Raw genomic sequence first — 144,179 nt, 5'->3', positions numbered from 1 at the left:
TAATTATTGTCCTGAAGTATGGGGCATTTCCCCAACTTCTTTTTACTATCATAGTAGTAGAATTATCAACCTTAGTCATTTTACCAAGGTGCATAGAACAATCCCAATCCTTGGTCATATTAATTTCATAACCCACCCAAAGTGCTCCGGTGCCTTTAAACCAGTCAAGCACCAAAAGTTATTATTTAATTTCCTTACCAATATACTTGAACCAGACCACGTACCTACATTAGGTACTTAACCCGTATCGCCCCCTTCGGCAAGGTTTCCCCAAACAATTAAATTTAAGTTTCTTATCAGTATGATCGTTATTCTAAATGCTTTGGTACCTTTAAACTATAAAGTACCAAGACCCCGATACCTTTAAACCAGTCGGTCGCACAACCCTTATGATTAAGTTTTCATCATTTTTCTTGCCATAACACACAGGCTAATAGCCCAAATACTCGAATCGGGTATTCAACCCATATTGCCCATTAGGCAGGGTTTCCTAAACAACTTAAGACATATACTTATACCAACCCTGAAACAGAAATATTTTCAGAGATTTATTTACATGTTGATCACTAATCAAGGTTAAACATAATGAGCATGAACTATGGCATAATCAGAACCCCTGTATATACAGGACATAATGTAACTTGTAACTAGAAACATTTTCATGCATGTATAAGTACCATTTGTTACAACATGATTTTGGTACAATATAAAAGCATGTATTATGCAAAAGAAAATCTGTAAGAAATCCATACTCATAGCTCTAGTTTCTGTTGGGTATTCCCACTTTTCAGGACTAGGAATTCAGCAATTTACATAATATTGATAAACATCCTACAACTTTAAAGATATAGCATCTCATAAAAATCAACATATGAGTTTAATGAATGCAATAATAAACCGATACAGGAATATATTTTTATGCAACAGTTTATGTGGCAGTATACAGTTCAGACGCAGTGTATCATGAATCCTCCGTGCTTATTATGCAGTATGCATAGGTATCCTCAATGTACTAATAGTTGTGACTTAACTCAAACAAAACTTAATACTCATCAACTATTAAAAAAAAGAACAACCGCAGGTAAATCTCAAAAACCTACATAGGGTCAGAACCTCTAAGCATAAATTCAGAGTTTTGAATCTAAGTCAAACAAAGAAAAATTTGGAATGAAAGAAAAGATAAATTTCATCTTACCACAGGATTTCACATCTATTTCCATTTAGTATAGGACCAACATAGAATGTGAAATGACTAAACACACTAATTGGCCCTCTGTTATGAAAGATCAGGTTCAGAAAAGTTCACAAGTCATGTTTTCGGAGGATATACAATTCACTGATTTTAGCCATTAGATTATCACACCGAAAACCATTAAAACAACGTGTTATGTGAACCTTCCCGTGAGTGATATTTTTTTTTTCTTTTCTTTTCTTTTCTTTTCTTTTGAATTTACACAGAAGATACTGGCTACTTGTAACATGAAAATTCTGTTATATATATATATATATATATATATATATATATATATATATATATATATATATATATATATATATATATATATATATGTTTTCCTTGAATGTAATATAGAAGACACTGACTGCAACAACTGTTTTTCTTTGTCAGGGGATTAAACACCGAAAACAGGAAGTATTTGTAAAAGAACACAAACATGCATTGTTGTTATCGATACTTCACAAAAACTTTTAACAATGTATGCACACAGACCCTGTTTTAGGAGCATACACAACAGTCGGTTTTATTGCCATAAATCTCAATACTGAAAATCAACAAATACAACAATGTAACCATCTGTTCTTGTTGTCAGTTAACACAAAACAACAAAAAAAAAGAATTCACAATAACGATAGGGGTTCGTCGATGTTAACCTAAGGGAATTTTCTTCTCTCTTTTTTTTTCACTGAGTGTACGAATGCAACAATTACACAGGAGTCATACATAATACAACTCATCCCCTATATTTATATATATTTTATAGCAGCCTCAACATTTTAAAACACTATAACATCTACGCAAGCTCAATCCATGTTGTTGGGCTATTACAATATAGAAATGCAATTCAAATGATCATTAAAAGAAACAAAAACAGCCCGTAGACGGCCGATAATCATGCAAAACATGGAAAACTTGCCTTTTAATCGAAAATCCTCAAAATAAACGTTGATAGCTTTAACAGTAACACATGTCATGCTTGAAAACAGGATACTCCTATGAAGATCATAAGAAAACCTACTTTCAGAAATCCGAAATCCACAAATCGAAGATCTGGGATTTTCGGCAAACCTAACCCCATTTTTTTTTCTTGATTTGGGGCTCACGGCAAGCTCACTACATACCCGGAATTTAGGGCATCCACTAAAATCACAGTGAAACCCACATTGCATGCTTGAAACATAGTACCCATGCAAAAACACAGTAAAACCCTACCCTAAATCCCAAATTTTTTATTTGGGAATTCACGGCAACCCAAAACCCCCAATTTTTTGAGTTAGGAGTTACGGCAAATCCAAAGCACGCTTGAAAACTCAGTAGATATGTGAATTCACAGCAAAACCTACCTTGTTTGCTGATTTCCCCTCTCGTTCTGCCGTGAATCTGGGTGCAGCCGAACTCCTGCTCACCGACGAATGTGAGAATGGAATGTAACGAGAGGAGGGTCATCGTTGGGTGGTGCTGCCGGAAAAAGGAGAAGCGAAGGTGGCAGCGATGTTACCCGAGCTCGAACAGGGAAGAATGTTGCAGGGAGGTCGCTGGCGGTGACAGCGATGACGAGAGAGGAAGAGTGCGGGAGGTAGAGAGGAGCGAGAGAGAGAAAAGAGATAGCGAGAGAGGGATGGAAGAGGGGTTCAGCTAAATGGGAGAGGAAGGAGGCGAGATATGGAAGGGTGCCACGAAAATCGGAAGGGGATCCGCTATCCTCCCCTTCACACGGCGGCTGCGCATTGCCCCCGCCTCCTCCTCTTTTGATTTGGCTTGTGTTAGGGTTCTGAACCCTAACACTCATTTTATCGGGCCTGCATAGTGCCCCCAAACTTAACTTCGTTTTTTTTTTCTTTTTACTTAACGCACGGTGTGGTGCGGGGCATGGATCAACTGGATCCATGACCCGCGATCTCGCCACGGTTTGGATCTACGGTCCATCGATGGTTTGGGTCCGATATTTGGACCCATACGGATCCATATATTTTTATTTATACTTAGTATTATTATTATTATCTTATATTTATTTATATATATATATATATGTATATATATATTACACCCCAATTGGGTACGGTTTCGGTTTGGCCACCACTGAGACCCGCAACCCAAATCTTTAATGAAACCACTCAGTTGGGCAATTTGGATCTGTCTAAGGATTCAAAATATTACAATCTTTAAAAATATTATTTTCTTAATACATTTGGTTTATTCTTCGATTCGATCTTGTGGGTCTTTCATAGGTTAATATAGATCCATTTACGTTATCCAAAATTAACATAAATTAATATGGATCTAAGATCCATTGTGCTTCGCCAATCCTTTTAATAAAATTCGGATCCAGAAATCCAAAGTTTTGATCCTACTCTGATTTAGAACTACGGATCCAAATGAATTATTATGGATTCAGCTAAATGTACATTGATCTTTATGGTTTCAATACAAGGATCCAGATTAATATTGAAATTCTCATATCGAAGATCCAAATGCAATATTGTGGATCCGAACATCGCCTTAAGCTATACCAATTCCCACTAAAGTGTTGTAGAAATTTTCCCATTAAAATCCGATTTACTTTAAGGATCCAAATAGGTTATCCAAGATCCAATTACGAATATATAATTAAAACAATAAAATATTTGTGTATCACCTTAATGACTTAAAATCTAAAATTTATTTATCTGATAAAAATCGTGGGTATTACATATATGTATATGCCTTCACATTTCCTCTATGTATGTTCTTAAGCATGTTTGGACAGATTCCCCCATCATACGCATATAGGCATCTGAGGTGCACCCTTTTTCTTCTTTTCTTTTACATGTGAATGTTTCATTGACTAGTATATAAAGTTTCATTTCCTTCCCATGTGCATTTTCTACTTTGTGCTAAACTTGATTTTTGTAGGGAACATGTGAAGAGTGTTGTTTTCCCTTCTAAGATCAATGTAACTCCAATTCTATTAAATAATGTAATAGCTAGATTATAATGAGAATTTTATGTTCCTTGCAATAGAATAGAATGTATGAGCATACATATCTTAGAAATTGCTTTTTTCATATTTTTCTCTTTTATTTCAAAAAAATCACAAATAAAAACATGAATCACACGTGCACCATTCTAATAAAAGGTGATTAAATCCTAAGTTGATAATTTACATCAATGGCCATAGTCAGGGTGTGAACAAAACTTAGGATTTTCGTCTTTTATGGAATAACATTGGATCCACAGTGGATCTCCTTCAAAAATCATCATATTTTCAAATATTTTCTTCTTTTATTAAAGTTTAATTTAAAATTAGCTCAAAATATATATCAATGGTCATAGTCAGGATATATTGAGGGTTAATTTTATTTTAAACTCCATAAAGGCACCAAAATGTGTTTCATTCTTCACTTGAATCTAAATATGATTATTATATAATACATTCAATGACCATAGTCAGGAATGTATTATATTTTCAATCCTATTTCAATTCATTTAAAGAATAAAATATGCTTTTCAAAATTCAATTTCAAATTCTTTAAATTCATTCATCATTTAGGATAAAATTACATCATATTTTTTAACATTCTTTTTCAAAATCCAAGTAATTTTGAGATAATTCTTCAAATACCTTCTTCATTTCTCAAATCAATTATTCTGTATGAATTCAAATTCAATTCTATCTCATTTCAAAAACTCAAAATCCAATTTTAAAGTCCAATTTGACTTTGAAATTTTAAATTCATTTTCAAGATTCAATTTCAAATTCAATTTAACATCTCAGATCCAATTTCAAAGTTCAATTTCAACTTTGAAATTCCTGATTCATCTCCTTATTTCAAAACTCAAATTTAAAATCAAGCTTAATCTTTATTTTTCAAAATCTCCAAAGTTCTATCCCAAGATTGAGTCTTGATTCTCAATTCAAAATCAAGGTTTTGAGATTGATTCTAAGTCTCGAAATCCGATTTTTTCTAAAGTTTAAATCCCACTTTTAAAATTCAAATCTGGATTTCCAAAATTCAGATCCATCTTCAAAGTCCCATTTGGATCTTCAAAATCCAATCTCATCTAAGATTTTCAAAACCAGCTCCACCTTGGATTCAGATTTCCAAATTCAATCTCCATCTTGGATTCCAGACTTCGGATCCAACTCCATCTTGGATTCCAGACTTCGGATCCAACTCCATCATGGATTCCAGACTTCGGATCCAATCCCATTTAGGATCCAGATTTTGGATTCAACTCCATTTTGGATTCCAGACTTTGGATATAATTCCATTTAGGATTCCAGATTTCGGATTCAATTCCATTTTGGATTCCAGACTTCGGATCCAATTCCATTTAGGATTCCAGATTCCGGATTCAAATTTTATCTTGGATTTCAGATTTCAAATCTAATTCTATTCTCAATTTCAGATTTCAAAACCAATTCTATTTTCAGATCCCATCTAGACTTCTTAAATCCAATTCTATTTTCAAATTCCATTTGGATTTCTTAAATCCAAAATTCTATCCTGATTTCGAACTTAAATTTGGAATTCAATTCCATTTCAAATTCCATCTCCACTTCAAAATCCAGATTCAAAATTCAAATTCAAAGTCCACTTTGGCTTTGAAACTTCATTTTTTTTTCTATCTCAGCTTCAAATCTCCCTTTTTTTATTCTTTTCAATTCAAGATTTATTTTCCCAACTCTGATTATTTCAAGACTTAGAACTTCAAATATTTTTTTTCAAATATATCTCAAGTTCTAAGTTTGATTCAACTTTCAAAAACCATTTATTCACTCTATTATCAAATCCATCTCAGAATCACTTGGAAAATCCCAAATTTCCAAAAATACTTTCTCAAAAGCATACATTTCTGCATTTGCATTCCACAAGTATGATTCTTTGTGCACTTTAGACTTAGAATAAATTCTTAGATGATATTAAGGCAAAGCAAAAAGGCATAAATTCGATCCTTGGTTCGATTACCCCTGGTAAAGGCGCTAGGAACGGTCGAACCTCGTACTGATGAGTGAATCTCGTCTCTCCATTTTCCCGCAAATTTTTAAAAACGGAGGCTAGTAATTTTCAAAAACATTTCTTTGGTCAAATGAGACCTTGCAAAGAGTTTTCTCTCTTTTCTTTCTTTTCTCATTCTCTCTTCTTTTTTGTTTTTTATTTCCCCTTCAAAAAGGGAAATGGAGGTTAGAAAGAAAAAGAGAAGGAAGAGAGAGAAACCAACAGGTAATTGATGATTAGGAAGATATGTACTTTAAAATTTATGTTGATGAAAACATGATGCAAGATCATGAAGCTAGCAAATCCTGTGAATGTTTTGGTTGGCATGGATGTGCCAATTCGTAAAGCTAATAGAAGATTGATCAAAAATCATTATGAATCCCTGGATACTGGGAGCGTTGATGGAATATATTTTGAAGCTGATGATCGTGAAGAGATCGATGGGATCAATATATCAAGATCTTCAACTGACTGGGGATACCCAGATACCTTGCATTGGGTTCACCCAATGTATTTTGCAAGGCATCTAATAAAGGAGAAACCCCCTTTGAAATTCAAATATCAATTACTTGTTGCAGTTGTTGCTGCAACAGCAGTTGTTGTTGCGTCATCTGTGATAGTAGCTGCAGCTAAATCAATTGCTACATCAAAGTTTAAGTAATAGCTGCAACGACTACTACTATTGTTGCAGTGATGGCAACAATTGTTGTTGACAGTTGTATGACCAGTTGGACACTTCATATTTCCCTGCCTTATATAGAGACCCTGCAGATTTTGATATATATGTAAATGTGGATTTCTCACCCAGGGAAGATCTTCATGCATAAGATGTTGAGTTTCTTGCATGCGCTATTAGTTACCACCTACTCATAACCCCCTTCACTATCTTCATCTCTTCACCTTCAGCCCCAGCATAATATAGGCATTAGCTTTAATACCTGCTACAGCCTCACCCCGCTGCTGCATACTGCACTTTCATTACACAGCTACACCTAAGCACTATTCATTGCAACTGCACTTTATCACCAACACATTCATTTCCCTATACTGTTATACACTCACACTTCCGCCTGAACTTGCATCTCATCATTTGTAGTACACCAGTTGCACCTATGCACAGCCTTCACTTACACCACTTGCACCCCACATGTGCACAGTATTATGTTACTTCACATTCAGCACCCTTTGCCACTTATATTTAGTATACCTTGCCACTTACCATTTCCAACCCCTCCACCTGTTGTGACTTCCACAGCAACCTTCACTACATCCCCTACACTCTACTTCACTTTCATCTTCACTACACCCTATACACAACATTACCTGTTAGCCACTCTCTCCACCACCTATTGTGATTCCCACAGCAGCATTTGCACAGCCACCACTTACCTACAACACTCATACTTACCTCCTGCAACTACCATTGCACATTACCTATTGCACATTACCCACTTCATTACACTTCTTCACAGCACAACACCTGCGAATCTTCCTGTCTCACCAGCACATCCTCAGCACTACCTCCACTCACTTATCACCTTCATACCATCATATTTCCTATTGCACTTTCACTTCATTCACAAAGGCATAGCATTACTGTGAATTTCCTCACCTTTTGTACACAGCCTACAACATAATCTTCACTACTGCATATCTCCCAAGTTATCACAACATGCTCTCACCAAGCACGCAGATTACCTGCTATGTCCCTTACACCCATGCTACCTCCAAACAGCAACCTCATAGCACTTCCTTCCCTACACTAACCATCACTATTACACTTCACCAACAACATCACTACCACTTCACTGCACTTTAACACAGCACCCCTATGCTTCAGCTGCACCATCTTCACTTCATCCTTTACACTATGTTTGTCACCACATGCCTCTCTTTATCACACTTAGCACACCTTCATTACACCAACCCTTTGTTGCAGTTCATTATAAAGAAGACTTAGGTGTAATGCATTCCTATGTTCTTCTACATCATTCCCTTGGGCAAATCTCATATTGCATTTTTCCATTAACATTAGCCTTGCATAAGCATAGTCACATGCATTCTAACATCCATTTTCTCATTAGCTTAGTGTATTACACATACACTCCAATATATGTTTCCTCGTCAACATATTGCATCGCATATGCATTTTCATGTATATTTTCTCATTAGCATACAGGCATCATCATATGCATTTTAGTTTCAATATAACATCTTAGTTTCTTTTCATATTTTGCATTTTGCTTTAAGCTAACGTTGTTTTTGCTTTAAGCTAACGTTGTTTCTTTTACATGGAAAATTTGATTTCCTTTCTTAAATTGGAGATTTTATTTCAATTTCAATTCAAGACTAATAATTAGAAATTAATGAGAATTTTATCTTTTCAGTTTAGAATAGAATGTATGAGCATATAATTCTCATAATTGCTTGTTTTATCTCATTTTATTTTCACTTTTATTTCAAAAATCCACAATGGTGAAACACGAATGGCACGTGCACCTTTCTAATAAAAGGTAAATAATTCTAAGTAAATGCTTCACATTTATGGCCATAGTCAAAATGTGAACAATACTTAAAAATTTTATCTTTTATGCAATAACACTTGATTTTCATCATATTTTTCTAAAATATTCTTTTTTTTTCTTTATTAGAATTTAATATGTGAATTAACCTAAGATATATTTGTGGCCATAGTCATGGATATATTGAAAGTTAATTTCATTTTAAATCCTATAAAGGCACCAAAACTTATTTTATTCTTTATTAGAATTGAAATATAGATTATATTATAATATGTTTGTGACCATAGTCATGAATGTATTATGATTTAATCTTATTTCAATTCTATTAAAGAATAAAATATGCTTTTAAATTTCAATCTTTAAATTCTTTCAAATCATTCATCATTCAGGATAGAATTGCATTCTTTTTCAAATTATTTTAAGTTATTTTTAACATTCTAAGTGATTTTTGAGATAAACTTTCAAAAAATACAGTTTTTATTAATAAATTCATTTTCAATTTCCATTTGTAAATTCAGATTTATCCTGTTATTCTTAAATTCCAACTTTCAAATTCCTTCCTGATTTTGAATTCAAAAAATTTTATTCTCAATCTAATTTCAATCTTAATTTCGAAGTCTAAATTCAAATTTCAATTTCCAAATTCATTTCCAAGTTCAAAATTCAATTTCAAAATTAATTCAATATTCCAATTTCAAAGTTCAATTCAACTTTGAAATTCCATTCTGATTTCAAATTCTATTTTTTAATTCTAATTTCATTTCAAAGTTTAAATCTCAATTCCAGTATCAATTCCAAATTCAACTCTCATTTTCGATTTCCATTTCATTTCAAGTTCCAAAATTTTATTTTCTTCAAAACTTCCTTCTTCAATTCAAATCCTAAATCTATCTTTGATTATTTCAACCTCAGAATTTCAACTCTCCCTTTTTAAAATCTCAAATTCAGTTCAAATCCCAAGTATAGATCCAAATCTCAGTTTTTCAAATCAAGTTCAATTTATGAATCTCTTTTCAAAGATATTTCTAAAATTGTTTCAAAATCACTTGAAAAAATCCAAAAATTCTAAAGCATTTCCCCAAAAGCATACATCTTCATAAGCACAAGCATGATTTGATGCGCATTTAGGAATTTGAGAATAGTTATTTAGACAAATTTAGGCAAAGCAAAAGGCATTTATTCGATCCTTGGTTCAATTACCTTTGGTAAATGCACCAGGAATGGTTGAACCTCGTACCGATGAGCGAATCACGTCTCTCCATCATTTTCCTGCAAATATTTCAAAAACGGAGGCGAGTTAAATTTCAAAACATTCTTTTTCAAATAAAGGTCAAGTGAGACCTTGCAAAAGAGTTTATCTTCTTTCTTTCTTTCCTTCTTTCTTTCCTTCTTTCTTTCCTTCTTTCTTTCTTTCTTTCTCTTCTCTCTTTCTTTTTTTGCCCTTCAAAAGGGGAAAAGGGCGAGAAAGGAAAAAGAAGAGAAAAGAGAGAAAAAAGGGGAAAGGAAAAATTTTGCAACGATCACAGTAACAATGACCAAATGGTAGACTTTTGGTCAAGTGAAAAGGTTTGTGACCATATCGATTTGTAAGATGTTACATTTATTTAAGATCTTTTTTTTATTCTTAATATCAATTTTTAAGCTATCAATAGGAATTTGCATATCGATTTAAGATATTGTTTTGATTCTTAATATTGATTTCTATGCTAAATCTAAATATCGATTTTTAAGATATCAATAGAAGTTTTCAAATCGATTTAAGATATTGTTTTGATTCTTATTATTAATTTCTATGTTGATTCTTAATATCTATTTTTAAGCTATCAATAGGAATTTTCATATCAATTTAAGATATTGTTCTGATTCTTAATATCGATTTCTATGTTGATTCTTAATATCTATTTTTAAGCTATCAATAGGAATTTTCATATCGATTTAAGATATTGTTTTGATTCTTAATATTGATTTCTATGCTGATTTCTAATATCGATTTAAGATATTGTTTTGGTTCTTAATATCAATTTATATGCTGATTCTTAATATCGATTTTTAAGATATCAATAGAAATTTCCATATCAATTTAAGATGTTGTTTTGATTCTTAATATCTATTTAAGATATTATTTTAATTCTAAATATCGATTTTTAATATATCAATACGAATTTCCAAATCGATTTAAGATATTGTTCTGAATCTTAATATCGATTTCTATGTTGATTCTTAATATCGATTTAAGATATTGTTTTGATTCTTAATATTGAGTTCTATGTTGATTCTTAATATTTATTTTTAAGCTATAAATAGGAATTTCCATATCGATTTAAGATATTGTTCTGATTTTTAATATCAATTTCTAGGTTGATTCCTAATATTGATTTAAGATATTGTTTTGATTCTTAATATTGATTTATATGTTGATTCTTAACATCAATTTTTACGTTATCAATACGCATTTCCATATCGATTTTGTAAGATATTTTATAATTGATTTATAGATATTGATTCCTACATTATGGTAATTGGAAAAGCATTGGGTCATATACATGTTGGATGTACAAAATAAAAAAATATGGTTATACAACTCCTTGGACTATAACATTGGTGTAGACCGTGACATTGTGCATTTGATAGGTTTCTATCTATAATATTATCGTATCTTGTACCGTGGCCCAAAATTTACTTGCTTTTGCATAAACCATAGGTTGGGTTTTTCAGAGACATGTTGGGTGTCATCATTGGCCCGTAGAGGCCTCACGTCACAGAGGATGCTCCTTTACAAAATAATGGCGTGATTGTGGCATCTTTATAATAAAGTATATTGAAGCAATATACTATGGACGAGAACCAGAATTCACCATTGTATGTTGTACACTTAAACATGTTTTATTATCCTATATTATTGTTGTAAGGGTTTCTATATTGGTTTGACTTTTCAGTGTTTTTTTCAAGATGATATACCTAGATTCCGCACAGAACTATGAAAAAATTGATGGATTTTCTAATTACAGAAGATATAAAAACCCAGACTGCAAGATTACCTAGAAAGCAACGAAGGACGCGAGGCCCCCAGGAGTAAGAGGAAATCATTTTAAACACCTACATGTTCTCAAGGATAATGTGAAAAGGGTTACGTTCTACTGCTTAGAGTGAGAGAGCAATTTTTGGTTCAACATTCAATTTGTTGAACATGAATATTTTTTTGTGTACAAACATTTGTAATAGATTTTGTAGATTGTATATACAAATTTTGTAAGGCTGTGTACAAAATTCATATTGATTCAAAAACCAAAACTACGCACCTGGCACACGTGTGTTGAATACGCAAATCACAACCTTAAGCGCGCAAATCACAACAATATAAATTCCACAGGCACATGTTTCAAAATCATAATACAAATATCTTACAAATCAACACATCTTACAAATCGATATAATATTGCATAATATATTATAAATCGATTCTTAATATTGATTTGTATGCTTATTCTTAATATCGATTTCTAAGCTATTAATAGGAATTTTCCTCTCGATTTGTAAGATATTTTATCATTGATTTACAGATATTGCTCCCTAACACGATGTCTACTATAAATTTATAGGATATTATATTGATTTAAGATATTGCTTTGATTCTTAATATCGATTTGTATGCTGATTCTTAATATTAATTTAAGCTATTGTTTTGATTCTTAATATCGATTTAAGATATTGTTTTGATTCTAAATATCGATTTTTAAGATATCAGTAGGAATTTCCATATCGATTTAAGATGTTGTTTTGATTTCTAATATCGATTTAAGATAGTGTTTTGATTCTAAATATCAATTTTTAAGATATCAGTACGAATTTCCAAATCGATTTAAGATATTTTTCTGAATCTTAATATTGATTTCTATGCTGATTCTTAATATCGATTTAAGATATTGTTTTGATTCTTAATATTAATTTCTATGTTGATTCTTAATATCTATTTTTAATCTATCAATAGGAATTTCCATATTGATTTAAGATATTGTTCTGATTCTTAATATTGATTTCTATGTTGATTCTTAATATCGATTTAAGATATTATTTTGATTCTTAATATTGATTTATATGTTGATTCTTAACATCGGTTTTTATGCTATCATTACGCATTTCCATATCAATAAGAGGTTATATGTTCCCATATCGATAGGAATTTCCATATTTTTGTGAAATATTGTTTTGTTTGTTAATATCGACTTGTAAGCTATTATGTTAAATTGCCGTATTGATTTGTAATATATTATGCTCAATTGTTGTATATCGATTTATAAGATATTATGTATTTTCTAGTGTTAATTTTTATGATATTTATAGTATGATTTCTATTGTAGAATTACAACAAAGAATTATAACATTACAACAAAGAATTATCGATTTACAACAAAGAATTATAGAATTACAGAAAAGAATTATCGATTTACAATAAAGAATTATAGAATTACAATAAAGAATTATAGAATGCTAAATATTACAACGATTTACACTAATGAAAGTTAAATGCTACAACTATTTTGTAGCTGAAGAATTTGCACGTGATTCCTGTGTTGCGTTGCTCACTTTTGAATTGAACTGAGTCTGTCATGAAACAGAACAATATCATACACTACATTAAGTTTAACAAGAAATGCAAACATCTATAAACACCCCAAATTTTTTAAAAAATTAAAAAATTCCCTTTTTGCCCCTAGCATTCACCTTCTGAGATATTTAGAAGGGCAATTATGTCAATGTCTATTCATTTCTCGGATTCACTGGTTGAAAATCCGAAATCCAAATTCAATTTCCATATCTGACCCAATTTCAGATCCTGATATCCAAATCCAATCCTGAGCTGGATTCTCCATTTTTCAAAATTTAAAAATGCAAAATTAATTTTCTGCATAGCTACTCTATCTCACTTCCAACCCCTGTATATCAGCACCTTTATCCCTTGCAACTCACACTACTATCTCACCTCATCACCCCTGCTTCACTTGCCTTCACCCTCACTCACTACACTTAATGTCAGCATTCACTTGCACATCTTACACTGCATCAACCATCTGTTGCATCTCTATGCTTCTAGCCAACCCCTTTGCACATCCCCTATAGCACCAACACTTGTACCTTCTTCACTTTCATCTTCTTCATCACTTACACTTGCACCCTATTTCCAGCATCTATATATTGCATTTGTTATGTTTATTTTACCTTTCACTTTAGTCTTTATTTCCAGCATCTGCATATTAGCCCCATTCACTACATACACCACTATCCACCTGCTGCACCTTCACTACACAACACCACATTTTGCAAACACTCCACTCTCTATGTCAACTACACTTTACTGCATTGCACATCATTATCCACTCACCTTTATCCACAGCTTCACATACATATCATATTTGTGTCTCCACAGTCTTGATCACCTCTAGAGTGTTACGACAATGAAGTCGTACATGATACTTCAAGTACAAGGTTTTGATGATGAGCAAGTGAATCAACTGCAGTTCAGCTAAGGTAATGAAGAAATATGACAAGCATTGAAGAATTCGATGAAGAATCTTTGAAGACTAGTGTGCAAATGTTAAATTCATTAAAAGTCTTAGATTCTTGTAAGAGCCTTACTTAGAGTGCATATTTCGGTTGCATTTCAGCTAAAAAGTCTTTAGAAAAACTTTTCTAAAAGAACCCTTCATGAAAATCTTTTTAGAAAACTCTTTTCTTAAATTTTCGTGTTTATTAATCGACCAATAGACTCACCAGTCGACTAATCCTTTCGCGCCAAATTTTCTAAGCAAAATGTCATTTTTATCAAATTAGTCGACCGAAGGTTTTATTAGTCGATCGGACAGAACATCTGTTTTCTGGAAATTTTAGCAGCAGTCGACTAATGACTTTATCAGTCGACTGGACAAAACATGTGTTTTCTGAAAATTTTAGCAACAGTCGACTAATGATTTTATCAGTCGACCAGACAGAACGTATGTTTTTCAGGAAATTTTAGCAGCAGTCGACTAAAAGGTTTTTCAGTCTACTGATGATATTATCAGTCGACTAACTTTTCTTTAGTCGACTAAGTTTCAAAACTTCAATTTTTCAAACGGCTCGATTAACAGATCAGTCGACTGACGATAACTGTCAGTCTACTAATAACTAATTATTAGTCGACTAACTACTGTTTCAGTCGACTAATTTTGCCATTTTTTCTGAAACTTTAAAAAGACGTGTCTTTTCATTTTTCAAATGTTTTGATCATTCAAAATGGACTGTTTTGACACCCTTTCATACCCTCAACGTATGGAAACTTTCAACTATAAATATGAGTGCATTTTACACTCAAAAACACTACAATTCAATAAATTTGAATCAATTACTCTTTGCTTTTCACTCATATTCATTTTCTCACTCACGTGATATTTTTTACTTTAGTTTTTCACTCAAATTCCTTTGAGAGATAGTGAATTCGTGAGTAGAGTATTTCAACAACCTCAAAAGCCAATTGCATCTCATTTACATTCATAAGAAGGGCTCATAGGTTGTATTGTAAGTTGTTACTTGTTTCAATTTTCTGTAAAAGGAAGGACTCCTTGGTTTAAAGGAGTTGTTTGCTTTCAGTAGGTGTGTTACTGAAAGTTGGACCGGATTTGGTTTGTATGATCTTGTAGTTACACAAGGTTGATAGTGAAAATCTCAAGCTGGTTTTGCTTGGAGACTGGATGTAGGTCGGGAAAGACCGAACCAAGATAAATTATTGTGTTCTTTGTGTGTTTGCTTTGTGAATTACAAAATCCATCAAAATTCCGCAGACAATTTTTAAAAGCACTATTCACCCCCCTCTAGTGCTTGTTGCCTCGATCCTACTGCACTTTCATTTGGTATCAGAGCAGGTTTGCTATTATTTTGATTTGACCATCATCTAGCATGGCAACTACAACATCTCAGCACAAAGAAGGATGCTCCTCTGTTCGTCCTCCTCTCTTCGACGGAACAAACTATGGATACTGAAAAGTGAGAATGACAATATTCTTACAATCCATGGATCTCAAAATTTGGAGAGTCATTTCAGAAAAGTATCAAATGTCATCAATTGATTTCAGTCGATGGACCGATGAAGAAAAAAAGACTGCTTCACTTAATGCCAAGGCTATGAATGCATTGTATTGTGCCGTTGACAAGGTAGAGTTCAATCGCATCTCTTAATGCTCTATAACAAATAAAATTTGGCATACTCTTCTCGTGACTCACGAAGGTACGTCAAAAGTAAAGGAATCTAAAATGGCTTCTTTAGTTCATAAATTTGAATTATTTAAAATGAAGCAAAATGAATCTATATCGGACATGGTAACAAGAATGATCGATATCACTAACACTCTGAAATCCCTTGTAAAAGAATATTCACAAGTGGATTTAGTCAGAAAAATTCTAAGGTGTTTAACTCCTGAATGGGAGAGAAAAACCACAGCTATTGAGGAAGCAAATGATTTAAACACTCTCACTCTTGAAGATTTGGTTGGTAACTTAATGGCATATGAAGTCCAACTTCAAGACAGACAAGAAGAAGAACCCAAGAAGAAATCTCTTGCTTTTAAGGCTACTTCTGACTCTGAAAATTCAGAAGAAGATGAAGATGAAGATATTGCCCTCATCACAAGACAATTCAGAAGATTCATCAAAAATAGAAGATTTCAAAGAAAAGTAAAGAAAACGGATTCTTCCAATCTCAATGAAGTCAAGTGCTTTGACTATAAAAAGGCAGGACATATCAAGAAAGATTGTCCTCTTCTCAAAATCAAGCCCAAGGACCAATTCAAGAAGAAAAAAGCATTTCAAGCATGTTGGGATGATAGTGACTCCTCTTCTGATGAAGAATCAAATGAAAAAGTCGCCAACATGTGCTTTGTAGCACAAGAAGATTCGGTAAGTCAATTTGAATATGATGATTTATTAGAAGCATTTAATGATTTATATGCCAAATTTAAGAGTCTAAGTTCTAAAAACAAAGAGTTAAAAATTGAAAATTCAACTCTTGACTCTCAAAACAAAGTGTTACTTCAAGAGATAGAAGATCTCAAGAAGGAAAACTCTTGCCAAGCATTTGAGATAAAAGAAATTGGAATTAGAACCAATCTCTTACAAAAAAAATAACTAGTCTAAAAGAAAAATCAAATGATCTTCTTTCTATAGTGACCAAATTCACAAATAGTCAAGAGAATCTAGAAAGACTTCTTGGTTCTCAAAGATGCTCGGTTAATAAAACCGGATTGGGATATAACTTCTTTGATACTCAAAATAGATCAAACTATGTGGTGAAGAATCAAAGACAATATTCTCAACCATTTGTTCATAGAACTAAATTTTCCAGTTCTAATAGAAATGCATCTAATCATGAAACTTATAATGCTTATAAGCCTAGACATGAATACTCTAGAAATGCTAAATCTTTTTATAGAAAGAATATTTATTATCAAAGAAAACCAAAATCCAAATGGATATGGGTTCCTAAGACTAACTCTCATGGACCCAAAAATAGAAAGGGGCCAAATGCTTTGTCTTCTAATTTTGTTGCAGGTACACAAAATAAGGAGCAAATGGATATTGGACAGCGGTTGTTCCAAACATATGACTGGAAGGCCGGAGTTATTTTCCACCCTCCAAAGTAAGGATGGAGGAACCGTTACCTTTGGTGACAATAACAAGGGAAAAGTAATAGATATTGGTAATATTGGTAATCCAAAATTTCCCTTGATAGAAAATGTTCTTTTAGTAGATGGTTTAATGCATAATTTATTATCCATTAGTCAATTATGTGATAAAGGTTTTCTTGTTTCTTTTGAACATGATTTATGCTTAATTTCTGATTTTCAATCTAAAAAGGTCATTTTTAAAGGTATAAGAAGGAACAATGTGTATGAACTTTATCTAGATGAGTTACCCACTTTTAATGAAAAATGTCTTATTATTTTAAATGAAATTCAATGGTTATGGCACAAGACACTTGGACATGTTAACTTTAAAATTATTTCCAAGTTATCAAAGAATGATCTTGTAAGAGGCCTACCTAGAATACCATATAAGAAAGATCATTTATATGATGCTTGCCAAAGGGGTAAACAAATCAAGAGTTCTTTTAAAGCAAAAGATATAGTTTCAACAAAACGTCCTCTTGAACTTTTACATTTAGATCTATTTGGACCATCTAGAATTTAAAGTTTGAATGGTAGCAAGTATGCTTTTGTTATAGTAGATGATTATTCTCGATTTACATGGGCGATTTTTCTAAAAAGCAAAAATGATGCTTTTTCTGAATTTTCCAAACTTTGTAGAAGCATTACAAATAAAAATCTACATCTATTATTAAAATTCGTAGTGATCATGGTGGTGAATTTAAAAATGAATCTTTTCTAAAGTATTGTGATTTACATGGTATATCTCACAACTTTGCTTTTCTTAGAGAGGCTCCACAAAATGGAGTTGTTGAAAGAAAGAATAGAACTTTGCAATAATGTGCTAGAACCATGCTTCAAGATAAAAATTTACCAAAATACTTTTGGGTTGAAGCAATAAATACAGCATGTTATGTTTTAAACTATGTTCTTATTCGACCAATTTTACATAAAACATGTTTTGAATTGTATTATAATCGTATACCAAAGATCTCATATTTCAAAAAAATTGGTAGTAAATGCTTCTTATTAAATACCAAAGATAATCTTGATAAGTTTGATTCAAAATCAGATGAATCAATATTTCTTGGATATTCTTCTAGAAGTAAAGCTTATCTTGTTTTTAATAAAAGAACATCTTGCATTGAAGAATCTTTACATGTTGCATTTGATGAGAATTGTGAGCAGATTATACCTCTAAGCGAAGGAGAAGAAGTAATACTTCAAGAAGAACCTTTGATAGAGAGTACTTCTCAAGATAATGTTCCTCTTCAACCGGTTTGGAAAGAAGTTCCCAATCATCCACATGAACAAGTTATTGGAGAAATAAAGAGTGATGTTCAAACTAGAAGGCAATTAGAACAATATATTGCAAATATTGCTTTCATATCTAAAATAGAACCAAAGAATATCAATGAGGCTTGTGATGATGAATTTTGGCTTTTGGCCATGTCTGAAGAACTTAACCAATTTACTAGGAATGATGTATGGGATCTAGTTGATAGACCAAAGGATCATCCAGTAATTGGAACAAGATGAGTCTTCCAAAATAAGCTGGACGAAAATGGCGAAGTCATTCGAAACAAAGCAAGGCTAGTAGCATAAGGCTATAATCAAGAAGAAGGCATAGATTTTGATGAAACCTATGCACCAGTGGCTCGATTAGAGTCAATTCGAATGATGCTTGCTTTTGCTAGTTACATGAACTTTAAGTTATATCAAATTGATGTTAAGAGTGCATTATTAAATGGACACATCAATGAAGAAGTTTATGTAGAGCAACCTACAGGCTTTAAAAATGAGAAATATTCTGAAAAAGTCTACAAATTAAAAAGAGCTTTGTACGGACTTAAACAAGCACCAAGAGCGTGGTATGAAAGACTACAAAATTTTCTAGAACAATCTGGTTTTTCCATTGGTCTGGTAGACTCCACTTTATTTATTAAAAATCTTAATTCAGATATTCTTATTGTGCAAATTTATGTTGATGACATAATATTTGGTTCTACTAATGATTCTCTTTGTAAAGAGTTTGCTAAAGCTATGCAAGAAGAGTTTGAAATGAGCTTGATGGGGGAATTAAACTACTTCCTTGGACTTCAAATAAAGCAAACTGAAGAAGGAATCTTCATCAATCAGGCTAAGTATACAAAAGAACTTCTCAAGAGGTTTGGGATGGATTCATCGAAATCAAGAAGAAATCCTATGAGTACAACTACTTCTCTTGATAAAGATGAAAATGGTAAAAATGTAGATACTAAGCTCTACAGAGGTATGATCGGATCTCTATTATACTTAACTGCTAGTCGATCTGATATAATGTTTAGTGTTTGTATGTGTGCAAGATTTCAAGCTAATCCAAAGGAATCTCATTTAACTGCAGTAAAACAAATTCTTCGTTATTTGAAAGATACTTCAAATTTTGGTTTGTTTTACCCAAAATCATCTTCTTTTGATTTAGTTTCATATAGTGATGCAGATTTTGCAGGAAGTAAATTTGATCGCAAGAGTACTAGTGGAACTTGTCATTTTTTAGGAAATTCATTAGTCTCTTGGTTTAGTAAAAAGCAAAATTCAGTGTCACTCTCAACAACTGAAGCAGAATATATAGTGGCTAGTTTAGCGTGTTCACAAGTACTATGGATGAAACAGACCTTAAAAGATTTTGGTTTAAATTACTCCACAACAACTATTTATTATGATAACACTAGTGCTATAAATTTTTCGAAAAATCCTGTTCAGCACTCAAGAACTAAGCATATTGAAGTTAGACATCATTTTTTAAGAGATCATGTGTTAAAATGAGACATTTCGTTAAATTTTATTTCCACTAATGAACAACATGCCGATATCTTCACTAAACCACTTAAAAATGAAGACTTTATGAGAAATAGGAGAGAACTAGGCATTTGCTCATTTTTGGATTTTTAAAATACTGATTTTTTGAACAAAATCTCAAAATCGCACCATATTAGTCGACCGATAAATTTCTAGTCGACTGATGCTTTAAAAAAAATTAGAATGAGTCGCACCTTATTAGTCGACCGATAAAATTTTAGTCGACTAATTTTTTTTTTTTTAATTTCAACTGAAGGGACCCGATACCCCTTGGATTTTTTTTAACACCCAATTTTTTTTTAAAAAAAAAGGCATCGTTTCATTTTTTATGCACCTTTTCATTTTTTTTAAAAACGAAACCCTTTGAAAAATAAAACCCTCTCTCTCTCCTCTCTCTCTTTTGAAAAACCCTCGGAGTGTCGTTCGAACCTCTCCTCGCCGGAATCTTCTGGTCATGACAGGGAGTCGCCATAATCCTCTTGCAGTGACCGGCGCATCTTGTCGCAGCCTTCTCACCCACCGTCAGCCACCGTATCTTCCTCTATTTCTGTTGCATGACTCACGACAACATCTTCCTCCCGCCGAACGTCTTTTGGAAGCCGACATCAACACCATCTTCAATTGTTCCTCTCAACAACTGTGTTGATCAATCATTCTCTGCAACTGATTTTTTTTTGGGGTGAATCTGTTTCAACCATGCCTCATTAGAAGACTGCATCCGCAAAAGGTTCTTCTCTTCCTACACCTTTAGCAAAATATGGATTTTCTCTCAGATTACTCTGAAATCCTCTTTTATATGATACTTTTGGATCGGTTTCTGCACTTCCTATTTTACCAGGCCGAAATGTCCTCTTTCACATGTTTTCTCGTTACAAAATCAGAGAATTATTTCCAGGAATTTCACATCTTTTTGATGTCTGTGCAGACACCCTTCATTATCCTTTTCCGATTCACTTGTTTTATACAAATTTACAAATTGATCATGAAACTAGAGTTCTTTCCTCTCTTGTTCGTAATGTTGAAATTGAGTTTGATTCTAAACTACTTGGACAAATCCTAGAAATTTCACCTTCAGATACTCTTTTCAATACTATTGAACTTAATAATGAAAGAATTTTTGAACAAATTCTTCTTCCCGGTGCACCTCATTGTTCTCCTTTCAAAAATACTAATCTTCAAACTCGTGCATGCATTGCTGGACGAATTCTTGCCCACAATGTTCTACCTAAAACTGGTTCTTTTGATTATTATTCTACAGATCTTTCTACAGCTCTTTATGTCTTATTTGGAAATATTTCTGTAAATTGGGCCAACGTGTATTTTACTAATTTGTGGAAACAAAAACCATTTCTTCCTTATGGATGTCTTCTTACTCGTATTTTCAGACATTTCAAAGTTCCCTTAACTAATGAAAAATATATTGAGCAAAAGGAGTTCTTTGATCAAACTATTTTTAAACGAATGAAAATTAAATATCTGCCTCCTTTAAACTTTGATCAAACCGAACCATCTGATCCTACTGAACCATCAATTTCTGAACCTTCACCATCTTCTGTGACACCTTCATCTCAAGCAAAATGAAAGAAAGTTTCTACTAGTCAAGACAATGATGAAGTTTTGCAGCGACTGGAAGCTTTGGAGCTGCATCAACACACTTTTCGTGAAGATGTGACTCAACAACTTTCTTCGATTCAAAAAGACATTACTGCAATCAAGGACTTGCTCAACTCACTTTTCTGATCTTTGTTTTCTGTCTTTACTGAACTTTGATACTTTATGGGTTGTAATATTTTGAATTTGAATTTACATTTTGTTTATGTTATTTCTGCCCTTACTCTTTTTTTATTATGACAAAGGGGGAGAAAAGGATAGAATTTGGTAGACACATGCAAGGAAATTGCAAGAGAAATAGATAGAACTTGCATGAGAAATTAAGAGAAAAAGATAATTGTATATTGCGTCATGACATGGAAATTACATAATGAGAAAGCATTGAAAATTGCATTTATGAAAAAAAAAATTTAAATGCATGAAGTAATGATGGAAATGCAAACCAATCAATATGTGATATATGTGCTTTGAATGTACTAACTTTTAATGTTGTGCAGCATATTTATAAGGGGAGTAAAATCTCCATCTATGCATCTAAATGCTTCATCTTTGATTAAGTTTGTCATCATCAAAAAGGGGGAGATTGTTACGACAATGAAGTCGTACATGATACTTCAAGTACAAAGTTTTGATGATAAGTAAGTGAATCAACTGCATTTCAGCTAAGGCAATGAAGAAATATGACAAGCATTAAAGACTTCGATGAAGAATCTTTGAAGACTAGTGTGCAAATGTTAAATTCATTAAAAGTCTTAGATTCTTGTAAGAGCCTTACTTAGAGTGCATATTTCGGTTGCATTTCAGCTAAAAAGTCTTTAGAAAAACTTTTCTAAAAGAACCCTTCATGAAAATCTTTTTAGAAAACTCTTTTCTTAAATTTTCGTGTTTATTAGTCGACCAATAGACTCACCAGTCGACTAATCCTTTTGCGCCAAATTTTCTAAGCAAAATGTCATTTTTATCAAATTAGTCGACTGAAGGTTTTATTAGTCGACCGAACAGAACATCTGTTTTCTAGAAATTTTAGCAGTAGTCGACTAATGACTTTATCAGTCGACTGGACAGAACATGTGTTTTCTGGAAATTTTAGCAGCAGTCGACTAATGCTTTTATTAGTCGACCGGATAGAACGTATGTTTTTCAGGAAATTTTAGCAGCAGTCGACTGAAAGGTTTTTCAGTCTACTGATGATATTAGCAGTCGACTAACTTTTTTCTAGTCGACTAAGTTTCAAAACTTCAATTTTTCAAACGGATCGATTAACAGATCAGTCGACTGATGATAACTGTCAGTCTACTAATAATTAATTATTAGTCGACTAACTACTGTTTCAGTCGACTAATTTTGTCATTTTTTCTGAAACTTTAAAAAGGCGTGTCTTTTCATTTTTCAAACGTTTTGATCGTTCAAAATGGACTGTTTTGACACCCTTTCATACCCTCAACGTATGGAAACTTTCAACTATAAATATGAGTGCATTATACACTCAAAAACACTACAATTCAATAAATTTGAATCAATTACTCTTTGTTTTTCACTCATATTCATTTTCTCACTCACGTGATATTTTTCACTTCAGTTTTTCACTCAAATTCCTTTGAGCGATAGTGAATTCGTGAGTAGAGTATTTCAACAACCTCAAAAGCCAATTGCATCTCATTTGCATTCATAAGAAGGGCTCATAGGTTGTATTGTAAGTTGTTACTTGTTTCAATTTTCTGTAAAAGGAAGGACTTCTTGGTTTAAAGAAGTTGTTTGCTTTCAGTAGGTGTGTTACTGAAAGTGGGACCGGATTTGGTCTGTATGATCTTGTAGTTACACAAGGTTGATAGTGAAAATCTCAAACTGGTTTTGCTTGGGGACTGGATGTAGGTCGGGAAAGACCGAACCGGGATAAATTATTGTGTTCTTTGTGTGTTTGCTTTGTGAATTGCAAAATCCATCAAAATTTCGCAAACAATTTTTAAAAGCACTATTCACCCCCCCTCTAGTGCTCGTTGCCTCGATCCTACTGCACTTTCATAGAGTAGCTGGATCTTCATCCGCCTGTGGCATATCCATTTCCATCTTCAATATTCAGTATCGCATGCCATGTTTTTCTTTTCTACATGCATATGCATTTCATTTTATTAAGTTTGTTATATCCATTTGTTACATATTTCGTTTCACCCATACATCATTACGTCCTAATGCATAATGTCAATACTGTGTGCCTCCAATAAAAAGAAAAGAAAAGATGTAGAGATGGACTCAACTTTCCAAGTGTACAGGTATTTGATCAAGATAGGATTTATGATGAGGTTAGTAATTCACGATAATCTCATTAACATCTTAGGTATGCATAGAATGAGCATGTTGGAGTTAGAAGATGCAGTCTTACATTTTGTTTGCTCGTTATAATATCATGGCATTTCACTACAGCAACTTACATTGGCTGGTTCAAGGCAGTACTTCATTACAGTTAGTTTATGACAGCATCTCATATCTTCTTGTATCTTTTGGTTCACTGATAGCAGCAAGGTATATGTTCAAATATCTACTAATTTTTGTACCTTATTGCATTCACTATGTCCTCTTATGTCACAGTAAATGAACACAGTGAATGTGTGACTCATGTTCCCTTTGTATAACTGGGTATGATTTTCACTGATTGTCTTAGGCAGTCAACCTGAGCATGAACTTCCAATCTTCAATATTCATTGTATCATAAAGAATTCCATCAGAAGTTTGTATAACCATATTTATGTATACATATATTCTGTTTGTATGCATATCTTGAGGTGCATGCCAAACGGATCCTGAATCACTGAATGTTCCCTGCCCAATGCTTTCGCCAACGAGTGACTTCTTGCCTTCATGGCACTTTGCCATAGGCATTCACAGCAGCCTGTGGCTGCTGTGACTTCTTGCCTTCATGGCACATTGCCATAGGCATTCACAACAGCCTGTGACTATTGTGATTTCTTGCCTTTGTGACATTTTACCATAGGTTTTCACAGCAACTTGATAAGTTGATGTGACCTCATGCATCCATGACATTTTGTCATAGACACTCACAGTCGTCCACAAGCTGTTGTGGCCTCTGTATATTTCCATTAACCTAATGCATCTCACACGCATTCTCGTTTTGATGGATGCGTCCTCACATGCATGTAGGTAGGTGCATTCTCGTATGCATTTTATCAGTAGGCATATGTATGGCCTTAGGCAAATACCTATAGATTTTCATTTAGACTAAGGCATTACACATGCCTTCTCATATATAGATTTTCATTAGTCTAAGGTATTGCCTATATATATATATATATATATATATATATATATATATATATATATATATATATTCATTAGTATAGAGCATGCCATATGCATTTCTCATTTAGCATAAGTATAGCATTTTGCATATGCATTCTTCATTAAAATAGGTATAATCATATGCATTTTTGTTTTCAATGTAGCATTTTTTCATATTTTGCATTTTGCTTTATGCTAACTCAGTTTCCACAAGAAAAATGTGGAAGATGTTGTTTTCCTTTCCTAGATTAGGAATTCTATAATTTCAATTTCAATTCAAGGTTGTAATAATTTGATATTAATGAGAATTTTTCCTTTTCAGCTTAGAATAGAATGTATGAGCATATACTTCTCATAATTGCCTGTGACATCTCATTTTTATTTTTTTCTTTATTTCAAAAATTCACGAATGGTGAAACACGAATGGCACGTGCACCTTTCTAATAAGAGGTAAATAATTCTAAGTAAATGATTCACATTTATGGCCATAGTCAAAATGTGAATAATACTTAGGATTTTTATCTTTTATGGAATTACATTTGACCTCCACTTAGGTCTCTTTTAAAAATCATCATATTTTTCTAAAATATTCTTTTTCTCCTTTATCAGAATTCAATATGTGAATTAACTTAAGATATATTTGTGGCCATAGTCATTGATATATCAAAAGTTAATTTCATTTTAAATCCTATAAAGGCACAAAAAATTATTTTATTCTTTATTAGAATTCAAATATACATTAGATTATAATATGTTTGTAACCATGGTCATGAATGTATTATGATTTAATGTTATTTCAATTCTATTAAAGAATAAAATATGCTTTTAAATTCCAATCTTTAAACAAATTTCAAAACATTCATCATTTAAGATAGAATTGCATTCATTTTCAAATTATTTCAAATCATCTTCAAAATTCCAAGTGATATTTGGAATAAATTTTCAAAATACAATTTTCATTTCTGAATTCAAAATCATTTTTTATTTACAAATTCATCTTTTATTCTCAAATACCATCTTACTTCAAAATTCCAACTTGCAATTCTTTTTTCTGAATTTCATATTTTTCATTCAAATTCATTATTTCTATTTTTGAATTCTATTTCAAATCCTGAGTTTTAATTCAACTCAAAATCAAAGTTTTGAAATTCATTTCGAGATTCCAAATCAAATTTTGAGATTTACTTTAAAATTCAATCCAATTTTTAAATTCCATTCTGATTTCAATTCCAAATCCCACATTCAAATTCATTTCCAATTTCAAAGTTTATTTTTCCAAATTTTCAATCTCTAAATTCATTCTTAAGTTCCAAATCCAATTTCAATTTCAGATTCTAAATTCAATTTCAATTCCTAAATTCACTTCCAATTTCAAGGTTCAAAATCAATTTTAGATTCCAATTTGAATCCAATTTCCATTCTAAACTTTAAATTTCAAACTCTAAATTCGATTTTGAGTTCCGGTTTAAAAAATTCAACCTTTTCCAACTTCATTCTTTTCCAAAATTTATCTTCCTTTTAATTCAAAGTTTCAATTTCAAAAACTCTTAAAATCTCAATTCTATTTCAACCTTTGATTTCAGTTGCAGTTCTAACTTCCAAATTTCAAAATTTCCTTTTCAAATCTCAAGTTCACTTCAAATTCCAAGTGTAGATTCAAATCTCAGTTTTTCAAATCAAGTTCAATTTTTGAGTCACTTCTTCAAAGATATTTTTCAAACTTATTTCAAAATCACTTAGAAAAATCTAAAATTTCTGAAACATTTCTCAAAAGCATACATCCTTGCATTTTCATAAGCACAAGCATGATTCGATGTGCATCTAGGATTTCAGAATAATTACTTAGACAAATTTAGGTAAAACAAAAGGCATTGATTCGATCCTTGGTTCAATTACCCCTGGTAAAGGCGCCAGGAACGGTTAAACCTCGTATCGATGAGCGAATTCCATCTCTTCATTTTCTCATAAAATTTTCAAAATGGAGGCGAATAAATTTCAAACTATCTTTTTCAAATAAAGATCAAGTGAGACCTTGCAAAAGAGTTTTTTTTTCTTCTTTCTCTTCTCTCTTCTTTCTTTCTTTTTTCCCTTTAAAAAAGGAAAAAAAGCTAGAAAAGAAAAGGAAAGAAAAGGGAAAGGAAAAGAAAAAAAAAATTGCAACGATCACAACATCCTCCCAAATTGTTATATACCAAAAGACTTGTCAAACTCATGATATCATTCAACTTAAACAGGTTGGGAGGATTGCAGGTTCCAACGTTATAGTGCACGTCTGTAGGGTATTGTTGCATGTTGAAAATTACGCAAGTTAGATATTGATAAGTTGCACGTAATACAATTTACATGGGAAGCAGTATACTATATTAAATACTTGTTCATGTGTGATCATTATAAAAAAAAAATCCTTTTGTTTCCACTTTTCCTTCTCTTTCCCTTTCTAGCCTCTATTATCTTTTTGAAGGGGAATAAAAGATAGAAAATAAGAGAGAAGAGAAAAGAAAGAAGAGAGAGGAACTCTTTTGCAAAGGTCTCACTTGACCTTAATTTTGAAAATATTTTGAAATTACTCGCCTCTGTTTTTTAAAATTTGCGGGAAAATGGAGAGACAAGATTCGCTCGTCGGTACGAGGTTCGATCGTTCCTGGTGCCTTTACCAGGGGTAATCGAACCAAGGATCAAACTTATGCCTTTTGCTTTGCCTAAATATTGTCTAAGAATTTATTCTAAGTCTAAGAATGCACAAGGAATCATGCTTGTGCAATGCAAATGCAAAAATGTATGCTTTTGAGAAAATAATTTAGAAATTTTGGGATTTTCCAAGTGATTCTGAAATAAATTTGATAATGTAGTGAAAAAATGATTCAAAGGGGTTGAAATTAATTTGAAAAAGTTATATTTTGAGTCTAACTTAGAACTTCGAACCATGGATCTGGAAGAAGAGACTTTGAAATCCTAAGTCTTGGAATAATCAAAGATTGGAAAATAACTCTTGGATTTGAAGAAATGAAGAGAAAAATGAGATTTAGGAACTGAGGTAGAATTTGAAGTAAGAATGAAATTTCAAAGTTAAAATGAACTTTGAATTTGAATCTATTTTCAAGAATCGATTTTGAAAAAAGATTTTTTATCTTGAGTTTAAATTCAGAACCTGAAACAAGAACTGAATTTGGAAGTTAAATTTAGACTTGGGAGAAAGTAAATTTTTTTTTAAATAGAGTTGGAATTGGAATCTGGATTTGAAAAATCAATGTGAGATTTAAAAATGGAATTGGGTTTGGAATTGGAAATGGAATTGGAAAATGGGATTGGATTTGAAAATCTGAATCTAAGATGGAATCAGATTTGAAATCTGGAATCCTAACTGGAATTGGATCTGAAATCTAGAATCCAAGATGGAATTGGATTTGAAGTCTCGAGTCCTAAGATGAGATTGGATTTTGAAAATCTGAATCTAAGATGGAATCAGATTTGAAATCTGGAATCCTAAACGGAATTAGATCCAAAATCTGGAATCCAAGATGGAATTAGATTTGAAGTCTGGAGTCCTAAGATGAGTTTGGATTTGAAAAACTGAATCCAAGGTGGAATGAGATTTGAAATCTGAAATCCAAAAAGAAATTAGATCCAAGATCTGGAATCCAATATGAAATTGGAAGATGGATCTGGATTTTGGAAATCCATATGGGATTTGAAGATAGATCTGGATTTTAAAAATCCAGATAGAACTTGGAATTGGATTCAAGAAATCCAGATTGAATTTGAATTGGAATCGGATTTGAGAAATCCAAGTGGAATTCGAAAATATGGAGTTGGATTTGAGAAATCCTGATTGAATTTGGAAAAATGGACTTGAATTTAGCATTAATCTTAACCTCAAAAGTGATTTGAAGATTAAAACTTAGAAGTTTTCAAAAGGACTTGGGGATTTGAGAACTTGAAGTGAAGAATGGAAAATAAACTTGGTTTAAAACTTTGAATTTTTGAAATCAGGTGATGAATCCGGGATTTCAAAGTTGAATTGAACTTTGAAATTCAGTCTGGAATATTGAATTGAATTTGAAATTAAATCTTGATCCTAGAACTGAATTTGGAATTTTAAAGTTGAATTGAACTTTGAAATTTGATTTTGAGTTGGAAATTGAATTTTGAATCTAGAGATGAATTCAAAATTTCAAAGTCAAATTGGACTTTGAAATTAGAGTTTGAATTTTGATAGAAAGATGAATTTGAATGAGAATTGAAGATTGATTTAAAAAGTGAAGAAGATATTTGAAGAATTATCTCAAAATCACTTGGATTTTGAAGAAAAACTTGAAATACTTTGAAAAAATGATGTAATTCTATCCTAAATGATGAATGAATTGAAAAATTTTGAAAATTAGATATTGAAAAGCATATTTCATTCTTTAAGTGAATTGAAATAAGATTTAAAATATAATATATCTCTGACTATGGTCATAAAATGTATTATAAGAAAATCTATATTTAAATTCAAATAAAGAATAAAATATATTTTGGTGCCTTTATAGAGTTTGAATTAAAATTAACTCTCAATATATCCTGACTATAGCCATTGATATATATTTTGAGTTAATTTTAAATTAAACTCTTATAAAGGAAGAAAATATTTAGAAAAATATGATGATTTTTTAAAAGAGACTCAATATGGATTCAATGTTATTCCATAAAAGATGAAAATCTTTAAGTTTTGTTCACATTTTGACTATGGCCATAAATGCAAATCATCAACTTATAATTTGATCACCTTTTATTAGAATGGTGCACATGCCATTCGTGTTCCCATTCATGAATTTTTTAAATAAAAGAGAAAAATGATATGAAACAAGCATTTCTAGAAAATATGCATGCTCATACATTTTAATCTAATATAGGAAATGTAAAATTTTCATTAATATCTAATTATTACAATTCTGAAATTGAAATTGAAGTTATAATTCCTAGACTAAGAGAAAAATGATATTTTTCGCATATCTTCTGCAAAAGGCGAGTTAGTGTAAATACAAAGAGAGATGGCAATATCACATGAGGTCAAGGGAGGGGTAAATGATGAAATGGTTTTAAAATGCACATGAGATGCATGTGTTCAATAGTAGCAAGAACATGTATGAGCAAGTTTGATATTGATGAAAACATGTAATGTGAAAATATAGATATAACAAATGGAAATATATAAGAGATGGCAAGTAGATGTTATGTACTACTGGGGATGCTTGAAATGGGTGATTTATGAATGCTTATGACAAAATGTCATGGATGCATGAGATCACAACAATGCTTTATACTGCTGCAAATGACAGGAGAAGCACCACAGTGTTTTGCACTACTGTAGGTTCAAATGAACCATAGCTATGCTTTGCACTGCTGTAAGTGCAAAGGGGAGTATGGCAGTGCTTTGCACTGCCATGAATGCAAGAGGAACACAGCAGTGCTTTGCACTGTTGTAAATACAGGTGGAGGAGATTGACTGGTCAATAGGTCTGTCACTGGGCTCTTCAGTCTTCTCCTGAATAGGATGAACTTCCTTCCCACTCTAAAGGGTGATAACAGAGTTAGCCTGTTCTTGATGAGACTCTATGAGGTACAGGTGTGGTGCCTAAGTTCTTTATCCCTCGGGTTGACAACAGACTGACTAGGGAGGCTTCCCTTGCTTCGCTTATTCAAGGCCCCAGCCAACTGCCCCATCTAGGTCTCTAGCTTTGCTATCGACTATATGTGGGAACTGAGGTTGGCCTTAATGTCAGAGAAGACCTCAAAAAGCTTTTCCTAAAATGATGAACTTGATGTGGGCTCCTAGAGAGAAGGAAAGCTAAGCTAGGAAGGGGCCTGTGGGAATGTGGACCACGGGTAACCTTATGGGGGGTTACCCGGTCTGTGTTATATCTGAGAAGGCAGATGGGGTGGCTCTTGTGGATTGCTCCAAGCAAAGTTGGGATGATTTCGTCATCCCAGGTTATAGGTGGGTGCATAAGGATCGTGCACCGATCTAGCGAAACCTTGGGCAACATTCACTTGCTCTTGAACGAATTCAAGATAGAGTGGTGCTATCGAACACTCAGAAACCAAGTGCGCAGGGATGGTACATAGCTCACACACTTTTTTTATAGGATTTAGCGAAGGTGGGTTGGTTAGTAATTGATCAACTTTCCTGGTCAACTGGTCCACTTTGATTTGCAAGTCATGTTCGGACACAACTTCGAAAATCTCTCCCTTCTTATGACCATTAGGAACAGGTGTTGTCCTATCAAGTTTTGAGAACAGGGCATGGTGCATGGCATTTTTGTTCAATGTGTTGAATAGAGCCCATGCCTCATCCTCGCTCTTGAGAATGAGCATGCCCCCACACGAAGAATCAATCATTTTCATGTTCTTCATGATCAACCCATCATAAAAGTACTGCAACAGTTGTCAACGAGGCACGTGGTGGTGAGGGCACTTGCAGAGAAGATCTTTCATCCTCTCTCAAGTCTCATGAAATAATTCTCTCTCAATCTAAGAAAAGCTGATGATGGCTTTTCAATATTGGTTCATCTTACCAATTGAGAAATACTTCTTGAGAAACTCAACCTGCATGTGTTCCCAAGTGGTAATCTGCAGAGTATCTAGGGCTTTCAGCCAATGCTTGGCTTTATCCTTGAGGAAGAACGAAAATAATGTCAACCTCAACGCGTCATCCCCAAAATTGTTTATCTGCACCGTAGAGCAGATCTCGAGGAACTCATCGAGATGACAGTAGGGGTCTTCGTTGCTCAAGCCATAGAAAGATGGTAGCATTTGTATAATGCTGGCCTTTATCTTGAATTGGTTGGCTCCTACAACGGGTCTAAAGATGCAGGAGGTGAGAGTATATTCATTTGGAATGAAATACTTTCTCAATGGATGGGTCAACTGTTGATCCCCTGCCATGGGGTCGAATCGATGGGCTTTCCTAATGAGGGATTCTGGGTCCTCGACTATCTTTGCAAGCTCAGGGTCAAGCGAGTGTCGCCCTTGCATACACCTGAGAGTAGACCAGTGCAAGAACCATCCTAAGACACTGGTTTTCTACCTACTTAACGTGCAGTGCAGCCAAACCACAGCAAGCCACAAAGCAAGTAAAAAAAACTAAAAAGCAAGAAATAAACAAGCACCACAAACTTGCACCCACAAATATTTTGTGAAAAGTAAGCTATGAGCATGGTACCAATCGTGCACAGTCACCTCCTAAGGGTAGCCTAGAAGGTGATCCATGAAAGAAAGGTAAGTTGGTATCTAGGGTGTGCAAACACGTGGTTCTAAACCTAAATGTTGAAAAGAAACTAAACAAACCTAAATAATCAATAGAAAATTAAACTAAACAGTCCTAAATAGTAACAGAAGGGAAACTAACAACTTAAACAAACATGAACAATCAGTGGTAATAAAGTGAATACTCATATTAATCATCGTTCCCCGACAACGATGCCAAAAATTTGATGCAACTTTTTCAATAAAGCATTTTAAAACAATATTTTCAATAAAACGTTTGTGCAAATCGTACATCAAATCATAAAAATCGGCTTGCATGAGTGGTAAAGTACGAGTCGAACTCAAGAAACGAAAAAATTACTTTGTATTCAAGCAAACAGTTAACTACTCTTTATTGCAAAAAATAAAAAGAATTAATTGAATAGACAACTAAGAGAGTGAGGCCCTCTGCAGAGGGCTGGAACAAATAAAATAATAGTGCCTTATTACAAACCCAATTAATTAAATTAAATTAAATAAAACCTAATCTAAAAGAAAGAGAAAAAGTCTTCAGTATTTCGAGTCTTTAGTCCCCTTGACTTGCAATTGTTGTGATCTTTTTACTTCTCCTTTATTGATCCTTATGTCTGAGGGCTCCCTGAGGGGCTCAAAGGGGGCTTGAAGGGCCTTTTGAGAAGACCTTTTAGAGACCTTAGAGGGCTCTTCGAGAGTACTTTCAAGGGCTTGTCGCACGTCTAAATGCTTCCCTGTAAAAATAAATAAATGAAACACAAAGATACGATAAAAAACTACAAAAACATTAAATAAACTATGGAATAATACTACACTAAAAGACAAAATAGCATAACTCATTCTATAACTAACTAAGAACTAACATGAATCAACTAACTAAAAGATAAATTAGCATAACTAATTGGCTAACTAAAAAGAAACAAGAAATATGTTATGGAATTAACTAATGCAAATAACAAGAAATAAACTAAACTACTTAAGTAATAAAAGAAAATTTAAACTATAAAATAAACTAAATTAATTTAACTTGCATGCTATACTAACTGAATTCTAAAAAGGACTTTAATCAACTAATTAAGCAAGCAATCAACAAATTAACTAATTAACCAAAATGATAATTTGATGTAATAATAAAAATCGGCTAATGTAATTCAAATAATTTAAATTAACTAAATAATTTCTAATTAATCTATTGATATAAACTAAACTTAATTAAATTTAATTGATGTAAAAAAATCAGATTTAACATGAAAGTAAAACTAACTAATTGTTGGAATTTAAATCTACCTAAATTGGCTAATGTAATTTCTAAGAAAAAACGATAATCAATAACTAAATTACAAATCTAAGTGCTTGGAATATAAATTCTAAACTAATTGCTGAACACAAGAAATAATTCTATTCTAATTTGCTGAAAGAAGAAAAAAATAAGTAATAAAGAAAACAATTAACTATCTACTTTACTTTATTGCACATGCAATCTATTTATTTTACAATCAAGAAAACTAATAAGCATCAATCAATGAAACTAAATTAACATGTTAAAACAACTAATTAAGAGATAAACAACTTACTAATTTGTTAATATCAACCAAAAAATGTCAACTTTAATTAATCTGAAAAAGAAAAGAATATAAAGAAAAACATAGACTATGAAAGACGTTATTCAATAAAAGTGATTTTATTAAGTTATTTCTAATTAAACTAATTCCTAAATTAAACTAATTAAAAAACCAACAAATAACATGAGTCAAAATAAAAAATTAAAGTAAACCTACCGTTATCTACTTACATGCAGTCCAAGAAAAATAAATATTTTATTATTATTTTTTAAATTTTCTAAAAACAAAAACAATGAATGCTATGATATGCTGAAATTAAATCATACAATATGCCATGAAAATAATGAAAATCTAACTACAATGCATGCTATGAAACTAAACTATAGAGAAAGGGGGAGAAGAGGTTTACCTACGACTTCCCTCCGATGGACGGGTTGAGAAGAAAGAAACTTCTTTTTCACTTATCACAAACACCGCTCGACGAAAAAAAAGAAGGACCGGTGAAGATATGGGCAATAAGAAGAAGAAGAGAAAAGAAAAGGATGGTATGGAAGAAGAGGGAAGAGTGAGAGAGGCAGAGAGTGAAATTCCACTAGAGGGGGGGGGGGGGGTGAATAGTGAAATACAATATAGATCGATAAAAAAAAAATTAAAGACAATAAGGCACAATACAATAAACACAAGATTTATACTGGTTCGGTCGAGTTACTGACCTACATCCAGTCCCCAAGTAAAACACTTGATCCTTTCACTATAAAATCCGTGTTACGGGATAAATAGTACAACACCCTCTTCCTCAGAGGTCTACTTCTCTCAACAGAGAAGGAAAACACCCTCTTTCACAGAGGTCTACTTCTCTCAACAGAGAAGAGACAATAGATAACAGAAAGTTACAATACTTTCCTAAAGAACCTTCAGAATGATATGCAGTGTATGAATGCACGTATGAAGATTCTCAGAATGTTCTCTCTTTTGAAAATGGGCAGAATAATCTCTCAGAGGAACAAAATGTTCTTTTCTTTTTCACACACAGTTGATTCTTTTGTCAGAGAGCTTTTCTTGACTTTTTCTCTTTCTTTTTCTAAGCTCTTTTCCTGTGTATCGAGTAGGAGTTTTTCTCTTTGAAAGCTCATATGTGTCTTGTGAAATATTATTTTGTTTCTATATATATAGGTTTTTAAAATTAGTCGTTGCTTTTTGAAATGATTGTCCTTTTGAGATGTGAGGTGTCAGGTCATCTCAAAACATATTTTTATGAAAGAGTGTGTAAAATGATATGTGTACTATATTACTTTTTCAAAAAGTCATCATTCCATAAATTCAATATTTGAGGTACACTATACGTTGTTTGTAATTAAAAATGAGATTTAATTTGTAATGGGTCTTTTCTCAAAATAAATGCTTTGTAGTACATTGAACGTTGAAGTGTAATTTATAATGTAATTTTGTTTTTACTCAATTTAATGATTTATAGTATATTAATAGTTTTATGCCTGAAAGATTGTCATGATATCGGAGAATCAATTTGGTTTTATGCCTGGAAGATCAACTATGGAAGCTATACATCTTCTTAGACAACTTATTGAAAGATATAGAAAGAGAAACAAAGATTTGCATATGGTTTTTATTGATTTAGAGAAGGCATATGATAGAGTACCTAGGGACGTTCTCTGGTGGACAATGATGAAGAGAGGTATTTCTCTCAAGTACATTAGTATAATTAAAGATATGTATGAAGGAGTAGTAACCAATGTCCGCACTTGTGGAGGGGTGACAACCAATTTTTCGATAACAGTTGGGTTACATCAAGGATCTGCTTTAAGCCCTTTTCTATTTGCGATAGTGATGGATGAGCTTACGAGATCAATTCAAGAAAATGTACCGTGGTGTATGTTGTTTGCTGATGATATTGTTTTGATTGATGAGTCTAGAGCTGGGGTTAATGCTAAGTTAGAATTATGGAGACAGACATTGGAAGCTAGAGGTTTTAAGTTGAGTAAGAGTAAGACTGAATATATGGAATGTCGGTTTAGTAAGCAACGAAGTAGTGAAGCTTGGTGAGCAAGAAATACCGGTGAATGATTATTTCAAATATTTGGGATCCATCATTCAAAAGTATGGAGAAATTGATGGAGATGTAAATCATAGGATAAAGGTTGGCTGGATGAAATGGAAAAGTGCAACTGGAGTGCTGTGCGATCGTAGAATGCCATTGCGGTTGAAGGGAAAGTTTTATAGGACGACTATTAGGCCTGCTTTACTATATGGTACGGAATGTTGGGCTGCCAAGAGACATCATATTCAAAAAATGAGTGTAGCTGAGATGCGGATGCTTAGATGGATGTGTGGAAATACAATAAAAGATAAGATTTAGAACAAGGAGATACGTAAGAAGGTAGGTGTTGCACCCATTGAAAATAAGATGCGAGAGAATCGTTTACGGTGGTTTGGACATATTCGGCGAAGGCCTAATGATGCTCCAGTTAGAAGGTTGGAGAAATGGGAAAATATATTAGTTAAAAGAGGTCGGGGTAGGCCTAGGAAGACTTGGATGGAGATGATAGGAAAGGATATGAATGCTTTGAACCTCACCGAGGACATGGCATTGGATAGAAATGATTGGAGGAAAAAGATTCATGTGGAAGACCCAAAATGAATTTCTTTTTTGGTTCATATCGCTGACCCCAGTTGTTTTGGGATGAAGGCGTAGTTGTTGTTGTTGTTGTTGTTGTTAGTATATTAATAGTTTTCTTGTAAATCGTCACTTCTTTGGTTAAATGTATGTAAGTACAATAAATGCTTGTTAAGTACTTTATTTATAAATGGTCATTTCTCAAATGCTTTTTGAGGTGGCATTTAATGTTTACAAAAAGAATGATGTCTTTAAATATAAGTCGACATTCTTGGGTGTGTATTTAGCATTAAAAAGGTCATTTCTCAAATGCTTTTTGAAGTGGCATTTAATGTTTACAAAAAGAATAATGGCTTTAAATATAAGTCGACATTCTTGGATGTGTATTTAGCATTAAATAAATAAAAGGTCATTTCTGAAACTTAATTGCCTTGTTAAACAATAAGTAGTTGTGTATAAAATAATATTTGTTTTCTCAAATCGTCAATTCAAGATGAACGATTGTGTATTATCAGTTAATACATTTTGTCTTTTTCTTTCATAAAAGCTTTTGAAATCATTAGCTTTTATATCTTTTCAAGTTGTCTTTTTCATAAATGCTTGTTAGAAGGTACAATTAATGCTTTTGAAATCATGAGCTATTATATCTTATCAAAATGTCTTTTTCATAAATGCTTGTAGGAAGTACAATGATTTGTTTCAAAAAGGTGTTTTTGAAATAACATATCCTTTTATGAAAGCTTAGCTTTTTGTAAATAGATTGGCTTGTATTATATTCAAGCATATAGTGTCATATGAAATATGCATGCTTCTGAAGGTTCTGTTATATATGACTCTAAAGAAGAAAAAAGTCTTCATCTTGAAGTAGCCGATCTTCTTGGATAAACTTTATGAATGTATGGCTCATCAAGCTTTTTCTTCAGAGTAGTATGATTGCATCAAATAGTTGTACTTGATCAGGTTGTCTCCATTCTTCTTAAGTGAAATAACCTTGCATCAAATACTCGTTAAATGCATGACACATCATATCCAGTCATAATATAACATATTCATGAAAGCATATCATATTTATCATATCGCATGAAAGCATATCATATATTTATCATGTATCATATATATGCATCATGACAACATATCATATTTATTATGTATCATCAAAACATAGTTTCTCAACAGAGAGGAGAGAGAGCAAGGGGGGGGCATCAACTTCAATAGAGGAAAAAATGTCTCCCTCTCTCTCAAAAATATTATTTATATTTTGAGAATTTGGTTAACACATTTGTTTTTAGAAAACTCCAATATATTTTGAAAAATTTCAAAACAGTGTTTCTGAAAAACGTGTTTCACAAAGCTACATCTCCTAAACCAAATAACCTATGACTTAGACACTTCTATACTAATTAAAACACTAATCAAAACATCCTAAACAAAACTAAACATTAAAAAATGCAAGAAAGTGTTTAAAAAAATATATATTTTTTAATTTAAATGTAGTTTCTCAAAAATACTGATAAGACTGGGTTTTGAACACAATTTTTCAACAAATCATGCATAAACTAATATGAATACAACAACAACAACAACAACTACGCCTTCATCCCAAAACAATTGGGGTCAGCGATATGAACCAAAAAAGAAATTCATTTTGGGTCTTCCACATGAATCCTTTTCCTCCAATCATTTCTATCCAACGCCATGTCCTCGGTGAGGTTCAAAGCATTCATATCCTTTCCTATCATCTCCATCCAAGTCTTCCTAGGCCTACCCCGACCTCTTTTAACTAATATATTTTCCCATTTCTCCAACCTTCTAACTGGAGCATCATTAGGCCTTCGCCGAATATGTCCAAACCACCGTAAACGATTCTCTCGCATCTTATTTTCAATGGGTGCAACACCTACCTTCTTACGTATCTCTTCGTTCCGAATCTTATCTTTTATTGTATTTCCACACATCCATCTAAGCATCCGCATCTCAGCTACACTCATTTTTTGAATATGATGTCTCTTGGCAGCCCAACATTCCGTACCATATAGTAAAGCGGGTCTAATAGTCGTCCTATAAAACTTTCCCTTCAACCGCAATGGCATTCTACGATCACACAACACTCCAGTAGCACTTTTCCATTTCATCCACCCAACCTTTATCCTATGATTTACATCTCCATCAATTTCTCCATACTTTTGAATGATGGATCCCAAATATTTGAAATAATCATTCACCGGTATATCTTGCTCACCAAGCTTCACTACACTCCCATCACTACTTCGTTGCTTACTAAACCGACATTCCATATATTCAGTCTTACTCTTACTCAACTTAAAACCTCTAGCTTCCAATGTCTGTCTCCATAATTCTAACTTAGCATTAACCCCAGCTCTAGACTCATCAATCAAAACAATATCATCAGCAAACAACATAAACTAATATGAATAAAATACAAAATGTATGCATGATCAGAAAACTGAAAGAATTTCTCATATTTTGTCAGAAACTCAGCTTTGTCTGGAGATTATACATAGTTTTGTGATAGTCGTAATAGTGAGACAATTTAGGGGTCTGACGGATCTCGAACCAGCTAAGAACCGGGTTATCGACATATGTGATACCTTGTCGGTGTTTACATGTGATGTTATTTTGAAATGACTGATACTACATATGTATTGCTATATTGATTTTATACAGTGATTGAGTGTTCAATTAGGAGCACAAATTGAATAAAGTGCTTATGCATAATTTGGCTTTTATAGTCATTTGCTATCAAACTGAATAAAATGTGCATTGAATGTAATTGAATATGGATGTCTCTATTTGTTTATAACTACTGTATAATGATGAATGGATGTAAAAGTAAAAAATGTATACAAGTGCATTGATGCATGTTTATTGATTTGCATTTGAAACATGTGCATCCATGAGCCCTGAAGATGCTCGAATCTTTTAATTTGATTCGAATTATGAGTTGCATGGAATCAATGAATTAAAAGGTTACCATGTAATACTAAATACTGATGCTTACAAGAAAAGGGTAAACAATACTTTTGGCTTCGTGGATACTATTTTTGAGAATAAAATGTTGCTTCTCCCCATCAACGAAGATAGGAGAACCCTTCACATTAGACTGTAATATGGAGGACAAAATTTCATGAGTAAAGTCTGATGCATCAGGTTGGTGGTATTTAAAGATTCTTTCACTTTGGCCACCCCTCACACAAGACTGGTGAATGGTGCTCGACCAGGCCAAAGCCACAATTGTATGAATACACTGCTTGCATCATGACTTTGATCTAGGTTACTACTTGTGTTAGTACCCACAGAGCTAAGAAGTGAAACCTAAATTGACTGTGCATTTAGTTAGGCATGATATGTATTATTTAAAAAAAATCTAATTAAAGATGATAAAGCTACTCATGTATAAATGGTTGATCGTTCTACAATGGTAAGTGCATGCATTATTAACTGCTCATGCATGTTTAAATGTTTATAAATATGTAACTGCTTCTGATTGAAAGAATTATGCAAGTGTGAATGATTGGAAATTATGTAAAGCATTGCATCATATGTATCCTTAAGGTGTTGATTTATATTTGCATATGTGAGTGTTGAAATATGCTTTTGCATGTTTGTTTTAATTTACGTGTATTGAATAACTTTTTCCTACTCAGGACTTATTAAATCTGACCCTATTATGAAAACTTTTTTTCAGGTAACAAATAGGTGACCAATGCAATGGCGGGAGGTTGCGGCGGGACCCGAGTCAAATATTTTTCAATTATGCTAGTGTTTTGGATTGTGAACATTCACATTTATTTTATGGACTTTGAATAAGACTCTGATATTATTTATTAAAATTTTGTAATGGACTTTTATTAAATGTGGATATTGAATTTTAAATTTATATATGAATAATATGATGGATCTGTAACTTACCCAAAGCTTTTATCCAATTTCAAATTTTCGCTGTGATTTCTAAAAACCATTTAAAAAAAAATCTATGTTTTTTGGGATAAAAATTTGGGGTGTTACAATCAGGATTAAGCCACAAATTATTTAAAATTATCTCATGAGTTGTGGTCTTGATCCAGGTTAAGTTTGTGTTGTACTCACAAGACTAAGAAGTAAAAACCATAATGTTTGTGCATTTATTTAAGCATGACATGTATCATGTAAAATAAAAAGTAAATAAATAAAATTATAAGTCACTCATGCATGAAAAGGTTATCTATTCTGCATCGGTAAGTGCATACATTAATTAACTGATCATGCATAAGATTGTAATTGTTTATGAATGATATTCTTGCTATGCACTATGATGTTATTCATACTTGAAATGAATAATTTCTTAAATAATTGTGTGAATTTATTGAAATATGTTCATGTATACTGGTTTTAATTTTCTGGTCACTTGTACCAAAAATTTAGAAAAACAAAACAACAAAAAAATAAGAAGAAACAGATCGAGACATTAGCTTTTCACTGCTACCAAGATCACCTTGATCTGATGAGCAGTTGAGGAGAAACACCATCTGAAAGATAGACTGCTCCTCCTAAACATGCAAACAATAAACATAGGTGAGGATGAAAAAGTATGCATAAAATATATGCAAACTTTCTCAAGTCCGAATAAAATATTTGCAGACTTTATCAAGTCTACGCATATTTTATGTAGACTTGAGAAAGTTTGCATAAAATACATGTGAACTTGAGGAAGTCCACATAAAATATATGAGAACTTGAGGAAGTCCACATAAAATATGCGGACTTCCTCATTTTGTTCAAGTTTAACAGGAAGTTCATATATAATTTTATGTGAACTCCATGAAGTCAAACAAAAAAAATGTGGACCGCATTTTAAGTGGGCGTATGCGGCACTCGAGGAGTAGAGTGATATATCATTCAAAGTTCGTCAGTTCTACACATGTGAAGGGTAAAAGAGACTTTTCAATACTGGCTATTTATGATTTTGGACATGGAGAGAATATCGCAATTTGTGAGATTTTTAAAAAAATATGTCAAATTACCCATATAGTATGATCTTTTTTCGTATTGTAAATACATGACTCTAACAATAAAACGAGACTGAAAAAAGTGCAAACATGATCCAAACATGAGGGCAAGTCTTCTCTAACTTGAGAAAAATAACATAGAAGCGAGAGTGAGATACTACCGAGTCCATAGGGCCAATTTTAATTTCATCTCAATTTTTTATAATTATTTAGTTGGATATTAGTTTTTGGATCATATTTTGTATCTTGGTTGAGTTTTGGATATATCTGGATTCACATTAGGATTAGGTTTCTAGAGTTTCTTTTTTGTTTACTATAAATATTTATTGTAGATAAGAAAAGAAAAAGAAAAAGAGGTTGAGGATGAATTATTAATGAATTTCAATTAATTTTCTTATAGTTTGCTATTTTTTTCTGATCTTTTCCTAGTTCCCTAGATTCGTAGCTGCGTCATCGATTTTGTGGGGTAGTGGACCTTCTCCTGTTCACTGCATCAATCAGCCCACTTTCATTTTAAGGCAATGTAGTTGGAAGAACTTTTTTTTGAGAAAAACTTTTTTTTTCAACCGTTGAAAGGTTGGCAGTACCTTGTAAACAGGTCAAAAGTTGGGCGCGTTTTTGTAAATTGTTCTTTTATTTCGTCGCAACTTGCGAATAATAGACGACTTGTTAGGCTGGTGAGAGCCGTGAAGGGAAAGAGCGAGCCTCTTCTCTCACTCGCCATCCCTGCTCCTGTTCGGAAATTTCCCGTCAACCGAAATCTTCCGTTTGTCTTTATAGAGAAAAAATAACCGAATCAGCGACCACCTTCTTCTTCTTCTTCGTCTGCTTCTTCCATTCATTGGTCTTAAAGGAAGAAGAAGAAGAAGAAGAAGAAGAAGAAGAAGAAGAAGAAGAAGAAGAAGAAGAAGAAGAAGAAGAGATGATGGGGCAGATTGAGCAGCGGAAGGACGGATCGACAATTGCGTTGTAATCTCCCAATTGTGATCTCCTAATTGTGGGGCAGAAATCGATTGTTTTGAGATGAGCACGAAGCCTGCAAGCCTTACCTTCAAGATCGTTCTTCTGGGAGACGGTATCCCGCTTCCCCTCTAGATTTATCAATAGTTTGATTATTTTCGGCTTGTGGTCCTTCTATTTTCTCGTTCCTGGATCTTCCGTCCATGTGCGAAAATTTGGCTCGTCCCTAACGTTTGTGGGTTCGATTTTGCCGCCTTCTTTTAATCTTACGGTCATTTTATTTTATTCCAGATTCTCTCGCTCTTCTTTTTCTCTTTTTAAGGTGTTTCTGCGTGTTATTCAATTGTTAGTCATTGCCAATTGGGGCGTTTAATTCTGTCAGATTATTAAGAATTATGTTTTACCTCGATTTCTCTCTAATTTTCCCGTCTACTCGGTCTCATTTTAGGCCATTGCTTTCTTATTGTTTGTTCATGAGATTGACTTTTTGGGTTGACCTCGCAAGCAGGTAGAGTTGGGAAGACATCGCTTGTGCTACGGTACGTGAACAATGTCTTCTCGGAGAAACAGGAGGCGACCGTACAAGCCGCTTACCTTACCAAGCGACATGTAATTGACGGCGTGCCCATTACTTTGGCCATCTGGGTGAGTCTCCTTCTCTTCTTATTTTTAGTTTTTCTTTTTCCTGATTTCTCTTTGAACATAAAAGTCGAATTGGGCATTCACCATATCAAACAGAAGAGATCAAGGATCTCAACAATGGGATTTCACATCAGGTTGATGTGGATTTCAAATTTGGAGTTATAATGAGAATCATTGGCTTCTGCAAAGGTATCGGCACTTCAAAGTTCAAACACCATTAGGATGAGAATAAGACTGTAATCACCTTATGCTAATGTCAGATAAAAACGATTAGCAAAATTATTAACAGTAAAAAGGAAAAGGAATATTTCGTGATGATATTCACATTGTATAAGAAACTGCATCAAGGGAACACATTTAGGTGGTTCCTATATATAATATATTGTAACCGTTGATTATTTAACCCAGATCATCTCTCTTTGGATTCTAAAAGTCTCAAATTGGACAACTCTTCTCACGAAACTTCTCAGTTTTTCCTTGATAATTAAAACTGTTTTTTCTTGTGTAAACACGAAGAGTTGAATAAGCATATCAAAATTCAAAACCAAAGATGGGTCGAGAACATGGTCATTTGTTGGAAGCAGTTTCTTTACTGGACCAAAGTTCAGCTGACTTTCCCACTGTGGTACGAGTTACATGAAAATTCAAGATTCTCCATGGAAAATTTTATTACATTCCTTTTTTGAAGCTTTAGAAATGGTGGTTTGTATGGAGAATAGGAGGGAAGAAGGTAGGGGGTGCAAGAGAGAAGCTAGGGAGGATAGGTGGATTGACTAGAGAGAGAGACTGACTTGGGAAGGAAGGTTGGTGGTTTGGGAGGTAGATAGAGTGGTTTGTGTTTTGGTTGGGGGTGGTTGGACGTGAGAATCTTCAGAAGTTAGGAGGTTAGAGCCTACCAAACTAGAGCCAATCCCATTTTGAGGAAGGGAGCCTCCAAGAAGAGAATTCAAGTTGAATTGCTCTAAAATTTGCATTAAGCAAGAGAAAACCATGCATAGAATGAGTACAGCTCTTGGGTTGGCCTTTATATAGCCTAAGGCCTAACCTTCTACCCTTGAAAGTCCCAATTATTACTTTCATGCCACCTGCCCAAGATGAATTACATCAATGTCCCAAGTGAAGTAAGAGAAATTACACAATTCCCCTAGTAACCAACCTCTAGGAATGCCTCTTAGCCAGCTAAGGAAAAATGCATGTAACAATCCCACCCTCTTGAAATTTGCCTTATCCTCAAGGCAACTATAGAAATATCTGTTGTCCATGCCAAGATGGAGGTGACAAGGATGCTGGTAGTATTTTGGCCCTCCCAGGTCCCAAATCTTTCTTTTCCAAAGGTGCCATCTATAGTTATATCCACATCCTTGGCCCATCATATTGCAGCTATTGTGACTGTTGTGGTGTTCATATCACACACACCTGCTTGGTGTTACAGTTTGGAAAATACTGTTCATGCCACATTTTTGCCGGTTAACCATTGTGATTATCAAGAACATAGAAACTTGGGCAACACATTTCAGTGCTGCTAATTTGTTCCTCGCAAGTGTGGAACAATGGAATTTTGTGGTGCTCAAATAAAGTAGTAGCGATATTCTAAGTTCTATCCTGACGTGGTTGATACATCCTCACTAGTCCGGTGTGCTCAGTGGAGCTCCAACCTTGAGCCCCTTGACTTTGCTTAGTTGTTTTGACTTTGTTGGCTTAGTTTGACTTTGCTAGTTACTTTGTAATTTCATTTCATGTTCATTTAGCATGCATTTCGGTGTAATTGGTTCTAAGGGAGCAGGAACATGCATTGGAGTGAGATCCAAGTTGAAGATCCACTCTAAGTCTATAAATACCTAGTTGGCACCAATTATAAAATCATCCAAGAATTGAATTTGAAAATTGAGCACTTCTTCTAGCTCCTTTTCTTCCTTACCTCCCTAATTTCTCTCTTCTCTACCCCTAACTTTTCTTCTAGATCTAAAATTTAGAACAATCTAGTTATGTTGAGCCCTCTTGCTCCTTAGATCGAGTTGAGCCTTTGCTCCTTGTTATTCAAGCTAGTTGAGCACTCTCCTTGAGGATTGAGCTTGCCAACTAGTGAAGGCCTACCACAAGCCACAAATTTCAGCTAATATGAAGCAATTCACAACAAGGAGATCTTCAGATCATGATTAGATCATCAATTTCAACATCTGGAAGCTACGTCACAAGGACTCGGAAAATTGGGTGCCGTACCCGCATCGACGCGACGCGGGTGCGACACATGGTGCGGTCAACACTAGCCTGGGTGCGTTGACCGCACCCAGGGTCATTTGTGTCCAATTTTTATATTATTTTTTTTTCTGCCCGATAAAATATGTTGCGGAGGGGAAGATTAGGGCAATTTTTTTTTGCCCTAATCCTTCCTTCCTCTCTTCCCGACCTCTCCTTCTGAAGCCGCCGCCGATCGACCTTCGCCGGACCCCGCCGCCGCCGACCGCTCTGTCGGACCTCTCCTCCTCAGGTACGCTCTCTCCTCTCTGACTCTCTCTGCTCTCCTCCTCTCCTCTTCAACCCCTCCACTGCACAAAGAGGGTGCAGGGAGGGGGTTCGGCCCCTCCCCTGCCAACAGAGAGTGCAGGGAGGGGGCTCGACCCCTCCCCTACACAAAGAGGGCGCAGGGAGGGGGCTCGACCCCTCCCCTGCACAAATATATATATATATATATATATATATATATATATATATATATATATATATATATATATATATATATATATATATATATATACATATATTTGCCGCACCCCTGCACCCAAGTTTTTTGAAAGTGCCGCACCTGCACCCATGTGACATAGTCTGGAAGCCAAGAGCACGATCCATGTGTTAGATGATGAAGATCATGGAGATCGATGCTTGTGGAGGCCGATCAATCATTTTTGGTAAGTCTAAAGTGAGATTCATCCAATTCAAGCTTATTTTTGGTGTCTCCCTTTTGAATTAGCTTAGATCTTTGTGAATTTAGCTAGATCTCACTTAGATCTAGTAATCTTAAGTGAATTCATCCGGTTATTCGCGAGAATTCAGTTGGTGGTCGAGCTCCTATGGAGATCTCCACTTGATTCTCTCGTTCAGTGTGATTTTTTTGTATTATATAATCTGTGAGTTGTCGCCTCTTTGTAAGCCATTGCCATAGCTTCTGAGCAAGCTCTGAGCATGCACCTGGGTTTGGTGTTAGCTGAGGGTGTGAGGAACAATACCAAGGGTGGCTCTTGACTGGAGTTGTCATTTTGGAAGCGTGAGAGCCTTCTTTTCCACTGTACAACAATATGCTCTGTTTAGTTAACATAACAGTCTTATATTTTGGACAACTTTGGTGATTTGTATATCGAAATCTGTGGTTGCATTATCCTGCATTTTGGTGTGTGATAAGCCCCTATATTTGTCTAATTTTGGTGTGTGCATTGATCTTGCATTATATATATATATATATACATTTTAACATTCTCCCTCAAACTTACGGTATAATAACTGAAAGTTTGCTAAGAAGGAAGTAAAACCTAAGAGCTAAGAGAGGTTTAGAAAAGAAGTCTGTCAATTGATACTCTGATGTGACATAGGGCAAATCAACATTGCCTTAAAGATACTCCTCTTGTACATAGTGACAATCCATCTCAATGTGCTTTGTTCTTTCATAAAACGTATGATTGTTGGCGATGTAAAAAACACTATTGTTGTCATAACATATCTTCGAAGCTCATTTTATTTTAATTCTTATGTCAGCAAACATTCTTTTTTAGCCAGATCACCTCCATGTATTTGGCTTTTGCTGTTGAAGGTGAGACCTTCTGCTGCTTACACCTCCATGACATCAAAAATTCATCTAGAAAAATACAAAACCCCATGGTTGAGTATCTATTGTTGGGATCACCTCCCCAGTCAACATCAGTATAAACAATTAAATTTTTTTGTAGATAAAGAAGAAATAAAAAGGCCTTTAAAAATAGAATTTTTAATGTATCTAATAATTCGTAAGACTGCTCCCATGCTAACGGATGTAGGATCATGCTGAAGTTGACTGGTTGTATTAATAATGTGTGCTATGTTCGGTCTAGTAATTGATAGGTAAGAGAGTGCTCCAATCAGCTATCGATAAGGCGTTGAGTCTTTAAGAGATTCTCCATCATTAATTTTCATTTTGACATTAGTAACCTCAGGATCATCAACTCTCTTATCATCTATAATCCTAGACCTGAAAACAATATATCAGAAGCAAATTTAGGCTGAGGCAACAAATATCCTCGAGAGGAATAAACAACTTCAATTCCTAGGAAGTATCTTAGAAATAGGGATGGCAGTGGACCGGGGAAAGCGGGGCCCCGCCCCGTTTGGACCAGGGATGAAGGGTATAAAACGGGGATGGAGGCGGGGACGAAGGTTAAAATCCATCCCCATTCGGAGATGGAGGTGGGGATGGACATACCCTTTTCCCCGCCCCGCCCCGTCCCTGCCACTTTTCCCCACCTTATCCCCGCCCCGCCCTGCCTCATCCCCGTTTGAATCGGGGATGGAGGACATGAAACGGGGATGAAGGCAGGGGTGGAGGTTAAAATCCATCCCCGCTGGGGACGGAGGCGGGGATGGAGGTTCTAATCTTGAGGGGGGGCGGGAGTGGAGACCTTGTCCCCCGCCCCGCCCCGCCCCGCCCCGCCCCACTGCCATCCCTATCCAAATCAGTCATTTCAAAATTCTTGTTAAGAAGTTTGATATTTTCAACTCCCTATTTGTTTCTCCCAGTGATGATGATATTGTCCATATATAGGCGTAGAATGACAATACCTACATTAGATTCTTTAACAAACAAAGCTATGTCAGTCAAGCAAGATCTAAAACCAATATCAAACATAACTTTACTAAATCTATCATACTATGCTTTTGGTGCTTGCTTCAAGCCATAAAGTATCATACTCAAGCAAAGTGCCTTCCCTTCAGGAATGCTCATACCAGGTGGTGTTTCCATGTACACTTATTCAACTAGATCCCTATTAAGAAATGTGCTTCCATGTATACTTATTCAACTAGATTCTTATTAAGAAATGTGTTCTTAACATCCATTTGGTATATGGGTTAGTTCCTAATGGGAACAACTGCTATAAGAGTCTTAATAGTGGTCATTCGGGCAACATGGGTAAAGATTTCTTCATAATCTATCCCATATTCTTGAGAATATCCTTTGGCTACTAACCTAGCTTTATACCTCGCACAGGTCCCATCATTCATGGTCTTTACTTTATACACTCACGTACATCTTATAGGTTTCTTTATCTGAGGAAGGTTTTGAAGTGTCCAAGTTTTAGCTTTTTCTAAGTCCTTTAATTTTATTTTCATGGCTTCTACTCGTTCAGAATGTTCTTTAGCTTGGAAATAAGACAAAGGCTCTACATAGGAGTGAATTAGCACAAGACATGCCTTGTATTTGGATGAAAAGGAGACATAAGACAAACTTTTCTGGGGACTTTGATATTCTAGATGATCTCCTAGATTGCACATCATCTTCACTTTCAATCTTTGAATATTTTTCAAGTGCATATGGAGGATTTTGAACCCTGGGTCTAGTGTATTGCAAGTAGGTTTTATCACTATGAAGTTATTCTTCACAAGTCATTTCATCTCTTGATTCATCAATATTATCATGACCAAACTCGCAATCACAATAATCAATATCATGCTTTGAAACAAAATCAAATAGAAAAGAATACTCAGTTGCTTCCTTAGATTTTTCATAATAAAAGAATTTTTCATTTTTCAAAAAAGTTGCATTTTTTGAAACATACAACTTTCCATTTTTAGTATCATAGCATATATAACCTTTTTTGCTGCATGCATATTCAAATAAGGCATAAGCAATAGCCCTAGGAGAAAACTTGTCATTTTTGTTGTATAAGACAAAGCACTTGCACCCAAAAACTTTTAATCTGAAATGATTAAGAATAAGCTTGATAATTTTTTCGTCAATTTTTTTTTTTTTTTAATGATGAAGATGGCATTCTGTTTATAAGATACACAATGTTTAAAGCAGCTTCGCCCTAAAAAAATTTAGGTGCATGGCTTGCAATAAGTAGAGTTCTTATAGTTTCAACAATGTCTATGTTTTCTCTTTGCCAAACCATTTTGTGGAGTTGTGTGTGGGCAAGATCTTTGATCTATAATGCCATGTAAATTAAGATAATCTTTAAACTCTTTAGACAAAAACTCTCTCCGTAAATCAGTGCGAAAGATAAAAATATTATTATTAAACCTATTTTTAACCAAGTTATGAAAAATTTGGAAATGCAAAAAGAGTTCAGACTTATGTCTAAGGAAGTAAATCCAAGTATACTTAGAAAAATCATTCACAAATATCACATAATATGCATATCCACCTTTTGATATAATTGGTGCCTGACCTCAAAGATCTGAATGGACTAACTCAAGTGGTCTAGTAGAAACATAAGTTCTTTCATAGAAGGATAATTTTTTTATTTTGTTAAGAATACGATCATTACAAATAAAATTGTCAATATTATAAAAATTTTCTAAACTTGAAAAATATGGAATTTTGGATACATTTAGATGTCTTAATCTTTTGTGCTACAAATCAAAATCTAGTTTTTGGACATTATAACAAAACATATTCTTGTGTATTTCTAAAAAATCCATATAGTAGAGGCCTCATTCTCTATGACTTTTCCCAATCAACTTCCCTGATTGACGATCTTGCACCTGTTAAAATGTAAAATGTACCATATAAATATATAATAATAATATAATATAATATAATATATATTTTATTTTTATTAATTTTCTTTTCTTTATTTTCGATTTTAATAATCTAGTTCGAATTGAATTAGAACTATAATATAGTCAAGTTCCAACTAGGAACTTGACTACATTATAGACGTTGGACTCTAGTCTAATGGCTATAATAAGAGCTCAAAGTGAGCTCTCCTCTTTCTCTCCCATTTTGTATAAATAGGGGTGATCCCCTTCAACATTTATAATCAATGCTTCTTAAGCAGTTTTGTGATAAATAAAGATTATTTTATTTTATTTGTGTTCTTCCATTTATACTCTTTTATGGGTTTTGTTTGAAGTGTCTCTAATAGACATTCTTTTAAGAGATTCGTGTGCTTTGTGGAAGACCATCATTTCATTACATGGTATCAAGGCCGTAGAGATCCTAGATCTTAAAGAACTTCTGCCTCATTTTTCGTGTCTCTTTTGCAAAAGGTGTTTTATCACGTTGTTCGTGACTCAAGAAGGTTCTTTTGAAGAAAGGAGGCAATTGAAATTTTTTTTTGTGGTGTTTCTCATTCATTCCCTCTCTTTTCTTTCTCTCTCTTTTGTCTTTTCTCATCTATTTTTTCTTTTCTCACCCTTGTAAAAGATGGATGACAATGATAAGATCATCATCATGCCCATGGAATTAAATGATACTAATTATGTAATGTAGGCTTCGATTATGAAGAACCACATTTGGGGAAAAGGGTTATGGGGTATAGTGAATGGTTCTGATTCGGAACCTAAACTAGCTCTCACAAAAATTGAGGGTGATAAAGAAGTTCCTCTAACGGAAGGAGAAAAGAGTAAGACTTTGGCCACTTATGAGAAAAAGTGGAAAGAGTGGATGATAGAGCATGCAAAAATTATGTCGTGGCCAATTAATAGTGTGGACATTAAGAAATGCTCTAGTTTTGCTAAGTTTGAGCATGCCGGTAAGGCTTGAGAATACCTTAAAAATATGTATTCCCTTAAAGATATTGCACATGTGTGCAATTTGCAAGATAAAGTTCGGACAATGACTAAAAAAAAAACTATTAGAGAGTATTACAATGAGTTGTCCGAATTTTGGGCAAAATTGGCTCTTCTTGAGCCCAAATGGCATTGTGCCGAAGATATCGAGCTTCACCAAAAGTAACTCGATATGAAACATTTTTATCAATTCATAAATGGTTTAAGGCCAAAATTTGAGTCTATCAAATTGACCCTTTTACATCGTGGAAAGGTTCTTTCTATTGTTGATACTATAGAAGATCTGATTATGGAGGAAAATAAACTTAGAAAAAATACTCAAAAAACTGATAACTCCGTTCTAGCTGTGTCTAGACCGAAAAATTATATTCACACTTACAAGCTTCCTCATTTTGGTAGACAAAATTGTGATTTTAACAAAAGAAAAGTCATTTGTCACCATTGTCATGAACCATAAAACTATAGGCCTCAATGTCCAAAGTTAAAGAAAAGAGAAGAAAAAAGAGTTGCATATGTTGAAATAGAATCAAAAGAACAATATGCACTTGTATCTATGGCTCAATTGATGGAAATTCTTCAACCTCTTCTTAAAGGGTTCTTAAAGGGCAGAATGTCAATAGCATATCCGAATGTTTTAAAAATAACTCAAGTGTATCAAAGGTTTTTACAGCTGATGGTATATCTCTTGAAATAAAAGGAGCAAGATGTTTTGAAAATTTTCATAAATCCATTTTTTTTTTATCCCAGAAGTTAGATATATCCCTAAACTAAATCTGAATCTTTTATCTATTTTTCAAATATCTGACTATGGGTGTAATATCTCCTTCTCTTCTCGTGGATGTTGGGTACATGATCGCCAATTAGGGAAGCTGATTGTGGAAGGCCATAGAGAAGGATGACTCTATTACATGGACTTTTTGAAATTGCTCAAGAATGCATTTTATTATAATGTTAATAAATTAGAATTAGATTTATTGCATAAAAGACTTTGCCATCCTCATATGTCTAAAATTTAACATTTTTCAAGTTTAGAAAAAAATTGTAATTATGAAAGTTTTACTTGTAAGGACTGCATTCTTGGCAAAATAAAAAGATTACTGTTTCATAATAAAACTTTTGTTTCTTCTAGGCCACTTTGAGTTAATACATTCAGATGTTTGGGGTCCTGCACCAGTCATTTCTAAATGAGGATATGCATATTATGTTATTTTCGTTGATGACTTTTATAGACATACTTGGATTTATTTTCTTAAACATAAATCTGAAGTCTTTGCTCACTTTTAAATATTTCATAAAATGGTTAAAAATAAATTTCAAAATGATATTTCCATTTTTCGCACTGATTCAAGAGGAGAGTTTATATCCAAAGAATTCAAAGATTATATCAATTTACATGGCATTACACATCAAAGATCGTATCCACACACTCCACAACAGAATGTCCTGGCCGAACGTAAACATCGACATATTATATGAAAACTACTAGGACTTTGCTAATTGTAAATCAAGTTCCAAAAGGTTTTTGGGTTGAAGCTACCCTAACTGCTACTTATCTCATTAATCGAATGCCATCTTCCTCATTAAATAATATAACTTCAATTGAAAAACTTGTCAACTTATCTCGTTATTATTCTAGACTAAGAGTGTTTGGATGCAAATATTTTATTTTCACCAAAAAAAATGACAAACTCTTTCCTTGTACCTTTTTAGGATATGTCGATAATAAAAAAGGCTATAGGTGTTTTGATTTTCAAAATGAAAATTTGTATGTGTCAAGAAATGTATCTTTTCTAGAAAAAAAAGCTTCTTTGAATTCGAAAAACCCAAGGAAGTCACTGAATAGTCCTGTAATGACCCCAACTCATACTCGTGAAAAAGTGCATTTTTTTTAAACAATTATGGAAGCATTCTCAGGGACCAGAGGCCTTTACAGTTATAACACATCCACAACAACAAGAGATCTTGTACCCATCATCCAAACCAAACACCAACTTTATTTATTAAAGTGCATAGGGTCTGAGACATAAGCAAATAAAATATAAATAAAGCAAAAGAAGAGCCACGCTGTCCTAAGAAAAGTCTGTCAAGTACTCGCATAACTCTCGTAGCTCCTTGCAAAGCAAGTCCTTTCACCGAGCCTCTGAGGCTGCGAAAAACACAAAAGTAAGAGTGTCAGAATCCAAAGAATTCTGTGTACAAATCCTTCTAATGAAACAAATAAGTAAAAATAACACAAATAAGATTCATAAAATATTTTAGAATGATGCATTTATGACAAATACATAATTCAAATAATCATTTAAGCAATAAAGATCAATTGCTAAATAAAAGAGAATAATTATTATCAATAGGGAATATCAACTATGCAATAAAAACACTTATCATGCAATAGAAAACACATATTATGCAATCACCCATATATCATAAGAGAACAAATAAATATGCATGATCTAATGCATAACAGGAATATGTATGATTTCAGTGCACATGCTTGAATAAACTATTATTTTTTATCAGAGTTTTCTTTTCATATGCAAATTCCTATTAAATACACACAATTTAAGTTCATCTTTTCATTACAGTTGCCCACGAATACTCCAAACGAGTACAATTTTTTGAGGTCAAGTTAAGTTCTCAGTTGTAGCTTAGCACACAATTTATATTTTATTAATGAGTTTCATACTCAGCCCTCGACCGATATCAGGAATCAACACCATTCATCAGAACATTAGAAATCAACATCTAATGTCGGGATACTATGAAAATCAACAACCATAATGCTACTTTCTTGCTATACCAAAACAACAGCTGTGTCTACACACCACCCTTAGGCAAAGTGACGATTTCTTCCTAAAACCGTATTCAGGAGAAAAACCTCAATATCAGATTCAGTGACACAACAACGTACACAAAGTTTTATTATCCTCACGGTTCCATAAAACCGCAATGTCCAAGATTCTCATACTATAAAAGAAACATCAAGGAAGCGTAGATTACACAGTTCTTTTAATTTTTTTAATCTTGTTATTAATTCATCTTTTTTTTTAATTTGCAATTCAACATGCAAAATTAATAATACAAACTCGCAAATCAACGGGACCACCGCACGTAGCAACATAGAACAATGCAATTAAAACAATAACATTAAGTTTGATTTTTGCAATGCATAAACAACTAAAATAAAGAGCAACACATGCTCAAGGCTCACACGACCCATGATGATCAATTTTGATCATCTATGCATTCATATGCAAAAATCATAAGGAACATGCTACTGATGCATCCGTTTCACATGCTTTTCAATGCACAATCATGTATGCCAATTTAGAGATGTGCATGAAACAACATTATTTATATGCACGTGTTCACATAATCATGTCAAATGCATGCTTTCATTTATGTATCAACTTAATTATAACATGTGAACATTCACGCAATTACGTACATGCAAAAACATATCAATTCAAGTATGCACATATACATGAAACAACTTTATAATAACATCTTGATTAGGCATGGCATATCCATTAGGCATGTAATTAGTTATAATCTTAGCATGCATTAAGTAAAACTTATTAAACAAAAAATCTGGAATGTATGTGCTTTACTTAAAATCATTCATTCTAATTTTTTTTTATTAAAATCAGCCCCCAGCCGACTGTCGGCTGGGGCTCGGCTCTAGCCCAGCCGACTCAGTCGGATGGGCCTGGCAGTTACTACACAAGCCCAAACCGAGCCTGTAGGCACCTGGCAGGGCTTGGCAGCCAGCCGAGTGTCACTCGGCTCGGCTGCCGGTCAGCCCAACAAACTAAACTAAAAGTTTAGTTTTGGCCCCCTTTTTTTTAATGGCACCCTACCCAGCCGAGCCCCCTCGACTTGTTAAATTATGTAATTAATCATGTAATGTAATATATATATTATATATATAAGGTAATACATATACATATATTAATATATATGTATATGTATCTACTTATTATATATATAAAATATATATTTCTATTTGTTTAGCCGTAGGAGTAGTTTAGTCTTTTCCACTGTTTTACGCACATTCACTTTTATGAATGTAATTGTAAATTAATTTTATTTTTTTCTTTCTTTTTATTTTTTCTTTCTTTTCTTTTTAAGTACCAAAAGGTACCTTGGGGGGCCCACTCAAATAGACGTTGGATCCCTCCAACGGTCATATTTGTGACTGTTGGAGGGGCTCCAATGTCTATGAGTGGAGCCCCTCCAAGGCCCCTTTTGGTTGTTATAAATAGGGGCTCTCCCCTTTGTATTTTCTTATGGCTTTGAGTCAAAGCCCAAGTGTTCAATAAAGTAATTCCAATATTTTTTATGCCGTTGTGCATTTGTGAGATTTTGTGAGTTGTGCTTTTGTGCACAAGTGTTCTAAAGTGTTCTTATTTTGCATATGTGCCAAGTTTATTATCAAGAATATTAAGGTCTTGATCTGAGTATCTTGTTTGAGATACTTTGACATGGTATCAGAGCCTCGTTGAAGAAAGGAAATCGTGCATCTCTTCATTTTTTGAAGTGCCTCAAAAAACGTGCCTTCAAGCTATTGGAGTTTGAAGTGGATCATCTTCTTCGGGCAATATTTTAGAAGCCTCTTTTATCAAGAAAGACATGAAAATCTTTTGAGGTACGTGTTATTTTTTCTCTTCTACTCTCTCTAATGGGTGAAAAAGACTCTCACTTCTCCCTTGGTTTTAAACTTAGTGGTTCAAACTATCATGTTTGGGCCGGCAATATGGAAGCCCATATGTAACGACCCCAACTCCTTTCTTTTCAAAAATGCAAGAATTTTTTTTTTTTTTTATATACAGAAATCTTCCCAAGGATCTGGGGTCCTCACAGTTTCACTTTCCATTGGATATCCCATCACCACAAAGTACTGACAATCATCATCAATGAGTAGCAACACCAACCATTTATTTATGAACCGAAGTAAATTGTTATTACCATTCTTTATACAACCAAAGAGTACAAGAACTGAAGAGAACAATGGAGTCAAAAACAAAAATAAAATCCCTCTGCCACTGCCGAACTATCCATTCCAAAATATGAACCTTATCCATCCATAGTGAACAACTCATCTCTCACTGCTCTCCATTTCCTGTAAAACCAACGAAGTAGAAGGGTTAGAACAAAATTCTGAGCACTACTAATTCAAGGAAATTAGGTGAGACAAAGATCATAGGTAAGATTTCATATGTTGGTTTGAGTGAGTCAGATACAACCAACATGCAACAATCCGATCCTGCATAAGTATAACAGATTATTCATACTCACAGCTAAAGGACAGTAAGACAGTAATACATAGCAATAATAAAACATTTCAACATGCTTTTAAGAAATGAATTGCATACATTTACCATATCATGAACTAGAGATCATTTCAATTGATGCATGACATAGTGCAAAGAAGAAAATGCATGACTTCCTTATTATCATACATTTACATTTGAGTTTTCTTTCCATATGCATGACCTTATTTAATGCATACAACTTTAAAATTTCTCTTTTAAATTTCCATCGCCCGCGGATACACCAAACGGGTAAAAACCCCGAGGTCAAGTAGGTTCCCAGGGTAGATTAGCACACAAATTGGTATTTTATTTCTGGGTCCCAACCTAGCCCTCGACCGAGTCACCCTCGGAACATTAGACCTCCCTATCTAATGTCGGGGACACAAGGGACACTCCACGCCCACAAGTGCCACTTCCTTTGGTACCAAACAAATTCACATCTGTGACCAACACCACCACTCCCGGGTAAAGTGGCGGGTTCTCCCTAAAACCGTGGCCAGGAGAAAGAACCTCCATATCGGGTTCTGGGGACCAAAATTCACACACACGGAGTTTTTGTATCCTCTCAGCCTCCCCAGGACTGGAAACTCTAAGATCTCCATTCTCCAGATGGAAGACCTCAGATCAAAAGTTACACTGTTCTGTATTATGTTTTTATTTAATTCAGTTCTAAAATCTGCAACACCCTATGCGAAAGTGAAGTGTAAAGCTCGCATACACCCCTGCGAGAACTCATATGGGACTCCCGCCCACGAATACCCTGTGAACAGTGTAGTTGTATACCACCATCTTACGTTGTGTAAGTGATGCAGCCAATGTGGAAACAAAACCAACTTTCTTAATAAAGTGCACAAATTACCACACCATATGCATGTACTATCCATGTACAAATGTCTCTATGACACCCCCTACCTCTTATGCATTCATCAATCGTTCATAAATTCATGACAACAATCTATGCATGATATCACATTTTAAAACCCACATTGATCCATATATGCACATGAGGCTTTAAACAATACACACTTCCATGTAACTTGCCACATATTTCCACAAGCATTCCTAATTAATACAAACAACAGTATACTAACCCAGCTCCCATTTAAATATCATGAAATGAAATACTATCATTCATCCATCCATCAGAATGGTGTAAAAATCCCAGCACCTACTAGAAGAAGCAGTTAGGCTTGCCACACTCGGCCTTTCGTCCTACTGTCTAAGTAGTCCACACTACTTAGACTGCTGGCTGTACTAGCTAGATGAGAGCATCCAGCACATCCCCTGCTCATATTACTGCATATACACCATAAAAAAAAACAGAGAAGGACACAAACATGCTAGTCCCCTCCGGCTGGTGGTCTTTATACAAAGAAACCACCCTTAGCAGCCGACCATGGAGAGACAGTAATGGCATAAAAAAATACTAATATTGGCAGTCATCGGTACCCGGACATCTGTTGACAGGGGGTGTCCCCTGCAAATCCTCATAACATTAAAAATGAACATCTTAAAGTGCATTATGTACTTGTTTTAGATTTAAAGCATGCAGAATGTATACTTAAATTATTTCAGAAACATCGGCTTAAGAGTGTCACTATAAAACCCCAACTATCACCATTGCTATCATGAACTGCAAATTGAAATTTAAGAGTTATTTTGATACACTCCTAACTGGTTGAGTCCAACCCTCAATACCTTAACACAATTCGGAGAAATCATAGACTTCAGCAGACCCATGATAAAAAAATGACACTTCGCAGCCCTGAAGTTATGGTGAACCGAGCTGCAAATATGAGGCTCCCTCATACATACACCAAATTTAACCCACTGTTGCAACTTATTATAAAGCCCATGATCAAGACTATTGTAATAAAATGAAAACTGTAAAAAGATGCTATGCATAAAGTAACTTACCATTCATGGTTTTAGTTCTATCAACACCCCTGTACAGGAGAAATCAGATTTTCTTTACGGGAATCGTGTTTTCCCCAAAATCGACAGATGAAACCCTAGATTAGGCAAATCAGGTGCTTCCACACTGATTCCCTAAATCACTACACACCAAACCCACAATCGGTGTAGAGCACGCATGTAAAATCAGGGATTTATATTGACAAGATAAACCCTCATTGCTGTCCGAGTAGGGCTTCCCCTATAACCCCTCACATGGAAGATCCGAAACCCCAATCTCACCGATTTGGGGTTTTAGGTTTAGGGCTAATGTAAACCCCCAAACCCTACCCTTAAACCCTCATACAAGATCGAACCCACGTTCGATCCCTCACCCATTTCCGAGAATAGCCGTACCTTTTTACGGTGATTTCCGGCGGCTGGTGGCTTCCGGCGTGAAGAGGTGCAGGCTGATCGTGTTCCCCCCCTACTGTCGTGAGGGAAGATCTTCGCAAGCCTTGACAGGTGCAGAGGGTCGAAGCTCCTGCCGTGAAGGGCTCCTTCCTCCACTGTGTGCGCACCGGTCGTGAGAGGGAGGGAGGTCGAGTGGGGGAAACAGAAACCTGGATGTGGGGGCTTCCCCTCCTTTTTAAATGCCGAGCTCCCCCCTTTCCACCTCCTTCCGGGAAAAGAGGGGTTGGTTACGTTCGGCGTAACCTCCCCCTTTCACCTTTCTCGCCTTCTTGAAATGCAAGAATCGTGCTTGAGGCACGATTCTTGATTTTTGTTTCATAAGGCTTGCACTCGGATCCGGGTCCAAACCCTGCGACCCGTAACACCCGATCCAACATGTGCATGGATCCGGGTCTTTCTGGGCTAATGGATCCTCAGTTGGATCCTTGCGGGTCCAACTGTGGATCCGACCCTAATACCTCAGCATTTTCCTAATTAGATTTATTATAAAAATCCGAATTTTACACCTATTTATTGATTCCTTTATGGGTCCGGATATCGGGTCCTAGACCCAAATCGACTAAATATGCCCTAATTCTTCCGGATATTACATCCTACCCCCCTTAAAAGAATTTCGTCCACGAAATTAGAACATACCGAATAAGTGTGGATAATGTTGGCGCAGGTCCGCCTCGGGTTCCCACGTGCATTCATCCAACCCATGATGCTGCCAGAGCACCTTTACAAAAGGGATTGTCCTACTGCGTAACACTTTTTCCTGGCTTTCCACAATCGTTATCGGCTTTTCATCTGTAGTTAAGTCGGGTTGTACCTCGATTGCCTCATAACGAATCACGTGCGAGGGGTCTGGTACATACTTTCTCAACATAGAGACATGGAACACATCGTGAATCTGCGAAAACTGAGGAGGAAGTGCTATACGGTAAGCAGTTTCTCCGACCCGACCAAGAACTTCGAAAGGTCCTACGTATCGGGGACTCAACTTTCCTTTCTTACCAAACCGAAAAACACTTTTCGTAGGTGAAATCCGAACAAAAACGTGGTCGCCAACCTCAAAATTGAGCTCGCGCCACCGCCGATCGGCGTAGCTCTTTTGCCTACTCTGAGCCGCGACCAACTTTTGCCGTATTAAGCGCACCTGATCCGTATAATGCTGAATGATTTCGGAAGACTCCCCCGCTCTAATTCCAACTTCATCCCAACACACTGGAGACCTACATGGTCGACCATATAAAGCTTCATACGGCGCCATCCCAATACTAGCATGGTAGCTATTGTTGTATGAAAACTCCGCAAGTTTCACGTGCTTATCCCAATCTCCTGCCCAGTCCAGGGCACACACTCTCAACATATCCTCGAGAGTTTGGATTGTACGTTCTGATTGCCCGTCCGTCTGTGGATGGAAAGCTGTACTGAACTTCAAGGTAGTACCAAGAGCCTTCTGCAGTTGTCGCCAAAATCGAGATGTGAACCTTGGGTCTCGATCTGACACTATAGAACGAGGCACACCATGGAGCCTAACAATCTCCTCTACGTAGAGATCGGCCAAGCTCTCCAAACTCTGGCTGATCCTAATCGGAAGAAAATGCGCACTCTTAGTCAAACGATCCACAATTACCCAAATGGCGTCATGCTGACGTCGTGTCTTAGGAAATCCTACGATAAAGTCCATTGAAATATCATCCCACTTCCATTCTGGAATCTCTAGTGGCTGCAGAAGTCCGCCAGGTCTTTGGTGCTCTATCTTCACCTGCTGACAAGTGAGGCATCGGGACACAAATTCCGCTACATCCCCCTTCATTCCATTCCACCAGTACGTCCTCTGAAGATCCTTGAACATCTTGGTGGAGCCAGGGTGAACAGAGAACCTAGACCTATGAGCTTCACTTAATAACTCTTCTCGCAAAGCCTTCGGGACCCACCATCTATTCCCAAACATGATGACTCCATCCTCTGTTCTGCGAAATTGTGCTTCTGGTTTCTTAGCACTCACATAATTTCTCAAAATCTGGATCTTCCGACTGAAGTTCTTCGATCCGTTCCAATATTTCCGGTCGTACCTGCATCCCCGAGCAAAGGATGCGTTCAGAATTATCCACAAAAGGTTGCCATCTGACAAACTCCTCGACCAGATCCCAACTACGTTCTATCAAGATTGCCGCTGTGACTGATGCCTTTCTGCTGAGTGCGTCCGCCACCACATTCGCTTTACCCGGATGGTAAGCGATGGAAAAGTCATAATCCTTCAAGAACTCCAACCACCTCCGCTGCCTCAAATTCAAATCCCTTTGAGTGAAAATATATTTGAGGTTCTTGTGATCGGACATAACCTCAAACTGTTCCCCATAGAGGTAGTGGCGCCAAATCTTCAACGCGAAGACCACTGCCGCCAACTCCAAGTCATGCGTGAGATAATTCTTCTCGTGCACCTTCAGCTGTCGGGAAGCATATGCTATAACCCTTCCGTGCTGCATAAGAACACACCCTAACCCAGTCCCTGACGCATCGCTGTATACCACCAAACCACCCGTACCGGAAGGCAACGACAGAACTGGGGCCGTGGTCAACCGTTTCTTTAATTCTCGAAAACTATCTTCGCATCGAGGGGACCATTCAAACTTTACCCCTTTCTGCAACAACCTGGTCATTGGTGCTGCAATACGAGAAAAGTCTTGGATAAATCGACGGTAATACCCCGCCAATCCCAAGAAACTTCTTATATCAGTCACAGTCTTTGGTTGTTCCCAAGACAACACAGCTTCTACTTTGGCTGGATCAACCTCAACACCCTTTTCTGATATTACGTGACCGAGAAACATCACTCTATCGATCCAAAACTCGCACTTTGAGAATTTAGCGTACAGCTTATGTTCCCTCAGCGTCTGCAGTACAATACGCAGATGCTCCCTATGATCATCCACGCTTTCCGAGTAGATTAAGATGTCGTCAATGAACACGATGACAAAAGAATCCAGCCATAATCTAAAAACACGATTCATTAGATCCATAAACGCCGCAGGAGCATTAGTGAGTCCAAAAGACATCACCAAGAACTCATAATGCCCATATCTGGACCGGAAAGCTGTTTTTGGAATATCCTCAGTCTTAATCCTCAGTTGATGATATCCCGACCGAAGGTCAATTTTTGAGAATACTTTTGCCTTTCTCAATTGATCAAACAAATCGTCAATCCTCGGCAGGGGATACTTATTCTTTATGGTCACTTGATTTAACATGCGGTAGTCAATACAAAGCCGCATAGAACCATCCTTCTTCTTAACAAAAAGGACCGGTGCTCCCCAAGGAGACACACTTGGTCTAATAAATCCCTTGTCCAGAAGTTCCTGCAATTGTTTCTTTAATTCTCCCAATTCCGCGGGTGCCATACGATACGGAGCGCGAGAGACTGGTGCCGTGCCAGGCACTAGCTCAATTGAGAACTCAACTTCCCGCTGCGGGGGAAGTCCCGGTAAGTCCTCCGAAAAAACGTCTGAAAACTCGCAGACAACATCTAACTGATCTAAAGGTACCGCCTGATTATCTTGAGCGGATACACTAGCCAAGAACACCATGCAACCTTGCTTGTAATACTTGGATACCTTCAAGGCGGAGACGATCTTTACTCCACTGGTCGGTCTCTGCGGAAGGAAAAACAACATAGACAATTCGGGGCGCTCCAAGATCACTTTCTTGCCCCGACACTGGAGAGTCGCGTTATGTTTTGATAACCAATCCATACCCAGGATAACGTCATAAAAGGTCATATCCAAAATAACCAAATCAGCGGACAATTCATGGCCCTCGATCACAATGCATATCGCGGGAAAATACTTCCCGCAGGAAGAAGACACACCCATGGGTGACATCACATCTAAAACTTTTTCGAGGCTAGAAGGAACTAAATTGAGTGATTTTGCAAATGCAGAAGAAATAAAACTGTGGGTTGCACCCGAATCAAACATCACACGTGCAAGATGATCAACAACTAGGAATATACCTTCGATCAGGTCAGGCTGATCGTCCTGAGGGGTTGCTGTAGCAGCGTAGACTCGCCCATTTGTTCTGCGCGGACCTTGTTGTTGTTGCTGTTGAGGCCTCTGTTGTTGTTGGCCTGCGGCTGCTGACTTGTTTGGGCAGAAGGGAGCGATGTGCCCCGGTTGCTGGCACTGAAAACAAACCCCTTTGAACAATGGGCAGAAGCCTGGTTGATGGCTCTTGCCGCACTTACGACATACGGGCGAGGCCCTCCCTTGCTGCCTCTGGTGCTGGGGTCGTCCCTGTTGTCCCCCACCATGGGTCCGCTGTTTCTTGCCACCATGCACTTTACCCCCAGTTGGTGGATTCTTCCTTGTTCCACCAGAAGAACCTTCTCCATTGCCGCTTCCTTTCTTAAACGTAGCTCATGACTTCTCCCAATCTTTGGTTAGGACAGTGGCTGACTCGATAGCATCGGCCAACGTAGGAGGCCGGCTAGTCAGAACACGAGTCCTTAACCCATCTTTCAGTCCGTGCACATATTTGGCCGCTCTTGTCTTCTCGCTCTTAAAGAGGTTCGGACAATACTTCTCGAGATTCCGGAACCGGGTAGTGTACTCCACCAGACTCATGGTTCCCTGAGTCAGATCAAGGAACTCTCTTTGCATCTGTTCCTCAGCATAAGGAGGAAAGTATGCATCCAAAAACTCATCCTTAAACAATTCCCAGGGAATCCCGTCCTGGCCGGCGAACTTTACCCTTCGTAGGGTATCCCACCATTTCTTGGCATCTCCCTGCAGACGGTACGTGCCAAATGGAGTCTTTCTGTCCTCGGGAACAGGTAGGACGTCGAACACTCGTTCCATTTCTTCGACCCAGCTCTCGGCGGCTTCTGGGTCCGACTTTCCTGAAAAAGTTGGCGGGTCCAACTTCAGAAACCTTTCGAACGAGACACCACCCACATGTGTACCAATGTCGACCGGATGGTCACGCGCCGCCGCCTGAGCCGCCTGCGCTGCCTGAGCAGCTTGCGCCGCCTGCATGGCCTGTGCAGCCTGCAAAGCCTGAGCAGTCTGATTTGCCTAAGCCGTCATAGTCTCGGTCAGGGTGTGAATGGCTTCCATCATAAAGTCTCTCTGCTCCTGCCAGTTTGCGGGAGCAGCTGTAGATGACGAAGCACCTCTGCGGGTATAATGTGACATCTACAACACCCACATTATTAACATGATTAGCCTCATAGTGGTCCTACCCTCTTGGGTTTAATCACGAACAAGAACGTTAGTAAAAACATATCAAACTTTTAATTCCATACTAATCAAACGCATCTAACTATAAATGCAATCAATCATGTATAGTTCATATACTTTTAAATAACAACATTAAATAACTTTACCAGTGAGGATGACTGCTCTGGAGGACGGGTCACAACCAGTGGATGTTCCGGGCAGGGCTTTCTTACCAAAATAAATATCCCTACTACTTAGAAATGATAAAATTTTCAGTCCTTTATGGTGTCTCTGATACCAAACCTGTAACGACCCCAACTCCTTCCTTTTCAAAAATGCAAGATTTTTTTTTTTTTTATATACAGAAATCTTCCCAAGGATCTGGGGTCCTCACAGTTCCACTTTCCATTGGATATCCCATCACCACAAAGTACTGACAATCATCATCAATGAGTAGCAACACCAACCATTTATTTATGAACCGAAGTAAATTGTTATTACCATTCTTTATACAACCAAAGAGTACAAGAACTGAAGAGAACAATGGAGTCAAAAACAAAAATAAAATCCCTCTGCCACTGCCGAACTATCCATTCCAAAATGTGAACCTTATCCATCCATAGTGAACAACTCATCTCTCACTGCTCTCCATTTCCTGTAAAACCAACGAAGTAGAAGGGTCAGAACAAAATTCTGAGCACTACTAATTCAAGGAAATTAGGTGAGACAAAGATCATAGGTAAGATTTCATATGTTGGTTTGAGTGAGTCAGATACAACCAACATGCAACAATCCGATCCTGCATAAGTATAACAGATTATTCATACTCACGGCTAAAGGACAGTAAGACAGTAATACATAGCAATAATAAAACATTTCAACATGCTTTTAAGAAATGAATTGCATACATTTACCATATCATGAACTAGAGATCATTTCAATTGATGCATGACATAGTGCAAAGAAGAAAATGCATGACTTCCTTATTATCATACATTTACATTTGAGTTTTCTTTCCATATGCATGACCTTATTTAATGCATACAACTTTAAAATTTCTCTTTTAAATTTCCATCGCCCGCGGATACACCAAACGGGTAAAAACCCCGAGGTCAAGTAGGTTCTCAGGGTTGATTAGCACACAAATTGGTATTTTATTTCTGGGTCCCAACCTAGCCCTCGACCGAGTCACCCTCGGAACATTAGACCTCCCTATCTAATGTCGGGGACACAGGGGACACAAGGGACACTCCACGCCCACAAGTGCCATTTCCTTTGGTACCAAACAAATTCACAGCTGTGACCAACACCACCACTCCCGGGTAAAGTGGCGGGTTCTCCCTAAAACCGTGGCCAGGAGAAAGAACCTCCATATCGGGTTCTGGGGACCAAAATTCACACACACGGAGTTTTTGTATCCTCTCAGCCTCCCCAGGACTGGAAACTCTAAGATCTCCATTCTCCAGATGGAAGACTTCAGATCAAAAGTTACACTGTTCTGTATTATGTTTTTATTTAATTCAGTTCTAAAATCTGCAACACCCTATGCGAAAGTGAAGTGTAAAGCTCGCATACACCCCTGCGAGAACTCATATGGGACTCCCGCCCACGAATACCCTGTGAACAGTGTAGTTGTATACCACCATCTTACGTTGTGTAAGTGATGCAGCCAATGTGGAAACAAAACCAACTTTCTTAATAAAGTGCACAAATTACCACACCATATGCATGTACTATCCATGTACAAATGTCTCTATGACACCCCCTACCTCTTATGCATTCATCCATCGTTCATAAATTCATGACAACAATCTATGCATGATATCACATTTTAAAACCCACATTGATCCATATATGCACATGAGGCTTTAAACAATACACACTTCCATGTAACTTGCCACATATTTCCACAAGCATTCCTAATTAATACAAACAGCAGTATACTAACCCAGCTCCCATTTAAATATCATGAAATGAAATACTATCATTCATCCAACCATCAGAATGGTGTAAAAATCCCAGCACCTACTAGAAGTAGTTAGGCTTGCCACACTCGGCCTTTCGTCCTACTGTCTAAGTAGTCCACACTACTTAGACTGCTGGCTGTACTAGCTAGATGAGAGCATCCAGCACATCCCCTGCTCATATTACTGCATATACACCATAAAAAAAAACAGAGGACACAAACATGCTAGTCCCCTTCGGCTGGTGGTCTTTATACAAAGAAACCACCCTTAGCAGCCGACCATGGAGAGACAGTAATGGCATAAAAAAATACTAATATTGGCAGTCATCGGTACCCGGACATCTGTTGACAAGGGGGTGTCCCCTGCAAATCCTCATAACATTAAAAATGAACAACATCTTAAAGTGCATTATGTACTTGTTTTAGATTTAAAGCATGCAGAATGTATACTTAAATTATTTCAGAAACATCGGCTTAAGAGTGTCACTATAAAACCCCAACTATCACCATTGCTATCATGAACTGCAAATTGAAATTTAAGAGTTATTTTGATACACTCCTAACTGGTTGAGTCCAACCCTCAATACCTTAACACAATTCGGAGAAATCATAGACTTCAGCAGACCCATGATAAAAAAATGACACTTCGCAGCCCTGAAGTTATGGTGAACCGAGCTGCAAATATGAGGCTCCCTCATACATACACCAAATTTAACCCACTGTTGCAACTTATTATAAAGCCCATGATCAAGACTATTCTAATAAAATGAAAACTGTAAAAAGATGCTACGCATAAAGTAACTTACCATTCATGGTTTTAGTTCTATCAACACCCCTATACAGGAGAAATCAGATTTTCTTTACGGGAATCGTGTTTTCCCCAAAATCGACAGATGAAACCCTAGATTAGGCAAATCAGGTGCTTCCACACTGATTCCCTAAATCACTACACACCAAACCCACAATCGGTGTAGAGCACGCATGTAAAATCAGGGATTTATATTGACAAGATAAACCCTCATTGCTGTCCGAGTAGGGCTTCCCCTATAGCCCCTCACATGGAAGATCCGAAACCCCAATCTCACCGATTTGGGGTTTTAGGTTTAGGGCTAATGTAAACCCCCAAACCCTACCCTCAAACCCTCATACAAGATCGAACCCACGTTCGATCCCTCACCCATTTCCGAGAATAGCCGTACCTTTTTACGGTGATTTCCGGCGGCTGGTGGCTTCCGGCGTGAAGAGGTGCAGGCTGATCGTGTTCCCCCCCTACTGCCGTGAGGGAAGATCTTCGCAAGCCTTGACAGGTGCAGAGGGTCGAAGCTCCTGCCGTGAAGGGCTCCTTCCTCCACTGTGTGCGCACCGGTCGTGAGAGGGAGGGAGGTCGAGTGGGGGAAACAGAAACCTGGATGTGGGGGCTTCCCCTCCTTTTTAAATGCCGAGCTCCCCCCTTTCCACCTCCTTCCGGGAAAAGAGGGGTTGGTTACGTTCGGCGTAACCTCCCCCTTTCACCTTTCTCGCCTTCTTGAAATGCAAGAATCGTGCTTGAGGCACGATTCTTGATTTTTGTTTCATAAGGCTTGCACTCGGATCCGGGTCCAAACCCTGCGACCCGTAACACCCGATCCAACATGTGCATGGATCCGGGTCTTTCTGGGCTAATGGATCCTCAGTTGGATCCTTGCGGGTCCAACTGTGGATCCGACCCTAATACCTCAGCATTTTCCTAATTAGATTTATTATAAAAATCCGAATTTTACACCTATTTATTGATTCCTTTATGGGTCCGGATATCGGGTCCTAGACCCAAATCAACTAAATATGCCCTAATTCTTCCGGATATTACACCATATCAAAGGAAAAGGTCTTTGGGGGTACGCACAAGGTTCAATACCGGAACCCGAACCCAAACCCAAACTTACAATCATTGAAAAAGGGGATATTAAGATTCTTGAGGGGGAAGATAGACAAAAAGCCCTAGAAGATTATTCAAAAAAGCATGATGTGTGGGAGATGAAGAACTTTAAAATCTTGTCTTGGATTTTTTCGTCCGTAGAAACCAAGATCAACGCCAACATCATTAAGTTCAAAAAGGCCTCCGAAGCTTGGTTGTACCTTGAAAAAATGTATACTTCAAGGGATCTATCACACAAGTATTACCTCCAAAAAAAGGCATTGACCCTTCAACAAAATGATTTGTCTATTCGGGAATATTTTGCCGAACTATCATCTATTTGGGACGAGCTTGCTATGCTCAAACCAAAATGGAGCGGAGAAGCAATTGAGTTAAGACATAAACAACTAGAGGAAGATCAATTCTTCAATTTTCTAAATGGTCTTAGACCCAAATTTGAGCAAATTCAGTCCTCTCTTCTATCTGCCTTTACATCTCCCTCTCTCGAAGATGTAATCACTAAGCTAAGTGGTGAGTAAATCCGTATGGGGATTAGTAAGAATAATCCTAGCATCCTTGCTACACCCTCTTCTCAAAATGATTATGAAGGGGTTAATGCTGTGTCAAGACCCAGGAATAATATGAAGGCCTATAAACCCCCTCATTTAAAAAATCAAGGTCAAGGAGGAAATGATCGATATGGCAATAGCAAATTAACTTGCACTTTTGTAAAGAACCTGGGCATATCAAACCCATTTGCCCCAAATGAAAGAAAATACTTGCCGCGGCTATGGCATCCCAACCAGAGGAACAACCTTCTTCATCAAATGAGCCTCTTTCCCTTCAACAAATTGTGGATGCTCTACAACATCTTCTCAAATGAGGCATTTCTGGAGCCGCTATGTCATCCTCCTCATCTCTTGGTAAGACATCTTGGCTCCTAGATTCCGGTGCATCATTTCACATGACTCCAAGTACTTGTTCTCTTTCCGATTTTTCTAAAAATTCTCTTCCATCTTTTGTCTCAACGGCGGATGGAACACCTCTTGAAATTAAAGGAATGAGCAATTTTGAAAAACAAGACTTCTTTATTCCAAAAATTTGTCTTATACCAAAATTAAACTTAAATTTACTTTCGGTCTCTCAACTCTCGGACTATGGTTGCGATATAAAATTCTCTTCTAATAAATGTTGGATACAAAATCGCCAGTCCGGGAAGTTGATTGGGGAAGGCTCTAGGAGAGGAGACCTCTACTATGTTGATTTTCTCCAAATTCCCAAGAACCAATTTTGTAATGTTGCTCAAAACAAATATATTCATGTATGACATAAGAGATTGGGGCATCCCAACATTGTTAAAATCTCTTATTTGCCTTTTATTAAGCAGCTTTGTAATGAAAATTTTGTATATAATGAATGTATTCTTGGGAAAATGAAAAGCCTACCTTTTACTCAAAGATCTATGTTTACAACAAAATCTTTTGAAATTGTTCACTCCAATGTATGGGGTCCGACTCCGGTGATATCTAAAGGAGGTTTCTCATACTATGTTATCTTTGTGGACGATTACACTATATTTAGTTAGATATATTTTCTTAAACATAAACATGAAGTTTTTTCGATTTTTAAAATATTTCATATGATGATTTTAAATCAATTCAATGGAAGTTTAAAAATTCTTAGAACCGACTCCGGTGACGAATATCTTTCTAATGAATTCAAAAGTTATCTTGAAAGTCATGGTATTCTCCATCAAAAATCTTGTTCAAAAACCCCACAACAAAATGGATTGGCTGAACGAAAACATAGGCATATCATCGAAACAACTAGAACCTTGCTCATTTCACAAAATATTCCGAAAAGACTTTGGGCTGAGGCAACCCTTACATCGGTCTATCTCATAAATAGACTCCCATCAAAAATTTTGAACAAGGTTTCCCTATTTGAAAGATTGTACGAAAAAGAACCTGATTATAGCAGGTTAAGGGTGTTCATATGCAAATGTTTTGTCCTTACTGATAAAAATGACAAACTCTCCCCCAAGGCCATTTCTTGTGCCTTTCTTAGTTATTTCGAAACTCAAAAGGGTTTTCGGTGTTATGATATTAAAAATGATAAACTATATGTTTCCAGAAATGCAAGTTTTTTGGAAAGTCTCAGTGGTTTCGAAAAATTTGTATCTAATGACGAGAATGTAGACTATTCTTTTCTGTTTGATCTGTTAACTGTAGGTGATGAAACTAGTGATGATGAGTCGAATCAGAATGACTCAAGTGATAATGAAACCAGTCATGTGCCCTCTTCATTTCATCAACATGTCAATGAGGAACCACATAGAGATCCCATAACCTATACTCATAGAGATAAAAATACTTTCAGAAGTGCGCTCGAAAGATATGATGATGCTAGTGGGACTGCTCCTTAAAGTGAGGAAAACCTTCGTAGGACCGAAAGACATAGAAAAACCCCTTCTAGGTTCATCTCATATGAGTCTTTTTCACCTAAACATAGAGCCTGTTTAAGTGCCATTCATTCTTACATAGAACCTAGAAACTTCGAGGAAGCACGAAAATGTCCTGAATGGATAGTCGCAATGGATAATGAACTCGAAGTTCTAAGAAGAGCCAAGACCTGGGAATTTCAAGACCTTCCTAAAGGTAAGAAAGCAATAGGGTGTAGATGAGTGTTTAAGGTTAAGACAAAGAGTGATGGGTCCCTCGAGAGATACAATGCTCGTTTAGTTGCAAAAGGATATAGTCAAGAATATGAGATTGATTATGAAGAAACCTTTGCCCCGGTAGCTCGAATGATTATCGTCAGATGTCTTATAACCGTTGCCTCGATCAACAAGTGGAACATCTATCAAATGGATGTTAAGAATGCATTTCTAAACGGAGATCTAAATGAAGAAGTATATATGGATGTTCTTCCTGGAATGGAGTCTCCTAAAGGAAAAATGCTTCGTCTTCGAAAAACACTTTATGGTTTGAAACAAGCCCCCAAGGCTTGGTATGATAGGTTTAACTCCGTAATGTTAGAAAATGGTTTTTCATCCTGACAGGAAGCGATTCTAAAGGAATTAAAAACATAAAAACAATTTTAAAGGATATGTTTGAAATGTTTGACTTGGGATTTCTAACTTATTTTTTGGGTATTGAAGTAGCATATTCTCATTGAGGTATTTTTTATCTCAAACTAAGCTTGCATCTGAGATTATTGACAGGTCAGGTATTATAGATGATAAGGTTTGTGAAACTCCTGCTATAGTAGGAGCTAAAATGAAGATCGATGATGGTGTTCTTCTCTCCGATCCTACTCCCTACAGACAGCTTGTAGGATCGTTGATGTATCTGAGTATTACCAGACCAGATATCTCTCATGCAGTGCATACTGCAAGTCAGTTCCAGCATGCACCAACATCCGTCCACATGAGTGCTATCTTACGAGTTGTAAGATACATTAAGGGTACTCTAAATAAGGGAGTTTTTCTATCATATCCTTTTCGTCTGCTTTAAAATTAATTGCTTATACCGACTCTGATTGGGGAGGTGACCCAAATAACCGTCACTCCACCACAGATTTTTGTGTGTTCTTAGGAGACTCATTGATTTCATGGAGATGCAAGAAGCAACAAAAAGTGTCCCTATCATCAACTGAAGTCGAATATCGTGCCATGACAACTACTATCATGAAAATTGTATGGATTCATCAGTTGCTGGAAGACATGGGGATCACAATTGAAGGGCCTACCAAGCTATGCTGTGACAACAAAAGTGCGATTTATATTGCTAAGAATCACACTTTTCATGAGCGGACCAAACACATAGAGATGGATTGTCACTATGTTCGAGAGACGTACCTCAAAGGAGTCATTGACCTTCCATATGTCACGTCAGAATATCAGGTGGTGGATTTCTTCACTAAAGCTTTGTGTGCTCCGCGCTTCAACTTCCTTCTTAGCAAACTCTCGGTCATCCTGCCCTAAGTTTGAGGGGGGTGTTAAATTATGTAATTAATCATGTAATGTAATATATATATTTTATATATATAAGGTAATACATATACATATATTGATATATATGTATATGTATATACTTATTATATATATAAAATATATATTTCTATTTGTTTAGCCGTAGGGGTAGTTTAGTATTTTTCACTGTTTTACGCACATTCACTTTTATGAATGTGATTGTAAATTAATTTTATTTTTTTCTTTCTTTTTATTTTTTCTTTCTGTTCTTTTTAAGTACCAAAAGGTACCTTGGGGGGCCACTCAAATAGACGTTGGGCCCCTCCAACGGTCACATTTGTGACCGTTGGAGGGGCTCCAACATCTGAGTGGAGCCCCTTTTGGTTGTTATAAATAGGGGCTCTCCCCTTTGTATTTTCTTATGGCTTTGAGTCAAAGCCCAAGTGTTCAATAAAGTGATTCCAATATTTTTTATGCCGTTGTGCATTTGTGGGATTTTGTGAGTTGTGCTTTTGTGCACAAGTGTTCTAAAGTGTTCTTATTTTGCATATGTGCCAAGTTTATTATCAAGAATATTAAGGTCTTGATCTTAGTATCTTGTTGGAGATACTTTTACATCGGCCCCAGCAGGCTCGGTAGGCCAGGCCTGTTAGCATGCTGGCCGAGTCTGGCCAGACCGCAGGCTCCAACAAAATAAACCAATTTTTTGTTTTAAACTGGCCCAGCTGAGGTCCCTACGGCCAAGCAGGCCTGGCAGACCAAACCAGGCCAGCTGATCCTGTTCAGCTGGGCCTGGCAGGCCTCTCATGGCACTGCCGGGTCTGGCCAGACCGTAAACCCCCAAGGTAAAGTGGATATGAACATATATATATATTTTCATGTGTATGCATGCATCTATCTCTTGAACATGTAGCTAAAACCAGATTTCTAATCAAGCCATCATCTCAAGATGTTACTCGAATACACCAATACTACGAGCACTTCAACCACGAACAAAACTTCACAAAGGATCAAGAGCCAAGGCTCTGGTACCATGTAATGAAGTCAACCTCCAATATGAAAAATGACAAAGCCACTTATGGGCAAGAACACCAAGGCACTAAGGCACTCACAATAGCACTTGAGCATAAACTCATAAAAGATGAACATTTTATTGATGATATGAAACATTGTTGATCTTTTTATCACCTTCTTGATGACAGGACACAGCTGGACAGGAGCGCTACCATGCCTTAGGACCTATATACTACCGTGATGCAGATGGTTTGATCACACTTAATACACTTAGCTTTCAAACATACATTTCATCCTTTTGCATTTTGTTGACAGTAGTTGGTAATTTTGTATCTTCTATCAATATGTGCAGCTGCCCTCCTTGTGTATGATATTATGGATACAGACACCTTTACCAGGGTAAGAAATTGGGTCAAAGAACTTCAACACATGGCCCCCAAAAAAATAATCATGGCAATTGCTGCAAACAAGAGTGATTTGGTTCGTTCCAAGAAGTTCAACATTCAGGAGGCTGAAAGGCAAGCAACCTGAGTTCATCTAACTTGGAAGTTCCTTTGACGTTCATGTGTTATAAGTAAAAAAAATGTATCTAGGTGATTTTTTCCCCCCAGTTCAATGAGAATGGTAGGCTGACTTATAGTTTCTCTTTTGACTGTAGATACATGTTTTTTTTCAATTTCACACATTTTAGATTTAACAAGTTCAAATATGATTCCTATATTTAAGATTCACTAAAATCAAAAGCTTCTTTAAAATGTAGTTTTCAAACTTAGGACATGCTTCGTCCCTGAAACTGTTGCATTTGATTAAACATCATGTGCATGATTTGTTTACTATCTAAATAATACATATGATGTGTATACATACATACACACACACACACACACACACACACACATATATATATATATGTGTGTGTGTGTGTGTTTTCAAAACTTACAGTCTAAGCAATAACAGTTCTAAGCCAACATGGCCAATAAAAATCATCATGGTGTGTCACGTGTCCATGTCCTGTGATATGTAAAATATGAATTTCAGATGTTCATAAGGATTTATTTTTCTTCCTCCAAGTGCAACTAATAAATATGGCACACATAAATTACTACATTAACCTCGGTGGTGAAAATTATTTGAAGACAACACCATGGTATTTTTTGTTAATGTCAAAAAGTATTATTAACTTGTTATAATCCACTAGGAATGGTGGGTGTTATCAATACAGAGAAACACACACACATATGATCTTACCTTTAGGCATCAAAGCTCTTTGGGTATATTAAGAACTATTCATAGTGATTTGGATCAGTGTTGTAATACTGTATCGTATGATATGGTACGATACATATCGTTACTTTTTGAAAAATTGACACGATACACACTCATATTGATAACATTCCTGTATCGTACCGTATTGGGTGTATCATACGATACACTCCTGTATCGTACCGTATCATATGATACAAGTCATATCGTATGATACAAGTGTGACACTTTAAAAAGGCCGAAAGTTGTCCTTTTTCATTTTGAGTTTTAAAGACCTCTTGAGGGCCAAATTCCTTATTTGTGTAGAAGCCATTAGAGGGGAACCCATGTACCCTAAGAGCTGTGAGAGCGATTTGGGGGCCGATCTGTATGCAAGGGAGAGGGCTTTTGTGGTTTTCTCTAGTAAGAGTGCATTTTCACTATTTTTCATTAAAGGAAATGGGTTAAGGTAAAAAATTCCTATTCTTTGCTTCTTATTGAGTTTTTTTGGGGGAAGATGACATCAAAGGATCCGGCATGACAATGGGGCACTCAAGTAATGAGTGAAAACCGATTAAAAATCAAGTGCAATTATTGCCAAAATACTTTTTCGGGTGATATCTCTCGGTTGAAGCATCATTTAGCCATGACACATCTTAATGTTGCCGCATGAACGTCAAGAAAATTGTCGGATGCCATGAAATGGCAATGCCAACAATTACTTGATGGTTTGAGAGAAAAAAGACAAGAAAGAGAGATGAATGAGGTAAAAATGAAGTATGTAGAGCCCTGGGAGGATGTGTATCGTGAAGATGAGCTCCCTACTTTTGATCCTATCGCCCTTAGCATAGGATCAAAAGTAGAAAGTTCTGCAGCGAAAGAGAAGGGTGTGGTTGGTGCCAATAGTGCTAGTGTCGCTGCAAACATAAAAAGAAGAGGAGGAAGGAGTTTTTCGAGCGGAGGTAGAACTAGAGGCTCTATTAAGAGCTTTTCCTTCCTAGGACTGCCCTTGGGGCACAACCTGACATTTGTACTGCTATGACTCAACATTTAGTCGAGCATGCGAATGTCGCGGTTGAAAGATGGTTTTATGATGCATGCAGTTCTTTCAATACAACAAATTCCTTTCATAATGCATTCATATCATGCTTTGAGAGAAAAGATTTTAGATACTAATGTGATTATGTGAAAGAAATAAAGATATATTGTGATGAGATGAGACAGTCATGGAGATAAACTGGGTGTAGCATCATGGCAGATCGGGTGGACATACAGAAAGTCAAGGACCTTGGTAAATTTTCTTGTTTATTGCTTCAAAGAAACTATGTTTTTGAAGTCAATTGATCTGTTTGATACGCCCAAGACAATAAATGTATTTCTCAGAGTTTTTGATCAGGTTGTGGAAGAGGTTCGACCCTAAAATATTATGCAATTTATTACTGATATTACAACAAATTATAGGGCAGCAGGTAAAGAATTGGTAGAAAATTTTGGTTATTCTTTTGAACCTCGTGTTTTGCCCATTGCATCGACCTCATGCTTGAAGACATCAACAACATGGATGAGATAAAGTAGATAATTGAATGCTGCAAAAAATTGCTAAATTTATTTACAATCATGCATGGATTTTTTTTTCTAAGAGTTACAAAAAACTTCCAAGAGACCCGGGGTCCTTACAATTCCAATTTAAACTAGATAACCACACACCACAAACGAACTTACATTTATCATCCATAACCAACCAACAAAACTCTTTTATTAATGAATCTATAATAGTCTCATACTCAAGTTAAAAGTGAAGTAACAACTGTAGAAAATAAAAAGAAACAAAAGTAGAGCCACTCTGTCCGTAAGTGAACCATTCTGAAGCAATTGTGGCCCTCGTATCCCCTCAGAAGCGAGTCGACTTCACTGATCACCGGTGTCTGCGAAAGACCAATAAAGTAGGGTGTCAGAATTCGAAGAATTTTGCGTACAGGTCCCTTTAATGAATCAAATAAGAATAAAGGACATAAATAAGATTCATGCAATATTTTAGAGGGATACAGTTATAACCAATTCATAAGACAATTTACCACTCATACAAATAGAAAATAAACATTAAGCATGAGGTAATATTAACTAAGCAACATGCATCACAATTTAAGCAATAAGGTCTTTTAACATGCATTTAGGGAACAACTTCATGCATTCATCAACATATAACAACTAAGGGGACAAGTAAATATACATGATCTAATGCATAGCAGGAATATACATGATTTATGTGCAATGCATGAACCCTTTATTATCTTTCATTTAAGCTTCCCTCTTTCCATATGCATGCCCTATTAAATGTATACAATTTAAGTTCCTCTTTTAATTACCGTTGCCCGCAGATACACCAAACGGGTAAAAATTCTCGATGTCAAGTTAGGTTCCCAGGGTAGCTTAACACACAATTTGTATTTTATTACTGAGTTTCAAACTTAGCCCTCGACCGATATTATGAAACAACACCATCTATCGGAACATTGGAAATCAGCATCCAATGTCGGAGACACCATGAAAATCAGCATCCACTAGTGCCACTTTCTTGGTATACCAAAACAACAACAGCTGTGTCAAACGCACCACTCCTAGGCAAAGTGGCGGACTCTCCTTAAAACCATGGCCAGGAAAAGAACCTCAATATTGGGTTCAGGTGCAACAACAATGCACACGGAGTTTTTGTATCTTCACGATTTTCTCCAAACTGCAACCTCCAAGATTCTCATACTAAAGAAGGGACATCAAGGAAACATAAATTACACTGTTCTTTATTTTCTTTTATCTTGCTATTAATTCATCTCTTTTACACTTGCAAATCAACATGCAAAATTAATAATATAAGTTTGTAAAACAGCATGCCAAACTCTTCACGGGACCACAACCCATGGCAACAGAGAACAGTACAGTAAAACCATAATAATTATATTTGATTTTTGCAATGCATCAAAACCACTAAAGTAGAGAACAACCTGTCCTCGAGGCTCACCCAGCCCCTGATGATACAATTGACCACCAATGCCCTCATAAGCAAAAAATCATAAAGAGTATGCCACGTATGCATTCTTTTCACACGCTTTTCAATGCACATTCATGTATGCAAGCTGTGCATGCAACAATAATTTCATAAGCATAAGCATAAATTCACACACCCACATTAAATGCATGCTTTCATGCCATGCACATACTCATGTCAAATGCAAGAGTTCATTCATGAATCATTCCAATTAAAACATGCGAACAACCATGCCATTTTGACCCTGCAAAAGTATCTAAATTCTATGTGTATATGCACACGTACACTCGCTTACAGCAATAATTTCGAACAAGGATTACTTATCAAGTTTAAGCACATAAGAAATATCACCCCTTTGTATACATATGATTAAGTCTAATACACTTGACATATTTTGTTCCCATATGCCAAGAAAATTTGGACAGATCCACTCCAAATTGCATATTATATATATTTCCTTTTTTGTAAAAGAATCGCTGCACCCATGATAACAGAAAAGTCAGATCATATTAGGGTGTGCAGTGCTCACATCCTGTGCATTCTTGACAGATATTGCCATGGGTTTTAAAGAAACAACAAGACTTTTCACGTCAAGGAATTTGTAGAGTTTTAGGCAGATTTAAAAATGCATTAACAATCTCATGTGTTTGGTTTTTCACAGTTCCAATATAAATTGCCTATGCTAAACAAAACCTATCTTGACCATATTGCAACACTGAAGGAAAATATATGTTCTAAAGTGTAAAACATGAACTCCTCTAGACCAACGTGTTCCAGAGATTGTGTGAATATGAATGTATCAGTAGGTACAGACTAACAACATAGGCAATAATGTAACACAAATTATATAGGCAAGAACATGCATAACTCTATCAAAAATTCATCAAGATTAGAACACCATTTTTTTTTGCGCAAGAATAGTAATTTAACACTCCCAAATATGATAAAAATGGCAGTCTTGGGAGGGTCCATGAGTAGTCATTCTAATAAGAACAACTTGCTTCAACTGTACAATTAACATCTTAGAAAAAAACAACAAAAAAACAAATTGTGTTCTTTCGCAAGAGTACACAGACCCACTGTGTCAAAATTCTGAAACACACCCACATACTCAAAATCATTTAATAATTGATGTTGGTATATGATTTCTGAAAAAATGTTTATAAACACGCTACCAGTAACAGGACATTTTCTTCCATCAAAACATATAAAACAAATACCAGCAAAAAAAACTACAAGTTGTTGGGTAATATACTGTGACTACGTAACATTGTTATTCAAAACCACCATAATAGGCTTTCTAAACGTAATGCAGATGAAACCCTTGAGTTGTTTGACAACCATGTTTCAACCCAAAGTTTGACATACTAGAAAAATTTTGGTATTGACCTGCGGGTTATCATTGATACACACCATAACAATCTTGGAACGATGAACACAACAAAGCCATAGGGATCCTATCAGATGTAGATATCTCTTGAATAATTCACATTGGCAGTGTTAATTTTTTTTTCTTTGTAACACATGCCCAGCCGACCCAGTCGGCTAGGCTCAAACATACCCAGACATGGCCTGTCAGGCCAGCCGACCCCACTCGGCTGGGCCGTGTAGCACAAAAGAAGAGTTGGGGCCTGTTAACATACCCAGACTCGGCCTGTCAGGCCAGCCGACCCCACTCGGCTGGGCCGTGTAGCACAAAAGAAGAGTTGGGGCCTGTTAACAGCAGGCCATCACATGTTTATGAACATATTCGAAATACTGGAATTTGAAACACGCTGCAACCTCACATAATATGCATATTCAGCATGCATGAACCTACAGTTTTGGTTTTTGCCTAGATGGGTATGCTTCCTGTATGAGTATTACTCATATGCTCAGAACAAGAACACAAGCATAATCAAAGTTTCATCCATGATTCATGCTTACACTAACAAAACAACATCATTCAAGTGTCCTTCAACAGGATATTTCTGAAAACCAAAACGGTCAAGAACAAACACATAATAAACCATATTTTCTATGTAATAAAATTCTGTTTTGGAGTAAAAATGACATACATAGAATTTTTTTTTGTTGCTAGGTACATAAAATCGAAAATACCACCATGAACACAAGCCTTACAAAACCCCATCCATGTATTTTAGGGTAAATAACTAGATTTACCCTTTTCCCATGGATTTAAAAAAAAAAAAACACTACATGGAAATCAAATCCATGTTCTCTTTCTCATCCGAAGCAAGAGAGAAACCCGTACCTTGAATCAAGTTATGAAAATGAGGGTGAAAAAGGGCTTGGAGCTGAAAAATCAATGGCTTCCCCTTCCTCTTCTTCTCCATTTTACCTTTCTTTTCCTCACCTTCTCTCTCCCCCTTCTTTTTTTCCTTCTCTTTCTCTTTTCTCTCTCTTTTTGAGATCTTTTTATAGGCCCCTATAGGGGAGTTCGCCCCTCCCTTCTCCAGCCCATCTAGAAGGGCTGGAGAGAGAGAACTTTTAAAAAAAATAGAACTCTTTTATAAGAGTTTTCCAAAAATTTTAAAACTCTTCACATTTGACTTTTCAAAGTTTTATGTTTTTAGAAGTCTTTCTTAAAACCACTAAGACAAGACATGGATCTATAAAGGGTCCTAATCAACTATCAAAAATAGAATTTCGGAATTGAATTAAAATAATTAATTATTTATTTATTTATTTAATATTAAATTACAAATAAATTTCTGAAAATTTTCAAAAATTACCAAATTAATAGGGGAGTCTTTTTAACATAAATAAACCTCAATTTAAAGGTTTTAGACGAATTTAAAGTTGGAAAAATTATTGGGCTTGGATTTGGATCCGGATCCAAGATCCAAACCCATACCCAAAACGAAAATGGATCAAGACCTGAATCAAGTCCAGATTTAAGTAGGACCTAAATAGAATCCAAACCCATAGAAATTCGGATCCTAGGCCTTGGATCTAGTCTGATCCAATCCCGGATCTGTTTCGACAAACTGCTCTTTTTTCAGAAAAATGCAATTTTCGGGCCAACCATAGTCCGAATCGAGGAAAATATTGTACCGTTGCACTCATAATTTCGAGTCGCATCCAACGGTATATAACACGCATATAAAATTTTGATTTTTGTCCAAAATTATCTCGAATTTCGCTTGAATTTAAAGGTCGAAAATAAAACTCTCTACTACGTTTTGATTGGTTCGCCTCGGTCTTGTCGATGAGACCTGGGTCAAACCTGGAATCAAAGGCATCGGTCTAAAAATCGAGTCTCAAACGATTTTTCTCCCAGACTTAGGCAAATTTTCGAAAATCTCAAGAAATGTCTAAGTACCAAAATACGAGATCTTACATGAGAAGTCTCCTTAACCAGTTCCGTAGAAACACACACAAACCAGTAGTTGAGACCGTATCATTAAGGTTACCTCTCTGATCTACACCAGTATAGGCAATTAAATTTAAAAAAGAAGAGGATAAAAATAGCCTTTTGGTTATAGAATTCTTGATATATCTGACAATTTGCAAAACAACACTCATATGCATTGTAGATGGTGGATGCTGAAATAGACTAGTTGAGTGTACTTCATGAGCAATGTCTTGTCTTGTGATAGATAAGTAGGTCAAGGATCCAATCGGTTGCCAGTATGGAGTTGGATCTTCAAGAGGGGTTCCATCCTCTAATTTTACTTTTTGCATTAATAACTTCTGGTGTACCAGCCTTCTCATCATAAAAAATTTCAAATTTAGCAACAATATTTGTAACCAATTTCATTTAAGATAGGATATATCCTCTAGGTGAATAAACCACTTCAATACCTAGAAAATATCTTAGAAAACTAAGGTAAGACATATCAAAATGACTTTTAAGAACATTTTTAATTTCATAAAGTCCCTTTTGTTCACTCTCTGTAATGATCATATCATTAACATATAATAGAACAACAACAATGTCAGTATATGTATTTTGACAAAAAGAGTAGTGTCAGTATAACAAGATTTGTAACTCAAGTATAACATAACTTTGCTAAACCTATCATACCAAGCCTTGGGGGCTTGCTTAAGCCCATATAAAGTTTTTCTTAATCGAAAAACTTTTCCTCTCCTCAAGACCGGGAGGTGGATCTATGTACATTCCTTATTTAGGTCACCATTCAAAAATACATTTTTGACATCAAGTTGATAGATATGTCACCTTTTAATGGATGCTAAGACAATGAGGGTTCTAACACTAGTCATACAAGCTACAGGAGCAAAGGTCCCCTCATAATCTATCTCATACTCCTGAGAGTATCCTTTAGCCATTAATCTTGCCTTATATCTTTCTAAAGATCCATCTCCTTTTGTTTTGACTTTATAAACCTACCTACAACCTATAATCTTTTTTCCCAAGGGTAACAATTGTTTTTTTCAAGTCGTGGCTTTCTCGAGGGCTCCTAATTCAAGATTCATGACATCGATCCATTCACTTCATTGTAGGTTGTAAGTTCATTAAAAGAATGGACAAACATAAGGCAAACTCTATATTTAGGAGAAAAAGTTTCATAGGACATATGACTTTAAGGAAGTCTAGAGGTTCTACTAGATTTTCTAACACTAGATTCACCTAGATTTTGATTTTTTGTATATCTATCAAGTGCACATGGAGGGCTTTCAACAATTCTTGTAGAATAAATTTGAATATCATGATTCTGGGTATCCTCCATGGAAACATCAGTCATCAAAATGCATATCATCAAGATTATTATCTGTTGAGAATAGGTGGTTTTTATGTTAAGTTCTCCTATATTAGAGGTTTTCTGAAATATTATTTTCATAAGGACTTAGATGTAATTTTTCTGTTTTGCCTCTCTCTATTTAATATAGAGAGAAGCCCTAATCTTGATTAACGAGTTCTATTGTGCAGCCGTCTCTCTCTCTTTCTCTCTCTCTCTCTCTCTACACTCACAGGTGGTTGTACACCCCCATCTCATTCTACATGGTATTAGAGCCCTCGATCGTGGGAGCGTGATTTTCATCAACAGGGACTGATTTTCATCAACGAGGAGCAACAACCCTACAGCTTCTTAAAATCAGGTTCGGTGGTGGTTGACTGGGGAAGATCTGATCACAGATCTGGGATGTTACCCAGATCTGTCGTCAGATCTAAGGAGAAGATCTACTGCGACCTAGTGTTGCCGAGACTTGTTTCTACTTTGACGTGATTATTTTTTTTTTGTTTGTGAGTTGTCGAGGGGTATTACTGATGGTTGGGAGTAACAAAAATTTTTTTCTGTGTTGCCGTGATTGCTGAGTTCTCGCCTATGCTGATTGCGTGTTATCAGAATTCTGCCGTGAATGCAACTTTCTTTTCTGTGCTGATTACTTGTGATACTTACTGGATGTCGTGCCTTATATGTTGGAGAGCAACAAGTGTAGTGAATACTTTGGTTTGCAACTGCAGTCTATCATTTATCGTGATGTGTTTGGGCCATCAATGTTCGTGATTTCTGTGGTATCAACAACAACTGAAATTTAGTTGTTTTAGTGGGTTGGTTTATTTCAGAATGTGGCTGTTGTGTCGAGTTTTTTTTTAAGGAAACATGGTAGCTTAAGTTACTGTGTCGTGGAAAATAGCAGGTGTGATTTCCTGCTGGGCTGAATTTTATTTCGTGTGTGGGCTGCTGTTTGCTGTGGAAACAGCAGGTGTGGTTTCCTGCTGAGTTGAAAAAAATTCCTCTTGAACACTTGCTTTTCAAGTGAGGTATTCTGTTTTTTTTTCAGTATGGCTGAAACTTCGAAATGTGATTCCAAACTGGAACATATTGGGGAGTATAAGGCTTTTGCCAACCCCTTCTCATATGGCTCTTCCGTAAGGTTGAATGAAACCAACTATGCCAGGTGGTCCAGAACTTTTATGATGTCGGTATCTGGACATCGTCGAAAACATATTTTGTTGGAAGGCGAACCCACTGAGAAATTGGGAAAATATGTCACTTGGGATGAAGATAATGACATAGTTATGTCATGGATCATGAATAGTGTCGAACCCCATATTGCCGATGGATTGATCTACTATAATACAACCAAACTAATGTGGGACAATCTTTGTGATACATACTCACAAGAAACGAATGTGAGTCGTATCCTGCAAGTTGAACAGGAAATATATAACTTGCAACAGGGAGATCAGGCCTTGGCCCAGTACTATGCCTCTGTCAAAGCTGCGTTTGAAAGACTTAATGCTCACAGGCCTCTTTGTTGCTCGAAGCAAAAGGATCATCAAGAACAAACCATGGTTGCTCGTTTTCTTACAGGTCTTTCTTCAGATTTCTCTGTTGCAAAAGTTCAAATGTTGACTGGTTCAGATGTTCCCACTCTTGCTGATGCTTACAATCGTCTGAGTAGACTTGCGATCTCTCTGCCACAATCTCAGCCTGTGACTCAGTCATCTGCTCTTGTTGTCCCATCTAGTTATGGGCGTGGAAATATTCAGAATATCAGAGGACGAGGACGTGGACGTGGTATAGGAGGCAGAGGAAAGCTTCAATGTACATTCTGTGGAAAATCTGGACATTTAGAAGATCGTTGCTGGGATAAGCATGGTCGGCCAATCTCTTCTTCATCAAAGTCATATACCCCTAAAGCAAATGTTACTACTATTGAGGCAACAAATGCACAATAGAATATCACTTCAAATGAAAGTAGTATCACCCTTAGTCGTGCGGAATATGATGAGTTGATTGCTCTTCGACCTTTGAGTTCCCCCACTCCTATAGCTGGGGTTGCCTATTCAACCGGAAATCATCTCCGTCCAAATGATAGTAAGTGGGTTATTGACTCTGGTGCATCCAGGCATTTGTGTGGAAATTCACGTGTTTTTTCAGATCTAAAGGTCATTAAGGCTCAACTTGGAGTCTCATTAGCCGATGGGAGCTCCTCCCCGGTTGTTGGTCAGGGAAATATTTCTATATCCTCCTCATTACAGTTGAAAAATGCTCTTCATGCTCCAAACTTTCCTCAAAGTTTACTTTCTGTTAGTTGCCTTATAAAAGAACAAAACTGTAGAGTAATATTTGATCCAATGGGTTGTCATTTTCAGGATTTGCTGACGGGGAAGAAGATTGGTGGAGGCTATGAAGAAAATGGACTTTACTACCTACATCATCCAATGGGTTCTGTTCATGCTGCAGTGGAACATTCATTCAGTCCTATTCAGTGGCATCGTCGTCTTGGTCATCTTTCATTGTCAAAGCTTCGGTCGGTCTTTCCTCAGATTCCTTCCACCACATCATTTCAGTGTGAAGCATGTCAGTTGGGCAAGCATCATCGAAGCTCGTTCCCTTCGAGTCAGAGTCAGTCTAGTAATAGAGTTTTTGAACTTCTTCATGCAGATGTATGGGGTCCTAGTAAGATTCCTACTAGGACTCAGTGTCGTTATTATCTTGTTATTGTTGATGATTTCTCTAAGTTATCATGGGTATTTTTAATAAAAGAACGATCTGAAGTTCCAAGTCTTATCAAATCCCTAATTCTTGAAATAAAAACTCAGTTTGAATCTATTGTCAAGATTGTTCGCACTGATAATGCTCTCGAGTTTAAATCAAAAGGTCTGTTACAATTTTACCAAGATCATGGCATCCAACCCCAAACTTCCTGTGCCTATTCATCTCAACAAAATGGGGTGGCTGAGCGAAAACATCGGCACCTCCTTGATGTTGCCAGGACCATTATGATTCAATCAAATGTTCCTGCCTTATACTGGGGTGATGCGATTACCACTGCTTGCTATCTGATCAACCGCATGCCTTCGTCTTCTGTGGGTGATCAAATTCCATTACATATATCCTAAAACCTGATGCCCCACTTTTTTCTTTCTCACCAAAAATATTTGGATGTGTTTGTTTTGTACACAAACTTGGCCCTGACCGTGATAAATTAGCCGCTCAAGCTTCAAAATACATATTTATCGGTTATCCAAAAAATCAAAAGGGCTATCGATGTTATGATCCTATTTCTCGCCGAGAGTATGTCAGTGCAGATGTATCTTTCTTGGAATCCTCTCCATATTACTCTAGTTCCGGTTCCCCGCTGCAGGTTGATCCAGCTGAATCTTTTCCATTACCTATCCCTCCTTTTCCTTTGGAATTTGTGCCCTCCTGACCGAACCAAACTTTATCCTCTTCCAGATTTAATAATCCTCCATTGGTATATGTGTATAGAGCTCCACTTCCGCAAGAGCCTTCATCTTCTTCTTCTTCTGAGGTAAGTTCTACTGACAATAGTGATCTTCAGGATGATGATAGCAGGCCTATTGCTCTACGAAAGGGGACAAGACAATGCACCTTATATCCCATATCTCATTATGTCTCCCATGCCAGAATTGGACATCAAATGAAGTCGTTTATTTCAGCCTTGTCTGCTGAAACCATTCCTCTGAACTATCACCAGGCAGCACTTGATAATCGCTGGAAGCTGGCTATGCAAGAAGAAATGACAGCTTTGGTCTCTCAGCATACCTGGGATCTAGTTGATTCCCCAGCAGATGCTGACATTGTTGGATGTAAATGGGTATATACAATAAAGTACAAATCTGATGGTTCTATTGACAGGTACAAGGCCAGATTAGTCGCGAAAGGGTATACTCAGACATATGGAATTGACTTCTTTGAAACTTTTTCTCCTGTGGCACGGATGGGTACCATCCGTCTTGTTCTCTCAGTAGCTGTTCAGCATGGTTGGAGCTTGTGTCAATTAGATGTGAAAAATGCATTTCTTTATGGGGATCTATCTGAGACCGTTTACATGCAACAACCTCCAGGTTTTGAGGTTGAGGGGGAGTGTCAGAAGGTGTGCAGATTGAGAAAGGCGATTTATGGCTTGAAACAAAGTCCTCGTGCATGGTTTCAAAAGTTGTTTGAAGTGATGTCAAGCTTTGGCTTTAATAGATCGACAGCAGATCATACACTTTTTATAAAGAAAACTAGCTCTGGCATAGTTGTTATGGTGGTATATGTGGATGACATCATTCTTACAGGAGATGATGTGAAAGCTATTGAAACCACAAAGGCTCATCTTCAAAAACACTTTGTTACAAAAGACCTTGGTTCACTCAGGTATTTTCTGGGTATAGAAGTTGCTAGAAGCCGTGAAAGGATGGTTTTGTCTCAACGGAAGTATGTTCTTGACTTATTAAAGGAAACAGGCATGTTGGGAGCTAAACCAACAAATATTCCCATGGACCATAAAGTTCAGTTGTTTGAAGAAGGGTCAAAACCTGTTGATAGCAAAAGCTATCGCTCCCTAGTAGGGAAGTTATTATATGTAACTGTTACCAGACCAGATATTGCTTTAGCAGTAAGCAAAGTTAGCCAGTTCATGGACAAACCAACTGAGGTACACTAGAATGCAGCCATAATGATTCTCAGATATCTAAAATCCTCTCCTGGAAAGGGGTTACTGTTCAGGAAAGGTGGAACTCTGGAGATAGTAGCCTATTCTAATGCTGACTATGCTGGATCTGTAGTAGATAGAAAGTCTACCACAGGATTCTGTGTGTTTTTGGGAGACAACTTGATTTCATGGAGAAGTAAGAAACAAAATGTGGTTTCCAGGTCGAGTGCAGAATCAGAATATCGGGCTATGGCCCAAACAACTGCTGAATTGATATGGGTTCGCACTGTTCTTAATGATCTCCAGGTGAAGGTTTCCTTTCCAATAACCATGATGTGCGATAACAAAGCAGCAACATATATAGCAAACAATCCTGTCTTTCATGAGAGAACAAAGCACATTGAGGTTGATTGCCACTATGTAAGAGATATGATTCAAGCTGGTCATATCACTACAAAATACCTAAAGTCTGAAGACCAAGTTGCAAATATGTTTACAAAGCCTCTTGCTAGGCCAAATTTCTCCAGATGTTGTGACAAGCTGAGCATGATAGATATCTATGCTCCAGCTTGAGGGGGAGTGTTGAGAATAGGTGGTTTTTAGGTTAAGTTCTCCTATATTAGAGGTTTTCTGAAATATTATTTTCATAAGGACTTAGATGTAATTTTTCTATTTTGCCTCTCTCTATTTAATATAGAGAGAAGCCCTAATCTTGATTAACGAGTTCTATTGTGCAATCGTCTCTCTCTCTTTCTCTCTCTCTACACTCACAGGTGGTTGTACACCCCCATCTCATTCTACATTATCAACATGTATAATTTCATTGGAAGCCTTTTTAGGCAATAAGTCAAATAAAAAGAAATACTCAAGATCATCCTTAGACTTATCAAAATCAAAACCAATTTTATTTTCGATAAAAAATATATTTTTTGAAATATATAATTTGTCATTTTTTATATCATAGCATCGATAACCTTTTTGGTTATTGGCATAACCAAGAAACACATTCAAAAGCTTTGGCGGATACTTTATCTCTTTTTTCAATAAGTATAAAACATTTGCATAAAAAAACTATTAATCTACTCAAATCATGAGAGGTTTGATAAAGTTTTTCTATTGGAGACATGTTTTGAAGAGAGGATGAGGGCATCCGATTTATAAGATACACCACAGTTAAGGCTTCTTCAACCCAAAATACTTTTGGATTTTTTTTTGAAATAATTTAAGTTCTCGTAGTTTCAATGTTATGACTGTATTTTCTCTCAGCTAATCCATTTTGTTGAGGAGTATTTGGACAAAATCTTTGATATGAAACCCCGTTTTCTTTTAAATAATTTTTCAAATCATTAGACAAATATTCACCCTCAGAATCCGATCGAAAAATGACAATATTGGTTTAAAATTAGTTTTACACAATCTTGTGAAATTCTTTGAAACATAAAAAACATTAGATTATTGCCTAAGGAAATTGATCCAAGTATACCTTGTATAATCATTAATGAATACAACATAATAAGTGAGTCCTTTCTTTGACATGACTGGAGCCGATCCCCATACATTTGAATGTACAAGTTTAAAAGGTTTGGTAGAAACAAAAGTTCTAGAGCCAAAATGAATTTTCTTTATTTTTTCAAGACTACAATCATTACATATCAAATCTTTCATACAAGAGTCTTTCAAAAAAGGAAAAAGATACAATTTAGATACATTTTGATGGCCTAATCTTGGATGCCATAAAGATATATCTTTTTCCTTAACAAAATTACAAAAGAAATCTTTAAGTAAATGAAGAAAATCCAATGTAGTAGAGATTCCCCCTCCTATGCCTTTCTCCAATCAATTTCCCTGACTGATGATCTTTCATCCAACATTTTTTTGATGAGAAGAAAACCTCATACCCATAATCCGAGATTTGCAAAACTAAAAACAAGTTTAGATTGAGTTTTGGAACAATTCTAACTTTAAAAATCTTTTGAAGTGTTGGTGAATGTTCTAATTTATTTTTAAATTGGTTTCATCGGCAGTAGAAACACGAGAATTATAAATGAATTTTATGCATTCGGATAAAAAGAATTTTAAAGGAGTCATGTAAAATGATGCACCAGAGTCAAGAATCCAAGAGAGCGTACCTGGAGGGGAAGAGGTAGATACGGCGGCACCAGAAGTAGAAGCGAAGGTAAAAGATGTCTTAAGGAATAGTTGTGATGCTTCTGTTAGATGATGAATAGAATCCTTAAGATCTTATCCTTTTATGCTAGCATCCTCACTCTTTTTTAGGAGTCTCTTCAATGGTGGCCACCTTCTTTTTGAGCTTAGGGCACTTTGGTTTGATGTGTCTCGACTCTTGCCAAAAGTGGCAAATGATTTTCCTTCCTCCTTCTCCATTGTTATTTTTTCAAAATTGAAAAGGTTTATATGTTCTAACATTGTTGTCGGCGAGAACCTCCCCACTTCCTTTAAACATGCCAAGTCGAGTGTCGGCTTGGTACACCTCTCCAAGAGCATCATTAAGAGAAGTGGCATTAGTCTTATGCAAAATGTTAGACCTAACTTGCTAAAACTTGGATCTTAACCCAAAAAGAAAAGTAAACAAATGTTCTTTATCAAGTTGTTTTTGCCTCATTTCAATAGAGGGTTCTTCCCACTTAGGCTCAAGCAATAATAACTCATTCCAAAGAGGTGAGAGAATACCGTAGTAATCTCGCACACTATTAAACAAGGTTTTTTTGTCACCTTCTCTGATTTAGGCCAAAGGTTGGTTGCTATGAGTGGTGCATATCACTCAGTAAGAGAAAAAGAAAAACTTGTCAAGCACTAAATCTTTTAGAAATAGTATTGTTTATTAAGGGCATTTCTGACCTTTGTAATATGAGGTTTGATGTATTATTTTCTACTTAACAGGGGTACTTTTGTAATGTAAAAAACGATCACAACAATATAAAGAAGGAGGTGACCTAAGGAAGAGGCACGATCCTATACTCCATCCATCTATCTTTGCTTTTCTTCCTTTTCATCATGTGAGCAACAGGGCATGGACCCCAAGGTGATTTTTATCATGGTATTAGAGTAGGGGCAAGGATAGGACCCTGTCAGATCGAAAAGGGCTGCTGATACATTCTTCTTGGTTGGTTGCTCACTCTTTCACTTTCCCATAAACCCTAACTGTATTTCTTCTTAACCCTAAGCTTTCTTTTATTCCCAAATCCTTATTTTCTTTAGTCCTAATCTTTTCCTTCATAAAGTTTTTCAGATCTATTTCTCTTTTAAAACCAGTCACGTTTCCTTATTTCTATTCTTTCTTTCATCTTTGCATCAATCTTTCTTTTTATCCTCTCTTTCATTATCAAGATATTATTGCTCAACTCAACTCGTACTGGCTAGTAGGCGAGGAGTGAAGCAATTAGGGGAGTAGCTTACACCAAGGTGTTCGTTGTTGAGAAGATAAACCTCTGGACTACTAGGATGCTGTTTGAGCACTATCGGAGAACCGTAAGCCTCCTGGAACTCGACCCCTGTTGGTGGGAAAAACTGGGGCCCACTTGTGCTAGCATGGAACTTTCCCACCATGATGATTTGATGCTTGTTTCATTCATGGTGGGAAATGATTACATCAGGGTTGCCAGCTCAGCACTTTCCCATGCAAGTGGCATGAAAAAAATGAGGCCTTAAGGCCCCAAGGCAAAGAAGATTGATAGGACATGACTCAGTCCAATGCGTGCCATATCCTGTTGCCTGGGTTAGGAATCAGAGTGATAAAGTTTGTTATGCTTCTCTTGTTGTTCAAGGTACCCCCAGCTGTAGAATCCTGTCAGCTTGAGCATCCTGCAATGTCTCCCTCCATCTCTTCCTTTCTATCACACCCTTCTGCCCAAGGTAATACTCAATCTTATGTGATGACTGATTATATATATATATATATATATATATATATATATATATATATATATATATATATATATATATAGGTATTGACCATCTAGGGGCAGACTCAGAAAATATATTTTTATTGTTTTTTATTTATTTCTTTTTAGTATTTTTTTTTATAGCTGTTGGGCCAGTCCAACTTAGGGATGGCAGTGGACCCGGGGACAACGGGGCTCCGCCCCGCTTCGCCCCGTTTGGACCGGGGATGAAGGGCATGAAACGGGGATGGAGGCGGGGATGAAGGTTAAAATCTATCCCTGTGCGGGGATGGAGGCAGGGATGGACTTAAGATTTTCCCCGCCCCGCCCCGTCCTCAATCCTTTAAGGGATGACTATAGACTAAGGAGAAACGGGGCCCCACCCCGCCTCGCCCCCGTTTGGACCAGGGATGGAGGACATGAAAGTCGGATGGAGGCGGGGGTGGAGGTTGAAATCCATCCCCGTGCGGGGATGGAGGTGGGGATGAAGGTTCAGATTTTGAAACGGGGCGGGGGTGGAAACCCTGTCCCCCGCCCCGGTCCACTGCCATCCCTAGTCCAACTATCCATTGGACTGGCCCCAACGGCTATATTTATAGCTGTTGTCACTGGTCCAGCGGCCCATTTGGGTCCTTGACTGCCTATTTAAAGGCACTCTCCCTCTTGTATTCTTCAATCCTTTTCTAAGCATTTTCTAGTGAATATATCTATCTATCTATCTATCTATATATATATATATATTATGTGTTGTGTTTGCCCTTAGTGGCTTTTGTATGATCTTTTAGTGTTGTGGTGATTGTTCTCACCTGGATATTGTATTGTACCTTGGTGGACTAGTGCTTGTCCACTCTTTATTGTTACTTGTTTTTCGTTAGTGGGGTTAATATTGTATTTCCACGTGTCTCATTACAGTGACCTGTATGCACCTGATAAAATTTCCAGGCTTGGATCCAACTGATTCAAGACACTCTTGTTTTGGTCAAAATATGGACCTGATTTTCAACTTGCTAAATTAATACAAAATAACATTTGATTCTTGAAAGGTTGTAATATTGTGTTTAAGGTGATTGCTGCAAATGAGTTTCAGAACCAAATTGATAGTGAAAGGCATGGGAAAACTAGTGCTTGAGTCAAACTGATAACTCTGACAATGAGTTGGAGAAAAAGATTAGCTGTTAGTTTCCTGTGCTAAAAATATTGAGCTAGGTTTTGAAATTCAAATCAAATTTAGGTAAAGAGTAAATAGATACCAAACTAGAATTTTTATTTTGTTTACAATTTATATGAAAATTCTTTCCTGTTATTGCTTCCATAGACACTTGCCTAATACCCATGTTCACTCAGCTAGGTGTTGGAACATCACCTATGTCCCCTGAGTGAGCAGACATGTTTAGTTATGTGATATAAATTACAAGCCAATACAGAAGCATCCATGAAATGTGCCATTTCTTCACTTCTATTTGAAACTTGTTCACTGTGAACAGTACTTTCAATACCCTCCTCTCTGCAATTTATTGTGTCAAGAAAAATACTGAATTCTTCTGATCCATGCTGAATATCTTCATTCTACACTAGTGGCTTTGATGAAAATTTATGGTCTGGAATATTTTCGGAACTTGTATGGATCTGATATCATTGAATCTTCTTCTGGTCAACATCTTTGTTGCAGTTATACATCATCAATTGGAGCTAATCATTTTATCACATCAGCAAAACTGGGGACTGGAATAGATGAAGTTTTTAATGATATTGCTACCCGTAAGTCACCTTTTTCACTAGTCTTACAGTTCCCTTATATTGGTGGTAAAGGAAGATGTTTATGTTCCTATAGATCGTCCAATTTTGCAGGTCAAACTAAGATCAGCTTTGAACTGGCAATAACTTGCATTTTATTATAGCTAAGGCAGATAGTTTTGAGATCCTATTATCCTTTGTTATGGGGTAGTTGCAGTGGTACTGGATCAATGTTGCCTTAATATCTGTTGTACCTCCTATAAATACGTCCAGATATTCAATATGCACATTTTTGAAAATCAAATGCTAATGAGTATATCTCTTGGATTAGCTAAATATTGGGACCTATGATGCAAAGGTCCAAGTGCGAGTGGGGGTATATAGAGAACAACCAATATATATATATATATATATATATATATATATGGAATGGGAACCGTCCAAGCAAAGGAAGGTATAACTATAAACTGTCCAAATTGTAAGAAAGTATGCGGAAAGGTATAACAAGAATGCTTAATGCATTCACATGGTCCAATGAATGGACAAACCTAAACCCACAATGGGGAATATAAAAATAGTCCACTAAGGGACAACACAAGAAGCCTTCAAAGAGGCAACACATAAAAATATATGAACTTTATTGAATGAGGGCTTGAAAAGCCATATATTACAAGAGGGAGAGCCCTCTATTTATAGAGGATGAAAAACCAAAAGAAGAGGGACCACATGGGGCTCCTTTCTAGTCGTTGGGAGCCCCAACGACTAGATGGGTGGGGCCCCATGCAGTCCTTTTACATGATGCAATAAAAGAAAAAAAAGGTAAAAAGAATAAAAAAAAAATAAAAGAAAAAAAGGTAAAAAGAATAAAAAAAAATAAAAGAAAATCCTAAGAATAAAAAATGGTACAAGAAAATTACCAAAATACCCCTATCAGGTTTTTGGACGTACAATAAATAAAAGAGAGTTCTTGATGAAGTATATATATATATATATATATATATATATATATATATATATATATATATATATATATTAACACTCCCCCTCAAACTTTACGTGGGGATAACGGAAAGTTTGAAAATGCAAAGGAAGGATTCCAAGTCTTCAAGAGTCTTCAATGGAAGTTGTCATCTTTATAGCGCATGAAAGTATTTTTCTAATGTCAGCCTTTAACTGTTTTTAATGATCATCCCCAAGCATCTTCAATGATGTATCATAGGTACTTCTTCCATCTCATCTTTAAGATCCTGTGGAACAAACAAAAAAATCTTCAAGTAAAAAATATCTTTGTATTTCAATCGAGCACTATGTGAAAATATCATTAAGAAAATCATAATTATCTTATTTAAAGAACATGATCCATTAAGACAAGATAATTATTTATGCATGCAAAATGTCTTTAGAAGAAATAGTGGTATTTTAAGACTCAAACATAAATACAATTTGATAAACTCATTTTATTCTTAAAGAGAGATATGTGTACCCAGGCACAAGACATAAATGAGAAAACATGTGAAAATGTCTACAAAGAGACAAAGTATACGGGGGATGCCAACTCCATAAAGAGGTATGTCATGTGAAAATACCTCAAAAAGAGATAATGTGCACTATGAGCACAAATACCACAAAGAGATATGTGCACAAAGGCCCAATAAATACTCACAAAGGAATTTATCAATACTTTGAAGTAGGAAGTGTGTGAACAAAAGAACACGGAGAACACTCACAAGTGCACGAAGACACACAAAATATAAGATTTGTATTAAAATCAAGTAAGACTCTTTTAGAAACGTTTCATGTATTAGAAATATCTTTAAGAAGACAATGTTCACACATGAACTAATTGCTCCCAAGGGAATGTGTATAAGAGCACACAAAAGAAAACATGTTTAACACACACAAATCAATAATTGGGAGTCATTTTATCAACAAAAGATGAGTTAATGATTTCTCACACATCATAGAGAGAAGAAAGTTTATGCCAACAAATGTCATGTGTGAACTTGCAAGAACATGATTTAATTAAGTATAATAAAGACATCCACCCAAGAGTCAAGAATGAATGTTATTTGAGTAGAGAACCTTACACATTGAGGAATTTCTCACTCAAATATTTGCAAATACAAAAGCTCACTAGGTGGCCGAAAACCATAAACACTTAATATGCAAAGTACCTGAATTCCCTATAGGGTAACTGCCAAATGTAAAGTTGATTTTCAAATATGCATATCAATGATATGATCCTTTTATCGATAAATATTTTTCTTTGCAAGTAGTAAGGATTAAGGAAAAACACATTTAGAGGGAAATCACATATGATATCCAGATAAAAAACAAATTAAGAATGAAATTTTGCAAATTTCAATAATAGTTCATCCACTACAAGCAACTACCTCATTAGTCCTCTAAAACCCATAAATTTATAAGCTACTAGAACACGAACATAAACATAATGTCACTAAAAGCCAAAGACACATACAAAGGTGTGTATAAACACCTCTTGTCTACATATAATAATACTTGAAATGAGTATCCGCGACTAGAACAAGAGTACAAAAGTCAACCATGCACTAAAGTCACACATAAAAATGTGAATAAACATCTCTTGTCTACATATAATGACACTCTAAATCAATTATGTTCAGCTACTAGAACAAGAATACAAAGCCAACCATGGGCTAAAACACACACGAAGGTGTGATTACACATCTCTTACAACAACAACAACAACAACTACGCCTTCATCCCAAAACAATTGGGGTCAGCGATATGAACCAAAAAAGAAATTCATTTTGGGTCTTCCACATGAATCCTTTTCCTCCAATCATTTCTATCCAATGCCATGTCCTCGGTGAGGTTCAAAGCATTCATATCCTTTCCTATCATCTCCATCCAAGTCTTCCTAGGCCTACCCCGACCTCTTTTAACTAATATATTTTCCCATTTCTCCAACCTTCTAACTGGAGCATCATTAGGCCTTCGCCGAATATGTCCAAACCACCGTAAACGATTCTCTCGCATCTTATTTTCAATGGGTGCAACACCTACCTTCTTACGTATCTCCTCGTTCCGAATCTTATCTTTTATTGTATTTCCACACATCCATCTAAGCATCCGCATCTCAGCTACACTCATTTTTTGAATATGATGTCTCTTGGCAGCCCAACATTCCGTACCATATAGTAAAGCGGGTCTAATAGTCGTCCTATAAAACTTTCCCTTCAACCGCAATGGCATTCTACGTTCGCACAACACTTCAGTTGCACTTTTTCATTTCATCCACCTAACCTTTATCCTATGATTTACATCTCCATCAATTTCTCCATACTTTTGAATGATGGATCCCAAATATTTGAAATAATCATTCACCGGTATTTCTTGCTCACCAAGCTTCACTACACTCTCATCACTACTTCGTTGCTTACTAAACCGACATTCTATATATTCAGTCTTACTCTTACTCAACTTAAAACCTCTAGCTTCCAATGTCTGTCTCCATAATTCTAACTTAGCATTAACCCCATCTCTAGACTCATCAATCAAAACAATATCATCAGCAAACAACATACACCACGGTACATTTTCTTGAATTGATCTCGTAAGCTCATCCATCACTATCGCAAATAGGAAAGGGCTTAAAGCAGATCCTTGATGTAACCCAACCGTTATCGGAAAATTGGTTGTCACCCCTCCACAAGTGCGGACATTGGTTACTACTCCTTCATACATATCTTTAATTATACTAATGTACTTGAGAGAAACACCTTTCTTCATCATTGTCCACCAGAGAACGTCCCTAGTTACTCTATCGTATGCCTTCTCTAAATTAATAAAAACCATATGCAAATCTTTGTTCCTCTCTCTATATCTTTCAATAAGTTGTCTAAGAAGATGTATAGCTTCCATAGTTGATCTTCCAGGCATAAAACCAAATTGATTCTCCGATATCATGACAACCTTCCTCAACCTAGACTCAATCACCCTCTCCCAAAGTTTCATAGTATGACTCATGAGTTTTATACCACGATAGTTTGTGCAATCTTGTATATCACCCTTATTCTTATATAAAGGCACCAAAGTACTCTTCCTCCACTCATTAGGCATCTTATTTGTTCGCCAAATCAAGTTAAAAAGATTTGTCAACCATTCTAAACCTTTCTCTCTCAAGCATTTCCAAGCCTCGATAGGTATACCATCTGGGCCAACTGCCCTTCTTGATTTCATTTTCTTCAAAGCCTCTGCAATTTCTTTCTTTTGAATCTTGCGCATGAAGTCACGATTTATCTCATGAAAAGGAATGGAGAAGTCTCCAAGATCTTGAGCATGACTATCATTAAATAGCTTATCAAAATAATCTTTCCATCTCTCCTTAATCTCCTCATCTTTGACTAAAAACCTTTGCGTTTCATCTTTGATACATCTAACCATACCCAAATCCTTCGATTTCCTATCTCTCATCTTTGCAAGCCTATAAATATCCTTCTCGCCTTCTTTGGTATCCAACTTGTCATAAACCTCCTTATATACCTTAGCCCTCTCGTTTTGAACAACTTTTTTAGCTTCCTTCTTTGCTATCATATACTTCTCCAAATTCTCATTATCACGACTGTTAGATTTCTATAACACTCTCTTTTAACCTTAATAGCTAATTTGACATCCTCGTTCCACCATGATGTATCCTTACCTAGTGGTGCACTGCCTTTAGACTCACCCAATACCTCCTTAGCCACTTTTCTCATGCCACCCGCTATCTTATTCCACATTGATTCTGAATCCTCCTCGAGACACCAATCAACTTCCTTAACTACCTGCTCTACAAACATTCATTGTTTAGCTCCTTTCAGTGCCCACCACTTAATTCTAGGATCTATCCTATGTCTATCCCTTTTGCGGCATTGTCTAATTCTAAGATCTAAAATTAAGACTCTATGTTGTGTAGCTACACTTTTTCCCGGTATAACCTTACAATCGGTGCAACAACCCCTATCTCTCTTTCTAAGTAGGAAAAAATCTATCTGACTCGTATTAACCCCACTTTTAAATGTTACTAGGTGAGACTCCCTCTTCCTAAACCAAGTGTTTGCTAAGATCATATCATAGGACAAACAAAAATCTAAAATCCTTTCTCCACTTTCATTTCTTTCTCCTATACCATAGCCTCCATGGATACTCTCAAATCCATCCCTACTAATGCCTACATGTCCATTAAGGTCACCGCCGAAGAAAAGCTTTTCTCCATAAGATATCCCTTGTACTACTCCATCTAAATCTTCCCAAAATTGATGCTTAATGGAATCATCTAAACCTACTTGAGGTGCATAAACACTAATAATATTAATAATATTAATAATATCCGTACCTAATACTAATTTAATAAGTAAAATTCTATCACCCTTCCTACGGACCTCAACTACATTATCTATAAACTGATGACTCATAACAATCCCTACTCCATTCGTATTCCTATTTATTCCTGTATACCAAATCTTATATCCCCAAGGTTCTATCACTTTTGCTTTCTCACCTATCCATTTGGTCTCTTGTAGACATAAAATATCAATCTTTCTCCTACACATAACATCTACTAACTCTACCAACTTACCAGTTAAAGACCCTATGTTCCAAGTGGCTAACCTAATTTTATGGTCTTGGACTAACTTCTTTACCCCCACCCGTCCAACAAAGTGAGGGAACTCTTGCCTATTTGACACCACACCCGGGCGCCGGTGTGACGCGTCGCTTCTGGGCGACGACCTAGCAACCCTTGCCCATTTATCACTGCCTCCGGGCCTAGAGAGTACAACGCGTCGCTCAGTAGGGAACGCCCCAACGAAATTCTCATATTGGTTCATTTTCATAGGGTATGACAGTTTTTATGCTGGCTATCACAGGCCTACCACAACCCTCCTCCTTTATCCGGGCTTGGGACCGACAGTGTATAACTAAACAGTTATACACAGGCGGAGTTTACACATCTCTTGTCTACATAAAATGACACTTGAAACGAGTATATCAGTGACTAGAACAAGGACACAAAAGCCAACCATGGGCTAACATCACACACAATGGTGTGAAACAACAAGCCTTGTCTACATATAATGATGCTCAAAACAAGTGTGTTCAGCTACTAGATCAAGAGAACAAAGCCAACAATGGGCTAAAAGCACACACAAAGGTATGAACAAACAATTCTTGTCTACATATGATGACACTTAGATAAGAGGCATAAGAGGAGAAGACACTTGAGGCAAGAAGACTTGTAATGAAAATCATTTAACAGGAAGGATATCAATTTTTCAATAAACCTTGAAACACTATGGTTTTAAACCTTAGACATCCATCACAGGTATACATAATTAATAACATCCATAATAAAATCAATGACAAAAAACAAACGAGTGACACTCATAATCAGAGATCGCATAACATGTCATTTAGAGTCAAATCATAAGTTGACAAACTAAAATGACATAACACAAGGTGCACATAACTTGTAATGAAACAAGGTACAATAGAACAATAGAAAAACAAACACAATGCCAACAAAGGGCTTTAATAAACTCACTTAAAGTTGGTCACTAATGGACCAAATACAATCTCAAAAGAGATAAAAATACCAAACAGCACAAGAGGCATACAAGCCTATAAGATGGGAAAAAACTCTAGAGAAAACCCTCAAATGCTTCTAAAAGCATTGAAGAATAACAAGAGAGTGAGGCTCTATTTATAGAGCCTCACTCCAGCACATGGGAGGCAGTCCAACTCTTTGGACTACCTTCCAACAATCATTATTATGACTGTTGGGTGGCAGTCCAACGTCTAGTTGGACTGCTGCCCAACAGTCATATTTTTGACTGTTGTGCCTAAGCTGTATGGCAGTTTATTTATTTATTATAATGTTAAATTACATTTCAGTCCCTAGTGGACTGTACTATATGATAAAAGACAAAAATACCCTTATTGGGTATTTGGATACAATTTTATTTTTAACACTCCTCAAACTTATGGGGAAATCACCAAAAGTTTGCTAAGAAGATACAAAAATTGAGGTAGTGGAAGAGCTTTGGTGAAGAAGTCTGCAATCTGAAATTCGGACTGGACATATGGCAATGTAATGGTCCCCTTCAAATATTCTTCGCGAACATAGTGACAATCCATCTCAATGTGTTTTGTTCGCTCGTGAAATATGTGATTGCTGGCTATATAGATGGCACTTTTATTATCACAACATAACTTTGAAGGTTCTGAGACATCAACACCCATATCGGAAAGTAGTGCTCTCATCCACACAACTTCAGTGGTTGTGGTATCCATTGCCCTGTACTCAGCTTCCGTAGAGGATAAAGACACTTTCTGTTGTTTTTTGCATCACCAAGAAATGAGAGAATCACTTAAAAACACACAAAAGCCAGTAGTTGAGTGACGGTTATTGGGATCTCCTCCCTAGTCAGAATCAGTGTAAGAAATAAGACTTAAAAATGAGGAAGAGGATAAGAATAGTCTTTTAGATATAGTTTTATTGATATATCGAACTATTCTTAATACCACACTCATGTGGACGGTTGTGGGCGCATGTTGAAATTGACTTGCAGAATGTACGACATGCGCAATATCTGGCCTTGTAATGGACAGGTACATCAACGATCCAATAAGTTGTCGATAAGGGGTTGGATCATCTAATAATACTCCATCTTCAGCTCGCATTTTTGCATTTATTACTTCAGGAGTATCAGCATATTTTGTGTCTGTGATTCCTGAACGCTCAACAATATCAGCTGCAAACTTGATTTGAGATAAAATATATCCTCTTGGTGAGTAGGCTACTTCAATTCCTAAAAAGTATCTCAAAAAACCAAGATCAGTCATATCAAAAGATTTTTTAAACAAAATTTTAATATCTTCAATTTTCTTTTGATCATTCCTTGTGATGATCATATCATCAACATACAAAAGAAGAATGATCAATGAGGTACCTGTAGATCTCACAAAAAGAGCAGTGTCAGTGTAACAAGATTTAAATCCAAGTTTTAATATCGTACCACTGAATCGATCATACCATGCTTTAGGGGCTTATTTAAGCCCGTATAGGGCTTTTTGAAGACGAAGGACCATGCCTTTTTCAATAGACAGACCAGGGGGAGGATCCATATATACTTTTTCATTTAAGTTTTCGTTCAAAAAAACATTTTTAACATCTAACTAATATATCAGCCATTTTCGAATGGATGCTATAGCAACTAGAGTTCTAACTGTAGTCATACGAGCTACTGGGCAAAGGTTTCTTTATAATCTATACCATATTCTTGAGAATATCCTTTTGCAACAAGTCTTGCTTTATATCTCTCAAGAGACCCGTCACTTTTTGTTTTAATTTTAAACACCCATCTACACCCTATTGTCTTCTTTCCGATAGGAAGAGGTTGAATTGCCCAAGTGTGAGCCTTGTGTAATGCATCTAATTCAATTTTCATGGCTTCAACCCATTCGTTTATATTTTTGGCCTCGTTATAGTTGGATGGTTCATGATAGGAATGAATGGCTAGAAAACATGCCCTGTAGTTTGGTAAGAAGGATTCATATGAGACAAACCTACTTGGAGGCCTATGTGTTCGTTCTGACCTTCTAACACTAGTTTCTTCAGTATTTGTTAATTGATTATATCTGTCAAGGGCACATGGATTTTCCCCTGTATTTCGTCTAGAGTATTGAAGAAGATCTTGAGATGGTTCACTACTTGAGTCATTAATAGACTCGAAGGTTTCAATATCATTACTAATACCTTTATTGGGTAACAAATCAAATAAGAAAGCATACTCGGATTCTTGCTTAGGAACTTCAAAATCAAATCCACTGTCATTTTCTAGAAAGGTAACATTTCTAGAAACATAGAGTTTATCATTTGTTTTATCATAACATCGATATCCTTTTTGATTATCAGCATAACCAAGAAAGACACATTTTATGGCTTTAGGAGAGAGTTTGCTATATTTTTCAAGAAGCACGAAGCATTTACATCCAAATACCCTTAGCCTTTTTAAATCAGGAGAAATTTTAAAGAGTTTTTCAATAGGAGACTTGTTTTCCAAAGTTTGAGAAGACATTCTATTTATCAGATAGACTGCGGTTAGGGCAACTTCAGCCCAAAATTGCTTTGGAATTTCTTTTGAAATAAGTAGGGTTCTAGTAGTTTCAATGATATGACGATGTTTTCTTTCAGAAATCCCATTTTGTTGAGGTGTCCTAGGTCATGATTTTTGATGCACAATTCCATGATTTTTTAGATATAATTGAAATTCATTTGAAAGAAACTCTCTCCCAGAGTCGGAGCGGAAGACTTTAATATTTGTTTTAAATTGATTTTTAACTAGATTATAAAAGTTTTTAAAACATGAAAAAACTTCGGATTTGAGTTTTAGAAAGTAAATCCAAGTATGTCTACTAAAATCATCTATAAATGTAACATAGTACGAATAACCACCTTTTGACATAATAGGGGCGGGACCCCACACATCCGAATGCACTAATTCAAAAATTTTATGTGTCACAGAGGTTCTAGACTCAAAAGGTATCATTTGCATTTTTCCAAGTATATAATCTTCACATACAAAATTTTTATCTTTACAAAATTTTTCCAAAAATGAAAAAAGAGATAATTTGGATATACTTGGGTGTCCTAATCTTTTATGCCAAAGATCTATATTAATGTCTTTGACATGATTACAAAACGAGTATTTTGGTAAACACAGGAAATCCATGTAGTAAAGGTCTCATCGTCTATGGCCTTGCCCAATCAACTTCCCTGACTGGAGATCCTGCACCCAACACGCCTTAGATGAGAAGAATACTTTACAACCATAGTCAACAATTTGAGAGACCGAAAAAAGATTTAAATCCAGTTTGGGAATGACTCACTTTTGGAACAAAGATTTTTTTTGAAATATCATCAAGGTTTTCTAAGCTTTTGACTTTTAAAGAGGTACCATCGGCAGTTGACACACATGAAAAATATGATTTAGTGCCATCAGATAATAGAGACTCATTATGAGTCATGTGGAAAGGAGCACCTGAGTCTAGAATCCAAGAGGTCTTACCTGGAGGAGACGAGGAAGAGATGGCAGCTCCGGATGTAGAAGGTGCAGCCTTAAGAAGTTGTGAGACGGCTTATGCTATTTGAGCAAGATTTAATTCATTGAAGCTGCCCCCTTTTCTTGATTCTTGAGGTTCTTCACTTAAGGCGGTCACCTTTTTAAATTTGGGACATTCCGATCTTATATGTCCGGGTTCCTTACAATGATGACAAATAATTTTTCCTTTGTATCCTCCCTTGTATCCTCCTCCATTGTGTCCTTCTCCATTGAACTTCTTCTCAAAGTGAGGTGGTTTATATGTTTTCACAAAATTTCCAGGCCTTGCCATAGCAAGGACCTCATCATTAGACTTGTACATTCCAAGTCTTGTCTCTTCTTGACAAATTTGAGCAAGGGCCTCACTTATAGAAGGAGAAGTGGTCCTATGAAGTAAGGGAGATCTTACTTGCTCAAATTTCGGTCGAAGGCCATAAAGAAAGGAGAAAAGATTTTCTCTTTCGATTTGGGTCCTTCTCATATCAATAGCCGAACCTTCCCATTTTGGTTCCAACATGGCTAATTCATCCCAAATAGGAGATAAAATACCGTAAAAATCTCTTACACTTTTATCTCCTTGTTTTGAATTACGTACCTTATCTTGGAGATAATAAAGTCTAGCCATATCCTTTTGGATAAAAGTACTTCTTAGAAAGCTCCATGCGTCACATGCCTTCTTGAATTTGATGATATTGGTGGCGATCTTGAACTCCATGGTATTCATAAACCATGAGAGTATTTGTGCATTGCTTGCCTCTCAATCTTCCAATTTATTTTGGAATTCTTCCAAGTCTTTTTCTTTTTCTTCTTCGGACAAGGCTTTGACTTGATCTCCTTCTCTTCTAGTCAATTTGAGTTGTGGTTCACTAGTAGAACCACTAACAAAACCCCACAATTTTTTTCCTTTGATATGATTCTCCATAGCCGTCGCCCACATCAAGTAGTTGTTTTCATTGAGTTTGTAGGTGATGACGATGACGAACTCTCTTTCTCCCATAATGAATACTTAAGTTTAGACTAGAGGAGATAGGGAATGATCAATGATCGAAGAACACTTCCTTCACGAGATTCTCCTTCTTTCAAGAACCTCACTCTGATACCATGTAATGAAACAAGGTACAATAGAACAATAGGGAAACAAACACAATGCCAACAAAGGGCTTTAATAAACTCACTTAAAGTTGGTCACTAATGGAGCAAATACAATCTCAAAAGAGATAAAAATACCAAACAACACAAGAGGCATACAAGCCTATAAGATGGGAAAAAACTCTAGAGAAAACCCTCAAATGCTTCTAAAAGCATTGAAGAATAACAAGGGAGTGAGGCTCTATTTATAGAGCCTCACTCCAACACATGGGAGGCAGGCAGTCCAACTCTTTGGACTGCCTTCCAACAGTCATATTTTGACTGTTGTGCCCAATAGTCATATTTTGACTGTTGTGCCCAACAGTCATAAATATGACTGTTGTGCACAAGCTGTATGGCAGTTTATTTATTTATTATAATGTTAAATTACATTTCAGTCCCTAGTGGACTGTACTATATGATAAAAGACAAAAATACCCTTATTGGGTATTTGAATACAATTTTATTTTTAACATAACTCACCTCAACAAACATCTCTGATTCAATAATAACAAGGCCAAGAAGATTGATGCATTATATAAAGTTTGTGATGGGCTATACAAATGCCATAAGAAGGCAACAAATATTTATGAAAGTTATTTTCCAAACAAAATACAAATTTGAAAAAAACATGGTTTCAAATCAAACAATGGTAGATGGAAAAACTTGGACTTATATGCTCATGTAATCATAAGTACTGTTAATATAAGCCAGTTATAAACATCTAACTTGATCTAGTTTATAAAAGGAACCGATTGGAACATATAAAGTTTCAAAAAATATTCCTATGATAATTTTGGCAATGTAGGAAGATAGAGTTTACAAACAAACAGATTTTTCACAAATGATCTCTCACAAGAACCATATAGGTTTACATACAAAGCTTTCTCACACGAACCACTAGGGTTCACACAAAAGAACAATAAAGAGAAAGCAAAATACAAAAGAGGAATGAATTTCATTCAAGTGGGATAAAACTTCACAACTAATCAATTTTTAAGAACCCCAAACGGAATTTCAAAAAGAAGCTCACAAGAGATCTTTCTCAAAGAACACAAAGATTCATTCAACACACTCTCAAGAACCGAAATACTCAAAAGAGTGCACACACCAAGAGCGAAAAAATATATCTCATTAAAGTGGGATGAACCCACACAGAAAAGTAAGTTTTAATAAGAATCAAACTTATCATAAACAATTCTTCAAAAAGAGTTCATGAGTACATCAATCAAGAGATAAATGCAATAAGGCATATCATATTGCAAGGAATCCAATGATTCTAAAAATAATGTAAATGATATCGAAAATACTATTTAGATTTTGCTCACAACATGATTATGAGACAATTAATATCATTAAAGAAAGTTAAATAAAAGAAATAATTAAGGCCACATATCATTTTATGGATGTGCATATATTCTCATAGAGAAAAAAGCTCACACAATAATTAAGGCCACACATCTTATACAAAAGACATGTTTACAACCAAATAAATGCAAGTGATAGGATTTATATAAAATTTTATATTTTAAGCATGTAATGGGTCAAAAAAGTTTTAAACATGAACACGCATGTCTATCAAGGATGAAATACAAATTGTATTTGACGATTATCATATATATATATATATGTGAAAACAAGTTTATATTTTATAAAATAAGACATCATTATCAAATCATTAAGATAAGACAATGATTGACGAAACATCTAGAATTAATAATTCATGGTTTTATATATATATATATATATATATATATATATATATATATATATATATATATATATATATTAGAGTTATTTTAAAAAAGGCTTCAAGATTCAAAACATACTACATATATCTAGTTTCCTTAAAACAAGTTCAATGATGGTTAAAATACTATTTTAGAATTTTCAAAAAACCATACATTTTGTTTTTATTTTAATCATGCAAAATATATGTTCGGAATGCGAGGGATAAGGTATATAAGGAGGTTTATGACAAGTTGGATACCAAAGAGGGTGAGAAGGATATTTATAGGCTTGCAAAGATGAGAGATAGGAAATCGAGGGATCAAAGATGAAACGCAAAGGGTTTTAGTCAAAGATGAGGAGATTAAGGAGAGATGGAAAGATTATTTTGATAAGCTATTTAATGAAAGTCATGCTCAGGATCTTGGAGACTTTTCAATTCCTTTTCATGAGATGAATCGTGACTTTATGCGCAAGATTCAAAAGAAAGAAATTACAGAGGCTTTGAAGAAAATGAAATCAAGAAGGGCAGTTGGCCCAGATGGTATACCTATCGAGGCTTGGAAATGCTTGGGAGAGAAAGGTTTAGAATGGTTGACAAATCTTTTTAACTTGATTTGGCGAACAAATAAGATGCCTAATGAGTGGAGGAAGAGTACTTTGGTGCCTTTATATAAGAATAAGGGTGATATACAAGATTGCACAAACTATCGTGGTATAAAACTCATGAGTCATACTATGAAACTTTGGGAGAGGGTGATTGAGTCTAGGTTGAGGAAGGTTGTCATGATATCGGAGAATCAATTTGGTTTTATGCCTGGAAGATCAACTATGGAAGCTATACATCTTCTTAGACAACTTATTGAAAGATATAGAGAGAGGAACAAAGATTTGCATATGGTTTTTATTAATTTAGAGAAGGCATACGATAGAGTACCTAGGGACGTTCTCTGGTGGACAATGATGAAGAAAGGTGTTTCTCTCAAGTACATTAGTATAATTAAAGATATGTATGAAGGAGTAGTAACCAATGTCCGCACTTGTGGAGGGGTGACAACCAATTTTCCGATAACGGTTGGGTTACATCAAGGATCTGCTTTAAGCCCTTTCCTATTTGCGATAGTGATGGATGAGCTTACGAGATCAATTCAAGAAAATGTACCGTGGTGTATGTTGTTTGCTGATGATATTGTTTTGATTGATGAGTCTAGAGATGGGGTTAATGCTAAGTTAGAATTATGGAGACAGACATTGGAAGCTAGAGGTTTTAAATTGAGTAAGAGTAAGACTGAATATATAGAATGTCGGTTTAGTAAGCAACGAAGTAGTGATGAGAGTGTAGTGAAGCTTGGTGAGCAAGAAATACCGGTGAATGATTATTTCAAATATTTGAGATCCATCATTCAAAAGTATGGAGAAATTGATGGAGATGTAAATCATAGGATAAAGGTTAGGTGGATGAAATGGAAAAGTGCAACTGAAGTGTTGTGCGAACGTAGAATGCCATTGCGGTTGAAGGGAAAGTTTTATAGGACGACTATTAGACCCGCTTTACTATATGGTACGGAATGTTGGCCTGCCAAGAGACATCATATTCAAAAAATGAGTGTAGCTGAGATGCAGATGCTTAGATGGATGTGTGGAAATACAATAAAAGATAAGATTCAGAACGAGGAGATACGTAAGAAGGTAGGCATTGCACCCATTGAAAATAAGATGAGAGAGAATCGTTTACGATGGTTTGGACATATTCGACGAAGGCCTAATGATGCTCCAATTAGAAGGATGGAGAAATGGGAAAATATATTAGTTAAAAGAGGTCGGGGTAGGCCTAGAAAGACATGGATGGAGGTGATAAGAAATGATATGAATGCTTTGAACCTCACCGAGGACATGGCATTGGATAGAAATGAATGGAGGAGAAGGATTCATGTGGAAGACCCATAATGATTTTTTTTGTTGGTTCATATCGCCGACCCCAATTGTTTTGGGATGAAGGCGTAGTTGTTGTTGTTGTATGCAAAATATATGTTTATATATATATATATATATATGTTTACATATATATCTATATATATATATATATTCAATGGTAAAGAAAAAACAAGTGTTTTTCTCATGCATAATGCATGGGCTAAATACTTGAAAAGTGTAAGAATACATGCCAAGTAATTCCAAGTTGAAGGGAGAGAGATAAGAGATAACAAACACTTCACCAAAATGTAGAGAAAGAAAAGAGGTAACAAATACTTCACCACTTTTCGAATTTTTTAATATCATGCTTCCCGATGCACCGAAGGACTAGCTTGATTATAACCGAGCTCTGATACCATGTAAGAAAGTATGCGGAAAGATATAACAAGAATGCTTAATGCATTTACACGGTCCAATGAATGGACAAACCCAAACCCACAATGGGGAATATAGAAATAGTCCACTAAGGGACAACACAAGAAGCCTTCAAAGAGGCAACACATAAAAATATATGAACTTTATTGAATGAGGGCTTGAAAAGCCATATATTACAGAGGGAGAGCCCTCTATTTATAGAGGATGAAAAACCAAAAGAAGAGGGACCACATGGGGCTCCCTTCTAGTCGTTGGGAGCCCCAATGGTCATATTAATGACCGTTGGGGCCCCAACGACTAGATGGGTGGGGCCCCATGCAGTCCTTTTACATGATGCAATAAAAGGAAAAAAATAAAAAAGGTAAAAAGAATAAAAAAAATAAAATAAAATCCTAAGAATAAAAAATGATACAGGAAAATTACCAAAATACCCCTATCGGGTTTTTGGATGTACAATAAAGAAAAGAGAGTTCTTGATGAAGTATATAAGTATATATATACTTCTATACACATATATGAATGTATATATATATATATATATATATATATATATGTAAGTATATGTATATATATGTATATTTTAACACAAATCACTTCTGAAAATCAATTTTAGATTTTTTGTTTTTGCAAATTTGACCGTATAAATGTGATCTCCATGGTCAAAAACCTCCGAATGGGCTTTTGTAGCAAATTTTTCAATATGTACATAGGATTTTATAATGTGATAAAATCAATGGTTTGAAATATATATATATATATATATATATATATATATATATATATATATATATATATATATAGGAATGGGGACTATCCAACCAAGGAAGGTATAACTATAAACTGTCCAAATCACTTTTGGAAATCAATTTTAGAAGGGCAAAAACCTAAGAACAGGATTTTGTAGCAAATTTTTCAATATGTACATAGGATTTTATAATGTGATAAAATCAATTGTTTGAAAATTTTGAAGTTTTCTAGATCATAAGAATCCATGCTATATGCCAATCCAAAAAAAATCCATACTATACAAAACAATTTGCCAGAAACGGCCACAGGTACACGGTGCTGGTACGGGTGTGTGAGGGCTTAAAACTTTTTGGGTACATTTTTATGAAATGCATATTTGTATGATTCTTAAAACGATGTGAGTTTCTAATAAACATTGATACAGTTTGTAAAGAATTGGTGTGAGTTTCAAAAAAGATTATACGAAGTATATATATTTTTATAAAGATGCTTACAAATTGGAATAGTTAAACATAATATATAAATCAATCACTATTGTATAATAATTTTTTATAAATTGTGATATTAAAAATCTTAAACAAAATAGTATCTTTTATAAAATGAAATTGTTGTTAATATGTAGAAATGCTAATAGGAACCAACTTGATACTTATTTATAATGTAACAAACGCATGTTTCTATGTAAGTTGTTTCATGTTTCTTAAGTAATTGGGATGAGATTCTTAAACATTTGATACTTCTTTCTATGGTTTCTGAGATGAGTTTCGTATGTGTATCTGGTACTGGTACGCCTGATAAACTTTATGCAGGATTGTTAAACCAGTTTTAAGATGTGCATGCTTTTAGGTTAATTTTGCTTAGGAACTATATCGACTGTGATCACTTCTTGCTGGATGTATTTACACCCTTCTATTCATCATCTATATGAATGTTAGCCCGCAATCTGAGCTTAACTTCTTATCGTATGTACATTTTGCAGTCTATATTTTTCTGATGGTCCCAATTTCTCTTAACATGTCAAGATCCTCCAGCCATGCCCAAAAAAAGGTGGCACTTGAATCTATTGCTACTACCAGACATATGCAAAGTACACCAAATATTTTAACAAGCATCATGAAGAAAGCATGCTTGTAGGAATATCAGCCCATGGCTCCACTAGGTCATCACAATATTGAAAAGTCTTCTATGTCTTTGGCACATTGTCTGATTTTTGTCACCTTTTGTTTTAATGCATTTTCTAAACATCATTCCACCTATTCTCTCAAAAAGTATGCATATAATATATTCTCTTGAATTCTTATGCACTATTTTGCCATTAAGAATCATCTTTTAAAAGGTTGCATACTTGTGGCTTTCAAGACTAGCATGCATCTCGCTGTAAGGACAACATGATTATGTTATGCTACATATGCAATAGCATAGTTTCCTTTTTAATTAGAATATTGCCTTCAAGGGAACAATCTTGATATTTTCTGCAGGTGTACTTGAGAAAAGAAAAAATAGTGCCGATGGAGCCTCTCCAACTCCACGCAGGAAGGGATTGCTCATAGTCGATGATGAACCTGATACTGAACAACAACTAAAATGCTGCTCTTAATATTGCTGCTGAAGGAATGAACGTCTGAACAAACATCCTAAGGAGATAAAATGCTGTAAGTAGCCCTGCATGTCTTTTCACAAAGTGATCTAGGGGACGTGTTACTGATGATCTCATCCAAATTCATCTTTGCAATATCTTCTGGAGTGCTTGCCATTTTCTTGTGACTGAAACGATCTGGTTTCTTTCTTTAGCAGGTGGCAGTTCTGGAATGATCTTGATCTGAAATTAGTACTGATGCCACTCTGAATTAATTAGCGTGGTAGTTGTAAGAAGCTGCATTTAATTTCTTTTATTCAGGAATGTCTTCTCTTTCCCGTTTTTTTTTTGTTGGACTAAAAGCAGAAATCATGTTAGAGCGCCATCAATTCTTGCGTGTATTGGCTTAGGCTATACGCTAACCCTGTAAAGTAACAATTTGTTGTCTATTTACCTATGAGTGGTCTTTATTTTCCCGTAAATGAACTGTCTTTGCATCTTAAAATATAAGAAACAAAATTATCTTTGACTTGTGCAATATTTTTACACGGGTGAAAAGTTGATTTCCACGTGATTATTCGATTTTCTTAAAGGCATCATACTCTTGAAATAGAGGGAAAAGTAGCTGCTGAAGGCATCATACTGGCGAGTCCAGGACAAATGCCACGTGTTCTGCCTGCATGGCTTTGTCCTGAGATGCAAACACGGCCTTAGGATCCAGGCTTTTTTTATGACGTTATCTTTCTTCTACTTGATTTTCAGTCGTCCCAAACCCTCCTGTGGTAAAAAATGGTTGACCTGCTTCATAAATTCACATTTATAAGGCTTTTTTTTTTGAGAAATGATCGTATGTACATACGACAAATTTGACATATTTTTTCAAATGCTTCACAAATTTTGAAATCCGTTTGATGTCTAATTTTACAGGTTTTGGACATTTTTACCCTTTGCACGAGAGGATCTCTTGATTTTTGCATATGCTATATCGCAACGCTCTCCTAATCTCGTTAAATCTCACTAAAAATGAAATTCACACTATATACAAAAATGACTATTTTACATCCAATAAAGTAGATTCACATAATGAACGTCCACATCTTCAATGCGTCGCAACCCCCGTGCGAAATTTTTCCTCACTTCTTTCGCAACCCCCATGCAAAATTATGAATTGAGTGACACTTTTTGCAAAAAAAAATTTCTTGCAAAGTTCGTCAAGAGTTTTGCATTGGTGGTTGTGAAAGTCTACTTTTAATGGAGAATTCATAAAAAGTTTGTGGAATTTAAAGACTTTCGTATGTTGTTGACTTTAAGTGATACAAAATTCTGTTTTAGCGTGCTAATTTATCTGTATATATATAGGCATTAAAAGCAAATTTTGTTAATATTTTTGCATTAATGGTTGCGAATTTTGAAAAGAGTTTCACATTGGTTACAAAATTTCTTAAAGGTTTGCGAAAATCGCAAAGTTTTACTTGAGGTGATGCAATTTTTTTTTTCAACTTGAGAATTTTGCAAGCATTAAAAGCGACATTTCGTTTCTTAAAACCTTTTATGTGTAACCTAGGTCTATTTTTGCATAACCTAGGGTTCTTGTGGTCTCCAAACGTCTTTTCCTCGGCAAAATCTTCGATACTATTTTCAGCAAAATACACATCATCGATACTTCATCAGTGACTATTTCAACCAATCGTTCAAGCTTTTTCAGTAATGTCATTTTCAATGAGTGAATTATTTTTTTTTTAACTTTCAATAAGGTCGTTTTCTATACATTGGTTACAGAATGGAAGAAAATTTTCATTTTTTCTGATTGCTCAATTTTTTATTAAAAAAATATTGTGACACTTAGTGTTTGTTTACAATTGCTAAAACTGTATTTGTGTATGAGATGTGAGAGAGAGAGAGAAAGGCAAAGAGCAAATAAAAAAAATGATGAAACATTGGCATGAGTAAGTTGTTTTGCATGATTTCAAGTTATCTTTACATGTATATTATCCATTGTAATACGTTGTTTTTGTTTGTTTCTCACATATGCATGTGAGTATCTCTTTGTCACTTTATTTCTTTAAACATTGGTATGCCTCTATCCTTGATTTGATTATACTTAAAAACAACATTCGTTTTTCACTTTATTTCTCATATTTGCATGAGTATCGAGTTTTTTTGCTACATTATTAAAAGTTTGAATACAGTTTGTCATACATATTTGGTAAACTATTTTGCATTTATATTATTGAATGAATTTCTTATTTTAAGTATTGCAATATGACACCAAAGAAGAAAAAAACACAACCTACAATATGCTTGCCAAAGAATAATAAAAGTACTTCAAACACACAACCTGAAGTACTTGATGATCTTTATACAATGGGTCATATTTCTTATACTAAAATATACAATAAGCTTGTCCTTTGGGTAGAGAGGGAGCATGCTCCATGGCAAAAAATATGGGTGTTAAATGTAATGCATAAAAAAGACACCCTTGCCAAGATGAACTGTAGAAATCTTTGTTCAATCCAGCAATTGCTAGCACTTTCACCAAAATAACAACAATTTTAGAATGACACAAAGATGCAGTTGAAGCTGCAAAAAAGGTTGACGAGATTGCAGCCAAAATATTGTCTCCCTTCCTGAAAGCATCGAAGGATGGGGAGGGAGAATTGGTCAAGAAGTTTTAGCCATTGGCTTACCCTGAGGTTGTTGCTAGCCTCAATCCGTAGCTAGATCAAGTTGGGGATACAACCACCTGTATTAATAGAGGTGAAATAAAGAATATAGAAAAAACATCATGCACAAAGGTTGAAGGGATACAACAATAAGGGGAGGATGCGAGGGTGGGTTGGAGAGTGGAGTAGAGTAAGGTCCCGAAAGTAGAAGATTGAAGGCTTAAAAGTTGAGGCAATTGTTGAGAGTTTGCAAAAAAGTAGAGGATAATGAGGTTGGGCTGGAAAGTGCACAGGAGGTTCCTCCTTCTTAGGGATTGTTGATAGTGCATGCTCTGAGTAAGAGGTCGCAATGACCAATAAGGTTTGATGTTCGTCTAGAGGTACTTTTCTATGTTTGTGTGTGGTATGCTTTTAGGTCATTGACAAGTAGATTGAATCTTTTATTTCAAAATTTAAAATGTTATATTGGTTTGTGTATGCAGGATCCATATAGAGAAGATTTAGAGGGTCCAACATCCTCCATGCACTAATTCTACTAGTTTTGAGCACACTTGTAATTCTGAGCACTAACGAAGAACGTGAATGATTGGCTAGAACAAATGAATTTTCAAAAATTCTTAGAAATCACACCATGGAACACTGGTCACAGTCTCCTAGAGTTTGTTGTCCAATTCTAGAATTTATCAACACATTCCAATTCAGAAGCTTTGAGATAATAATTATATTGGAGGATGTGACATGAATCACCAGATTTAAGTGCCACGAGGAGCCTATGATTGGACGTCGATGGAGGGATTTCAAGCACTTGGGTCAAGTGCTCCAAGAAGTGGGGGAGGGTGCATTCGAAGGTGACATGCTAAAGTTAGGATGATTAAGGAGCCACTATGTCCCTAGCATTTCACAGAGTTTGAGTATGATGCTGCCTAGTTTTAAAGGGAAGGACATTTACAGTCTGAATATAGTGATGAGAGCATTCTTGCTCAACTTTTTTTGGTACATGTTTATTCATTGACACTGATGATAAGACGATTCATGGATCATGCATAAAAAATTTGCACTTACTCTATCGGATCAAGTACACATGGGGAGCTTTCGCACTTGCACATCGATGTGTAAGTTTGAATGAGTGCAGGAATGATAGAAAAACATCACCAGAATGTTGGTGTTGTTGGAAGTATTCATTCTTTCACTTTTCCTTAACTTTTGATTTATACTCAAATATTATATAAAAATTATTGATGTATTATATTTTGTGTTAATTTGTATTAATCCTTTTATTGATCCTTGCAGGCCTAGATATGAGAGTACATATCTATTGAAAGGCCACTCAAACGTGGCATTTTTCCTGAATTTCATTGTATTGCAATATGGAGACAGTTACAAAATGAAGGGTAAGAATAATCGAAGATGGTTGGGTTCTCATATCAACAAGGAAGCTTATATTGCAAAATTTTGCAAGATGACTACAACATATGTAAGTATTCTTAAAATAATTTCTTATATTTTTTGTTATAATGTGATATAAGACCAACCATGAATGAAATGTTATCTTAGGTAACATGTTGCTCCTATATAGACGTTGTAGATGATCATAAACAATATGTGGTTGTGGCGGTGAAGGGCTTTACGAGGAGAGATATTTGATTGAACATCATAAATGAAGTTGAACGCCAACTAGTCAGCCGAGTGATCCGATAATTTGGTTTTGTTCAACAACCACTCATTTACCCTAGTGTAGTAAGCAAAATCGTCCATGACACATTCAAGGATCAGAAGAAGGATTACCTGACATTGTTTGAATTCAAACTTAAAGATTGGTACGATGGTGGGGAAGACATCAATAGCTCATCCATGAGGAGGAAGTGTGATCATCGCAAAATTTTTCCTCTCTTGGTTTCTTTCTCCCTTCCTTCTCTTTATCCTTTCTAACCTCTATTTTCCCTTTTTGAAGGGGAAAATAAAAGACAGAAAAGAAAAGAGAAGAGAAAAGAAAAGAAGAGAGAGAAACTCTTTTGCGAAGGTCTCACTTGACCTTAATTTTGAAAAGATTTTAAAAGATTACTCGCCTCCATTTTTGAAATATTTGCAGGAAAATCGGGAGACGGGGCTCGCTCGTCGGTACGAGGTTCGACCGTTCCTGGCGCCTTTACCAGAGGTAATCGAACCAAGGATCGAATTTATGCCTTTTGCTTTGCCCTAATATTGTCTAAGAATTTATTCTAAGTCTAGAGAGTGCACAAAGAATCATGCTTGTGTAAATGCAAAAGATGTATGCTCTTTTGAGAAGAATTTGGAAATTTTATCCAAGTGATTTATGAAGAATACGATAAAGAAATGGTTTTTTTGAAAGTTGAAGACGGACTTGGAGAAGTTAGATTTTGAGATTTTAGAATAGATCTTGAGTTTTGAAATAATCAAAGATTGGGATGAACCTGATTTTGAGGAAGGGAGTTCAGAAAATAAGAATTGAAAGTTGAATATGGACTTCAAAATGGATTTAGAATTGAAAGTCAAGATGGAATTTTGAAGATATGGTGAAGTTCTAGATTTAAAATTTAAAATCAGAAAGAAAAGATGAAAGAAATCTAGATGGGATTTGAAATTTAGAATTGGGGCACAAATCTGGAATCTACGATGAAATTGGATCCGAAATCTGAGATGGAATTGGATCTAGAATCCAAGATGGGATTTGGAAAGTAGAATTAGATCTAAAATCTAGAGTCCTAGATGGAGTTGGATCCGAAGTCTGGAATCCAAGATGGAGTTTGAATCTGGAACCTAGAATCCTAAATGGAATTGGATCCGAAGTCTGGAATCCAAGATGGAGTTGAGTCTGGAATCAAATATGGAATTTAGAAGATGGATCTAGATATTAGAAATCCAGATGAGATTTGAAGATGGATCTGAGAGACCCTAGATCAAGATTTGGAAAGAAGAACGAAATTTAAATTTCAAAATCAAGTGATGGGCCTAAAAATTTTGAAGTTGAATTTGAACTTTGAAATTAAATTGAATTTGAACTTGAATCTGGAAATGAATTTGGAATTTAAAATTGATTTGAACTTTGAAATTCAATCTAGAATATTGAATTGCATTTAAAATTGAAGATTAAAAATGGAAATGAATCTGAATTTTAAAAGTTGAATTGAACTTTGAATTTGGTTTTGAATTGGAAATTGAATTTTTTTAAATATAGGAATGAATTTGAAATTCCAAAGTCAAATTGGACTTTGAAATTAAAGTTAGAATCTGAAGATAGCATTTGAATTTACAAGAGTTGAAAATTGATTTGATAAGTGAAAAAGATATTTGAAGGAAATCACTTAGATTTAAAAAAAAAGAATTTTGAAAACATGATGTAATTCTATCCTAAATGATGAATGAATTAAAGAATTTTGAAAATTGGATATCGAAAAGCATATTTCATTCTTTAAATGAATTAAAAAAAGATTAAAAATATAATACATCTCTGACTATGGTCATAAGATGTATTATACAATAATCTTATTTAAATTCAAGTGAAGAATAAAACACATTTTGGTGCCTTCATAAAGTTTAAAATGAAATTAACTCTCAATATATCCTGACTATGGCCATTGATATACATTTTGAGTTTAATTTTAAGTTAAACTCTGATAAAGGAAGAGAATATTTGAAAATATGATGATTTTTTGAAAAAGGGATCCAGTGTTATTCCATAAAAGATGAAAACCATAAGTTTTGTTCACACCTTGACTATGACCATTGATGCAAATCGTTAACTTAGGATTTAATCACCTTTCATTAGAATGGTGCACCATTCGTGATTCCATTCGTGAATTTTTGAAATAAAATAGCAAAATGATATGAAGCTCATAATTTCATGCTCATATATTCTAATCTATGCTGGAAAGAGAAATATTCTTATTAAACTGTAATTTGAAATGATAAAATCCTAATTTAAGAGAGGAAATCAACACTATATATCCCTGCAAAACCATTTAGTCAGCCACAAGGCAAAATATCCAGCATGAAAGAAATATTAAATTGGAATTTAAAATGGACATACTGATGAAAGGAAAATTATATGATATACTAATCAAATGAGAAAATGAGTTTAAAAATGCATATGAAATGTATTGGGTTAATGAGAAAACGCATTGTTAAGACTAGATTTAGCCCAGATATGAATTGAATTTATTGTGAAAAATGCAACAAAAAACAATAGGTAAGATGGATGCCATGCAACCGGATGATGTAATACAACATATAAAGAACTAAGGGGCAAAGGTTTGCATATGACTATGAAGAGCAACAACTTGCTGAAGCCGATGACTCTGTAACATGAGCAGCATGTGCTACAGGATGAATGACTAAAACTAGTTCATGAGAGCCTAATAAATTTATGGACCCGACCATAAGCTATTTTGTAGCAATATACAAATTTTGATGATATTGATGGTGATGTTGAGTGTAAATGGACAATAAGCTATGAAAGATGCTGAAAGCAGTAGGATGTGTCTTTACATTGTTCATTTTCATGATCATGATATGAGAAAATATTCAAATAACATCCAACCTTTCACTTTAAAATTTACTGCAGAACCACAGTCAAGTCCAATCCAATTCTTTTATGAAGAAATAACACCATATGAGAAATATCAAAAAAAGTATACCTGAAAAAGGGAAAGAAAACAAATATGTAATATCATCGTCCATAAACGAAATACACCTGCTAGGACTTATGAAACCCAATCTCTGCAGAATGCCTTGTGTAAATCTAGTAAAAGATTGGTTGGGCTAGTTGGCATAACAACAATGCAAGTGTGAGGAATAGCCTTCAAGGTGATACAGGTGTGGTGCTGATAATTAAATAAAACCAGAGAGATGTCACTGGGTTTTCAATTCAATGTAATCAATCTAGCACTTTATTATAATATGCATCATAACACAAAAGAATTAATCAATTATTTTGACATACTTGTTTAATTTAAAAAAGTAATGTCAACAAATATCTCCAGCTAATTCTCATTCAAAGTACCATAGTCTACAACATAATTTTGGGTAACATTACATAACATAGCATGGAACAACCAGGGTTTGACGCCTTAAAAAAAAGACTATTTTTGTTGGAGGCTATCAAGACCTTAAGAACCAGGATCCAAACATGATTTATTGTCATGTACCTAAGGAAACAAACATCAAATAGAAACGACACAATAAGGACTAACCTTTATTCATCTCGGGCAGCAAAACCATGTTTCTGACCAGCAAAAATTTTCCAAGTTTTTGAATTTAAAAACCAGTATTACCTTCCTGAACAACTTGATATTCTTCTTCAGATTCATCTTCTGTAAGCCGACTCTCACGTGATTTCTCAGTTGGGTCGTGCTGATTTACCATAATACTATCGGTTTACTATAATTTCTGAAGAACGAGCAATCAGACTCCAAAACTCACCCACAGAATTAAGCCTCAGAACCTCTACATTCTGAACCCAGGGCCACTGATTCGTCCCCTTCATTCTTAGCAAACCTTGTATTGCCATATTGAGCAGGGAGCTCTCCAGATGTTATTTTAATACCCCATAAGACATATTTGATTTAATTCTGAAGCAAGCTGCTGCTAATAGGAATCTCACTGAGTGCATACAGCAGTATGAGGGATGTAGAAGAACCTCATCACCATGTACGATTCATGATGCAGATTAGATCAACACGAAAATGAATAAATGCCAAGACGAACATACAAATCATATGCCAATAATGTAATACAGAGCACTGAATATGATTCTCAAATGCAACAATGCATTATAACCAAGATCAACAGAGAACATAAATGAATGGTGACGCTAAAATGATAAAATAACAAAAAAAAATAAAAACTGTTGGAACGTGGTGGTTCTGTTGCTGTTGCACGGGACCGTGTTGAAGTTGCTATGAGCAACTCAACACAATCCATGGTGCATTAATGGAACACAACTGGGGAAATCAAGTAAAATCAAAATAAAAGGTGGACAACAGAAGCGAGAAGAGGAAAGGCGGCAAAAAATCAGAAAAAAACAAGGAAAAATAACACCGAAGAAATGAGGAACAAGATAAGTTTCTTACCTGGTTTTTGCAGATATTCTGAAGGAAGAAGGAGGAGAGTGGTGCTCTGGCTTGCTGTTATTGCTAGTATTGGAAACCTGGCTCAGTTGAAACGAAAGGACATTCCGCAGATCGGCTTCTTGAATGATTCCCGATTTAATAGAGCTTCAATTTGAGGAAAGAGTAAAAAGCCTCCGATATATAGTAGATATATTGAAACTCTGGAGGTCGATATCAGAAAACGAAGGGGATGAAGAAGGCTTTTGTTGCCGGGAGGGTTGATTTCTTCCAGTGGATTAAGAAAAGAGAGGCTAATAAAGAGGAAAAGGGAAGGAAGGTAATAGAGAAGAAGAAATCACAGAAAGAGCGTGAGATGGAGGGGTGATAACGAATCCTTAGGGTTTCCCTCTTGCGCCCATCTTATAGAAGGGGGTGGAAGAATCGGGAAGGCGGTTAGGGATCGAGGGTGGAGATGAAGGGGAGACGATCGGAGGGCGATGGAGGACGGCGATCTGCCGAAGGAGCCGATGGAGAGTGAGAGAGAGGAAGAAGCTTCCAGGGGGTTCGTGAAGGAAGGGAAGGAGGCAGAGCCGAGCGTGCGAGAAAGAGAGAGAGGAAGAAGCTTCCAGGGGATTTTTGAAGGGGCCCCTTTGGTCTTAGAAATTTTCAAGAAAAAGGGCTCGTTTCAAAGGTTATTCTAAAAAGGGTTTTAAAACCATTTTTAGTAATTTTTTCTTTGTACTTTGAATTTTTTGTTGTTTTCTTGGTATTTTCTACATTTTTTGGTATTTTTTGAGATAAAAACTCTGAAACTTACGAGAAAACAAGAGGATTTTTGAAATATTTTGTAAAATTTGAGAATATTTACAAAAGAAAGGTTTTTCGAGGGTTTTAAAGTTGTTCTTTGAAAAATCCTCCAGAAACAGGTTGGATCTGAAACTTGAGAAAATATTCGAGTTTTTGCACCTCGAATCAAGAAATATAGAGTAATGGATCCAAACGGATGTCGGATGGACTGTCCGAGCCATTAAAAAACTATTTTTGGTATTTTTGTAATTTTCAATTTGAAATTTGGATAATGAGGCTCAGATTTAGGTTTTGGCACGAGATACTGATCCAAAATAGAGTCAGATACAAAAAATAGATTTGGATTCCAGAGAATCTAAGAAATAACTAGAATTTAAGTTCGAAACTGACTCAATTTATTCAGAAAATGGAACTTAGAGGCAAAAAGAGAATTTTTTGGATTTTTTGGAAAATTTGGGGTGTTCACAGATGCCCCTCTTTGTTGCTAAGCCGGTTGTAAGCCGAGCTTAGCGGCAAAGAAGACACGCCAAATTTTCTTTAAAAATGCCCCAGTCAGAAGGACTGAACTGGGTGTGGAAGAATTATTTTTGTAAAACATTATCCTCAGGTTTGATACCTTACCCTGAAAGGTTTTTGGGAAGAAACGAAATCCTCGAGAAGAAAGTATATTAGATAGAAAAAAAATGAGGAAATCGCGATGGGACTTTGGGATGAATATCCCAGAATGGTAAAAGGAGAGGTTTTGAAGAAGTCTCATGGTCGAGACAAAAATAAGATTTTTTTGAAAAGACACAGGTTTAGCCCTTAACCTAGATGGGACGAAGATATTTTGAAAAACCACGATGGGACATTTTTGAAAAATATCTCGTGAGACGAGGTTCAGGTATATTCTTTATTTGAATGGATATACAAAGCATGGATTCCTTGATGGGGAAAACCATGATGGAACTGGGATAAACACCTCACCAGAATGAAGCAATTCTCTTTGAAAAATATGCACAACGCTAGGTTGCATCAAAAATTGATATTGAGCATTTATTTCATTTTTTTGGATAACTAGAAAATTTTGCCAATAAGATGAAATTGTAATTGATTCAAATGCTTGAAAATGTGCACGTATGTGCGAAAGATATTCCCTCTTTTTACCTAGAGTATTTCCTCCAAAATGAGGTTAACTCCCCGGATTCCAGAGTCAGATTTAAATTTTAAAGCTGTTGAGTTTCTTCAAGGAAGTTATCCATTTCCTTGATATGAATAGAGAAGAAGTAGCAAAGATTAAACTGCTAGATACAAATAATGTCAATCCATCTAGTGTTGATGAGAAGTGCCAGATAGCCTCCCGTTACCAACAACTATGCAAGTCACTTATGCATGTTGCAGATTTGGCATAAAAAAGCGAAGAAGCCTATGTATGTATGAGAACAGTGTCAAAGGAATTACTTAAAAAAGTAAAGTTAATTTACCATGAGTCCGTTGCAGCTCGTAAAGACTAATCTAAGAAAATGAGATCGAACAACGTAGGTGAAAATCACGCTTTCCCTAACCCTTGTGAGAAGTTGCACCGAAGCATAAACATCATCTTCGATAAGTCAGGAGTAAATGTTGCATATTATGATGAAAATATTTACCTAGCGAAGGGTATCAAAAGAAAACCTGCCTCTGATCGCAATCATCGGAGGACAAAGGGTGCACTGGAATTGGTTGGAAAAAAAATGTCTAAGAAACAACTAACCCCTAAGCAACCAAGCCCTTCGCATGAACATGTATGTAACACAATATATTGCTTTCCATGTAAATTGTATTACGTGCAACCTATCAATATCTAACTTGTATAATTTTCAACATGCAACAATACTATACAGACATGCACTACAATGTTGAAACTTGCAATCCACCCAACCTGTTTGAGTGGAACGATGGCATGAGTTTGACAAGTCTTTTGGTATGTAACAATTTTGGGAGGATGTTTGCATTTCTTGTTGAACTTAATGTAGTGTCTGATATTGTTTTGTTTCATGACAGACTTTGTTCAATTCAAAAGTGAGCATCGCAACACAAGAATTACATGTGGATTTTTCAACTACAAAATAGTTGTAGCATTTAACTTTCATATCTTACAAATCATTGTAATGTTTAGCATTCTATAATTCTTTGTTGTAGTTCTATAATCCTTTGTTATGAATCGATAATTCTTTGTTGTAATTCTGTGTTGAAATGTTATAATTCTTTATTGTAATTTTACAATAGAAATCATACTACAAATATCATAAAAATAGGCACTAGAAAACAATAATATCTTACAAATCAATATACAACAATTGAGCATAATATATTACAAATCGATATACAGAAATTCAACATGATAGCTTACAAATCGATATTAACAAACAAAACCATATCTCACAAATCGATATACGACAATTCAGCATAATATATTACAAATCGGTATACAACAATTCAACATAATATTCTACAAATCCATATATGGCAATTCAGCAAAATATATTACAAATCGATAGTAACAAACAAAATAATATCTCACAAATCTACAATAAAAAATACATAATATCTTACAAATTGATATACGACAATTCAACAAAATATATTATAAATCGATAGTAACAAACAAAACAATATCTCACAAATCGACAATAGAAAACACATAATAACTTACAAATCGATATACGACAATTCAGCATAATATATTACAAATCGGTATACGACAATTCAACATGATATCTTATAAATTGATATACGATAATTCAACATATTATCCTACAAATCGATATAGGGCAATTCAACAAAATATATTACAAATAGATAGTAATAAACAAAACAATATCTCACAAATTGACAATAGAAAATACATAATATCTCACAAATCGATATACGGAAATTCAACATAATATATTACAAATCGATATTAAAAAACAAAACAATATCTCACAAATCGATAATAGAAAACACATAATATCTTACAAATCAATATACGACAATTCAACATAATATATTACAAATCAGTATACGGCAATTCAAAATAATATCCTACAAATCGATATACGACAATTCAGCAAAGTATCTTACAAATTGATAGTAACAAACAAAACAATATCTCACAAATCGATAATAGAAAACACAAAATATCTTACAAATTGATATACGGCAATTCAACATAATATATTATAAATTTATAATAACAAACAAAACAATATCTCACAAATCGACAATAGAAAAAACATAATATCTTATAAATCGATATACGACAATTCAGGAAAATATATTATAAATTGATAGTAACAAGCAAAACAATATCTCACAAATCGACAATAAAAAACACAAAATATCTTATAAATCGATATACGATAATTCAACATAATATATTACAAATCAATATTAAGCAATTCATGTGAGGTATAGTGAATTAGAACACAGTTTGCTCAATGCATTTGTTCGTCTGCATGGTTTTTAGTTTGTAGTGTATCGTCAACCTTTTCTATCTTTTGCTTTAGCTAATGTTCAGTTTGAGACAAAGGGAAGATGATGATTTTGAATACGAAGTACCATTGACGCGATTGCGGGTAAGAATCAAGAAACCTCCATCTTCTCCACCCTCTGTTTCGTTGTTGTCTTATCGCGACACACCAACATTGTCAAAGAAACCCATGCTGGAGGAGCCAACCCCACCAAGAAGGCGGTTGCAGTTGAAATTGGAGCCACCATCTTCCCCACTTCAGTCTTCTCCTCCAAGATTGTCGTACCATGAAGCCTCGTTGTCGAGGAGACCCGTGTTGGAGCAGCCTCCAAAAAGGCAGTCTTTGAGATTGCAGGAGCCCCCACATTCACTGTCAGCATCTCTTCTGTGCTTGCCATATCGCTAATTCTTTGTTGTAAATCGATACTTATTTGTTGTAATTCTATAATTCTTTGTTGTAAATCGATAATTCTTTATTGTAATGTTATAATTCTTTGTTGTAATTCTACAATGGAAACCATACTACAAATATAATAAAAATCGACACTAAAAAACACATAATATCTTACAAATTGATATACAACAATTGAGCATAATATATTACAAATCGATACAAAAATTCAACATAATAGCTTACAAACCGATATTAACAAACAAAACCATATCTCACAAATCGATACTAGAAAACACATATTATCTTACAAATCGATATACGACAATTCAACATAATATATTAAAAATCGATATTAAGCAATTCAGCATAATATCTTACAAATTGATATACGACAATTCAGCATAATATATTACAAATTGATATTAACAACCAAAACAATATCTCACAAATCGATACTAGAAAACACATTATCTTACAAATTGATATACGACAATTCCGCATAATATATTACAAATCGTTATACGTCAATTCAACATAATATCCTACAAATCGATATACGGCAATTCAACAAAATATATTACAAATTGATATTAACAAACAAAACAATATATCACAAAATGACATTAGAAAACACATAATATCTTACAAATCGATATACGACAATTTGACATAATATATTACAAATTGATATTAAGCAATTCAACATAATATCTTACAAATCGATATACAATAATTCAACATAATATATTATAAATCGATATTAACAACCAAAACAATATCTCACAAATCGATATTGGAAAACACATATTATCTTAAAAATCGATATACATCAATTTAGCACAATATATTATAAATCGGTTATGAACACCCCAAAATTTTCAAAATCTTTTAAATATCCCCTTTTTGCCCCTAAATTCATTTTTGAGCAAATGAGTCATTTTTAAGTCTAAATTCCGGTTCATTTCTCAAGTTTTATTGAAATTAAATTCATTTTATATATTTGACTTGATTTCGGATCCGAATCCATTGTCCAGATCCAAATCTGAGTCTCGTTGTCCGACTTTTAAAATTAAAATTGCAGAAAATACCAAAAATAGTTTTTAAATAGCTCGGACAGTCCATCCGATATTCGTTTGGATCCATCATGTTGTATTTCTCGATTCGAGTGTCAAAACTCGAACATTCTCTCAAAAACCTGGGTCCAAACCCTTTCTTCTGAAGAAATTTTCTCAAAATAGCTTATTTCCTCAGAAAAATTCCCTTTAGAAAATATTTTTGTAAAAACACAAAAAAATAGTTTTAATCTTTGTTTTCTCACAAACTTTACGATTTTATTCTAAAAATACAAAAAAAATTTTGAAAAAAATAACACAAAAATAACCTTTTGAAAGCGCCTTTTGAAAATCAAGTTTTGTGAAAACACCTTTGTAGCAAAAAAAAAATATTAAAACCCCCTCTTTGTAAAATTTTGAAATAAACGGGGCCCCTTTTCAAAAAGGTTTCTAGGGTTTCTTTTGAAAACCCTTTTCGTAAAGAACTCCAGGAGAAGGGCGCCTTCTCCCTCTCTCACACCAACCATCGCACGCACTCTCTCTGTTCTCAACCTCCATTAACCACCCGATCACCCTCCATCGCGTGCCCTACATCCACCGTTGATGCCTAACAGCCTCCCTTTCTGGAGACTTCTCATTTTCTCTTTAAAAAGAGCACGCAGGGCTCTCAATCTCGATCCATTTTTCACCCCTCCATTTGCGTTCTTCTCTTTTCTCCCTCTACTTCAGTCGTTCTTCTTTGCTTCTTCCTTTAGTTTCTTTCCCCGTCGACTGGAGGAAGTCGACTCTGCTTCAGAAATCTCGAGCAATCTGGTAAGAGTTTCTCCCCTCCTTCTGATTCCTCTGGTTTATTTTATCTTTCTTGTTTTGCCACCTTTAATGCACCAGCAGTGGCGTTGAGTTGCTTATGCGATATCACCCACCCTTGTGCAACAGTAACAGAACATCCGTTCCCACATTTCCTTTTTATGATTATCAAATTTTATCTGTTTTCGTTTCATAGCTTCTCATTCGTATTCCGATTTCTCACATTCATCTTAGCTTCAAATTTAAGCTGGAACCTACCTCCACCGTCGTCGAAAATCCCATATGTTTGAAAACTTGTGATGACTCTCCTGCTCACCGGGGATCTCCAATGGCCCCAATTACTTGTAGTATCCCTGCAACCACCTTCACTTGGGAATAGGCTTGATCATGTCTATCCATTCCCAGGAAAACGCAAAACACTGGCTATGACCTACTAGTTCATAAACACAAGGGTGCCTTCCGCACACCAAATGTTTGATGGAATGCTTCTTAGAGACAGAGAGTTGGATGGGAAATCATTCTGAGCGATTATCCTATTTGTTCATCGAATCTTTTTCTTATTGCACCTGGTATGTGCATAAGCTAGTTGTAGGAACAACAACAAATGATCGGCCTAGGCCTCTTTTAGGTCCTTATTGAAAATTTTGAAGTCGATTATTTATTTCTTTTGATCAGATGATAGAGTTTATATATACGACATTTCTTATTTTTAGCTCATCTACAGGAATGACTTGCTCGTTTCTTTTCTTCAGTCTCCGGAGTTATGCTTAAAAAAAAAGAAAAAAAAAAGAAAAAAAGCGGGGGGTACATTCTGGTATTGTTTTTTTGAGTTTTTGAGAAGGGTCTTTGGATATTTGCCATGCAAAACTGTTAGCCTTATTTTGGTGTTTGTAATGTCTGGGGTGATTGCCATGTTTCTATTGTTTGGTGCAATTGCTGTTATTTCTTGGATCTTTTGATTTATTTGGCAGGTTTATCGAGATGAAGGTTATATTCAGATTCAGTGGTCCATCTTTGGTTTTTGAGTGGACCAACTTAGCATTTGCTTGCCTATTTGTTTTTCTTTTTGTTTTATCTTTAGGAATCTGAGGCATGTGGATTACAATGTGTCATTCTTAGAGATATTTTATGTGTCTCTATGTTAAGATTCTAGAATGGCTCTTCATGGCTAAGCTCGTTTCAATAGATGTTTCTTGAATTTGAATAAATTAGAAAATTTGCATTTATGCGGGACAATTTAATATGCAACAAAAATTTTGTGAGTTCGATCTTCTCAGGGAAACCAGGGGGAGATTGTTAGGATTCTTGGATGTCATACCGATGCTCCTTCAGTCGGCCATCTAGATATGCTGCCAATTCTAAGTTGTTCATTGGGAGATCTTGTGTCATTTTTTTTTGTTTGTTTCATGATACATAAGCAATATTGATTCCCTTTTGTTCTACAGAAATTTTCACTAATGGTGCATTGTACAAGACTGCTCCAACTACTAGCCCGTCAGTTGGCTCCAGCACTTCAGATTATTGAAGCATGGGGAGCCTGTTGCACATCTTGAAGAGTTTAAAAAAAAAGTGCGTTGAGCATAACACTGTCACAAAGAAGCTTAACAAATCAATGAAAAGCAACGGGAATCATTGATAGACAAGTTAAAAGCTGTCAAATTTGTTAGTGAGGCTGTCACAACTACTTGTAATGCCAAATTCAAAGCTTCGGACATCGCCTGCGGCATTTCTCGACTCTGGATGCCCCCCTGTTTACGAAAGCAGATCAACACACCCAATTTTTAGTGTCTGAACAGTAAGCAAGATGGAATATCTTACAGAATTTGATCTCCCGTGGTCGCCTCTTGTGTATGCTCACCATGCAGGTGTCAGGCATTGGACAAATAATTCCACCGCATCGAATTTACGATTGTTCCACAGAACCTGGTGCCAACATTTCCCTTTTTTTTTAATTCCACCATTAGGAATTTGGATTTTAGATGAGCCTGTTCCTATTGCACTTACCTGTATCTTTATTTCTTTAAGTTCTTTATAAATATAATATCTGCATAAATACAACATCTACCTAAGTGCAACATCTATACTGTAGCATTTGATTAGCCATGGTTTTTGATAATATTGTTATATTAGCATTATTGTATTGTCACATTCTGCGCACATTAGCACTGTTTTGTTAAATATTTGTTTTATGGCATCATGATCTGCTGCATTCTTGAGTATGCTCATTAGAATTATCTTCTGCCTTAATCAATCTTTAGTAGAAAGTTTAGCTGCAACTTCTACCCCATCTGCTGGCTTTTATTGTGGAGTCGTGAGACCATTAACCAGGATCTTCCATCATTAACAGTAACAACGCGTCCAGCTTCCCATTTTTCAATTTCCACCAAGTCTGGTCAGGTATGATATTTCGAATTATTGCTCTTCAAGAAATTCTTGCTGTTGTATTCATAGCTTTCTTGGGCTTTACCTCTCATATAGCTGGTGAAACCTGGAATCTGCTGCACGTAAAAAAAAGAAATCATCACTATTGTTGCCCATATGAAAGAGAAATAGAGATTTGACAAAGTAATTGTTGAACATTCCCAAACACAGGTATCATTGAAGCACTGGTTGCAACAGTGGATTTTATGGATTATATATCCAAGTGGGTCATGAAGGGTCAGGAAATGAACCCTAAGAAGGGCTACCCTTGTTAAGACATGCAAGCAACCTGCTATCCGGTTGTAGTAAAATGACCTGTTGCTGTGTGTGAAAGCAGAGTAACATTGATTAAAGAAGCAGGAAAGAGGTCTTACACATTTGTTGTGTAATCGCTCCCCTTTGAAGCTCTACTAGCTTTCAGCAGGTATGTTTTCTTAAATACTTTTCTTATTGATGATTTCTCAGGTTGACAGAGCAACATAGATCTTGCTTTCATTGGTATGTTAGTTAGCATCCTTTGATTTCTGATAAGCACTGTTCTAATTTATGTTTCTTGAAACAGATTTACTCTGTTTATAAATAGATTTCAGTAGATCCTAATGTTCGTATAGCACCTTACTTTCATTCTAGCAGTCCATAGCTGGCAACATTTTCGTGCTCGTTTTGAAGTTTCAGCTCATACTTTACGTTGTTCATACCTTTTCTTTTTTAGCAGCAATACCTACCATTCACCCTCATGCATTCGCTGTTGCAACACTCAGCTGCAATCTCTGTGCTTCTTGCTGCACATACTATGGCCTTTCATAACAGCCATCTTGCACATATCCACCATCACATTTCGTCATCAGCATACTTAAACACCTTGCTGCCATGAATCATCTCGCCTTTGGCAGAGACTCAATCATACTTTCCAATTCACCAAAGCATCTTCAAGTGATATCGATTCTAGCCTGTCTTTGCAATTTCTCACCAGATCTATCTCCTCTTTTGCAGCAGAAACTCAGCAATTAGTGAGAGTTAATAAGGATAGAGTGCATTATGGGGCTAAGTATGTGAATGAAAGGGATAAAATACAGATGCGATCATGTGCGAGGATGGTGCTTTCCATTACTTAAACCTGGACATAAGGTGCCGTGAGGGTGAAACACCAAGTAGCCTTAAAAGAAACAAACAAAATTTACAAGAAAAAAGAAGAATCTACATTATATACTGGGCTTGGATATGCAGAGGATCAGAAGTCAATTAATGGGGATGGCATACAGACGCTCATATGCAGAAAGTTATTGATGTAAATAATCAATGACACAAAATAACACTCAAACTGGAAATCAAATGTAGAACAAACAATCCGATATGGATATCGGGGGTAAATAAAAGAGAATAAAGTGATAGGAAAAGGGGAAAAGAAAGAAAAATAAATAAATAAAGAAATAAATAAAGAAATAAAGAAACAAATAAATAAATAACAAAGAAAAGGTTATTGGAATAAGGTTATTCCATTTGCTATAGCACAGGGAGGGGTCGATATTGCCATGAGCAAATCGACATTACTCAATCGTGCGTTAGGGGCAAAACAACAGGAAAATTCAAACCAGATTTCAAAGTTCAATTTGATTTTGAAATTCCAAATTCATTTTTTTATTCAATTCAAATCAGATTTCAAAGTTCAATTTAACTTTGAAATTCTTGCTTCATTTTCTAAATTCCAAATTCAAGCTCCAAATTCAGATCCACTCCATTCTAGGGTCCAGAATCCAATTCTACTTTGGATCTCATGCTTCAGATCCAATTCCATTTTAGGATCCAGAATCTATTTCCACTTTTGAATCTCAGGCTTCAGATCCAAAATCCATCTTAAGGTCTAGAATACAATTCTATCTTTGGATCTCAAACTTCAGATCCAAAATCCTATTAGGGTCTAGAGTCCAACTCTACATTGGATCTCAGACTCCAGATCCAATTCCATTTTAGGATCCAGAATCCAATTCTACTTTGGATCTTAGACTTCAGATCCAAATCTCTTTTAGGGTCCGGAATCCAATCACACTTTGGATCTCAGACTTCCGATCCAAATTCCATCTTAGGGTCCAGAGTCCAATTCTACATTGGATCTCAGACTTCAAGATCTGAATCCATTCCAGGATCCAGAATCCAATTTCATTCCCAAGTCCAACTTTTCAAATCCAATTCTATTTCATTTCCAGATTTCAAATCTAAATCCATCTACAGATCACATCTGAATTTCTTAAATTCATCTCTATTTTTAAATACCATTTGGATTTCTCAGATCCATTCTAATTTCAAACTTCAAAAATCTAAATTCAAAATCCATCTCAAGTATTCATTTCCTTTCCTAAATTCAAGTTCAACTTCAAAGTCCATTTCTGACTTTGAAGCCTCATTTCCTTTGTAATCATCTTCAAATCATTCTTTCCGAATTCAAAGACTTATTTTCCTAAACTCTGATCATTTCAAAGACTTAAAACTTCTCTCATCTATCTCAAGTTCTAAGATTCTACCATTCAAAAACCAAATCTTCACTCCATTATCAAGTCTATCTCATAAAACTTGGAGATTTCCAAATCAATTTTTTTTCAAAAAGAGCATACATCTTTGCATTGCACAAGCATGATTCTTTGTGCATTTAGAGTTAGAATAAATTCTTAGATTATATTTAGGCAAAGCAAAAGGCATAAATTTGATCCTTGGTTCGATTACCCCTGGTAAAGGCGCCAGGAACGGTCGAACCTCGTACCGATGAGCGAATCCCGTCTCTCCATTTTCCCGCAAATTTTCAAAACGGAGGCATGTTAAATTTCTAAATATTTTCAAATTAAGGTCAAGTGAGACCGCGCAAAAGAATTCCTCTTCTCTCTTTCTTTCTTTCTTTCTTTTCTCTTCTCTCTTTCTTTTCTTTCTTTTATTTTTCCTCCCTTCAAAAAGGAGGAAAATAGAGGTTAGAAAAGGAAAAGAGAAGGAAGAGAGAGAAACCACAAGAGAGGAAATTTTTTGCGATGATCACGGTTTTGGCGACCGTGATGGGACTCATCTCCGTCTGGTCGAATTATGCATTTTTCTTTTGCTTTGATATTATCTAAGTTTTTATTCTATAAATGTCAGCTTCATTTCCATGCAAACCTTAGGAGCCTAGACTCTGTCCTAAGCTGACATCATTTTCATATAGGATTTAAGTATGGTTCTGTAGGACCATATTGAGGAGATTATTCCATGTTCACATTAGACTTAGGTCTGAAATACAACTCTCCTCAATTCTAGGGATTGAATGCAAAACAATGTATGCAAGTGTATGTTTCTCTTCATTTTAATCTATCTCTCTAGAACTTGCATTAGAGCCATCTGATTTCTTGCATGTTGAACATATTTTGAAAACTTCTCTACCTATATTGTCCTGGTCTTCACGTTGCTGGGCTGTCTCACTGAACCATAGTTCGGGAGAGAGCCTCACAACTGGACCACTTATTTGGGTTCGCGCCCCCCTACCACGTACCTAAGGGCCATAGTCCGAGGTATATCGGTAGGTGCTCAAGGATGTTGGGAAGCCATTACTTTAGAACCGGAGGAATATTTCTATGCCACGTACTTCAAGCTTCGGCTTGAGTATATCGGCGTATCTTGATTGGAATCAAATGATCTGAACCCTAGAGTTAGGATTAAGGTCCTACAAGCCATTTCAAAATATTGCATTTAGAGTCAGCCTCTAGGGAGTGCTGTTTGTGCATCCTTGTTTGTATATCTATGATTGTATGATATTTTATATTCCCTATATTTTTCAAAACCCTGGGTATATATTATTCAAAATTTCCTCTTTATTTTAAAACCCAGGTGTATTTTCCTTTTTTCTCTTAATTTCTTCTAATTCTTTTTTAATCTTGCCTGCAATTCTTTTAAATTTTTCTTTTCTATATTCTATTCCTTACCCTCATTTACAATAAAACATCTTTTGTCAGGATATGTCCCTTTCAAAATTAAATATTTGTTCATATTTTTATCTTTTTTCACAGAAAAACAATGTGGTTGTCATAAATTTTTGGTGACAACCCGATCCCTCGTAATGGGATATTTTCATTATCAGACTTTGATTTCTTCCTTTATCATAATTTCCTCAAAAAATTTCCTAAATATCCCATTTTTACCTGCAGAAAGGACATTTACATTTCATTATGGTTCAGACGAGGACTGGAAAGGAAACAGTGCCCCAACAAAGCGACAGTGAAGGAGAAGAAATGAACTCCATCAGGTCATCCAAGCAGCAGGGCCAAGAAGTAGAAAGCAATGTTGATTCAGCTACATACAAGTTGTTTTAGAAAGTGATGGCCAAAATGATGTCTGAACAGGCTGAGGAAAACCCTGAGAAAATATCTTCTAAAAGCAAAGCCAAGGGAAAAGTCAGCAAGAAGCAAGTTCAGTATGACAACACTTCAGAGTCAGCAGAGGCGGACTCAGAGGAAGAGCAACCGGCATATTTTCATAATCCCTTGTATCGGCCCAAGAAAGTCAATGAGGGGCACGAGTCAGCAAGCAAAGCCAAGTTTCAGATCCCAGCAGAAGATCCGATGCATGAGCAAATGAGAGAAATGACTCATGCAGTCAAAGACTTACAAGCCCAGGACAAAGGCAAAAAGATCTACACCGGTGCAGATTTTTATGATGGCCTAGAAAGAGATGACAATTGGGAAGATCTTCCTCGTAAATTCATAAAGTTTGATGGGACCGGCAACCCCAAGGCTCATCTGGCTACATTTTTCGCCGAGTGCAACCGATTCAGGAAGAACAATAGGGCTTTATTCCTATGCTTTCCACGCAGTCTGGAGGGAGTGGCAGCAAGATGGTATGCCAACCACATCAACCCGATTGAGCTACAAGACTTTGATAAAGTCATCAAAATGTTCATCGGAAGGTTTTTCTTCAATACTGAGGCTCCGCCTACCCTCAACCATCTTTTCAACCTAAAGCAAAATGACAATGAGAAGACAAAAGATTTCATTCATAGATGGAGATCTACTTGCAACAGGATAAAGGATCCGATATCAGAAAGGCATGCACTCTCAATAATTTTGAACAATTTCTCTCAACCTCTAAAGGGTCTGATCTCTACTTCTCCGTCTAAATCTTTCATCAAGTTAATAGAGCGAGTCCAATGGCTCGAAATGGGATTAGAGAATGGAACCTATCATGGCCTCACCTTGGCAGGAGGCAGTCAGGACGTGAAAAAGAAAACCAACTTCGCCTTTTCTACCAGTTCCTTCAACAATAATGGCAAAAACAAAAGAGGTGGCAGAAAGAACCACACTGGCAGGTCATACAAAGATGATTGCTCCGATCAAAAGAATGAGATCAACAGGCAGAATAACATCACTCCCTCGAGCATCCAGTTAGAATCAAAGCCTCAAGGGAAACCAAAGCACGATGGTTGGGGATATGACCGTGAGTTTACCCCCTTAGAGCAATCGCTTGAGGAAATTCTTGAGTATATGACAACAAAGGAGATGATTAAACTTCCCAATATAGCAGATCCTCCTGTGACTATGGGAAGGTTCAAGGATCAGTTTTGCAAATTCCATCGGACGATGGGTCATGACATCAAGCACTGCTTTGTTTTCAAAAACATCGTCCCAGACTGCATTGATAAAAAGCTGCTGGTGGAAGATCAAGAAGAAGAGTAGCTACCCGTCCTGGCCTAGCCCCCCGAACCATGTCAATATTTTCCTGCTTTTTCTCTTTTTCAGTCACCTAATAGGGACAACTCAGTCCCAGTCTTTTGTGACCTTTGGTCAACAAACTTGTAAATATTTCAGTCGTTATCCATATTTCCTATCAATGAAATGTCAATTTTCTTCGTATCCGTTGATATTAAATACTTCTATCCTTCGCCACGATGGTACATTTATTTTGGAAAAATTTGTACTTCTCCTATTCTTTTTAAACAAATAAGGGACAATCCCAAAACATCATCATGAGAGAAATGATATTACCTATGAGGGATTTTTAAAATCATAAAAATCTTGAGAATTTCTACAAAAAACTTCTTCATGATCACCAAAAGTTCAATATTTTGATCTAGTCTTCTTCAAAATAAACTATCACATTGATTTTCCTTTTTCAAAATGGGTTTTTAAACCATTATCTTCAAAATTAACCCTCATGATGATCTCTTATGATGATTCCTTTTTAAGGGTCAGCTCTCGCACTAATCATTCTTCTCATGGTTGATTTTCTTCTCAAAGTGATTTCTCAAATTGTCTTTTAAAACATTCTCCTTTCGATTTAAAGATCCCACATGCAGGCAGGATCAAATAAATTTTCTTTTCTTGTCTCAATTTTTATCAATTTTTTATTAATCTTTTGTCAATCTTGTCAATTTTTCACCTTTTACTAAATTTTCATCAATTTTATTTTGATCAAATTCTATTCTTTCATAATACCCTTTCAGAATAAGGGATAAACCTGATGCCTCTTTCACATGAGGTATTTTCTTTTTCCTTCTTCTGCCCTTTCAGGTTAAGGGATAAACCTGACCCTCGTTGTCCGAGGTGTTCCCGCTTAGGATAAGGGTAAAACCTGAACTTTTTGCAAAAGGTATGTTATTGTCAAAAGCTATTTTTCAGTCTCAGCAATGAGGCGCCCAAGAACAACCCCTTTTCAAGCTTTAGGGACCCCCATTTTCATCCTTTTGCAATCTCCTCTCAGACTCATTGTGCGAAGTCTAGAGGTCCCATCGCGGTTTCCTCGCTCATCGAGGATTTTGTATCCATTCAGGCTAAGGATTAAACCTGTTACCTCGCTTCTCGAGGTATTACCCAAACCTTTTGCGAGAGGTTGTCTGTTTTTAGAAAGCTGATTTTAGTCTCAGCAATGAGATGCTCAAGATCATCCCTTTTCCAAGCTTTAGGGAACCCCTTGTTTTTCACTTCTCGCAAACCTTTTCTGGATTTGTTCGTCCAAAATTCTGAAGGTCCCATCATGGTTTCTTCATCCAAGGATTCCGTATGGTCGCCCCTTTCAGGTTAAGGGTTAAGCTTGAGCCTCGTTCCACGAGGTATCTTTCCGTTCAGGTTAGGGTTAAACCTGAGTCTCATTTCGACTAGATATCCTTTCTAATCCTTCCACGATTTCTCCATTTTGAGAACTTCGTGCGATCCCCCCACTTAGGTCAAGGGTTAAACCTGAATCTCGCTTTGGCGATGCATTCGTAGTCCCATCACGGCTTCCTCATTCGAGGATCCTGTATGGTCGTCCCTTTCAGGATAAGGGTGAAGCCTGAACCTCATTCCGTGAGGTACCTTCCGTTCAGGTTTTGGTTAAACTTGAACCTCGTTTCGACGAGGTAATCCTCCCGTCCCATCATGGTTTTCCCCACAAGGGAATCCATACTCTCTATACATTCATCCAGGAAAGGATCATTCTTGAGTTTCATCTCACGAGGCATTTCCCTAAAAATGTCCCATCAAGGTCCTCATATATCACTTTCCCCATCCAAATTATCTTGATATATCTTCGTCTCATCCAGGCTAAGGGCTAAACCTGCATCGTTCCAAAAGTTGACCTTGTCTCGCCCACGAGACTTCATCAAAATTCTTATCTTTCATCATTTCGGGATCTTCGCCCAAAGTCCCATCACGATTTCCTCATCTCTATCATTCAGTCATATCATTGTCGAGGATTTCGTCCCCCCCCCCCCAAGCCATTCAGGACAAGGCTTTAAGCCTGAAAAGCCATAATTTTTCCACACCCAGTTCAGGTTGGCTAACTAGGGCATTTTTCAAAATTTGGAGTGTTTTCTTTGCCACTAAGCTCGGCTTTCAACCGGATTTGTAGCAAAGAGGGGCATCTGTGAACACCCCAAATTTTTCAAAATCTTTTAAATATCCCCTTTTTGCCCCTAAATTCATTTTTGAGAAAATGAGTCATTTTTAAGTCTAAATTCCAGTTCATTTCTCAAGTTTTATTGAAATTAAATTTATTTTATATATTTGACTTGATTTCGGATCCGGATCCATTGCCCAGATCCAAATCTAAGTCTCGTTGTCCGGCTTTTAAAATTTAAATTGCAGAAAATGCCAAAAATAGTTTTTAAATAGCTCGGATAGTCCATCTGATATTCGTTTGGATCCATCATGTTGTATTTCTCAATTCGAGTGTCAAAACTCAAACATTCTCTCAAAAACCTGATTCCAAACCCTTTCTTCTGAAGAAATTTTCTCAAAATAGCTTATTTCCTCAGAAAAATTCCCTTTTGTAAATATTTTTGTAAAAACAAAAAAAAAATAGTTTTAATCTTTGTTTTCTCACAAACTTTAGGATTTTATTCTAAAAATACAAAAAACATTTGTATAAAAAATAACACAAAAATAACACAAAAATAACCTTTTGAAAGCACCTTTTGAAAATCAAGTTTTGTGAAAACACTTTTTAGCAAAAAAAAAATATTAAAACCCCCTCTTTGTAAATTTTGAAATAAACGGGGCCCCTTTTCAAAAATGTTTCTAGGGTTTCTTTTGAAGACCCTTTTCGTAAAGAACTCCAGGAGAAGGGCGCCTTCTCCCTCTCTCACACCAACCATCGCACGCCCTCTCTCTGTTCTCAACCTCCATTAACCACCCGATCGCCCTCCATCGCGCGCCCTACATCCACCATTGATGCCTAACAGCCTCCCCTTCTGGAGACTTCTCATTTTCTCTTTAAAAAGAGCACGCAGGGCTCCCAATCTCGATCCGTTTTTCACCCCTCCATTTGCGTTCTTCTCTTTTCTCCCTCTACTTCAGTCGTTCTTCTTTGCTTCTTCCTTTGGTTTCTTTCCCCGTCGACTGGAGGAAGTCAACTCTGCTTCAGAAATTTCAATCAATCTGGTAAGAGTTTCTCCCCTCCTTCCGATTCCTCTGGTTTATTTTATCTTTCTTGTTTTGCCACCTTTAATGCACCAGCAGTGGCGTTGAGTTGCTTATGCGATATCACCCACCCCTATGCAACAGTAACAGAACATCCGTTCCCACATTTCCTTTTTATGATTATCAAATTTTATCTGTTTTCGTTTCATAGCTTCTCATTCGTATTCCGATTTCTCACATTCATCTTAGCTTCAAATTTAAGCTGGAACCTACCTCCACCGTCGTCGAAAATCCCATATGTTTGAAAACTTGTGATGACTCTCCTGCTCACCGGGGATCTCCAATGGCCCCAATTACTTGTAGTATCCCTGCAACCACCTTCACTTGGGAATAGGCTTGATCATGTCTATCCATTCCCAGGAAAACGCAAAACACTGGCTATGACCTACTAGTTCATAAACACAAGGGTGCCTTCCGCACACCAAATGTTTGATGGAATGCTTCTTAGAGACAGAGAGTTGGATGGGAAATCATTCTGAGCGATTATCCTATTTGTTCATCGAATCTTTTTCTTATTGCACCTGGTATGTGCATAAGCTAGTTGTAGGAACAACAACAAATGATCGGCCTAGGCCTCTTTTAGGTCCTTACTGAAAATTTTGAAGTCGATTATTTATTTCTTTTGATCAGATGATAGAGTTTATATATACGACATTTCTTATTTTTAGCTCATCTACAGGAATGACTTGCTCGTTTCTTTTCTTCAGTCTCCGGAGTTATGCTTAAAAAAAAAGAAAAAAAAAAGAAAAAAATCGGGGGGTACATTCTGGTATTGTTTTTTTGAGTTTTTGAGAAGGGTCTTTGGATATTTGCCATGCAAAACTGTTAGCCTTATTTTGGTGTTTGTAATGTCTGGGGTGATTGCCATGTTTCTATTGTTTGGTGCAATTGCTGTTATTTCTTGGATCTTTTGATTTATTTGGCAGGTTTATCGAGATGAAGGTTATATTCAGATTCAGTGGTCCATCTTTGGTTTTTGAGTGGACCAACTTAGCATTTGCTTGCCTATTTGTTTTTCTTTTTGTTTTATCTTTAGGAATCTGAGGCATGTGGATTACAATGTGTCATTCTTAGAGATATTTTATGTGTCTCTATGTTAAGATTCTAGAATGGCTCTTCATGGCTAAGCTCGTTTCAATAGATGTTTCTTGAATTTGAATAAATTAGAAAATTTGCATTTATGCGGGACAATTTAATATGCAACAAAAATTTTGTGAGTTCGATCTTCTCAGGGAAACCAGGGGGAGATTGTTAGGATTCTTGGATGTCATACCGATGCTCCTTCAGTCGGCCATCTAGATATGCTGCCAATTCTAAGTTGTTCATTGGGAGATCTTGTGTCATTTTTTTTTGTTTGTTTCATGATACATAAGCAATATTGATTCCCTTTTGTTCTACAGAAATTTTCACTAATGGTGCATTGTACAAGACTGCTCCAACTACTAGCCCGTCAGTTGGCTCCAACACTTCAGATTATTGAAGCATGGGGAGCCTGTTGCACATCTTGAAGAGTTTAAAAAAAAGTGCGTTGAGCATAACACTGTCACAAAGAAGCTTAACAAATCAATGAAAAGCAACGGGAATCATTGATAGACAAGTTAAAAGCTGTCAAATTTGTTAGTGAGGCTGTCACAACTACTTGTAATGCCAAATTCAAAGCTTCGGACATCGCCTGCGGCATTTCTCGACTCTGGATGCCCCCCTGTTTACGAAAGCAGATCAACACACCCAATTTTTAGTGTCTGAACAGTAAGCAAGATGGAATATCTTACAGAATTTGATCTCCCGTGGTCGCCTCTTGTGTATGCTCACCATGCAGGTGTCAGGCATTGGACAAATAATTCCACCGCATCGAATTTACGATTGTTCCACAGAACCTGGTGCCAACATTTCCCTTTTTTTTTAATTCCACCATTAGGAATTTGGATTTTAGATGAGCCTGTTCCTATTGCACTTACCTGTATCTTTATTTCTTTAAGTTCTTTATAAATATAATATCTGCATAAATACAACATCTACCTAAGTGCAACATCTATACTGTAGCATTTGATTAGCCATGGTTTTTGATAATATTGTTATATTAGCATTATTGTATTGTCACATTCTGCGCACATTAGCACTGTTTTGTTAAATATTTGTTTTATGGCATCATGATCTGCTGCATTCTTGAGTATGCTCATTAGAATTATCTTCTGCCTTAATCAATCTTTAGTAGAAAGTTTAGCTGCAACTTCTACCCCATCTGCTGGCTTTTATTGTGGAGTCGTGAGACCATTAACCAGGATCTTCCATCATTAACAGTAACAACGCGTCCAGCTTCCCATTTTTCAATTTCCACCAAGTCTGGTCAGGTATGATATTTCGAATTATTGCTCTTCAAGAAATTCTTGCTGTTGTATTCATAGCTTTCTTGGGCTTTACCTCTCATATAGCTGGTGAAACCTGGAATCTGCTGCACGTAAAAAAAAGAAATCATCACTATTGTTGCCCATATGAAAGAGAAATAGAGATTTGACAAAGTAATTGTTGAACATTCCCAAACACAGGTATCATTGAAGCACTGGTTGCAACAGTGGATTTTATGGATTATATATCCAAGTGGGTCATGAAGGGTCAGGAAATGAACCCTAAGAAGGGCTACCCTTGTTAAGACATGCAAGCAACCTGCTATCCGGTTGTAGTAAAATGACCTGTTGCTGTGTGTGAAAGCAGAGTAACATTGATTAAAGAAGCAGGAAAGAGGTCTTACACATTTGTTGTGTAATCGCTCCCCTTTGAAGCTCTACTAGCTTTCAGCAGGTATGTTTTCTTAAATACTTTTCTTATTGATGATTTCCCAGGTTGACAGAGCAACATAGATCTTGCTTTCATTGGTATGTTAGTTAGCATCCTTTGATTTCTGATAAGCACTGTTCTAATTTATGTTTCTTGAAACAGATTTACTCTGTTTATAAATAGATTTCAGTAGATCCTAATGTCCGTATAGCACCTTAGTTTCATTCTAGCAGTCCATAGCTGGCAACATTTTCGTGCTCGTTTTGAAGTTTCAGCTCATACTTTACGTTGTTCATACCTTTTCTTTTTTAGCAGCAATACCTACCATTCACCCTCATGCATTCGCTGTTGCAACACTCAGCTGCAATCTCTGTGCTTCTTGCTGCACATACTATGGCCTTTCATAACAGCCATCTTGCACATATCCACCATCACATTTCGTCATCAGCATACTTAAACACCTTGTTGCATCTATATATAGCATCTACACGTGCACCTACCTTTCCAGCCATCATCTTATATTCATATACATTATATACTTTCACTGTTATCCCTAGTTTTCCTGCACTACCCACTTACCTTCTACTTCCATCACCTTACATCCACCACATATTGTCTCAGCACCTACAACAGGTGTTCCAAATTGTATTTCATTATACCCCTCATTTGCAGCAACCTCACTGCTGCTTTACTTACCACAATGCACACACTCCGCCTATGCACACGTCTTGCATTTCCTGTATATGTTTTCACTGTTGCACAATATCACACCCACCCTTTTAGGTGTTAGTTTCATAAATGTAATTTATGTCATCATTCTACCTATACATATATACACACACACACACACACACACACACACACACATATATATATATATATATATGTATATATGTATATATATATATATATATATATATATATATATATGTATATATGTATATATGTACGTAGACATATATCATTTTTATCTTTCCATGTTTTAGATCTTAAATACCTTGACATGTGAGCATCTTTTGCCTTTGATATCCATATGATATGTGCAATTTTTTTCTATTTTTATACTAATCAGGTGTTTTGCAGGGAGTATGTGGAAAATATCATTACTTAGAGTTCTAAATTCAATTTCGTGTATTGTAATAGCTAGATGTAATGAGAATTTATATTTCCTGTTTTAGATAGAATGAATGAGCATTGTAAACATCATGAATTGCTCGTTTTTCATGCATTTTTGCCTTTATTTCTCAAATTCTCATAAATGGCAACACGAATGGCACGTGCATCATTTCATAAATAGGTAATTAATCTTAAGTTGATGATTTACATCAATGGCCACAGTCAGGATGTAAACAAAACTTAGGATTGTTATCTTTTATAAAATAACATTTGATCCACACTGGATCCTCTTCAAAAAATCATCATATTTTCAAATATTTCCTTCTTTTATTAGAGTTTAACTTTGAATTGGCTCAAAATATATACCAATGGCCATAGCCAGGGTATATTGAGAGCTAATTCCATTTTAAACTCTATAAAAGCACAAAATATGTTTCATTCTTCACCTGAATCTAAATATAGATTATTATATAATACATTCAATGACCATAGTCAAGGATGTATTATATCTTCAATCTTGTTTTAAATTCATTTAAAGAATGAAATATGATTTTCAAAATCCAATTTCAAAATTCTTTAAATTCATTCATCATTTAGGATAGAACTACATCATATTTTCAAAATTCTTTTTTCAAAACTCCAAGTAATGTTAATATCTCCTTCAATCAATCTTCAATTCTTGTAAAAATTCAATTCATCTTTTCATTTCCAATTCTATTTCATCTTCAATCTCAAAGTTCAATTTAACTTTGAGACTTCAAATTCATTTCATATTAAAAATCTCCAATTTAAACTAGATTTCAAAGTTCAATTTGATTTTGAAATTCCAAATTCATTTCTTTATTCAATTCAAATCAGAATTCAAAGTTCAATTTAACTTTGAAATTCTTGCCTCATTTTCTAAATTCCAAATTCAAGCTCTAAATTCAAGCTCCAAATTCAAATCCACTCCATTCTAGGGTCCAAAATCCAATTCTACTTTGGATCTCAGGCTTGATATCCAATTCCATTTTAGGATCCAGAATCTATTTCCACTTTTGAATCTCTGGCTTCGGATCCAAAATCCATCTTAAGGTCCAAAATACAATTTTATCTTTGGATCTCAGACTTCAGATCCAAACTCCATCTTAGGGTCTAGAGTCCAACTCTACATTGGATCTCAGACTCCATATCCAATTCCATTTTAGGATCGAGAATCCAATTCTACTTTGGATCTTAGACTTCAGATCCAAATCTCTTTTAGGGTCCAGAATCCAATCACACTTTGGATCTCAGACTTCCGATCCAAATTCCATCTTAGGGTCCAGAGTCCAATTCTATATTAGATCTCAGACTTCAAGATCCGAATCCATTCCAGGATCCAGAATCCAATTTCATTCCCAAGTCCAACCTTTCAAATCCAATTCCATTTCATTTCCAGATTTCAAATCTAAATCCATCTACAGATCACATCTGAATTTCTTAAATTCATCTCTATTTTTAAATACCATTTGGATTTCTCAGATCCATTCTAATTTCAAACTTCAAAAATCTAAATTCAAAATCCATCTCAAGTATTCATTTTCTTTCCTAAATTCAAGTTCAACTTCAAAGTCCATTTCTGACTTTGAAGCCTCATTTCCTTTGTTATCATCTTCAAATCATTCTTTCCGAATTCAAAGACTTAATTTCCTAAACTTTGATCATTTCAAAGACTTAGAACTTCTCTCATCTATCTCAAGTTCTAAGATTCTACCATTCAAAAACCAAATCTTCACTCCATTATCAAGTCTATCTCATAAAACTTGGAGATTTCCAAATCAAATTTTTTCAAAAAGAGCATACATCTTTGCATTGCACAAGCATGATTCTTTGTGCATTTAGAGTTAGAATAAATTCTTAGATTATATTTAGGCAAAACAAAAGGCATAAATTCGATCCTTTGTTCGATTACCCTTGGTAAAGGCGACAGGAACGGTCGAACCTCGTACCGACGAGCGAATCCCGTCTCTCCATTTTTCCCGCAAATTTTCAAAACGGAGGCGAGTTAAATTTCTAAATATTTTCAAATTAAGGTCAAGTGAGACCGCGCAAAAGAGTTCCTCTTCTCTTTTCTTTCTTTTATTTTCTCTTCTCTCTTCTTTTTCTGTCTTTTATTTTTCTCTCTTCAAAAAGGAGGAAAATAGAGGCTAGAAAAGGAAAAGAGAAGGAAGAGAGAGAAACCACAAGAGAGGAAAAATCTTGCGATGATCACATCGGTATACGTCATTTCAGTATAATATCCCATAAATCAATATACGGCAATTCAACATAATTTATTACAAATTGATATTAACAAACAAAACAATATCTCACAAAATGACACTAAAAAACACATAATATCTTACAAATCGATATATGGCAATTCAGCATAATATATTACAAATCGATATTAAGCAATTCCACATAATATCATACAAATCGATATACGACAATTCAGCATAATATATTACAAATCAATATTAACAACCAAAACAATATCTCACAAATCGATACTGGAAAACACATATTATCTTACAAATCGATATACGACAATTCAGCATAATATATTACAAATCGGTATACAACAATTCAGCATAATATTCTACAAATTGATATACGGCAATTCAACAAAATATATTACAAATCGATAGTAACAAATAAAACAATATCTCACAAATCGACAATAGAAAACACAAAATATCTTACAAATCAATATACGGCAATTCAACATAATATATTATAAATCTATAATAACAAACAAAACAATATCTCACAAATAGACAATAGAAAACATATAATATTTTACAAATCCATATACGACAATTCAACAAAATATATTACAAATCGATAGTAACAAACAAAACAATATCTCACAAATCGATAATAGAAAACACAAAATATCTTACTAATCGATATACGACAATTCAACATAATATATTACAAATCGATATTAAGCAATTCATGTGCGGTATATAGTGAATTAGAATACGGTCTACTCAATGCATTTGTTCATCTGCGTGGTTTTTAGTTTGTAGTGTATCGTCAACCTTTTCCATCTTTTGCTTTAGCTAATGTTCAGTTTGAGACAGAGGGAAGGTGATGATTTTGAATACGAAGTACCATTGACGCGATTGCGGGTAAGAATCGAGAAACCTTTATCTTCTCCACCCTCTGTTTCGCTGTTGTCTTATCGCGACACACCAACATTGTCAAAGAAACCCATGCTGGAAAAGCCAACTGCTATCATCGCAAAATTTTTCCCCGTCTTCCCTTCCTTGCGGAAGAGAGAGGGAAATGCTTTCGCGAGTCAAACTTGACCAGAGTTTTGGAAAATTGTTTTGAAATACTCGCCTCCGTTTTGAAAATAGCGGGAAAATCCATGGGATGGGTTTCGACCTGTCGGTACGAGGTTCGACCGTTCCTGCCGCCTTTAACAGGGGTAATCAAACCAAGGACCAGAATTGTGCTTGAATTAGTTAAATCATCAAAATCGTGTTCTATCCTAAATGCACAGAGAATTCAGGCATGTGCTATGAGATTTTGAAAAATGTAAGTTGGCAAAACATGATGTATGCTCAGAAAACATTTGGAGTTGAAAGATATTTCTCAAGGAAAGTCAATTCTTCAGGAAACTCAGATGAAAGGGGTTTTGAAATCACGAGAAAGTTCATAAAGGTGTGGGAAAATCATAAATGGTTGAAAATCCTGGGAAAATAGAAGTGATTCTTGAGAAAAAGGTGAACATTTGAAAAGGGAAAAAACTTCTCAGGAAAACTCGGACTTTGAGAATTTTCTTAAGAAAATGCTGGAAATCAATCTCTCAGGAATCTCAGACGAAGAAGATTTGAAATCTCGAGAAAGTTTATAAAGATTTAGAAAACGATGAAGAAATAAGAATCTCGGGAAAAACTTGAGAAAGTTTATAAAGCTTTGGAAAATCATGAAGAAATGAGAATCTCAGGAAAATGGAAGGAATTCTTGAGAAAAGGGTAAACATTTGAAGGGAAAATGATTGTCAGGAAAAGCTTCAAGTTTTTGAAAGCTTTCTTTGGAAAATGGTTGAAATTCATT

At 35.7% G+C, this 144,179-nt stretch overlaps 1 protein-coding gene across 5 annotated transcripts; it reads left to right on the top strand.

Moving 5' to 3' along the window:
* The first annotated feature begins 42,285 nt into the window (after positions 1-42,285).
* LOC149820882 (uncharacterized) lies at positions 42,286-110,104 on the top strand. 5 transcript variants are annotated; one of them, XM_089983016.1, is made up of 8 exons: positions 42,296-42,685; positions 43,079-43,215; positions 72,883-72,943; positions 73,047-73,212; positions 91,911-91,999; positions 109,031-109,098; positions 109,530-109,703; positions 109,846-110,104. In XM_089983016.1, the coding sequence occupies exons 1-7, from the start codon at positions 42,634-42,636 to the stop codon at positions 109,599-109,601; spliced, it is 645 nt and encodes a 214-aa protein (XP_089839142.1). In that variant the 5' UTR covers positions 42,296-42,633; the 3' UTR covers positions 109,602-109,703; positions 109,846-110,104. The 5 variants fall into 5 exon arrangements, with proteins under 5 accessions (XP_089839143.1, XP_089839142.1, XP_089839141.1 ...); XM_089983015.1 differs by having other exon boundaries at positions 109,843-110,104; XM_089983017.1 differs by lacking the exon at positions 109,031-109,098 and having other exon boundaries at positions 42,286-42,685; positions 109,843-110,104.
* The last annotated feature ends 34,075 nt before the right edge of the window (positions 110,105-144,179 follow it).

The sequence above is a fragment of the Nuphar pumila genome, chromosome 12 (assembly GCF_984573655.1).
Source record: "Nuphar pumila chromosome 12, dmNupPumi1.hap1.1, whole genome shotgun sequence".
NCBI classification, from domain to species: Eukaryota; Viridiplantae; Streptophyta; class Magnoliopsida; order Nymphaeales; family Nymphaeaceae; genus Nuphar; species Nuphar pumila.
The sequence above is the reverse complement of the archived record's forward strand: the minus strand, read 5'-3'. Positions and strand labels throughout refer to the sequence as shown.

Coding starts and splice junctions, on each gene's coding strand:
- LOC149820882 (XM_089983016.1), top strand. CDS start 42,634: ATGAGCACGAAGCCTGCAAGCCTTACCTTCAAGATCGTTCTTCTGGGA. Junction 72,944..73,046: donor ATACTACCGTGATGCAGATG/GTTTGATCACAC, acceptor CAATATGTGCAG/CTGCCCTCCTTGTGTATGAT. Junction 73,213..91,910: donor AACATTCAGGAGGCTGAAAG/GCAAGCAACCTG, acceptor TCTTTGTTGCAG/TTATACATCATCAATTGGAG.